The 144,179-nt window shown below is 37.9% G+C and overlaps 8 protein-coding genes across 12 annotated transcripts; 3 read left to right on the top strand and 5 right to left on the bottom strand.

Moving 5' to 3' along the window:
- Positions 1 to 47,384: 47,384 nt before the first annotated feature.
- Positions 47,385 to 48,347, bottom strand: LOC131022950 (uncharacterized). Its single transcript, XM_057952490.1, has 2 exons — positions 47,849 to 48,347; positions 47,385 to 47,530 (listed from the first exon to the last, which is right to left on the bottom strand). The coding sequence occupies exons 1-2, from the start codon at positions 48,345 to 48,347 to the stop codon at positions 47,385 to 47,387; spliced, it is 645 nt and encodes a 214-aa protein (XP_057808473.1).
- Positions 48,348 to 48,365: 18 nt separating this feature from the next.
- LOC131022948 (protein FAR1-RELATED SEQUENCE 5-like) lies at positions 48,366 to 50,958 on the bottom strand. Its single transcript, XM_057952489.1, has 4 exons — positions 50,946 to 50,958; positions 49,600 to 50,308; positions 48,906 to 49,101; positions 48,366 to 48,782 (listed from the first exon to the last, which is right to left on the bottom strand). The coding sequence occupies exons 1-4, from the start codon at positions 50,956 to 50,958 to the stop codon at positions 48,366 to 48,368; spliced, it is 1,335 nt and encodes a 444-aa protein (XP_057808472.1).
- Positions 50,959 to 60,690: 9,732 nt separating this feature from the next.
- LOC131022947 (uncharacterized) lies at positions 60,691 to 62,436 on the bottom strand. Its single transcript, XM_057952487.1, has one exon. The coding sequence runs from the start codon at positions 62,434 to 62,436 to the stop codon at positions 60,691 to 60,693; it is 1,746 nt and encodes a 581-aa protein (XP_057808470.1).
- A 12,497-nt stretch (positions 62,437 to 74,933) lies between these two features.
- On the bottom strand, positions 74,934 to 77,975 carry LOC131022582 (laccase-4-like). 2 transcript variants are annotated; one of them, XM_057952093.1, is made up of 6 exons: positions 77,785 to 77,975; positions 77,252 to 77,403; positions 76,942 to 77,186; positions 76,737 to 76,865; positions 75,738 to 76,667; positions 74,934 to 75,324 (listed from the first exon to the last, which is right to left on the bottom strand). In XM_057952093.1, the coding sequence occupies exons 1-6, from the start codon at positions 77,869 to 77,871 to the stop codon at positions 75,194 to 75,196; spliced, it is 1,674 nt and encodes a 557-aa protein (XP_057808076.1). In that variant the 5' UTR covers positions 77,872 to 77,975; the 3' UTR covers positions 74,934 to 75,193. The 2 variants fall into 2 exon arrangements, with proteins under 2 accessions (XP_057808076.1, XP_057808075.1); XM_057952092.1 differs by having other exon boundaries at positions 75,738 to 76,865.
- Positions 77,976 to 82,339: 4,364 nt separating this feature from the next.
- On the bottom strand, positions 82,340 to 86,708 carry LOC131022580 (pentatricopeptide repeat-containing protein At3g09060). Of its 2 annotated transcripts, none has more exons than XM_057952089.1 (4): positions 84,563 to 86,708; positions 84,402 to 84,478; positions 83,218 to 84,316; positions 82,340 to 82,879 (listed from the first exon to the last, which is right to left on the bottom strand). In XM_057952089.1, exon 1 carries the CDS (start codon positions 86,695 to 86,697, stop codon positions 84,619 to 84,621), a length of 2,079 nt encoding a protein of 692 aa, XP_057808072.1. In that variant the 5' UTR covers positions 86,698 to 86,708; the 3' UTR covers positions 82,340 to 82,879; positions 83,218 to 84,316; positions 84,402 to 84,478; positions 84,563 to 84,618. The 2 variants fall into 2 exon arrangements, with proteins under 2 accessions (XP_057808072.1, XP_057808073.1); XM_057952090.1 differs by having other exon boundaries at positions 83,218 to 83,336.
- LOC131022584 (uncharacterized) lies at positions 82,433 to 83,511 on the top strand. Its single transcript, XM_057952097.1, has 2 exons — positions 82,433 to 82,840; positions 82,963 to 83,511. Exons 1-2 carry the CDS (start codon positions 82,460 to 82,462, stop codon positions 83,392 to 83,394), a joined length of 813 nt encoding a protein of 270 aa, XP_057808080.1. The 5' UTR covers positions 82,433 to 82,459; the 3' UTR covers positions 83,395 to 83,511.
- A 26,558-nt stretch (positions 86,709 to 113,266) lies between the features above and the next one.
- LOC131022583 (uncharacterized) lies at positions 113,267 to 119,662 on the top strand. 3 transcript variants are annotated; one of them, XM_057952095.1, is made up of 4 exons: positions 113,662 to 113,773; positions 113,866 to 113,981; positions 114,298 to 114,641; positions 118,083 to 119,662. In XM_057952095.1, the coding sequence occupies exons 3-4, from the start codon at positions 114,396 to 114,398 to the stop codon at positions 119,241 to 119,243; spliced, it is 1,407 nt and encodes a 468-aa protein (XP_057808078.1). In that variant the 5' UTR covers positions 113,662 to 113,773; positions 113,866 to 113,981; positions 114,298 to 114,395; the 3' UTR covers positions 119,244 to 119,662. The 3 variants fall into 3 exon arrangements, with proteins under 3 accessions (XP_057808079.1, XP_057808077.1, XP_057808078.1); XM_057952096.1 differs by lacking the exons at positions 113,662 to 113,773; positions 113,866 to 113,981 and adding an exon at positions 113,267 to 113,574; XM_057952094.1 differs by having other exon boundaries at positions 113,653 to 113,981.
- An 18,436-nt stretch (positions 119,663 to 138,098) lies between these two features.
- Positions 138,099 to 140,286, top strand: LOC131022581 (protein OCTOPUS-like). The gene has a single exon (XM_057952091.1). The coding sequence runs from the start codon at positions 138,297 to 138,299 to the stop codon at positions 140,112 to 140,114; it is 1,818 nt and encodes a 605-aa protein (XP_057808074.1). The 5' UTR covers positions 138,099 to 138,296; the 3' UTR covers positions 140,115 to 140,286.
- The last annotated feature ends 3,893 nt before the right edge of the window (positions 140,287 to 144,179 follow it).

Below are 144,179 nucleotides of genomic sequence, written 5' to 3'. Positions count from 1 at the left end.
ATATATCGAGACTCCATATTTGGAACACCAATGCCATTATCATTGCAAAGTGAGATAACTTTATCTAAAAGAGTATCCCATCCATTCTCCCTCATTCTCCGTAGTAGAACTTTTGTCAAAGTGACAAGTCTCACAGCACCAACAATATCTTGATCCTTTCTTTGCAAAGCAAGACACAAATCATTAGTGTACCCAAATATAGTAGACATTAGTTGTGCCATGAAAATAAAATCAAATGATTCTAGTGGATACAAAATGCCTTGAGCTTTCACCCTATCATCCGAATTAGAGCCATTCTCCCCAATCATCACAAGAACTTTAACAACTGTAGAAAACAAGTTCATGACATTCAAAAGAGTTTTGTAATGAGAGCCCCAACGAGTGTCTCCCGGCCTCTTCAAACCAAGTTCTTGATTTAACCCGGATCCCGTTTCTAGTTCACCCACTTCCAAGGCTTGAGCAATTTTTTGTGCCTGAAATTCTCGAAGCATTTCTCTTCTTTTACAAGAAACTCCAATCACATTCAACAAGGTTTCAAGTGTATCAAAGAGCCAAACACAATCATTGTTCTTTTTAGCAACAGCTACAAGAGTTAGTTGAAGTTGATGAGCAAAACAATGAACATAGTAGGCACTTGGGGTGTCTTGCATAATTAAGGTCTTGAGGCCATGTATCTCACCCTTCATGTTACTAGCCCCATCATACCCTTGCCCTCGTATCTTAGATGGACTCAATGAATGTTCAACAAGTAAAGACATTATTGCACTTCTAAGAGACAAAGCTGTGGTATCACCAACATGAACAAGTCCAATAAATCGCTCCACTATCTTTCCTGTTTTTCCTTCAACATACCGCAAACAAAGAGCTAATTGTTCCTTTTGGGACACATCACTCGACTCATCGGCCAATATAGCAAAGTAATCATCACCAAGCTCCTCCAATATTCTCTTAGTTGTTTCTTTAGCACAAAAACTGATAATATCTTTTTGAATCATTGGAGCTATCAATTGGCAATTTTCGGGAGCATTTTCTAAAGTGACCTTTGAAATAGATTCATTATGTGCCTTCAACCATTTCAAAAGTTCAATAAAATTTCCTCTATTAAGGGATTCTTCACTTTCTCTATGTCCTCAAAAATATGCCAAGCCTTGTCGCAATAGATAACACACACAAGAAATTGAAGCTTTCAAGCGAATTTCATACTCTCTTTGAGTCAAGTCATTGGCATTATCAAAAGAAACAAGAATTGATTTCTTTTTGCCATCTCTTAAATTCACATATTTCTCATAAGCAAGATTGTGAACACTTTTAACTCCACCAACATGTTTCGTGAACCTATCCGGTTTATTCCACGACTTAAACCCTCCATTGACAAATGCATCTCCCCCCGAATTATTTTCCACTTCATTCTTGAACAAGTAGCAAACAAAACAAAATGCGGCATCTTTCTCAATACTATATTCAAGCCAATCCCATTTTTTAAACCAAGAAGGAATAAATCGGCGTGATGAAGCTCCAAAGCCTTTTTGAGGAAAATTATGACTTTTTGGTTGGCAAGGCTTTTTAAGAATATAGGCTCTTCTAATTGAATCTCGCATATTTGGAGGATAATCCATTATGCTCATTCTTTTTCCCGGATCATGAGGAAGAAGCTCAACATCATAAATCAATTCTTTCTCCTCTAATGGCACACTATTAGCACTTAAACCACCCAAATCCATAGCCTTTTCTTGAGGCAAATCATTTGTAAGAGCCACATTAGCACTAGAAGGATTCTCACCATTCTTTTTCTTGAACAAAAAATGTTGAAGATTGGATTGTTTTACCATTCCTTTTGATTTTTTTGATTTAGATGCATCACTCTTCATTTCCTATATTCAATATAGAAATATAAATTATAAAATAAACTAAATAGATTCATAGAAACATTTAACAATTAAAAATAAACTAAAATTTCTAACAATTAAATATTCAAATAAAATTTATCATTAAACTAAAATATTTGAAGAATAAAATAATAATGTAGGGTTCAAAAATTGATACCTTGAATTGTAGTTTTCAATACCAAAAGATTGAATGAAAGTAAATCAATGTCCAAATTCCAATGAAGCTGCGTGATTGTGCACCAATGAATCAGCGCCAAAATATATTAATTGTATCGTCGGATCGGAACTAGCGAACCAGCGCGGCAGCGCCAAGTGAACTAATGAACCAGCGCCGTTCTGTCTTTTTTTCTTAATGTTGTTACTTGCATTCCTAACCCAAATCCCAATTCAAAGTGGCAGCCTTTTCTTATTTAATTAAATTGTCTTAGAGTTATGGGGATGGGCTGATGCTGATCGACAATTACATAATTTATGGGCTTTTAAAAGTTTGGCCCAATAATGGTAAAGCAATAATATACTAATCTGGGGGTGATTACCCATTCGAAATGGGGGTACAAATTTTATATTTGAAACAATTTCTATTTAAATATTAATACTAGTAAATTTTTTTTTTTGGGATGCAACTGCACCCCCTTGTTCCATGGTGCATCCGCCGTTGCTTCTCAATCACTCCTTTGAGTCCTGTGATTTCATCTCGAGTTGTTTGAAGCACTTCACTATGATTCTTCAAAGACTTGATCAACGCATCTTTCCGCTCCTCTAGCTCGGCAAGCTGCTTCTTGATATCTTTGACTTGAGCAATCTCTTCATTTTCGTTGGCTCGAGCATCATTAAGACGAGCCTTATTATTACAAAATTGTTGCCCCGAATTCTCCCCAAACTCATGAGATGCCAACCTTGCCTTGTCATATGTAGTAGCTCGGACAAAAAGTGTGTCGATACTAGCTTCAAGATGAGAAAGATCAAAGTCTTATGACAAACCCTTCATACGAGAAATGCCAACTCGTACCTCCTCCTCGATAGATGATAGGTGTTGTGCTGGCGTCCTTATTATCTTGTCACGGAGAACACCCTAAATATTTTTGAGACATAATCTGATTTAAATATAAAAAATACTCGTGCTGTTGAATTCAGAGATAGCCCCAATCTTAGCTCCAACCTTGGCTACAACTTTAATCGCGGGTGTAGCACTTGCTTTCTCATTGAGAACAAGAATTGCATTCAAATGATCACCCTCAATAGACTCAAAGTTATCCAACGAACTTTTCTCGGCATCAACATCAAAAGCCTCTTCACGTGTCTGGAAGAACAAAAAATATATATGTCAATCCAAAGAGGCAACAACAACAAAAAAATTGAACGTCAACATGTGAACAAGGAAATGATGGATAAATACCTCATCCACAACAAAAGAAGGATTACGATGATCGCCTTGGACTTGTTCTTCAACATCAAGAACCTCGTCATGCGTCTAAAAGTGGAATGTGTAAAAAAAATGACTGCTAACATATGAAGAAATAGATGGTCAAGAAATACCTTAGTCACAGTGGCGCTCGAATCATGATGATCACCTTGAGAATGCTCATCAATAAATTTAGCGGGCTCGACACATTTTCTCTTCCAATTACGCTCATCGCTGCTACTATTGATGCCACCCAAGGGAGCCGCATCCACTTTATGTTTTTCTTTGGGAGGGGCAAGTTGCTCGGCATTGTTTCGATCCTTCGAAACCCTATTTGTTTTTGGCAGAGCTTGTATCACGTTTTCTTCAAATGAGCGTTTATATACTTGACTCCACCAATCTTTGTAATCCGCACTCAAAAGCTTTTTTGTAGTCGATGGTACGCAAGGGAGACGAGCTTCGGACGCAGACTTACACAACACAGTTGCATCCCAATATTTAAGACCATCTTCCAAAGAAGCTTTTCAGAAATTGTGAGAAAGAACACCCGGCATCACTTGGTAGAACCCAAATTGGCGACTAAAGCGATGTGGACTATAAGGCTCAACAACAAAACCATCTTCTAACCTCCGAGTTAGATAGTTGGAACGGACAACCATGAAGTAGCAAAACTCAGATTCCTTTGCATTCTAATCATCGATGAAAGAGATGTCTTTGTCCCAACTATACATCATGCAACTCCATGCGACTTGATCGCCTTTATGAATCTGCTTGCGAGCTTTCACACCGTCATAAAATTTTGCACCTCTTTCCTCCGAGTATTGAACCATCTTTGGAGCGCAAGAGTCTCGTTCAAGTGGAAAATGGGTCTTGAAGTAATAAGCCATCCATGCGTAGACGAAATGGGCGGGAAAAGCTGCTCGAAGTCGAAAAGGCTCCACAAAATCCGAAATCTTATTTAAACCTCGAAAGATGCTAGCCAAGACTGGAATGGTGAGAGCCACCTTTTTTTGAGTCGCCATGATGCACGCCATTTTGAATGTGGTCGATCTAATCAATGTGGCATCCCCTTCGGGAAGAACAAAAGAGCACAACCAACAAGTAAGATACGCGGCTAAATAAACCTCATCCCAATAACTCTCGTCGATCTTAAGCTTTAAAAATATGCCCTTCTCGATAGAAGACCATGGTTCGTGAGCTCATAACTCGCCGGTAGGATTGTGTGTAACTTTCGATCGCACCGATTTCTTTTCCTTGCGTGGTGGAGGCGGTTGATACCTTGATTTCTTCTTGGACCAAAACTTGATCCACTCCTCAATCGTGACTGAGCATCTTGGAACCTTTCCATTGTCATTCCCGATAGTATGGTAGGCGTGGAGAAGAAACTTGCAGCTCATGGGAACAAATCGACCCCCATCCTGAGTGACGCCAAGAAGCTCCTTCGTACAAGGCACCACCTCGTCATAAAATCTGCCAATGGCTGGAAGGCCAGATAAGAATTGTAGATCTCACAAAGAAATGGATAGCTCGCTGCTCAACGTTAACAATGTGTTGGTTGTCGGACACCAAGCCTCGCAAAATGCCTTCATCACTTCAGTGTTGCGATCATAGGTGAAAAGATAAGCATATACGGGGTCGTAAATCCCGGCAGTTCGAAGCTCGCTTGCAAATCGGCTAAGGACGTCTTCACTCCACTCCCAATATCCTTTGATATAGCGAAACTCCCCAAAAAAATTGCATGTCATCCCTCCACTTAGCGTTCCCTTCGGCAATCCGTCGACCTAAAGTCAATAAGGGAGTGACCTCATAAGTTGGTTGATGTAGAGCCGCCTCCAAAGTCCAAGCCAGGGTTGTTTTGGTTAGCCTAACCTCTCGGGTTCACATAGCTTTATGTAAAGGATTCGTGAATTTGGACCATCTCCTAGCATAATGACCAATCACTGGTTTGTGCACTTTGAGGCGCATTCCTTTGCCAGTTGATTGCTCCTTGTTGTCCAAAACCACCAAATAATCTTGATTGGAGACACAAACATCCGTGAAGTAAACCATGTTGAAACGCTCCGATGAGTACATGAAGAAAACCCTCAATCAAAATTTGTATCAACAAAATTCCTCGATTGAATGTACTCGATCAATTTGTATCAGCAAAACTCCTCCAAAGGCTCCAAGCAAAGCTACTTGTTGATGGGTGCAAAGTCTCCAAAGGCTCCAAGCAAAGCTCCTTGATTGATGGGTGCAAAGTCTCCAAAGACTCCAAGCAAAGCTCCTTGATTGATGGGTGCAAAGCTCCAACAATGCCAAGCAAAACTCCTTGATTGATGGGTGCAAAATCTCCAAAAAATGCAAGCAAAACTTCAAAGATTCCAAGCAAAGCTCCGGGATTGATGGGTGCAAAGCTCCAAAGATGTTAAGCAAAGCTCCTTGATTGATGGGTGCAAAGTCTCCAAAAATGCTTGCAAAACTCCTTGATTGATGGGTGCAAAATCTCCAAAAATGCAAGCAAAACTCCTTGATTGATGGATGCAAAGTCTCCAAAAAAATGCAAGCAAAATTCCAAAGATGCCAAGCAAAGCTCCGAGATTGATAGGTGCAAAGCTCCAAAGATGTTAAGCAAAGGTCCTTGATTGATGGGTGCAAAATCTCCAAAAATGGAAGCAAAACTCCTAGATTGATGGGTGCAAAATCTCCAAAAATGGAAGCAAAACTCCTAGATTGATGGGTGCAAGCAAAACTCCAAAGATGCCAAGCAAAGCTCCGGGATTGATGGGTGCAAAGCTCCTTGATTGATGGGTGCAAAATCTCCAATAAATTCCAAGCAAAGCTCCAAGATCGACGCGTGCAAAGTCCCCAATTCCTACAAAAAAAAAATCTAGCTTACCTCAAATGCCAAGAAGAGAAATTAAAGCAAAACCAAGGTTTTGCAGCAGCAATCTCAAGCTTCCCCTTACGTCTCTGCAACAAAAAAATGAAGAAGAGAATTAGCAAGAGAAAATCTCAAGAAAGTGAAAAAATTCGTAGGATTTTCTCACAGACAATTCATCAAACACCTGGCGGGCAGAATACAAAAATTAATTGCTCAAAGCTATGGAAAGAAGAGCTTACCAAGAATTCGACACTAAACACTACCAGCAGAAGAAAATCAGAAGAAAAGGTTTCTGGGTGCGATTCTCGTCTGAATTTGAACAAAAAAAAAAGTTGAACTTTAGCACCCTTTATATAGTGCTAGTTTCCTATGTCCAATATAAGTCTCTTCTTATGCAACTGCTTGGAGGTAACTTACGAAAGTCTTATCAGAATTGACAGCTGATAATTTCAAAGAGTTTGAAATTTGGAGTCCATTTAGCTTGATGGTTACTGATGATTTCAGCGTTATCTTAACATGAGATACTATTGTTCTGATAAGATTAATGATTATCTATGTGAGGAAGAGATCGAAACAACGAAAGAACCGTGACATTGGGGATGTCTGATATTGAAAGACTTTGCAAGTTGTTCTGTACATCTGCTAAAGATCGTATACATTTGCTAAAGAATAATTTTTTAAAGACTTTGCAAGTCTCAACATGTCTTCAAATTGATTGAAAAAAGGAAATGATATAAAGTGGGCCATGTAACTTTACTTGTAGACATGCACATTTGGGCCCCTAAACTCTCGGTCATATCAAACTCTAATATGGCCCAAGCTTTGTTGAACACAAGTCATGCTTCATGACATGGTTAAATTAGCGAAAGAGAAAATGGGAAATGGACTTAACACTTAATTAGGCCTACTAATTATTTTAAAAAGCCCAAATTGAAGAGCTTGATTCATCTTGATGGACTTTAGTTGATTACTCAGTGCAATATTGGAGAAGAAACTCCTAAATATGAGTATAAACTATTTACAAAGTCAAATTCAAATTCAAATTCAAGAACTCCTTAATATGAGTTTAAACTATTAAATAAGTTCGAGACTCGTCCATTTTCAAAGACAATATGTCCATGAACAAGTCTCGATGGGGCAATTTGTAGGCAATTAAATTTATAGCCTATAAAATCCTGCCATGTGGAAATTATAAATTAAATATGAAATTATATATTTTATTTTATAGTTTGGAATTAAATTAAATATAATTTCAAGATTAAATAAATATATAATTAATATTTGATTATGTGGATTTATTGACCAATCAGAAATTGACATGTGGAAAATCTACATAAAATATTAAATATTTTATGTAGATAAATACGAATATTGAGGAGTCAATCAAATCGCGCCACCTCAGCCCTAAAAGCCCAATATGACAGGCCAAAGCCCACAGCCCACTCCATTCTTCACCTATAAATATGGGTCATTTGTGGAGTAAAAGAGAACCGAAATTATTTTTGAGATCTCAAGCATTGAAGGAGTAATTCTCTATGACAAAGTCATCTCCAACAATCAAGGCGTTGTGCAAAGAAGATCAAAGAGTTCTTCACCAAATTTATCCAAGCCAACGTTTGATTCAGAAATACGGTGAAAGCCCTCTGGATTGACGTAATCAAATCAAATTGAAGCCAACATTCAAGTTCAAGGAGATCAAGAAATTATATTTCCCTCCAAGGATTTGAAGAAGTTTGAATAGGAGAATCAGAGGATTAAAGTAGAGAATCGCAACCCGCAACAAATTCATTTCAATCCATATATTTTGGATTTGTACATATTTTTGTATTTCATTAAATTGAAAACAATAAAATTTGTGTTTACAAGGTGATATTAGTAATTGAATCTTATTTTGTAACCGATTACTTTATGGAATAAAGATACACTAATACACTATTCATATTTAATCAAAATGTAACTATGAGATGTCGAAAAATAATACAAATTTTATGAAGAAAAACAAATGTTATATATATCCAATACGATCTACTGAATAAATTCATCATATCAACATACCATTATATAAACCCATCCATATTAGATACAAGCACCCAAGTTTGATGAATTTACCTACCATGATAAGGTGATATGCTAATAGTTGCAAGGCATTAGAGACAAACTACGACATTCAGGTTAGCGAGCACGAGGACTTCGACCATACCTTGAGAGAATGGATTGAAAGTTTCCCCCTTATCACTCGTTCTTCAATCCATTGGTAAGTAAGTTCATCAAAGATCGGTTAATTGATTCATGGAAAGAAAGGTAACAAGACAGAGATGGTGATCATCTTGTCTTCATCTCATATTACTGTATTATCAAATATGCACAGATGAATCAAGACTAAATAACCACTACATTCTTTCACAATTTTCCCGAATTGTCCTTAAAATGTGAAAGACAATCAGATAACTGCAAAACTATAAGTTAACGTCTTTCAAGAAAACACACCAAAAGAAAATGCAACTTGGGAACTAAATAAGTTCGTAAGTAAGAAACGAACATTCTCACAGTGTCTGCACTACTTATCAAAGCTAAAGTCTGAAGCAGCAACCTTTGTTTGCAACCTCGCTGGCTTTCCAAGAACTACCCAGCTTTTGGTGAAGCTTCATCACAGCAGAATCGAAATTGTCAAAATAAAACAGACGCATATGGAAAAGCCATGTTTCGGTTAAAGTAACACAATGAACATTAACTCAAAATTACTTCATCTTGCAAGCTCATTAGTGCTTTGATTCCTCCACAACAACCCACACACTTCAAATAACTCCAAAAAATGCAAAATTCATCATCGAGTTCTTGTTCAGTGACTCGGGGATCTGAATTCCCAATGTAAAGAATTGGCTGACCACCGAAAGCAACAACCAACTCAAAGTAATCGAAAAAAAATACAGCAAACAACACTCTAACTCTCACGAATAAAGCAATCAAGATTATCAAGATTTAAACAAGAAAATAAGAACAATGACACCGAGAATTTACGTGGTTCGGATGTAAGTCCTACATCCACAGAAGACCAGAAGAAATCTTTCACTAATCAAGAAGAAGAGAGCTACACGAAAACTACTACAACAGCTTTGAGATCACAGTTTACAAGCCACGTCTTTGGCTATTGTTTCAAATCTCACACACAACTCTTTTCTCAATAATTTCTACAAAGCTTCTAACCTCTCTCTACAAGGATTCCAAAACGTACTTAAACTCTGAAATCGGTTGAGAAATGAGCTCTCTAGAGCTGCTGCAAAACTGACTGTAAAAGTAGCTGGAAACTGTTAGTTTATTAACTAACTTATGCTTATTGCTCTTTAGTCCTTAACTCTTACTAAATTGCGCTTGAGCCCCCTGCACTAATGCATTCACACTCCACAAATCTCCACCTTGAATCATCAGTGCAAAAATCAAACCAGTCTTCAACCAACACCAGAGCTTTACTGAAATAAACAACTCTCCTTAAGAGAGTTAACTTGAACTATTTCATAGCAATACTTGAACTTAACCTTAGGCAAAACCTTAGTAAGCATATCTGCAGCATTCTCTTCAGTGCTTATCTTGACAATTTTCACATCACCCTTTTCAACTATATCCCTGACAAAGTGTAACATCACATCAATGTGTTTAGAACGCTCATGAAATACCTGATGCTTAGTAAGATGAACTGCACTTTGACTGTCACAAAAAATTGTAACAGAATCTTGATTGATGCCTAACTCCTGCACCATTCCCTTTAACCACATGCTCTATTTTACAGCCTCAGTAGCATCAATGTATTCAGCTTTGTGGAAAGAGCAACCACAGATTGAAGCATTGACTTCCAACTAACAGCATATTTGAATAGAGTGAAGATATAGTCAGTTTGAGACTTTCTGGTATCAAGGTTGTCTGCATAATCTGAGTCAGCAAAACCACATAAGGCATCTTCTTTACCATCTTATTGCTTGAACAAAATTTCAGTATCCAAAGTTCCCTTGAGGTATCTCAGAATATACTTGAGAGCCTCCCAATGAGCTCTCTCTGGATTTGACATAAACCTGCTGGTTACACTAATAGAGTGAGCCAGATCAGGCCTAGTACACACCATGGGATACATGATACTCCCTACAAGATTTGAGTAGGGAATTTCCTCCATCTCCAACTTTTCTCTGTCAGTTTGAGGCTTCTGACTTTCAGACAACTTAACATGCTGAGGCAAAGGGATACCTGCAACCTTAGCTTCATGCATCTTGAACTTCTTGAGTACTTTGTTGATATAGTATGACTAAATAAGTATCAACTCCGTCTTCTTCTTGTTCCTTCTAATATCCATACCTAGAATTCTCCTAGCCTCACCTAGATCTTTCATGTCAAATTCTGAATTCAGAGCTTTCTTTACTTTATTGACTTCTTCCATTGATCTGCTAGCTACTAGCATATCATCAACATATAGTAGCAGATCACTAGACTACCATCCTTGGCTTCCTTCACATACACATACATGTCATATGAAGAACTCTTAAAACCTATACTTATCATAAAATCATTAAACCTTTCATTCCACTGCCTTGGGCTTTGTTTCAGACCATACAGAGACCTCTGCAGTAAGCACACTTAAGACTCATTCCCTTTAACAATAAAGCCTTCAGGCTGATCCATATAGATGGTCTCTATTAAATCACCATTCAAGAAGTTTGTCTTTACACCCAATTGATGTAACTCCAAATTATACTGAGCCACAATTGACAATAGCAGTCTTATTGAGCTATGTCTTACCACTAGTGAGTAGATTTCATTGAAATCTATTCCCTCTTGTTGAGTAAAACCTCTAGCTACTAGTCTAGCTTTATACCTGATAGTCTCTGTTTCTTCAGTGACTTCCACTTTCATTTTAAACACCCACTTGTAGCTTACACATCTTTGAGTCTTAGGTTTAGGCACCAACTTCCAAGTCTTGTTTTTTTTGCTTCAATCCAGAATTTTGACTCACTACAGGTGATGGCTTCTTTGTAGTTTCTAGGCTCTTGATAGCTGATTCTCTCAGCAACTGTCAAAGCAAATGATATTTGGTCTGCCTCTGCAAATATGGTTGGAGGCTTTATGTTTTATCTGGTTCTATCTCTAGCAAGCTGATACACTTTTAGCTTACTTTCTTCAGGATATGCTAATGTCTCTTCCTCTTGCTTAACAGTAGATTCTCCTTCAGAATCAGATTCCTTACTAGAGCTGCTTACTTTTGCTTCTGAATTTGAAGACTTCACCTCAAGCTGAGCACCAGAAGAACTTTTGTTAAAAGGCATGACATTCTCTTTGAAAATAACATCCCTGCTGACTAGGGCTCTTCCTTTCCCTGATTCAATACACCATAGTTTGTAACCTTTTACTCTAGTAGGATAGCCTATCATCACACACCTTAGAGCTCTTGGCTGTAACTTGTCTTACTTAACATACATATAGGCAAGACAACCAAATTTTCTCAAGTTAGAGTAATCTGCAAGCCTGCCAGTCCATTTTTCCTTTGGAGTCTTGAGCTTTATAGCAGATGAAGGACACCTATTAATCAAATAAGCTGATGTTGTAACAGCTTCTCCCCCGAAATCTAGCTCTCATTCCAGAACTAGACAACATACACCTCACTCTTTACAAAAGAGTCATGTTCATTCTCTCAACCACTCCATTTTGTTGAGGGTTCCCAGGGACTGACCTATGTCTTTTAATACTTTTAGCTTTGCAGAACTCTTGGAATTTCTCATTAATAAACTCTAAGCCATTATCGGTTCTCAAACATTTAGCTTAGTACTCTTTTCATTCTCAACTGCACTGCACCACTCAACAAACATGTCAAATGTATCAGATTTATTTTTAATAACATAAACCCATACCGTTCTTGAGTAATCATCAATTAAAAACATAAAGTAACTGCCTCCCCCAACAGTTGTGGTTTTAGAGGGCCCCCACAAATCACAATGAACATATTGCAGTGGATATGATGATGTATGTTTGCCTACAGAATACACTAACTTCTTACTTTTGCTTAATGCACATGCTTCACAATTAATGAGTTTAACATCATTTTTTAGTTCTAAGACACATTGCTTCTTAAGTTCAGTTAAACCTTTCTCACTAACATGCCCTAGTCTATCATGCCAGAGCATCATATCATTCACAGAAACTATATCAAATTCACCAATAATAGTAGAAGCAAGTAAATGATATAAGCTATATTTCTTGATTCCCTTCATGACAAGTTTTGAACCTTTCAAAACATGCAAGTTATCTTTCTCTAGTTTAAACTCATAGCCTTTGATTTGTAATAAACCAAGTGAAATCAAATTTCGTTTGAGAGTAGGGATGTACCTCACATCAGTTAGCAGTCTAGTAGTGTGGTGAAACGAGAAATAATACGGTAAATAAAAGCAGTAAACGACACCGGGTTTACGTGGTTCGGTCGAGAAGACCTACGTCCACGGGGTTTTTAGGGGTTTTCCACTATAATCGAGAGAGTATTTTACAATTTACAAGTTGTACGCTAAGAAAGAATGACCATCCCCCCAAATGAGAGCTAAAATGAGTTATTTATAGGAAAGGGAGAAAGTAAGGGCCCATTAACCCACTAGCCCTAAATAATTGGGCCCAAGCCCCTATTACATGAGCTTCGCTCTTTAATCGAACCGAGAGTCGAGCCGCGCTGCTGTAGTAATTCCCTGTCAAGTCCAAGCATATTTCAGTCCTCATCATAGTGCCATCATGGAGCTTTAGTTTTATTGAGCCAAGACCTTTAACTAGACATAAATCATCATTTCCAAGAATGACAGATCCTTGATCTCCTTCCTGCAAACAATGAAACCATGATTTAGTTGGACACATATGGAAAGAACAACCAGAATCTAAAATCTATTCAGAGCCAAGTTTAGAAGAAATTATGTTTAGAGCTTCTGCATCTTGAAACTGCTCAGTAATATCAGCAGTATCAGGTGTAGTGCTGTTGGAAAATAGAAGAAATATCCTATTCCAGTTTTGATGATTCCAAAACCCTTAGAGTTATTTTCTCTAGACCAGACTTTTTGTTTGAACTCAACTCTTAGAGTTCAATCATTTGACTAGAATGAAGGTGACTGATTACTGAAGTCTCTCAATGACAAAAAATCGAAGAAACTAAAGACTTTGAAGATCAAAGATCGACTAAAGACTGAACAACTAAGGGAAGATACTGGTGATACAAAAGACAACCTAACTGGAGTCAACGACTGCTCAAGCAAAGGACAAATGCACAACTAATTCTTGGGTTATATCAGTCGACCTTCTTCATCAGACTGAAGACCAGACACATGCATTAAATGCTTCTGCAACAGCATTAAATGCAACAGATTTGAAGATCGTCATTTCCAGTTCGCCAACTTTCCTTTTTGGTGCTAAAGTACAGACGCACCATGCTCCTAGGACAAAGAGGACTCAAACTCTCAACTAATTAGGAGCTAAACAGATTGAAACCTCAACCCAAAGCAAGGAATGTCTAACAACGGCAGAAATCCTGAAGACCTTCTATCCAATGGATATATTCGGGACTTTGTCTATAAATAGAGCTTGAGGAACACCTTCAATGGAGGGATGATCGATTCAAAGACATACGCTGAAGCTCTGTCAAATTTGAGAGCCAATATTTTCATAGATAGATAGATTTCGAATCGAAGAAGAGAGTAATTCAACGTTATAAAATCAGTCTAGCTAATTACCTAAACTCTCTTAATAAACTAAGCACCTCTTGTTTTATCTTAAGCCTAGGATGGATTACTTGAGAGTCCATTCTTAGTAGTCTTAGTTGGAAGAGTCCAAACCCCTTTTGAACCGAGAGAAAAGTGAGTTTAAGTGGTTGTTGTTTAATACCAGTAAACTAAACAGTTCGGTCCCCTGGCACCTGGTAAGTCAAGTGGTTGTTGTTTAGTACCAGCAAACTAAACAGTTCAGTCCCTTGGCACCTGGTAAGCTAAGTGGTTGTTGTTTAGTACCAGAAAACTAAACAGTTCGGTTACCTTGGCACCCAGAAAGCCAAGAAGGAGTTCAGACCAAGGGTTCTGTCTCCAAAGTCCTTAGCAACTACGTTGATTAGACACGAGAGTGTCAGGGCATGCTAAGTGAAAAATCCAATTCATAGTGGATTGGTGGTTTTGCTGTGCACCTTGAAGCATAAGCCTAAAGTGTTTGTCAGACTAATCATCTAGTCGTGGAGTAGGAAGTTATTTTCGAACCACGTAAAAATTCTTGTGTTCTTTATCTGCTTTTAGTTATTCATTTGCTTGTGCTTAAACTATTTTCAACTGAATTAGACTAACTGAAAAGTGTAACCAAGGATTTTACAAGTGACAAACCTTTTCTAAAGTCTATTCGCATTAAGTTTAAACTCCGCTGCTGAGTGATTAATCTTACTGATGACTCAACTGATAGTCAGGAAGATTAATAACTATACTCTGTTTAACAAACTATAGACTGAAGTTTTACATGGATATCAGTTAAGCTCAGTGCTCGACTGATATCATTTTACTGAAGACTTTTCAGTATCAGTGTTCAACCTATTTCCAAGTGAAATCTGGTTAAGTTTGTTTTGATTTGCGAAAAATAGCCTACAAGTGTATTCCCCCGCCCTCATACACCTATCAGTCAACCCTTTGGGACCCCAACAAGTGCCCTTCTGAGCTTGTTTCCTCTTCCAACTATAGCAATCCTTCCTAATGTGGCCAAGCTTTTGACAATAATGGCATTTTCTGCTCTTTTAAGCATCACCATCTTTAGCATTTGTTGTCTGTCCAAACTTTTATTTGTCTTTCCAAGGCTTCTTTGATTTGCTCTTTGAGGATTTTCCCTTCACATTGAGACTCTCATTGACTGGATCTTGTTTTGAATCAGCAACCTTTTGAAGCTCCTTGGATCTTAGAGCATTGATGACCTCCTCCAGTGTAATAGATATTTCCCTTCCATAGAGCATTGCATCTGTTAAATTATCATAGGATTTGGGTAAAGCATTCAATAGTAAAATTGCTTTATCACCATCTTCCAACTTGACATCAATATCTGCCAAGTCATCCACAGTTTTATTGAAATCATCCAACTGATCCAAGATTGGTTTATCCTCTGTAGTCTTATAAGAATACAGTCTCATCTTCATGTAGAATATGTTGGCTAGAGATTTTGTCATGTAGTGGTTTTCCAACTTTGCCCAAACACCAGCAGCAGTCTCCTCTCTAGCAACTTCTCTCAATACTTTGTCTCCAAGACAAATTATAATGGAACTGTGAGCCTTTTGAAGCATCTTCATATGCTTTTCCCTATACTCCTCTTTGATTGTTTTCTTGGGATCCAGAGCTCCCAACAAACCTTGCTGAGTCAGGATGGCCTTCATCTTCAATCGCCAGAGGGCAAAATCGTTTTTGCCCATAAACTTCTCTGTGTCAAACTTCGCAGTTGCCATTTCAGATAGCGATCAACAACATATAAAGAAACTGATCTCCTCTTCTTGTCTTCTGAAACTTCTTTTAGTCTTCTCTTGCAAACCTCTTCACTGCGCCTTCTTCAATTCCCACAGACAACGCCAATTTGTAAAGAATTGGCTGACTACCGAAAGCAGCAACTAACTCAAGGTAAAAGAAACGCAGCAAACAACACTCTAAATCTCACGAATAAAGCAATCAAGATTATCAACATTTAAACAAGAAAAGAAGAACAATGACACCAAGAATTTACGTGGTTCCGATGTAAGTCCTACATCCACAAAAGACCAGAAGAAATCTTTCACTAATCAAGAAGAAGAGAGCTACACGAAAACTACTACAAGAGCTTTGAGATCACAGTTTACAAGCCACGTTTTTTGCTACTGTTTCAGATCTCACACACAACTCTTTTCTCAATAATTTCTACAAAGCTTCTAACCTCTCTCTACAAGGATTCCAAAACGTATTTAAACTCTAAAATCGGTTGAGAAATGAGCTCTCTAGAGCTGCTGCAAAACTGACTGCAGAAGTAGCTGGAAACCGTTAGTTTGTTAACTAACTTCGGCTTATTGCTGTTTAGTCCTTAACTCTTACTAAATTGCACTTGAGCCCCCTGCACTTATGCATTCACACTCCACACCCAACGTAATAGATTTTGGGGCAAATAACGTCAAAATCCAAGAAGTTTGGCACGATTCTCGTTTTTTCCCTGACCCTCACATTAAAATCCATGAACTTGATCCCAATTATCAATTTTCCCATAAAATTAATTTTCCCCCAAACTTATGCTGATATGGCAATTAGAAATCCACGTAGGCTTAATTTTTCGGCGAATTGAATGACTGTGTTTAAACGTCGTCGTTTTATATTTTGTTGGGGATTAAATGAAATTGAATTGAAATCCCTCTTCAAATTAGGTTTCCTCACCAAAAAAATAGCCAAAACACTCTCAGATTTGAATATGAAGATTTGCCAAAACACTTCGCCTCGAAGCTGAGAACAGCCGAATGTGCGTTGGCAATGGAATCGGAGGGGTAGAAGATGAGCATATCGTAGGGATAGGAGGAGCGGTGCAAGTCCAGCGGCTGAGAGATGACTAGAAAGAAGACGGTAGCATGTTGAGGACAATGGACCCATCACTAGTATTTCTTTCTCTCTCTCTCTCTCTCTCTCTCTCTCTCTCTCTCTCTCTTTATACTAGGGTTTTTATACAGTATGAAAGTGTATAAGATAGCGTTGATCGCTGCTCTAAATTATTGCAGAGTTTCTGGCGGATTCATTCTCGTTTCCAATCCAATGGATGTCTGGTCCAGCGTCGGAGACTATGTTGGTGTTGCTCTGTAGTTCCTCCACACGAGATTTTAAGGTCAATGGAAAAATAAGAATAGCTCCAAACTTTAGGTATGTTGATGCTATTAGGTTATTTAAAAACGGATCTGGATTACGGATCTGGATCTCATTTTTTTGGACCCGCGGATCTGGATCTCAATTTTAAAAACGGATCTGGATCTGGATCTTAAAATTTGAGATCCGGATCCGACCCAGATCCGACCCGTGGATCCGTTTTATTTAATATATATTATTTATTTTATTAATAATATTAAATATATTAAAATTAAAAATATTACACAAATTAAAATTAATATACAAACCCTAGTTTCTAAATTCTTTCTCCAACATCCGATTTCCCTTCTTCTTCCCTCACTCCTTCTCCACTCTCTAATCTCGCTCGCCGCCCTCAGCCCATCCTCCTCTTCAGTTCGCCCACTGCCGCCTCTCCAGTTCATCGGCGAAAGCGGGGACAACAGTATAGCCCGAACCTTGCTCATCTCCACTCTCTAATCTCGCTCGCCGCCCTCAGCCCATCTCCTTCCCTCCAGTTGGGCGCCTGAACCCTGCTCATTTCCCTCTCGATCCAGTTCGTCGGTGAAGGTGGGGACAACAGTACAGCACACGTCCATCCTCCTCTCCACTTCGCTCGCCCCCCCCCTCTCTTTTACAGCCTCACAAGACTCCGCGTGCTGCCCATCTCCATCTTCGGTCGCCGCTTGCCATTTCCACCGTTCGCCGCCAGACTCCACCACCGCCGCCGCCAGATCTGGATCTCAATTTTGGATTGATTTTAATTTCTTGATTTGGTCAGCCATTTATGAATGAAATTTTGCATCTCAATTTCTTGATTTGGTCAGCCATTGATAGATTCGATTTGGAATTTTGGACTGATTCTGTTAGCTTCTATAAGTTGGACTGATTATTGATTTGAAGCTTATTGTTAGATTATGTTAGTCTATAAGTTGTTAGATGTTGTTGATTTTTTGATTTTTTTCATGATAAACATTAGATGTTGTTGATTTTGTGATTTTTTTTTAATTTAATTTAAAAATAGTAGATCCATGGATCTGGACCCGCGGACCCGCGGATTTGACGGATCTGGATCTGGATCCAAAATTTTCAGATCCACGGATCTGGATCCGGATCTGGTATATGAAAACGGATCTGGATCTGGTATTGGCCAGACCCGGTCCAGATCCGTCCCGTTGCCATCCCTAACGACGCCGTTTAGCTTCTAATTAATCTACTCAGAATAAGTGTGCCACGTTGGTGATACGTCATCTAATTAATAGCTGAAAAACGTCACTAAGGGGAAAACGAGAATCGGAACAATGATCCTGGATTTTAACGCGAGATTTTTAGGTCAGGGCAAAAACGAGAATCGCGCCAAGCTTTAGGGATTTTGACACTATTCGCCTTTGATTTTAAACTAAATATATAATAGAAGTACACAAAATTATTAAAAATTACCTTACTTTGATCTATTTACACTTCATCAGAGACGATAACCTACCCAACATCTGTACATGTGAAATGGTTACGTCAATAACCATTAGTTTCACTCGTACCAAAGCTTTCAATGGATCTGAACCATCCTCCGTTGTTCGAGAAAATACTACCTTCGAAGGATAGAGAGAAGAAGCGGTATATATTAGAGAACGATTCGAATCGTCTACACACACATACAAAAGAAAAAACCAAACAAATCTTATTCTAGAGAAAAATCTTAGAATCTCAATTTTTGGCAAAATCAACAATTCGCTCTCACAAATAAAAATCAAGACGAGATAATTCCGAAAAGTAAAATTCTTATCATTTAAACTCTTCAAAACTTCGTGATTTCCAGCGATCCTATTTTAAACAAGCAGTGCCGAATAATGTAGTCGTCGGAGCTCTTAGAGAATTTCGAAAACTGCTGAATGTTCGAAAGAATTGAGGAATGGAACCAAAACCATAACTCGTCTGCGTTATTTCCAATTCCAATGCGGTTAATGGGGAGTGATTTTTTTTTTTTTGAGGAAAATGGGGAGTGATTTTAGGGAACACGGCTTTCACCCTTTTGAAATTCCCATTTTTACCCTTTCGTGAATATTAAAAGAATTAGAAATTTAGTCTTTTTATTATTATTCAAAATGCTTCCACTATTTGGACCGTCCAATTTCATCAATTTGAGGTTGTAGATTTGTTCTCTGCGAATAAGCAGCATGTAATACACAAATAGCGTATTCAGTTAATATGGTGAAATTTTCGCCCCCTCTAGAATTCGAACCCAAGTTTAGATTGTTATTCATGCATCATTACAAGCAGATATTCATAGATTTATATTAGCTTATGCATACATTTATATTGATTTATTCATTATTTAATTTTCTTTTACACGACAAATTTGAATAAATTAATATCAGCCATAGAATTTTTATATTTGACGGTCCAAATTCATTTTCATTTTTCTCACCACATTTATTCATTTTTCAATGGGTCCTTACTATATACTCATTTCGTCCCATTATAAACGTCCCACTTTCCATAATGGGATGCCCCAATATAAATGTCTCATTCATTTTTTAGCAATATATTCTCTCTGTATATCTAATATTTAAACAATTTCCATCAACTCACTTTATCTACTAATTATACATTTCTTAATCTCCGTGCCAAAAAGTAATGAAACATTTGTAATGGGACATATGGAGTATATATATAGGGTTAGCTTCCAGGGGCGTAGCCAGTGGGGCTAGGGGGGCTAGAGCCCCCCCCCCCCCACCCCAAATTTTGAATTTTTTTTTTTATATAATATGTCTAAAAATGTTGTTATTATTATTATTATATTTGTATTTTAGTAAAAAAAAATGTCTAAAATGTATTGAATGCCCCCCAAAAAAATTTAGTAAATGTTTTGAACTATATTATCTATGAAAATGTTGTTATTATTATTATTATTATTATTATATTTGTATTTTAGTAAAAAATGTCTAAAATGTATTGAATGCCCCCAAAAAAAATTTAGTAAATGTTTTGAACTATATTATCTATGAAAATGTTGTTATTAATATTTGTATTCTAGTAAAAAATGTCTAAAATGTATTGAATGCCCCCAAAAAAAAATTAGTAAATGTTTTGAACTATATTATCTATGAAAATGTTGTTATTATTATTATTATATTTGTATTCTAGTAAAAAAATGTCTAAAATGTATTGAATGCCCCTAAAAAAAAATTTCCGGGGGCTACTGCCCCTGAACCCCCGTAACAATTCAGCCCCCCCCCCCCCAAAAAAAAAAAAAATCCTGGCTCCACCACTGTTAGCTTCCATTATGAACTTTACATTAGAGTGAGAACTAAGACCAATTATAGACCCTAGATTATTTTAAATCCTACGATCATGATTTAATCTATCTTTTCATGTTTTTAGGGTTAAAGATATAATCTAATGAAATTTCAATAATTATGCCACTTAACATTTTCAATGAAATCTCAAATTCATTTTTAATGAAAAATCATGTGAATAATTGCATTGCTGGTCATGAATAAATGCCGAATAAATTACGATTTTCCCGTGAATAACACGATAAAAATAAAATAAATATTGCTAAAGTCATTTTCAATTAAATTCCCGTGAATAATTACATGGTTGGTTGTGAATAAATACCGATTCTTCATTAATAAATATCGATTAATCATGATTTTCGTAAATGATTATTTAATTGAGATTTGTCATGATTAAAACCACTATAAATTAAAATCACACTCATAAATTAAGGAAGGCATCAATCATAATATATTACCATATTATGAACGCCAAATCTAACCGTACGATTTAAAAAATCAATGGATGTGATGAAGTCTTAGTTCTCACAAATATTTGAAGTTCTCACTTAATCTTATATTTAAGAGTGATTTTTTATTTATTTTTTTACTTAGGGAAAGAGGAGCGATAAAGTTTGAACCATAGACCTAGCTGTCTACAGATTGAAGTCTGCTTCGCTTGGTGTTCCTTGGGGACAAAAGTAATTTATTATTCATGCGAAGTAATTAAGAGTATATTATTTAAATTGGTAAAATAATAATTGAAAGTTTAAGCATATATATGTGTAATACCCGGGCTTTTGATGACGTGTTTAATTGCTTAAGTTTGAGTAAGTAGGGTATAAGATCCCTTGTTTGATTACTTTGTATAGAGATGAGGAGTTATATGAAGTTTTGTTGTTATATTTTAAAGATGTTGAGATGTTCTTTTGATGATGTGAGGATGATGTGTGATTTTATATCCGTAATTGAGTTTGAGTATTTGAATAATTCGAGATAATTATTTGAATGAGAACGGTGAACTCGGAAGTGAGATCTGAGTCCGTTAAGACGTTTTTGAAATTTTTGACTTTTTGACGATGAATAGTAAAATACTGCTATTTCGTCTTTTTGTCGACTTTCAAAATCTTACGTGCATGTCGTCGAGAAATATTCTTAATTTTTCGATACGAGTCCAATAATGAAAGTTTTTATTTTTGGACGACGAGTGAATAGTAAATCGGGATTTCTCGATAAACGAACCGAGCTCGTTTATCAGAATTTCGAGAACGAGCTTGCGTTTTCTATATTTATATAGAATTACGAGTGTAATGAAAGTGAGTAGGAGTTAAGAGGGTGAGTAACGAAGAATGTGGGTAATTAGTCGTTAAAACGAGACGAAACGGGATATTTAACGACTAACGGGTTAATATCTTAAATATCTAAGGCTACCCCACCAAAACTGAAAGATATTATGGACTAGATTAGGATATATTTGATATATTCTAATACTAAGTAAGACAGTTCAAGTGTGAATTCCTTAGTCGTAATTGTTGACTCAAGTGTGAATTCCTTAGTCGTAATTGTTGACTAAGGAAGACAAGACAATTTAGAATTGTCTTCTTCGCTTATAAATAAGGGAGCTTGGTCTTACGAATCGATATATGAAAATATACGAAAACATTAGCTTAGAGCTTTTGACTTCCGATTTGAGCACCGAGACGAGCGCCGATCATCTTTTCGATCACGTATCTAAGTAGGTAAGATCTCTACCTACGTTTTGATGGTTTTCTTTTCGATTTTCGTCGACGTCGAAAAACGTCGATTCTCGACTTTATTTTGAAACGACGTCGGATCGTCGTGAAATTTTAGTATGTTGTTCTTGGGTAGATGTTGAGCATGTTTAATGAAGGGAGTAAGAACGGAACGAACCGTAGCTATGAAACCCATGAGGGCAGCCCCGTTTTTCACATATTAGCTTGTCTTTCGATTTTTGTTTGATCGTTTTGACTTGATATTTGTGCTTAGGGGTATGCTAGAATCGATATATATTAAATTCGTATTTTTCCAAGCACGAAAATTGTATAAATTTTTAGAGTATGATTATTTAAATTCGTGAAGTTTGAGACGTTGCATAATGAATATTATTGCGTATATGTGTTCTACGATATCACATGAGCATGCTAATTGATTTACAATTTATGGATGATAATTGTTGAACGAGATTAAAACTGGAATTCTGTCAAAATTTTACAGCAGTTTCAAGCTTATGTTTCGATGAGTTTTCATTGCTTGATGGCTCTGAAATTTTAGTATGTTTATCTATGATATGTGTATTTCGTTTCTGCAACATTTCATGTCTTTTGGATGATGTTTGCTATTTTAAAGATATTTTGAAAAAATCCTTGACAGAATCTGTCAACTATTGGTAGACTTCACAAAAACGTTTATATCTATTAATCCATGAAGGATTTTGCATCACCGTTTTTTCTAAACGAAACTAGACTTCAATAATTTTCTAAAAACATAAGATTTCGATTTTTATGACCTCTGAAACAGAGCAGTTTATTATTTCAAAAATGCCCTGTTCTGCTGTCATATTTGTCCAACAGTAAAAGTGTATGAGTTTCATTGTTTATTTGGCAGATCATATGAACGTTTTCTCTTGTGAAAATTTAACCAAATCTTCAAGGATACCTTTAGTTTTGGATGATTAAATTTGATGGAATTTTATTAAGGTTTGCCTTGGTTTCTAATGGCCTAAACAAAATTGGCAGAAACTGTCAATCTTTGACAGCCTGCACTAAAAGAGCAATATCTCCAAAAACCTTTAACCTTTTTGGTTAACTACCATTTTTAGAGTGAACTACACTTCATGAAGTTTTTGAGATCAATTGGTATGATAGTTTATGATGATTGAGTTGGTTGTTATGAATTTTTAAAGATGACACAAAAACAGCAAAACTTTCTAGAAAACAACTTGATTATATTTGTTTTGATGGATGATACGATATGACTAAATGGTGTGAGTTGTGAGAGTTATGATTAACGCACATAAATGTTGGTATCTGACACTCGAACAATTGGTGTCGAGTATAAATGATAGTTTACTGATAAAGAGTTTTGATGATTTTGAATTGTTTGGTTTGCGTTGAAAAGATGTCAAGATGTTAAGTTTTGAGTCGAGAGACGAGTTCACGTAGTGAGATTCACGCGTTGAAATCTCGTGGCTGACATTATATATGAATAGGTCATGCCGAAATTTTTAGTGAAATTAGAATTTGAGCATAGTCAATTCTTGTTGACCCGTGACTCAAATACATGCCTAATGGAAAGTTTAACTTTCTAATCGGTTAATTAGACGAGATGAGAGCGAATAGATCTGCTAAGAAAGTGGACTTTTCGATGTGTTAAATATTTCTTTTAATTGAAGCGCTGCTAATTATAACATAAGGATGTTATAATTAATGAGTAATGACGAGAGATAATAATTGTTATATTGATTAACAATCAAGAGAGATGAACATTAGAGATACTAATGTTTCATAAAAGAGATTAGATTATTAATCGAGGTTTCTTTTATAACTTCTCACCAATTCTTCATAACGATGAAGGTCCTTTTGGGAAGTAACGACTTGAGGGAGAGAGTGACGTTACTCATTGATACAGAGACACAACGAGGTGGGCATTACTTTTACTATACGTATATAGAGATCCCCTGCGTGTCGTAGGCCTCTTATACGAATGAATGCATGAGATGATTTAACTGTTAATTTCAGTTTTATATATATCTATCAAATGAGTTTAATGTTACATTTGAGCAAGTTATTTCATGACAAAATCTTTGAGTTAAAGTTATTTCAAGTATTGTCTTGCCATAAAATGTTTAAATTTTAGTATGATATCTATCTGCTTTGGCTTTGCCAATGATGCAATCGAATTCGGGTCCTGAGCAGTTGATAGCTATCCTGCCAGGGCTAGTGTACACCAGTGACCGTGAGTCATCTAGCGGGTTGGCCGGTCAAGTGACCGTGAGAGGTGGCCACCTCTCCGGCACACAGTTTCAGATATGATAGATTACAAAAGAACTTAGTCTGATCAGACGAACTTTAAGAATCACAAATGAACTTAGTAAGCTTGGGCCTTTTTAGCGAAAAACTCCCTTGCTGTACTGATTATGATGGCATGACAATTTATAGTTTTGAAGCATGTATTTTTTTATACCTAGGCATATGTGCCCACTGAGTGCTTTTGTACTCAGCCCTGCATATGTTTTCTAAATGTGCAGGTTGAGCTGATGTGATGATGGTGCTGCAATGAGCGGAGTCTCCAGGGTTGTTAATAAATAGTTAACCTGTCTAGAATATGTCTTCATACATATGTCTAGCTACTTTCCGCTGCAAGATGTTGTTGATGTTATAGTATGTTATGTCATACTTTGAGTCTTAAGAGAATGGTTTCATACGATGTATAACTTGATTAATGATATTAATTAAGTTTTATGCTGTCTTTCATAGACTGTTTTCAATTGAGTATTAATGAATAAAAAAAAAATACGAGTTTTATTAAGATGAGTAAGTTTTACGGCTATAAATGACGCCCCTTTTCTTCCCCTTCTTCTTTAACCCCATCCCTAGTCGTGGATCACTCGGCCTAACTATCCCTAGTTAGGGCGGGCTGTGACAGAGTGGTATCAGAGCGAAGGAAAGCTCTGAATTAGAAGTCTTGAGTTTAGTCTAGAATGAGTCACTAGACTAATAGTTATTAACAACCGTGAGCTCAGCGCACCATCACACCAGGCTCAACGAGGTATGTAAAATTTCAAAGTTTATTTGACGTTAAATTTTGAAGAGCACGATGTTGAGGTTATATGATGAGTTATGATGTTATGCTTTGAAGATGCATAGTTTGAGTTTGAGGATGACAACATGATTAATAATGAGTTATTATGTTGTAAGAGCATATGTTGACGTTACATGATGAATCATGAGAGCGTTTATATCATATGATGTTATATGATTGAAGATGCATAATTATGAGTTATGATGTGATGTATTTGAGATGTTTTGTGATGAGAATTGTTTGAGCAGTTGTGATAAGTCACGATGATTTAGATGAAGGAATCTAATGTCATTGTTAAGAGAGATTTTTTTTTTTTTACTAAGTAGAAGGATGAAATGAGAACTTAGAGCTAAAGCTTGAGAGAATTAGCAATTGCTTTAAGTACTTGTTGGTTTGAGTTATGAGTTTGAGTTATGAGCTTGAGTATAATAGCATGATTAATGATGAGTTATTAGCATGCTGCAATGAGATATTGTACGATATGTTGAGTTATTTTGTGACGCGAGTTTTGCTCACGCAACCTTAATGGTACTTGAGGAGGTTTCATGAGCCATAGTCTTTGGAGATGGCTTTGAGAGAGAATTGTTGAGTTGTCTTACTGAGTCACGATGATTTAGATTAAGGGATCTAATATCATTGTTTAGAGAGATTCCCTACTAAGTAAAGACGGGACGAGATGAGAATTTAGATGTTTTGAGCTTGAGTTTTAAGATAACAGTACTACTTAATAGGAGTTTTGCTAAGTTATGTTTTGTTTATTTCTGTTGCTGGAGCCAAGTAGAGTTAGTTCCTAGAGTCACCTTTAAGTTCTCCTTATAGGTTGGCCAGGACTGTTGGCACTGCACGAAAGTGGACTGTTGTGAGATCGAACTCAGGAAAGATCGGATACGAGGACGAGGCGTACAGTATGTGGTACAGAGATACCCTAGCAGATTTTCAAACACATGTTCATAGACTATGAAAGGATGAAAGCCTTATGGTTGTTACTAGACTGGATGGCATCGTGCACCTAGTCCCCGTGCTACCAATCGAGTGGTAGGATTGAGCAAGGAAGAAAGCCACTCAATATGATGGAACATGTTGTCTTGAGCATTGGACCCACAGGAGATGAGATTTGTTACAGATACCCAGATTTTCTATGCGGATCTAATGACCGGATGCTTGTTTTCTACCAGAGACTCTAGAAGAGTGTAGTAGATATCGAGTCGATCCTTGAGTATCAGTTACCAAAGATGATAAAATGATAAACGATAATGAGGATGAGAAGTAGCCGAGGAGGGCTAGAGTTGATGAGGATGAGAAGAGAAACCGATGTAGGCTAGAGCTCAGGATGATCTTGAGAGTATGCGCGGTACACCCTCGTTTTTGATTAGTTGCAATTACATTGCGATGTATATAACTTACTTAGGAGATACTGGTACTTGAGATTTTGACATGATGATAGATAAGCATGCGAATATAGTACCCTACTGATGTTAAATAGATGGATGTTCCTAGTGTGCTAAAGTAGCAACTAGATGAGTTAACTGGTAGCAGTTACCGTAGGAGGTCCAGACCGAGACATAGTACTATTAATGGTGTCGGTTTAGAAGGGACATTACGATAGATACTATGGTTTTTGTAGGGTTTAAATAACCCCTTTATGTAAGCCCTCTAAAAAGAGGCATTCTACTGATGGATATATTAGGTTGACCAGAGTGGTCTTTTTGTTAGCATTTCGTGAGTGCTTATTGCCTTACAGATGAATGTTAAGGTGACCGTGAGGGTTTCCTTAAAGTTGAGTTAGTAAATTGAACTTGAGTTTTGAGGATGCTTAGAGCGTTGGTCGAGTTGAGTTTTCCTTTTGTGATTTCAAAAATGCCTCAAAGATGTCATCAAGAGTGTGATGTGAAGGATAGGCGGGATAATACTCCGCCACCACCACCGCAACATGAGAGGAGAGTTGAAAAATATTGAACTTTCGAAACAAGAGTCTAGAACATATGACCCTGAGTTTAAGCTTTTAGCTTGCTGGTGTGAACTTAAGTTTTGTTATGTATAGTATGTTGAGGGTTTAGAAGACACATAATTTCCAAGTTCGGGATAGTATATCCCGTGTGACTGGGGAGTGATTATGTTGGACCTGGCCAGTCCGCATGATCCAAATCTCAGTAGACGTGTTTTGGGTTTATAAACCCACGTGTTTCAACTTTCGGTTGAAAAGCCAGATGGGTTCTTACTCTAGGTCATTTTTGTTCGACCTGGTAGTTACTTCATTCTACCCTCTGGTCATTCATTTGAGTCTCTTGAACAATTTGTTTTGATGTCGTTCTAGGATTGAACCCTTACAACTTTTGAGTTATCCTAGTAGATTCTTTTAATGTATAAGACTAGTGAGAGGCACGTCAGAGGACTTTAACACCTGAGCAACTGGTAGACTATACTTGAGAACAATTGAAGACTACTCTTGAGAAGTATGTACCGAGGAGTACAGTAAGCAGCGAGAGGCTGATTATCGAAGTTTGATGCAAGGAAAGAAATCGGTTGTAGAGTATAACCGAGAATTCTGTGAGCTATCACGATTTGCTCATCAGAAGATGGATACTGATGAAGAGATGTCTGAGTTTTATGTGCCGGTTTAAGGCAGGACTTTAAGGTAGTATGGGCAAGTTATTAGATGCACTAGTTAGAATCCTGTTTATTACAGGAGCCTCGCATTCGTTAATTGTTTGAAGCATGTTACCTTCAAACTCGAACCAAAACAAGCTAGTCCCGAGTTGAGAGTAATCACTCCTGTAGGAAGAGCTACTACAGTTTCTCACGTGATTTCTAAATTAGAGTTGAGTTAGGATCACTAAAGATGAAAACAAGAACCTTGCACTTAATGCCTATGTGAAACGTAGACATTATTCTAAGGTTGGACTGGTTAGCAGAGAACTTTGCCCCGATTGATTGTAAGAAGAGACAGATAACTTTTCAACCACCTGGGAAGGAACAGACATGTTTTCACGGCATTGATAGAAAGAAGAGAGTTCCAATCGTTTCGGCACTTCAGGCGTCGAAATTGGTAAAGAAGAAAGGAGCACAAGCTTACCTAGTTTACTTGAATGATGAAGGATAATCAAGTAAAAAAAAATAAACTTTGAGGATGTAGCAGTGATAAGGGAATATAGAGATGTATTTTCCGAGGTCTTACCAGGATTGCCACCAACAAGACAGTTGGAGTTCACTATCGACCTAGAACCTGGATCAGCACTAGTGTCGAAGGCACCCTATAGAATGGCGCCTAAGGAGCTACAAGAGCTGAAGATTCAGCTACAAGAATTGCTCGAGTTAGGTTTTATTAGACGTAGTGTATCCCCGTGGGGAGCACCAGTCTTTTTTGTCAAAAAGAAGGATGACACGTTGAGAATGTGCATAGATTATCGAGAGCTGAATAAATTGACACTCAAGAACAAATATCCTTTGCCGAGGATAGATGACTTGTTTGATCAATTACGAGGAGCGAGTTTTTCTTGAAAGTTGACTTGAGATCATAATACCACTAGTTCAAATTTTGACAGGAGAATACACCTAAGACAGCTTTTCAAATGAGGTATGAGAACTATGAGTTCATAGTTATGCCATTCGGTTTGACGAAGGCACCAGTAGTTTTCATGGATTACATGAATCGAGTTTTCATCAATAACTGGATAAATTTGTCCTAGTTTTCATAGATGATATTCTCATATATTCGAAGAATGAGCAGGAGCGCCAAAACATTTGAGAAAGATGTTGGAAACACTAAGAGTTGAGAAGCTTTTTGCCAAATTCACCAAGTGCGAGTTTTGGTTGAACGAAGTAACTTTTCTAGGACATATTGTATCATCCGAAGGAATTAAAGTTGACCCCGTCAAGGTACAAGCTGTACATGAGTGGAGATCACCAACTACGCCTAACGAGATTCGCAACTTTTTAGGCTTAGCAGGATACTATCAGAGGTTTATTGAAGGATTTTCCATGATAGCAAGACCGAGAAAAGAAGCTAAGTACAATTGGAAAGAGGAGTGTAAAGAGAGTTTTTAAGAGCTTAAAGGAAATTGACTACAACACCAGTGCTGCTAGTCCCGGAAATGGATAAAGAGTATACCATCTACACAGATGCGTCAAAGAATGGGCTAGGATGTGTTTTGATGCAAGAAGGAAGAGTTACAGTCTATGCATAACGATAACTTAGACTCCACGAGATACATTATCCAACGCATGATTTAGAGCTTGCAGCCGTTGTGCATGCCCTGAAAATTTGGAGACATCATCTCTACGGAGTTAGATGTGAGATTTTCACGGACCACAAAAGTTTGAAATATTTTTTCGAGCAGAAGGATATTAACATGAGGCAAAGGAGATGGCTCGAATTAGTAAATGATGTTGACTGCAACATTAATTATCACCCTGGCAAGGCCAATGTAGTAGCCGATACATTGAGCCGGAAGGTCTCGTCAAAGTTTGGATGTCTTCTCACGAGAGAGAATGAGCTTATAAAGGACTTTGACAAGATGAGGATAGAGATGATAAAACCACCAGGGACGATAGCGAGTATTGTTGCGACGATGCCTAGTTTGAGGAAAATGGTGATTGAAGCACAAGGAAAGATGAGACAATGAACAAGTTACGAGAAAGGATAAGAGCATGAGATCTCAAGAGTTACCAAAAAGCATCAGACAATGCTATTTTATTTGAGGGGAGAATATGCATTCCCCGCGATGATGAACTTAAGAATACGATCATGAGTGGGACTCATGACACGCCTTACACCGCCCACCCAGGAGGCACAAAGATGTATCAGGTTGTGAAAAATAGATTTTTGTGGGACGGAATGAAATGAGACATAGCTTCGTTTGTAGAGCGATGCTTAGCTTGTCAGCAAGTGAAAGCATTACACCAACGACCCTATGGGAAGTTAAAACCGTTGGAGATTCCCGAGTGGAAATGGGATCACATAGCGATGGATTTTGTGATAGCTTTACCGAAAAGTCAAAGAGGAAATACAGCAATTTGGGTGATTGTAGATCGACTAACAAAATATGCACATTTCATACCGATCCTAATCGCGTATGGACCAGATAAGTTAGCACAATTGTATGTTCGTGACATTATAAGATTGCATTGAGTACCAGTGTAGATCACCTCAAAAAAAAAAAAAAAAAATTACATCACGTTTTTGGATGAGTTACAGAAAGAGTTGGGTACAAGGATGAATTTTAGCATAGCAGACGATAGAAGATATGATAAAAACTACTATCCTTGATAGAGGAGTAAATCGGGAGAATGTGTTGCCACTAATTGAGTTTGCATATAAGACGTGAGACAAAGTTTCGAGATAGGAGACAAAGTTTTCTTGAAGGTTTCACCCTCAAAGGGGATGAATAGATTTGGAGTTAAAGGACAGCTTAGACCCAGAGTTATAAGTCCTTACGAGATATTGCAAAAGATAGGTCCAATAGCGTATAGGTTGGTTTTGTCACCTAGCTTTGGAAATGTGCATAACGTGTTTCACGTGTCACAATTGAGAGGATATATATTTTCGGCAATTGAGTTATGAAGAGAGACCTCAGATGATGTTAGATCATAAAATTCGGCAATTGAGTAATAAGTCGATTGCATTGGATAAGGTCCAATGGAGATATGATAGTTAAGAAAGAAGTGGAAAGAGAGCTTGAGGATAAGATGTGAGAGAAGTACCCGATACATTTACAAGAGGTACAAATTTCGGGACGAAATTTATTTTAAGGGGGAAGGTATGTAATACCCGGGCTTTTGATGACGTGTTTAATTGCTTAAGTTTGAGTAAGTAGGGTATAAGATCCCTTGTTTGATTACTTTGTATAGAGATGAGGAGTTATATGAAGTTTTGTTGTTATATTTTAAAGATGTTGAGATGTTCTTTTGATGATGTGAGGATGATGTGTGATTTTATATCCGTAATTGAGTTTGAGTATTTGAATAATTCGAGATAATTATTTGAATGAGAACGGTGAACTCGGAAGTGAGATCTGAGTCCGTTAAGACGTTTTTGAAATTTTTGACTTTTTGACGATGAATAGTAAAATACTGCTATTTCGTCTTTTTGTCGACTTTCAAAATCTTACGTGCATGTCGTCGAGAAATATTCTTAATTTTTCGATACGAGTCCAATAATGAAAGTTTTTATTTTTGGACGACGAGTGAATAGTAAATCGGGATTTCTCGATAAACGAACCGAGCTCGTTTATCAGAATTTCGAGAACGAGCTTGCGTTTTCTATATTTATATAGAATTACGAGTGTAATGAAAGTGAGTAGGAGTTAAGAGGGTGAGTAACGAAGAATGTGGGTAATTAGTCGTTAAAACGAGACGAAACGGGATATTTAACGACTAACGGGTTAATATCTTAAATATCTAAGGCTACCCCACCAAAACTGAAAGATATTATGGACTAGATTAGGATATATTTGATATATTCTAATACTAAGTAAGACAGTTCAAGTGTGAATTCCTTAGTCGTAATTGTTGACTCAAGTGTGAATTCCTTAGTCGTAATTGTTGACTAAGGAAGACAAGACAATTTAGAATTGTCTTCTTCGCTTATAAATAAGGGAGCTTGGTCTTACGAATCGATATATGAAAATATACGAAAACATTAGCTTAGAGCTTTTGACTTCCGATTTGAGCACCGAGACGAGCGCCGATCATCTTTTCGATCACGTATCTAAGTAGGTAAGATCTCTACCTACGTTTTGATGGTTTTCTTTTCGATTTTCGTCGACGTCGAAAAACGTCGATTCTCGACTTTATTTTGAAACGACGTCGGATCGTCGTGAAATTTTAGTATGTTGTTCTTGGGTAGATGTTGAGCATGTTTAATGAAGGGAGTAAGAACGGAACGAACCGTAGCTATGAAACCCATGAGGGCAGCCCCGTTTTTCACATATTAGCTTGTCTTTCGATTTTTGTTTGATCGTTTTGACTTGATATTTGTGCTTAGGGGTATGCTAGAATCGATATATATTAAATTCGTATTTTTCCAAGCACGAAAATTGTATAAATTTTTAGAGTATGATTATTTAAATTCGTGAAGTTTGAGACGTTGCATAATGAATATTATTGCGTATATGTGTTCTACGATATCACATGAGCATGCTAATTGATTTACAATTTATGGATGATAATTGTTGAACGAGATTAAAACTGGAATTCTGTCAAAATTTTACAGCAGTTTCAAGCTTATGTTTCGATGAGTTTTCATTGCTTGATGGCTCTGAAATTTTAGTATGTTTATCTATGATATGTGTATTTCGTTTCTGCAACATTTCATGTCTTTTGGATGATGTTTGCTATTTTAAAGATATTTTGAAAAAATCCTTGACAGAATCTGTCAACTATTGGTAGACTTCACAAAAACGTTTATATCTATTAATCCATGAAGGATTTTGCATCACCGTTTTTTTTAAACGAAACTAGACTTCAATAATTTTCTAAAAACATAAGATTTCGATTTTTATGACCTCTGAAACAGAGCAGTTTATTATTTCAAAAATGCCCTGTTCTGCTGTCATATTTGTCCAACAGTAAAAGTGTATGAGTTTCATTGTTTATTTGGCAGATCATATGAACGTTTTCTCTTGTGAAAATTTAACCAAATCTTCAAGGATACCTTTAGTTTTGGATGATTAAATTTGATGGAATTTTATTAAGGTTTGCCTTGGTTTCTAATGGCCTAAACAAAATTGGCAGAAACTGTCAATCTTTGACAGCCTGCACTAAAAGAGCAATATCTCCAAAAACCTTTAACCTTTTTGGTTAACTACCATTTTTAGAGTGAACTACACTTCATGAAGTTTTTGAGATCAATTGGTATGATAGTTTATGATGATTGAGTTGGTTGTTATGAATTTTTAAAGATGACACAAAAACAGCAAAACTTTCTAGAAAACAACTTGATTATATTTGTTTTGATGGATGATACGATATGACTAAATGGTGTGAGTTGTGAGAGTTATGATTAACGCACATAAATGTTGGTATCTGACACTCGAACAATTGGTGTCGAGTATAAATGATAGTTTACTGATAAAGAGTTTTGATGATTTTGAATTGTTTGGTTTGCGTTGAAAAGATGTCAAGATGTTAAGTTTTGAGTCGAGAGACGAGTTCACGTAGTGAGATTCACGCGTTGAAATCTCGTGGCTGACATTATATATGAATAGGTCATGCCGAAATTTTTAGTGAAATTAGAATTTGAGCATAGTCAATTCTTGTTGACCCGTGACTCAAATACATGCCTAATGGAAAGTTTAACTTTCTAATCGGTTAATTAGACGAGATGAGAGCGAATAGATCTGCTAAGAAAGTGGACTTTTCGATGTGTTAAATATTTCTTTTAATTGAAGCGCTGCTAATTATAACATAAGGATGTTATAATTAATGAGTAATGACGAGAGATAATAATTGTTATATTGATTAACAATCAAGAGAGATGAACATTAGAGATACTAATGTTTCATAAAAGAGATTAGATTATTAATCGAGGTTTCTTTTATAACTTCTCACCAATTCTTCATAACGATGAAGGTCCTTTTGGGAAGTAACGACTTGAGGGAGAGAGTGACGTTACTCATTGATACAGAGACACAACGAGGTGGGCATTACTTTTACTATACGTATATAGAGATCCCCTGCGTGTCGTAGGCCTCTTATACGAATGAATGCATGAGATGATTTAACTGTTAATTTCAGTTTTATATATATCTATCAAATGAGTTTAATGTTACATTTGAGCAAGTTATTTCATGACAAAATCTTTGAGTTAAAGTTATTTCAAGTATTGTCTTGCCATAAAATGTTTAAATTTTAGTATGATATCTATCTGCTTTGGCTTTGCCAATGATGCAATCGAATTCGGGTCCTGAGCAGTTGATAGCTATCCTGCCAGGGCTAGTGTACACCAGTGACCGTGAGTCATCTAGCGGGTTGGCCGGTCAAGTGACCGTGAGAGGTGGCCACCTCTCCGGCACACAGTTTCAGATATGATAGATTACAAAAGAACTTAGTCTGATCAGACGAACTTTAAGAATCACAAATGAACTTAGTAAGCTTGGGCCTTTTTAGCGAAAAACTCCCTTGCTGTACTGATTATGATGGCATGACAATTTATAGTTTTGAAGCATGTATTTTTTTATACCTAGGCATATGTGCCCACTGAGTGCTTTTGTACTCAGCCCTGCATATGTTTTCTAAATGTGCAGGTTGAGCTGATGTGATGATGGTGCTGCAATGAGCGGAGTCTCCAGGGTTGTTAATAAATAGTTAACCTGTCTAGAATATGTCTTCATACATATGTCTAGCTACTTTCCGCTGCAAGATGTTGTTGATGTTATAGTATGTTATGTCATACTTTGAGTCTTAAGAGAATGGTTTCATACGATGTATAACTTGATTAATGATATTAATTAAGTTTTATGCTGTCTTTCATAGACTGTTTTCAATTGAGTATTAATGAATAAAAAAAAATACGAGTTTTATTAAGATGAGTAAGTTTTACGGCTATAAATGACGCCCCTTTTCTTCCCCTTCTTCTTTAACCCCATCCCTAGTCGTGGATCACTCGGCCTAACTATCCCTAGTTAGGGCGGGCTGTGACAATATGATAAATAAAATTGTAGAAATATAGATATATAGTTTTAGGTGTGTAGATGTTTTGATCTTTTTAGAGATATATTTGATTGTTGTCTATAGTGTAAACTCATAGTAATCTTTTTAGGGAAATTATATGGAGCCATAATTATGGCTGTCATAATACCCTTGAAATTTTATGGAAACTATTTAGGACTAAAATGTCCCTTTAAATATTTTTGACATATATTTTATAATGGTTAAGTGTATTCAATACCTCCAATTTCCAAACATATCAAATCCACTGAAAAGGAAAAGAACAAAACAGCAAATAAATGGCTCCATAAATTAACTTCTTCAAGTTTTCACATATATTAACTCTTCAAATTTTTGGATGTAGGGCAGCATAAATGGCTTCATATAATTTCATCATCAATTATCATCATGTCAGTGGTCCGATATATATATATATATATATATATATATATATATATATATATATATATATATATATATATATAATATTGTGATTTCAAATTAAAATGAAATAAATATTTGAAATTATGTGTAGATTGTTATTTGTGGTAATTTGAGTGTTAATATGACTAAAAAATTATATTAATATTGATTATGAGCGTAGAGTGTTATTGTTAGTGTTAGTGTACATATTGTAAAAATAAATCATCATTAACATTTATAAATCTAATTAATTGGATAGTAGACAAATTTATATTACAAATTAGATATTTGTACTTAAATACAAATAAAAACATAGCCTCGGTTTATTTCACACCGACTCGATCCTCAAACTTTAAGTACCCACTACCAACAATTTGAAGAGTCTAGTCATATTTATAAAATGAGACATTTTTAACATATAAATTAAGATGATTCGACATTTTTACCTATTAACACATCATATTATATATATATATATATATATATATAGTTGGGATCTATGAAGAAGTAACTATATTTCGTTCCGAATAAATCAATAAATTTACTGAATAAATCACGCGACCGCACGAATAGTTATTTTACTGAATAAACACGTACATTTTTCGTTCATGCGCTCGTGTGATTTATTCAGTAAATGTATTGAGTTATTCAGCCTTCGTTGTTTCCTTCTACATTTAGCATTCTTTATTGATCCCTTCCCTATATATATATATATATATATATATATATATATATATATATATATAACTCCTATAAAGAAAAATATAAAATATGATTGAAATTTTTTAAGAAATTATCTTGTTCTAGACTTGGAAGATCGTTGAATAAAACTTAGGAAATTGAAGATATATAAATAAAAAAAAGTTTATGAAAAAAGAAGCATAAATGTGTTTAGTTTGGTGTGATTTAACAACTATAAAATATAACTATTTTTTTTTTAAAATACCTTAATTGAGAGATCACTGAAGAAACCTTAGAAAAAAAAAGATGAATTAACGAAGGTTTTTTTTTAAAGAATAAATTCACCGTGGTTTGGTGTGGTTTAAAAAATAGTACTATAATTCAATTTTTATTTGACAAAAAAAAAAAAAGATGAAAAAAAAAGAGAGAGAAGAAAAGAAGCATAACTGCATCAAAGAGGGATTGATCATTCGTTGAGAGAAATTATGAGAAAGCCTTTACCACTATGATGAGAAATAATTCACATCAATTACTCAATAAATTCCTGAATTTAAAAACGTAATTTTCAATATGTGTAAAGTTTAATGATTATTTTAGTTATTAAATAATTTTATAATGTAAATTAACATTATACATTATTACGAGTACTACACGTCATAATAAATAAATAAATATTTTCATTCACAAACATAAATAAAAAGTTGTAAAATTTTAACGAAGAGAGAGAAAATAAAATATTTTAAATCTTTTTATAACTTATTAATTTTAAAACTATTATTTTTGATGAGTTTTATACTATCTAAAGATTTTATCACATACATATATATTTAAAATGCATACTGAATATTTCTTTGTAAATTAAATTTGACAATATTTAGAAAAGAATTAAAATTATAAGAGAGAGAGAGAGAGAGAGAGAGGGAAAAACTCATTTTTTATAGTATATTATATAGATTTTCTAGTTCATAATTTTTATATTAATTATTCGCAATTTTTAATCAAATATCTGAAATTATGTGTAGATCAGTGTTATTTGTGTTAAAGTGTTAATATGACTAAAAAGATACTCCCTCCGTCCACTAATTCAAGGCATACTTTCCTTTTTGGTCCGTCCACCAACTCAAGGCCTATCTATTTTTAGTAAGTTTTTATTCATATTTTAATTGGTGCGTCCCAATAAACAATACACTTTTTCTCCACTCAATTAATAAACAATATACTTTGTGGGTCTCTTTCTCCACTCAACCAATGAACAATACATTTTGTGGGTCCCTTTTTCTTAAAACTCGTGTTTTGCCTCCTAGGTCTTGAATTAGTGGACGGAGCGAGTATATTAATATTGATTATGTGTGTAGAGTGTTAGTGTTTATGTTAGAAGTTATATCAACATGCATGCATGATACAATATTTTTAAAACTAATTAATAGGTTAGTAGCTAGGCAAATTCATATTACAAATAAAAATTTTGTACTTAAATACAAATAAAATTTTAAGCTCGGTTCGTTTCATATCGACTCGATCCTCAAATTTTAGGTACCCATTTACGTACTTACTAATAATATGAAGAGTCTCGTCATATTTATAAAATAAGACATTTTTAACATATAATGTAAAATGATTGAACATTTTTGCTTATTAACACGCGCGCGCGCACGTTGATTAAAATTTAATTATATCATAAATTATATAGTGCTATGATTATTTTATAATTAATTTGATGGATTATAATTGATACACAAATATAGTGGTGTGATTAATCTTAAATATTTAATCTATTTAAAATGTAAAAGTTATTTTTATTTAAAGATTAAAGTTTGAAAAAAACTCTCTATCATCTCTCATCTCTCCCCTTTCATCTTTTTTTTGAATAAATTTATTTTCAACTATTTTCTGTGTTTAAATAAATAATTATAAAAATCAAACAAAATCAAAATATAAACAAGTACAAAATATATTTTAATAAATAAATAAATATTTAATACACAAACATAAATAAATAAATGTAAAAAAATAATGGAGAGAGAGAAAATAAAGTATTTTAAATATTAAATTTTTCATAACTAATTTATTTAAAATTCATTTTTGATAGGTTTTTTGCAGGAATATAGATAAAAATAGTGGAAAAATTGGTGGGAGAAGAGATAAAAAAAAAAAAAAGAGAGAGAGAATAATAAGAGAAAAAACATGTTAGGTCCGGAGGGTCTCGAATAGGTGTATGGGGGAAGGGGAATACACCTATGGGCTATTTTACAATTTCCTCTAAAAACAGAGGGATCTCAAGAATGAGATCAAAACGAAACTTTACACACAAACTATGACACCTGTTGACTGAAAAGAGTTTTGACCAAACAGGGTTGACGACTGATACTGAAAACTCTTCAGTAAGGAGTTATCAGTTAAGTTACTGGAACTTAACTGATCCACGTAAGGGCTTCAGTCGAGTTTGCTAAAACAGAGATGATATAAGTCTTCCTGACTATCAGAGGATAGATCAGTCAGACTGATATCACACGCAGCGGAAATAAACTTGTTTCGTAATAGCCTCGGTTGAGCACGTTGTTAGTCTTAGGTTTCTCTTTGCAGTTATTCAGTATTCAGTTTATCAACAGTAAGAACACAGATAAGAATGTAAAGACTGAAAGCTGTAAATAACACAGAGAGTTTTACGTGGTTCGGAAAACACTTTCCTACATCCACGGTCGGTTGATCAGACCAACAATCCACTCCGCAAGTGTTTAACTGGTGCACTGCAAACCGAACCGTGTGCTTACCGGGTGCACACAACCGTTTCACTGAAGAGACCTTACTTCAGTACCCACGCTTCACTCGCGTCGGATTTCTCACTCCTAGCACGACCTTGCACTAGGATCTCACGGAGTCAGAGTACCTTCCTGAACTCCTTTTCCACTCAAACACTCGGTTTCTTTCTTACGAAAGGAGGTTTGAAAAACTTGCCAACTAAACTTCAAAGAACAAGTTCTTTGGAGCAAGTTTTGACCTGGGCTTCTGGGTAAACAGATATATGCCTAAGGTCTAAGAGAATGTGTGTAATCAGTAGTCACTGATTTTGACTTTGGAATTCTCTTCTTCGATTCAAGCTTTAGGGAGATTAAGCTTTGGGCTGAGTAGCAATTTCGGCAGAGCTTCAGCTTAGGTCGTTGAATCGGTGAAGATTGAAGTTGATCCTCGAGCGCTATTTATTGGAGAGGTCTTGAATAGATCCGTTGGCGGAGAACGTCTTCAAGATTTCTCCCGTTGGAGAGCAATTCGAATTTGGGCTGAGGCTTCAATCTTCGAGGTTCCTTGTTTGGTGGAAACGCCTCTCTTGAGGGACAGGAGATGTGACGTCTCTGATAAAGTAGCCACCAAATAGGAATGACCTCTGCAGAGAGGGATGATCCTGAGATCTCTGCATTTAATGCGGCTGTACTATGTAAGCACGTGGCTTCCTTTGAACGTTGGAAGTTCAGTCCGAGGAAGAATGTTTAACTGATACTTGACTTTAGTATCAGTCTGCTGAGTCCTCGAAGCACGCATTAAGTAATCAGTTCTGAACTGATACTTCAGTTGGTAACTTCAGTCTTCAGTCTTCAGAACTGCTAACTAAACTAGAAACGAACTCTAACACTTGAGTTCAAAACAGTTCTAGTCTATTACAAATTAAACCTAAGGATTTTGGTATTATCAAAATAAAACCTGATATTCCATGGGGTTCCCAACAAAACAATTCACTTTTTATAGTATTATATAGACAAACTAAAATTGTGAATTTTTTAATTTTATTCTTTAACAAAAATCGTTTTGTAGGAAATAATTAAAATGATTAGGTAATGAAATCGTGATATTGTAGGCCAATAAAGGTAAAGCTTTCAAGTTAAAATGTAAAAGTACATAAACTTAAAATTTGTGGGTTAACTTTATATATATATATATATATATATATATATATATATATATATATATATATATATAGGGTTGGTATCAAGTGAGAATTTAGGAATTTGTGACACCTAAGAACAATCATACACCTTTGATTAATGTTGATCCAATGGTTCTAATTAATAGATGATAATTAAAAATCAAATCACTTACCAAAATGTAACCACCGAATTTTGTGAATAAGGGCTAATAAGTAATTTTTGTTGTGAATAAAAAAGGCAAGATTTTATAGATCCCTAAATTACCGCGTTGACTTGAAGTGAAAATAAACTGGGATTTACCCTTACTTCAACGCCGATTTACCCTTCTTCATCACAGAATTCGTCAGCCATCTTCTTCAACGCAAATTTACCCCTTCTTCCTCATAGAATTCGTCCGCCATTATCGAGGAAGAAGAAGTTTTCCAAGATCCAAGATCCGGCGACGCTATTCATCGACGCTGTTCATCCTCAGTGCGACGTTGTTCATCGACGCCGAGGTCAAAGGTTGGTCGATTTAACAAGGTCTCGTCCGTCAGTTTCATCCGCCATTGTTGTGCTTTCGTCCGCCGTTGTTTAACAAACGATTTACCCATTTTTCCTTTTATCAAAATCTATGTTTGGATGAACAAATTTTTTGAATGAAACTTGCAAATCCGAATCAAATAAACAGTATATCTATATTTCTTGAAATCTTGTATGAATATATGTATTTGAATCGTGAGATGAATGGGTGATTTTTCTGATTTTCTAATTCGAAGAAGGGTTCCAGAAAGGGTTTTCCTATGGATGTTTTTTTTTTCGAAAATTTACATGAATTTATGTTTCTTCAGGATTTCAAAAAGGATTTTTTGATGTTTTTTTTTTCGAATTTTTTGAGGTTTCCCACGAACTCTGCCATTATTTTGGGAATTTGGTTGTTGTCTTTACCATTTAAGGTTGTAGAAGAAAATTCGGCTGACTTTTTCGTACTTACATTCTATGCTTTTTGTGGTGGCCTAAGTATTTCTATAATGGTTTGTGGTCCCATCCGAATTTGTACGATTAATAGTAATAATTTTAATTGTGCAGATGAGGACAGTGTCGGGTTTCACCGGGAAGAGGGCGGAAGGCCTAGCTCGTGAGTGCAAATCTTATTCATATGTGTATACCTGTTGTTCACATGAATATTTGTTCGTGTGAATAATGTAGATTTATTTAATGTGGATAAGTTATGTTCATTGTTGCCCAGAGTTGTTCATGTAACTTGTTCATATATACATTTGAGTGACATAGATATGTCACCTTATTCATACGAACGTATAAAGTATTTATTAAGCTGATTGGTTTTGAATTATACATGGATAAAGAATGTCGAATAATATTTTTTCCATGAGTATTGATTCTTGTTCATGTAAACAGCAAGGCCACCAAATCCAGAAATCATCTTGCAAAATAAGTTGATAGAGGCCCAGCCAAAGGTATGCACTAAGTAACATAAATTTTGGATACACTATGTGTTTGTCAAAACTAACTTAATAAAATTTCCAGCTACAAAGTGGAGGAACCGAATGCTACAAAAGGCAAAGTTATATCGTGAACATATGGCTGAGAAAGCACGACGTGAAGCAGGTATGTCTAATATATGTTAATGGATACCTTTATGAAATGTTAATACACATTTGATCTTAAAACAGAAAAAGGCTCGACTGTGAACAAAAAGGAAGGTGCAAAGGTTGTAGATGCAAAAGTTAGCAAGGATAATAAAGATGGAGATCCAGAGGTTGCTGCTGGAGAACCTAGAGGTATGAATAAACATATAAATTTCATTACTATTTTGGTTTATTGAGATATAAATAAACATATAGTTATTGTAGATGTTGCCACGCCACAAATTGAAAGAAAGAGGACGCGGGGTCTCACTCTTTCAGTCCTTAAAGAACAACTTCGGACATGTTATTTGATGTGTTCGTGCTTAAATTTCAATTATGCTTTGGATATGAAAGAATTTTATAATGTGTTATGCTGGAATTTGTCAATTTTTGTTATATTTTCTTCATTTAATATTAAATTACTACTTGGTATTATGAACAGGAAAAGAGGAAGGGGTAGAAAGTTCTGAAACTAATAAGAGTGAGGGTGGTACATCTACTAAGCGTAGACGTTACACACGTGCAGAGAAAGGGAAAGGAGTAGAGGACACCGGTAAGAGTGTATTTATATTCTATATTCTTTAATCCTATACTCTATTGGCCGTAAACATAAATGTTCATAACATGTGAATATTTGGTGCAGGAAAAGATGGAAAAAAGAAGTCGTCGATTGTTAAGAAAAAGCGTAGAGTGGTTCCAAATAACCCAGATGATGTCAAATGCAAACGTAGAGGCCGTAGGGATGATAAGCCAAGAGAAGTTGACAATATTAGCGAAGGAGATTTCCCGAAGCTCAACACAAGAACAACACTCGCGGCTCTCCATCACAGCCTGTCTTTATTGAACCATGCACAGAAAGAGTCCGTCAAGAAGATTGGATTCGGTGTTATCCTTGATCTTGGTATTCGGCAGATACCGTGCAAAATGGCTTATTGGGTTCTTGATCATATCAACACTGACACTATGGAGTTGGTGATCTCAGATGATAAAAGGATTAAGATCACTGAGGATGACGTGTATCGTGCATTCGGGATACCAAAGGGTCATAAAGAGATAGTAGAGTTTAAGAGGACAACTTCAAATGATTTCTTTACTGAGTGGGTTGGATTTTTTGGCACCCGTGGAAAGGACGACATTAAGCTTGGTATGGTGGTGGAGAAGATGCTTCAATGCACAGAAGGTGGGACGTGGTTCAAACGTCACTTCATGATAGCCGTTGCATTCTCCTTGTTCGAGAGCACGACGAACGGAATAGTCCATCCCTTTATCCTACACTGCCTCGTGAATTTGGACAGATTACGAGAGTGGAATTGGGCTGGATATGTCCTCCAATCTTTATCTAATCACAAAAAATCGTGGGAGTCCGACAAGTCGAAAATGTTTCCCGGGCCAACGTTGTTCACTGTGGTAAAGTTTAAATTTATTTTTAGGTCTTTAATGTCTATATTTAAACACTGACTATGTATTCGTTTCTGGCAGCTTTTCTATGTGGACCGAGTCCATTTAGTGCAATTTCCAGTATGTTGGGCTTTCCCATTGTTCAAGAATTGGACAACTAAATTGGTGAGGAGGAGAGAACAACGAGCAAAAGATAACAATGCATTTGGGTAGGGTGTTATTCGCGACCCGATCTCTTTGCCATTAGACTTTGGAGATGTGGTTGTTCAAAATGTGCGACAAGAGGCTGTTGAAAATGTGGAAGCGGTGGCTGATCAAGGTATGCAAGAAGTGGGTGTGCAAGAAGTGGTTGTTGAGCATGTGGACGCGGTGGCTGGTCATGGTGTTGAAGAAGTGGTTATTGATGATGCCGTGCACGAAAAAGTTGTCCACTCCTCACCTAGAAGCGAGGAATGGGGTGTATGTTTGATGAAACAAGCTGTCGAAATTTCTGAACGGTTGGTGGCTATAAAGAAATTTGTTGCAGATGCACCGGAGTCAGAATTTGAGAAGTTGGAATCTATTTCCAGTGTGCAAGAGGCTGAAAAACTTTTAGGCATTGTACTAAAGGGGAAGGCTCCTGTTGTGCCGAAAAGTGCGGCTTACGTATATATGGACGATGATGCTTTCTATTCCGACCCTTTGGTTCTGAAGTCCATTGATGATGCGACACTAAATGCTACGAGCGGGGAAACTAGTAGGATTAAGGATATTGGTGACATACCAAGATTTGACCTTGGATTAGTTGAGCATGATGATGATGTACAGTTTTGTAATATGATTGTTGAAATATTTTGAGAATTAATGTTATGTCATTTATTGTAGGTGGAAAGATCTCAGCCAAAGGATGATGGTGGATACGAACAAGGAAAAAGACTTCAGGTGAATTGGTTCTTTTTAAACAATCAATTATTTTAATTTTAATAAGATATGTAATTAAGATGATTAATATTGGGTGAAATAGATTTTATCTACGGTTGCTGCTCGAAGCGTTGACTTTACTCCGTCTGTGGATTTGCAAGGGGTATTAGGACCAACAAGAGAGCCGGTAATTTTACTTTAATATAGTTCACTTACATATAAAATTTATTCGCCTATGAATATAAAATGATTGTTGTTCATGTGAACGAGTGAAGCATTATGTCTTGTTGTCCATCCTTTCCCTAAATAATTTGTATTTATTTTGTTCGTGTGAAAAAAAATTATGTTCATTAAATTTAAATGTGGATAGTGATTTTGTGAAAAAAATTTATGTTAGATGTGGATAATGATTTTGTTTGATCTCATGTATATATTACCTTGAATGATTAAATATTTGTTCATGCGAACTTGATGTCTCATTGATTTATGTGGTTTATTCAAACTCATACCTTGTTCAATATCTGTCTTCGTGTGAATAGTGTGCATGAACATTGTTATTTAATAAGTTATTGTTCATGTTTGCATGTAAAATCCGAATAAGTGACGGTGTTTTGAAATTTATTTTATATGGAAGAGTGATACGACTTGTGCCTCCAGCATCTAATATTCCAGGAGCGTCGAGTGTGGCCGATAGGAATGATGGAGTAGTTAAGGTAAAATCTGAATGATTTAAATGTTTAGACCATATAAGGTTACGTTTAAACACATAATATATAAGCTTCGCCTATATTGTAGCCAACCATTTCAATTCAAGATTTTAATTCAAGTGAATATAGCAAGATTGTTGTTCAGGTGAACGAATGAGGCATTATGTCTTGTTGTTCGTACGAACGTATAAAGAATTGATATTTATTTATCATATTTAATGATTGATATTCGTGTGAATAATAAATCTATTCATTAAATTTAAATATGGATAATGATTTTGTTTGATCTCTTGTATATAGTATCTTGAATGATTAAATATTTGTTCATTCGAACTTGGGATATCATTAATTTATGTGGTTTATTCAATATGACATAGTGGAGTATAACATTTTCAACTTGCATGCTGCAGCGGTTGAGCAGATTCCAGATGCAAAAGAGAATGTTGGTGTTGTTCCTGCAAAGGCGTCGGTAATGATTGGCTATGTTCGCAAAAGAAGAAAGATGTAATTCGATATGGCTGTAAAGTATAATTAACTTTTGAATTATCAGGTGTGAAAGAACACAAAACATAGAACAGGTGGACATATACGAGTTGTTTTGGGCAACATTTCTAGGGCAACATTTCTACAAATGTATGCATATGTTCTATGTAGGAAGATATACTGATTTTGCTTGCATATAATATGCTATTAATTTTTGTTTAAACATATAACATGAACTTTTTTGAAGATTGATGTTGTATCCTCTCGTACCCCACATCCTATCAAGAAAGGGCGATTGTTGAAATCGGCAAATTTGTGTTCACCATACTTGCAGCGTGAAATAAATACTACAAAGGTGTTGAACAAGATGAAGAAGGAACTGGGGGTGTATGCAATGTACAAAGATGATGATGAAGAGTATAGGATTTCAAAACTTAACTTTGGTTTATTTATATGTTCATGTATAATGAATATGCATAATTTGTTTGTCGAATTACTTTATTCTTTTAGTAGTGAGGTAATGTTCTCTTACAAGGATATTGAGCTATGCCGTTCGGACATGTGCACCTTGCGTAGGGGAGAAATTATAGGGTCTTACCTCATCAATGCATGGTGTGTGATACTTAATAGTAAGGAGCAAACTCGTTCAAACACGTCGCCTGTTCGCTTTTTTGGGACAATTAACATTTATGTAAGTTTTTATTTAGTTACGAATTGTATAGTATGCATAATAAATGCAACAAAAACTAAAAAAATAATAAAATGTTGTTTTTAAAATAGGTGGATGCAATTGCTGGAAAGGATGTCACTGCAGAATCAACTAAGAAGGCATTCAATGAGTTAATCAACGCAGAGATGGCTGACTACCACAATAGTCCACTAAACTACATGGATTTGGTCAGTTATATTATTACACATTTATTTATTCAAATAGAAATATGCTAACTACGTCACTATTGTAGATTTTTTTCCCAATTATGGAAGGCAATATTTTCTATGCTATGTGCGTGGACCTTCGTAAGGGAAAGGTTTTTGTATTGGACAGTACAGTAAACCATTCAGATGCGTGTGATGTAGCGAAGTATGAAAAATTGGCTGACGTGCTGGTGTGTAATCAAATATGCATTATAAATTTCTATAACTTGATATATTTTAATGTTAGTGTGTTTTTTAGTGTTTTTTGCTGTCAGAATATCTTTTAGACAAACAGGAATTTGCAAAGGCGAAGACAGTGTCACGAGCCAAAGTGCAGCATGTAGATATGAAATGGGCAGACAACAATAACACGATAGACACGGGGTTATACCTCATGCGCCATTTAGAGACTTTTATGGGCGATGGTTCATCAAGTTGGAAGTGTGGAATGTCGTCATCGTCTCCACGTCATATGAGCCGTATGCGAGTTAGATATTGTGGTACGATTTTAAGTTGCGAGTTCAATGATGTGAGGGGGGAGCTGCTGAAATCTGCATCAATACATTATCGGGAGTTGTGCAATAATAGTAACTTCAATGCTAACTATGTGTTGCTTGGGTGAGACAAGCAAGATCTAGAATTTAAACAATTTTTATGCTTATGCCATGTTTCTATAGATCACAGACCATCATTAAATTTGACAGTTGGACGCGAATATTCGTTGTTATTACTTTGATAGCGTTGTTATTATGAATAAATATATGTTAAACTTTTTGATTATGTTATATTCTTCAACAATAGCATTATGAGTAAATATATGCTGAACTTTTTGATTGTGTTATGTTATTCAACAATAACATTATGAATAAGCATATGCGGAAGTTTTTAATTATTTTATATTGTTCATGTGAACGAATGAAGCATTATGTATTGTTGTCCATCCTCTCTTTAAATAATTGGTATTCGTTTATCATATTCTTGTTCGTGTGAATAATAAAATTATTCATTAAATTTACATGTGGATAATGATCACATATGATTATGAATAAATTTATGATTGACTCCCAGAATATGACCTAGATATACGCCTCATTTTTTTCTTAGGAGAGATTGGATTTGATTGACACTATAGTGAGTTGCCGCATCTATAAAAATAACAAGCATGAAAAAAGTGACGTGTATGTAGCCGGAATTCCAGAGCTGCATAATATTCCAGAGCTGCATAATAAAAAACATGACTATATCACGTATAAATTATAACATTAATCGTGAGTTTCACAACGTGTTTAGTTGCTCTTAGAATGTCTCAAAGGTTGTTTATAAGTGATTCATGAAATTAAACGCCAAAATATAAATAAAAATATGTCATTAGTTCACAATGGAACCACAAACCCAAAAATGAGGAAATGTAATCGTGAATATATCAACTCAATAATGTTCATCAAACAACTTTATGTAATTCAACTATTCAACTTCTTGCATTCTCTCTAAATGATAAATAAAACTGAAAAACTGAAAACTTTAAGAAAAGATAAACAGTAATAGATAATTCAACTTGTAAGGTAGAATCCATAAATGATAAACGACTCATTCCTCTGCGACATCAACTCCTGGGCAGTTCCTAGAGTCATGATTAGCCAACCTATTGCACTTCTTGCATTTTCTTTTGGGCTTCAGAGCTTGTTCAACTAGTTTCTCCCTCGTAGACTTCCTTCGCCCACCAGAACCGCTACCTAAAAAATAATTTAATCCAAAAATGTCAATGGGTTCAAAAATAAAATAATATATGAATAAAGGTCGTGAAGCAATGAATATTCACAATTGAATATGAAAATTCAACTGAATAGAACAATACATTATGATTATGTATGTAAACTACTTATATTCATTAAGTCAGTTAACATAGCATTTCAGCTTCGTGACTATTTGAAAAAACTAACTGAATACAAAACATTTCTATTAACACTAATATTTCAAGTGTTAAATACAAAACAATTTACATTAAACAACAAATGACGATTGAATTAACACATAATATTTCTATTACTAACCTTTAGTGTGTACTACGCTCGGTGGTAGCACGTCAACTTCAGTTGGTCTTACAGAACCATAGTATTCAACAAACATATCATTCTTGCAGCTCTTATCAATGGGTACTCCCAACTTTGAATACTTTTCTGCCAAACCTTTCAAATCATCAAACAGTTGGACCTTAAGAATGGAGTCGCCTCTAACATGACCAATGGATTTGCACAATTCCAAGAAAAGGTGGTTATTTCCAGAAAACCTCTTTTCAATGGAAAGATGTTCAGTTAGAGGTGCAGCAACTCTTGACAACTTTGACCACCTTGCATCAATGTACTTATCTGGGATGCGAGTCAATTTTTTGTTCCTCATAACAAAGAAGATGTGTCTGCACAGGAGAGCCTTCCTAGTGAACAACTTACAGGAGCATGTGTACTCGTCATCAACCGAGCTGTAACACACCTTCGAGACACCATCAGCCGTATCATCAACTTCATAAAAACTACTGCTATCCTCCACATACATTTGAGATATCAAACATGTTCATGCGGCGGAAACAATTTCCACTTGCACCTCCTCCTTGAATATTTTATTCGTGTATACGGTTGATGCATGGTGTTCTATATGAGACTGGGTAATCAAATCAAGAGAACCAGTTTCGTCAGCCAGAGTTATAGTATCATATGTATTACGTTGTGCCTCCATAGCTCCAACATAATGCATATATAGTTGCACCAAATTCGAGTTCTTATTAACGTGCCGTCTGAAGAAACTATTTTCACTCTCTGACAATGACGTCGTCCTGAAGAGCCCACTCATTTTAGTGTCCCGAAAATATGCCGGTACCCAATTGGCTCTTAATGCAAACATGTCGGTAAACCATCTATTGCCGCCGAGGTCATACTCATCCATGAGACGGTGCCATTTCTCCTCAAAGACAGAAGGTTCAACAAGATCAGGCTACACAATATTGTTGAATTTTTCTTTCAATTCCAAGTCCTTCATTAAGTGATTCGGCAACTTCTCGGCAAACTTCATCAATATATGCCACATGCAAAGTCTGTGAGACGTATTAAGTAATACGTTTTCAATGGCCTTTCTCATTGCCGGGTCTTGATCTGTTATAAGGATAAGTGGATGAGCTCCCATACTCTCAACAAATTTGCTGAAGACCCATGAATAGGATTCAACATCCTCATTCGAAATAAGAGCAGCACCAAAGGTTATGCATCTCCCATGATTGTCCCTGCCAGTGAAAGGAGTTAATATCATTTTGTACCTATATCACACATGCAAGACATGGTTATGAATAAATATATGTTTCAATTTGACAATTGGAATCTAAATGAATATGATCGTGAGTTGAACAACATCATTATGAATAAATATATGTTGATATTCTTACTATGTTCAAGTGAAGAAAATGAATATGTTCAATTCGGATGAATGTTGTTCAACTGAATAAAACTATGTTTATATTCTTACTATGTTCAAGTGAAGAAAATGAATATGATCGTGAGTTGAACAACATCATTATGAATAAATATATTGCTGGATCTATGAATAACAAAAGTGAGCTTATATTGCTGCACCTATATCAAATATGCAATCCACGGTATTATCAATCAAGGGCAAAAAACGTATATGTAATAGTTCATGAACATAGCAGAGAATGCATGAAGAAGCTTCATACCTGTTGGTTCGGTATGTAGCATCGTAGGAAACAGCATCCCCGTATAATTTAAAATTCTTGATGGAGCAATCATCCGCCTAAAACAGTCTCTTCAATGTAGTATCTTCAAATGTATCAAAGGAGAACTTAAAACCTGGACAACTCTCTTGTTTATCCCTGAAATTATCTAATAATATGCGGGCATCAACTCCATCGGAAAACGCCCTTAGATCACGACCATAATTCTTGAAATCTTGTGGAGTACAGCCCACATCATCGTATCCACCGACTAGTTCCTTATAAAATCTAAATGTCTTCATAGGCCCGATATTCGCTTTCATTCCAGTAAGCATCATCATTTGATGAATATAATTGACATTTCTCTTAGAATTCATAAGATGCCGCTGACCTTCAGGGACCATATTGTGCGTGTGCTCCTCATCAAAGGTGGTGACCCTGTATCCACGATTACCAGCATGACGGAGGACAATGTGTGCCATACATTCAACTCTAATAGACACTGTTTGCCTTTGCTTCTTAGGTTCATTTCCCTTAGTATTCGACGGAATTTTTTTCTTGGGCTTCAATCCAGCTCGGTTATATAACACATACCTATAAAGCATGGTACTGTCTTCCGTTTTTTTGGGCGTACTTAGATGTGTCTCAAAGCCAGCTGCATCCGCGTACTCCTCATAGAATTTGACACCCAACTCCAATGTAGGAAATATTTGTCCCTCAAATGGAATCAATTGAGGATCACACGTGGGTGTGACTAAGTCAATAATATATTGTTCATCACGAGATCTATGAACATCTGTTAAACAAAATATTACCAAGATGAATAACCATAGTTGAATAACCAAATAATTTATGTAACAATACATAACCGTATGTTAAGAATATCATAAAATATGAACAAAAATCATGAAAAATTGATTATTCAAGCATGAATAAACATGTTCGAATGAACATAAGTGGATTAAAAATTACTTAACATCCGAATCAAGAGCATGAATCATTGAAATCATGCCTTGACTATACGCATTCGAATAAACATATATATAAATTATGTATTAAATCAAAAAATGGAAATCATGCCTTGACTCACTAATTCATAACATAAAACGAAATAAATTCGTACTTATTTAAGCCAAAAATAACAATGAGTAAAAAAATAACATAACCTATGAATTGAACTCATGAATCAGTGAATGTTATGACTGGAATATCACTATTCAACTGAACAGAATTGTGGCTTATGTATCCACACTACTAAAAATCGATAATTTAAAACACATAATATATACGCTTCGTCAATATTTTAACCAACCATTTCAATTCAGTATTTTAATACAAAATCATTTACAAAAAAAAATGAAAATTGAGATCGACGTATTGCATTAAGCAAAAAAATTACAATGGAATTAATACATGAACAACCGATTACTAACCTTCGTCGGACATTGTTGAATTGAGGATTGAATCTCTGCGGATGATTCTTGGTGAATTATAATTGAACGTATATAGATTTAATCGGTGATTTATTGTCAAATTACGAATTATACCTAGTGTTGTTTGAAAAAGCGAGAGAGAAAAGCAAAGTTGAGAGCACGAAAATATGGTTGTTGTAGTATTGCCAATGAAGTAAGCGTAAATTACAAAGAGTGTATGCATGGCTATTTATAGATTACGAGCTAAGGGCAAAATAGTAAATTCAGTGCTAAAACATGCGCCTCGCATGGTCGAGGGCATAGTAGTAAATTTGCTTCCAAGCGAGAGACTTCTTCGCTCTTTCGGTGATTTCTCTGGCGGTGGCCATTCCTCTTACACGGGCCACTTCTCTGGCGGGTGTGGTTTCTCTGACAGCCTCTGGCAAAGTCCGTTCCTCTGGCGAGGTCCGTTCCTCCGATAAAGCTCATTCCTCTGCGCTGCATATATTACTTCTCATCAGCTACTCCCCCCTCGGGTCTGACTAGTTCGCTCTGGGGCAGAGTAATCTAGTCAGAGTGTTCACCCGCGTGGCTGACGTCATTCGCATTAATTACCCGTCCTTTCACAGTGTACTTTCCCGTATTTCGAGGTTACTTTTTAACCTTTGCGTCCCTTCACTTCTCCGTAAAAATCCTTGATCGTCGATTATCTTCTCAGTGACACGTGTCGTTCATCCAGCTAGTTAGTGGTTGCCCGCGTACGTTATACTTAGGCGATTCAAATCCTTACTATTCATCTTCTTCCATTTTTACTTCGCGCAATTATCTCTCGACTTCCAGCGATTTTCCTCCTCCTGTTCCGGCGAATACACTGTGACCTTCCTTCTCCAGACCACTTCATCGACTTTTACGAATATTTGGTTTAGGTAAATCGCGTATCCTCCTCTCCCGATACTTGTGTTTAGTATAGAGTATTTTTGGAAATTGTTGGTGCTCTGATTGAGCGTGGAAACCCTAGATTTCTCTTCTTTAAGTTTTTTCCGACCATGGCCTCTACCTCCGGCGCCCAACCTGACTTCTCCCCTTCTCCCTCTCCTCTAGCTTCTCCGACTTCTTCTCTCCCTGTTTCCAACCATAGCCCGCCCCAGGATTCCCCGGCCTCGTTCGAACCTCTCCCTTCTACTCCCAAATCACCCAAGACCATTCCTCCATCCCGCTTAGGTGTAGCGGAGATGCAGAGGATGTTTGACAGGTGCCAACATCCGGAGGGCTTGACTTTTGAGTCCTATTCCAAGGCCTCCGAGCCTTTCATCAAGCTGCACATGAATAAAATCCCCCTCTTCCGAGCCCAAGTGGAAGCTGGTTTAAGGCTTCCACCTCCTGCCATTTTAGTACAAGTCTGCAATCATTTCTGCATCCCCTTTTTCCAAGTGGCCCCCTCTGCTCTACGAAGGTTGTTCGCTTTCCACATCCTCTGTACAGCCCATGGTATTCAGGATACCGCCACATTATTCCTTCGAACCCAAACCCTTAGGTGGCAGGGCCACCCTTTGTATAGTTTTGCCGCCCGCAAAACCTACCCCACTACTTTCCTTGGTTCCCTCAATTCCCATGACAAAGGCTTCATAGCCTTTTATTGTTTTGTGAAAACCAATCGGGGTTCTTGGCGTCAATTCGATGCCCAGGAGCTGCTATGGCATGAGTCTTGGACCAGCTATAAGCCTCCTGCTATGGGAAAGCCCACCGATTTTGAACTAGGTGTAATAGGCTTCCTTAACACCATGAATAGGGAGGATCCTCTTCCCTGTAAAGAGCTGGCCGAGAGTAGTTCGGCCTTAGCTGCCACCGGCTTACTTCCCCCTGTTTCCCCGCCGATCTATAGGTAAAATTGGGTGTTAGTAGATATGTATAAATTATTTATTACCTTGACTTTGTTGCTAAAGTTATGTTTGTTTGCAGGCATGTCGTGGAGGAGTAAGTGCAGAGCTACGCTCTTATCCGGTCGTCCCTCTGGCGATGAGGGGCAGGGTTCTGGGCAACCCACGGATTTGGGGGCTGATACGTCCCAGGCGGTGACTGACGTTCCTGCGGAGGTTACCCCTGAGCAGCGCTTCGCCCCTAGTAAGGGGAAAAACATGGAAGTTTTGTCCTTGTTTAGCCCCGACAGCCAGGGGGCTGGTGGCTCTGGCTCCGGTGGAGCCGGCAGGGGGACCGCCATTCCTGTGGTGGACGTTGATGATGACCTCCCCATCTCCACCCTAGTTCGGGACATCCCAACTCCCACCTCCCGCCAAGTCCAACAAAAAAGGAAGGCTGTCGTGCAAGCCCTTGCGGAGAAAAGGCGCAAGAAGGGCTCGGGAAAGGCAAGCAAATCTGCGGGCGCCGAAGCGGAACCAGCAAGTGAAGCGGAGGCTACCTCCGTGGATGCTGAAGGAGGCAAGGCGCTGGCCTTGCCCGCAGGGGAGTCAGGGGCTTCTGGCTCCAAGCCAATCTCGGCTCAGAAGGGGCGAGACTTCGTTCACGCCTTGCTTTTCCATATCCACCCTAAGGATAAGGAGGCAACAGGCAAGCTGAAACGGGCGGTGCTGGCTAACCAGCTCAGCCAGTTGGCTCTTCAGGTATCCTGCATTTGTTATCACGTTTAAATGGTTTTATTACTAACCTCTCGTTTTCTCTGTCCTAACATTTTCCCTTCATTTCTCTGCAGCTGGAGTCCCGGGTGGGGGAGGCCATTGTTTACCTCGTTTTTGGGCAGTATTTGCTAGTGTTTCTACCGTGCATTCGAGCATGTTTTATACCTCTTTGCCTTATTTTTCACGTGCTCGATGATCTTTTTGGTGTATTAATGTCGTGTGCAGGATTCGTGAGTCGTTTAGCATTTTCAGCATCGTTTCGAGCGTTTTTCGGAAGCAGACTCACGGCCGCCGCCGTGCCACGGCGGCCGCCGTCCAGACGGCGTCCGCAGCCCCACGGCGCGGGCCGTGCTCTCCTTTGAAGGAATCCGCGAAGGGCCCTCACGGCGGCGCCGTCCCACGGCGGCCGCCGTCCACGGCGCCGCCGTCTCACGGCGGCCGCCGCCCCTGTGCATTTCCGGCAGTTACGTTTCAGCCTATAAAAACCGATTTTTAGGGTGTTATTGGATATCTTCGAACTCAGCAGCCTCTAGGGCGATTTTCCACATTTTTCCTAAGGTTTTTAGAGCTTCAAACATTTACTTTCGCTTTTGGATTCATTGGATCGCTTGTGTTTTCAACTATCATCTCATCGGATTAGTTTTTCTTGGATTGCTTGTTGTGTAAGAACTTATTTATTTTCCTCAGTTAATTTGAATCCTTTGGCTTATTTGAATTCTTTAGTTTATGCCTTGATGAATGTTATGATGATGAATGTGAAGATTTGAGATTGTTGACGTTGATCTTGATGCATTACGTGAATCGTTGGATTGTTATTGTTGCCTTCGGATTTCTTTTGTTGGTGAATGTTTAATAATCTCTTCTATGGTGATTGAAGATTTATGTGAGTTGAATTTGATGCTTGATTTAGTTTCTTACCTAGGTAATCATTAACTGTTGATGTTATTGAGTTTATGATCGTTTGGTTCAGAGTTCGAGATTGAAACCCTAGTTGATTTCGTTAATGTTTAAACGCCATGTTCTAGTTCCTATATGTGTTCTTATATGTTTTCTGCATTAGTTGATGTTTATTGCTTCCTTTCAATTATGTATTGGTGATAGAGTGAGAAACTGTGTCAGACCCAATTACCCGATTAGAGTGTTTAGGTTTATTTCCTGTTTTCTGTGAGTAACACGATTAGAGCCCTGCTAAGTCTTCCTTGTGAGACGACTTGAGTCACCTTACCACCCTAGGACGACCTCGTATAAATTCGAGTCCATCCGCTAAGTGTTTTTGGATGAGTCAGCCATCCAGTGCATCGATACATGATTACGATGCACTGGAGAGGGATTTGGAGGCTGAGAAGCAGCGGATGGCACAGCGCGACGAGGAGGTCGCGGGTACAGTGGAACGGTACAGCAAGGCCGAGGCAGATGTGGCTGAGCTTAAAGCAAAACTTGACCAGGCCGAGGTGGAGAAGGCCTCTCTGGCCTCTGAGCTGGAAAGAGCTAAGAAAGAGGGCTATGAAAACATAGTCCGTTTTCGGATGAGGTACCTGGAGGAGCATCGGGAATCCCGGCGCAACTGGAAGGCAGCTTGCGAGGGTGCCCAGAATCGGGGTTACGTGATGGGGGCCAGGGACCAACGCCTGGAGTTTTTCTTGTCACCCCAGGGCCAGCAGTTCCTGGGCATGATGCTAGAAGGCACTCGGGCGGCTTTCCAGCAAACACCCGATTATCTGGAGGGATTTGCCCCAATCTTTGCCCATGTGATAAAAGAGACCTCTGTGAAGACGGCGGAGTTATTGGGAGTATCGGCAGAGCAAGCTGCTGCCCTGGACCCGAAGGCCTTGATGAACCATATCAAGGACGAGGACCTGAACAGGCTGCTGGGCATCACGGACGCGTCCCCGAAAAAGCCTGAGTGGTGGTACCCGGTCTTGGAGAAGGCCATTCCCCAATTCATCTTCGGGGTCTGCTCTGAGCCGGCGCCACTTCTCCCGTATACCAGCTTTCTTTCTGTGCTTCCCTGGTGCGATTTGTAAACCAACTGAGGGGCCAGGCTGGTGTTGGTCCTCTGGGGTTCCCGCAGTTTGGTCTGGAGCCCCCCTCTGCCTTCTGGCTTTAAGGCCTCCGACTTCGAAGACCGTGCATCATCCTCTGCGGCCGTTGATCAGCTTTACGCCCTGTATAAAGATGAAACAGCATATACCCAAGAAGCGTTAAAGTTGATTGACGTGGAGGCTCATCTCCCTGCGGTGAGGGATTCGGGCACTTTGCCGGTGTTTGAAGAAGGGGGTCCCTCTGGCGAGGCTCCTGAAGCTGTTGCTCCTGCTGGTCCCTTGGCTCCGCTCATCTCAGCCTCTGCTCCTCCGGACTCTACGACCCCTGCTCATGCTCCTCCCTCCTGACTGCTTCTACCCTTCCCCCTTTTATCTTATCAAAATTTTTGTAATTTCGACTTTGTGAATACTTTGTATTGTTTTGATCATAGTGTACAGTTTTGCCGCTTCGGTGTTATTAATGGATTTTCTTCATGACTTATGTCTCCTTTTAATTTCTGTTTCAGCTGCGTGTTTGTTTATCTTTCATGTTGTGTTGCTGTTATTATTGTTGTTGTGGCCTTACACTCCGGAACCTCGCGATGTGACCAATGTTTTTTGTCGGGTAGAGTAGAATTTTTTATTTTTGTTGAAGTGTTGATGATTCCTCTGAGTGGTTCTTCTGCCTCTGACCAAGCTAGTAGCTCTGTTTTGCTGGAATGTTTGTGATTTCTCTGACTCTTTCCCTTAACGGTTTCACTGGCTCTTCCCACGGGAATTTCTCTGACTTCTCCTTCAGGGGTTTGTCTGACTTTTCCCTCGGGGATTTCTCTGACTCTTCCTTCGAAGATTTCTCTGACTTCACCTTCGGAGGTTTCTCTGACTTCTCCTTCGGAGATTTCTTTTGACTTTTCCCTCGGGGATTTCGCTGACTCTTCTTTCGAAGCTTTTTCTCTGACTTCACCTTCGGAGGTTTCTTTGACTTCTCCTTCGGAGATTTCTTCGTTGTCTCCCTTTGAGTCCGTCATCCGCTGCATTCCTCTATTGCTTCTCTTTGAGTCATCCCTCTGCTGCATTCCTCTGCTGCTTCCCTCCTTGCTGACTGGAACACTCTGCGCGGAGCATGGAAGACCCGGGGGATGCAACCAATTTTCGCGGCTTACGATTACATAGTAACCCTCTGCGCGGAGCATGGAAGACCCGGGGGGTGCAACCAACTTTCGCGGCTTACGATTAAATAGTAACCCTCTGCGCGGAGCATGGAAGACCCGGGGGGTGCAACCAACTTTCGCGGCTTACGATTAAGAGAACACCCTGCACGGAGCATGGAAGGCCCGGGGGCGCAACCAACTTTCGTGGCTTACGATTAAGAGAACACCCTGCACGGAGCATGGAAGGCCCGGGGGGCGCAACCAACTTTCGTGGCTTACGGTTAAGAGAACACCCTACACGGAGCATGGAAGGCCCGGGGGCGCAACCAACTTTCGTGGCTTATGGTTAAGAGAACACCCTGCACGGAGCATGGAAGGCCTGGGGGGCGCAACCAACTTTCGTGGCTTACGGTTAAGAGAACACCCTCTGATCCGCCTTAGGTGTTTGCTTTTCCCTTGACTTACTCAGTAGCAATTTGAATTTGTTTTTCCCTTTCTTTCCCTTAGCTTGCTTGGCAGCAATTGGTATCGAATTTGTGAATTGTGGGTATATACCCTACTCCTCCCTCTGGTGACATGTGCAATGCTCTGCATGAACATGTTAAATAAAATATGCAACTTGGAAAGCAATAAATGAAAGTAAATGAGTCAACATCAGGGAATTCCCTAGAACCACGTATTCGATTTTATTGATATCATGGCCCCGAACCTCGTTAAAACCCCTGTGGGGAAAAAGAGTATTCGGTCTACAATTTGTCATGTCATTGAATCAACATTATACATAGAACTTTTTCAGAGTATTGATATTCCATGGTCTGGGGAGGGCTCTGCCGTCTGGATCCGACAAAGTGTGGGCTCCGCCGCCCAGGACCTCGGTGATGATGAAGGGACCCTCCCAATTGGGCTCGAATTTTCCCACTGGCTTCAGTGCATTGGCCCTCTTGAGGACTAGATCGTCATTGGCTAGCTTCCTTGCTCTGAGCCTCTTGTCGTATCCTGCCTTGATGATGCTTTTGTACTTCGCTGCTCTGACTTGAGCTTCGTCCCTCTGTGCTTCCACAAGGTTAAGTTCTATTCTTCGGAGTTCGGAATTTTGCTCTGTATCGTAGGTGGTGATGCGGTATGACTCCAGTCTGGCCTCCACCGGTATTACTGCATTAGATCCGTATACGAGGGTAAAGGCGCTTTTCCGGTTGCTGTCTTTGGGCTAGTTCGGTAGGCCCAAAGGACAGTGTCCAACTCCTCAACCCACTTCCCTCTGCTCTGGCTCAGCCGCTTCTTGATTCCCTCGCAGATTGATCTATTTGCTAATTCCACTTTCCCGTTTGCTTGTGGATGAGCCACGGACACGAAATGGTGGGTGATGTCCATTCGGTCACAGAAATCAGCAATCCTCTGTCCTGTGAATTGGGTTCCATTGTCTGACACGATGATTCTAGGGACTTCGAATCGGCAACATATGTTTCGCTAGATGAACCGTTCCACGGTTACCTCATCAATTTTCGCCACAGCTTCAGCTTCTACCCATTTTGAAAAGTAATCCACCGCCACTATGAGAAAACATTTTCCTCCTGGTGCGGTAGGCAACTTCCCGACGATATCTATACCCCACTTATCAAATGGGCATGCGGCGTACATGACTCCCATGGTTTCCCCGGGGACATTGATTCTCCCAGCATGTCTCTGACAAGCCTCGCATTTGCGGACGAATTCCCTGGCGTCCTTGTTGACATTAGGCCAATAAAACCCTGCACGAATTATTTTTCGTACGAGACCCCTGAATCCCGTGTGCCCGCCACAGCAACATGCATGAATTTCTTTTAAAGCAAAGTTAGCTTCTTCAGGCGATAAGCATTTTAATAAGGGTTGGGTAAAAGATCGCTTGTACAGTTGATCATTGATCAAACAATAATTCTCGTATCGAGCCCTCTGATTAGATTCTTTGCTCAACCGTTCCCCTGTCTTAAGAAAGTGTATAATTGGGGCGCGCCAATCATCCCGGATTTCTACTGAAAAGACCTGTGAAGTCCTCATTTCTCTGGTGTCGCAGAGCAGCGTAATCTCATCATTCCATGTTTGTTCCACTGCGCTGGCCATTCGCGCCAACAAGTCTGCCTTCGTATTCTCTTCTCTGGAAATCGGTTCTAATGATAACGCAATCGGCCCGCAACTCTGATAAAATGTGCGCCCCTCTGACCACAGCCTCGTATTCAGCCTCGTTGTTAGACAATTTGCAAGTGAATTTGATGGCGAATTGATATACCTCTGAGCTTGGAGAAATAATATACACACCAATTCCGCATCCCTCCTTCGTGATTGACCCATCTACAAAAGCTATCCAGAACTCTTGTACCGGGCGGCGAGTAGTTTCCTGAATGAAGTCCGCAAGGGCCTGTGCCTTAATAGCCAACCTTGGCTCATATTCAACATCGTACTCCCCCAATTCCACAGCCCACTTTACCATTATGCCCGATAAATTCGGCCGCCCCAACACCTGCCTGAAAGGTAAAGCAATTCGCACCACTACCCGATGTGATAAAAAATAGGGCCTCAATTTTCATGCCGTGACCATGACTGCCAGAGCAGCCTTTTCAATCTCAGAGTAATTCAACTCAAGGCCCTGCACGATCCTGCTGACAAAGTATATTGGTTTTTGGTGACTCCCTTCCTCTCTGATAAGCACAGAGCTGACTGACTCCTCTCCCACTGCTATGTATAGGTACAATGTCTCTCCCGGGACTGGCTTAGTCAGAGTTGGGAGCTCCGCTAAGTATCCTTTAAGATCTTCAAAAGTTGTTCGGCATTCCGCTGTCCACTGAAACTTAGTCCCCTTTCTTAAGATTTTGAAAAATGGCAAACTCCGTTCCGCTGATCTTGAGATGAACCTGCTCAGAGCAGTGATGCGCCCATTTAGGGTTTGTACTTCCTTGATTCCTCTGGGTGGGTCCATGATGGCCTTGACTTTATCTGTATTGACTTCTATTCCCGCGGGAGTGACTTTGTATCCCAGGAATTTTCCCGTAGTGACCCCGAAGGTACATTTCACTGGGTTAAGCATGAGCCGGTGATTTCTGATCACCGTAAAAACCTCCTCCAGGTCAGAGACATGGTCCTCCGCTCTGACGCTGCGCACGAGCATATCATCAACATATACCGATATGTTTTTGGAGAGTTGTTCCATGAAAATTTTGTCCATCATCCGTTGGTACGTAGCCCCCGCATTTTTCAAGCCGAACGGCATGCTCCTCCAACCGAAAACCCCACAGCAAATGGTAAAAGCTGTTTTAGCAATGTCCCATCTGTTTATTTTCACCTGGTGATATCCTTGGTATGCATCCATCATGGATAATAACGCACAACCCGATGTAGAATCTACAAGCTGGTTAATCCTCGGCAGAGGATAGTGGTCCTTGGGGCAGGCTGCGTTGAGATCCCTGTAATCTACACATATACGCCAGGTGTTTATTTTTTTCGCCACCATTACGGCATTCGATATCCACTCAGGATACTGTACTTCTTCGATATGGTCCGCATCCAGCAGCCCTTGGACTTGTTCCCTGATCGCGGCATCCTTCTCGGCACCGAAATGCCTTGTTCTTTGCTTCACTGGTTTGATCTTAGGATCCACGTTGAGGCAATGTTCCGCCAATCCTCTGTCTATTCCCTTCAGATCGGCCGTGCTGAAAGCAAATATGTCTGCATTTCTGCGGAGGCATCTGACCAGCTCCTCTCTGACTTGGTCGTTCATGGAAGACCCAATCTTGGTCTGGAAACCCTCTCACCCGGGAAATAATTCTATCATGTTACATACATCGCTGGTGGAGACCAGGGCGGCCTTCTCTGTACTATCCCGATCCTTTAACAATTCCGCCAACTCATGACGCTCCTCTACCGGAGCAGTGATTTCGCCCACCTTTCCCTTTTTCCGGGTATCCGGTCCTTCTGTTATTCTTTCCCTTTTCTACCCTGAAGAGTGCGTAAGCATCTGTACATGGCATGCTTTCGACATTTTCTGGTCGCCCCATACTTCTCCCACTCTTCCCCCTCTGATGGGGAATTTCATTTTTAGATGGAACATGGAAATGATTGCTCTGAACATCGTTAGGGCAGGACGGCCAAGTATCACATTGTAGGATGGTTTCGGCATGTCCACTACCAGGAATCGTATTACCCTGGTCTTGCTGGCATCCGCATTGCCAAGACTTAACGACAACTCCACAAAACCTATTGGCATGACCATTTCTCCCCCAAACCCGAATAACGGGGTGTTTGTTGGTTCAATGTGGGCTTCGACTCCCATGTTCTGGAGGCACTCTAGATATAAAATATTCACTGCACTGCCCGAGTCTACGAAGACGCGATGAACAATAAAACCGGCTATGTCTGCCGTGATAATCAGCGCATCGTCATGCGGATACATAAGCGTTCTCAGGTCCTCTGCCCCGAAGCTGATGACCGGCTCCTCTGTCGCGCCCGTAATCTCCATCACTTGTTTGGGATAATAACCTGATTTCACTGCTCGTACAACCTGTTTCTTGGCCCTGTTGGATGTGGGTGTCCCATTTTCCCCAAAGATCATGTGTACTTCTCTTCGGTACGGGAAGGGAGGTACCCGACCCTCTACTCCTCCTCTGTGGTTATCCCGATTTTCCTTCGGCCTTCGGTCTCGGTTGTTCCCCTGGTCCTGTCGGGGCTCGTTTCTCTGCTCTGGCCTCGGACCTTGGCCCTCATTTCCCCGGGCTATGAACTGATCCAGATTTCCCTGGCGTACCAAAAGCTCCAATTGATGCTTAAGATGTCCAAAGTGCTTAGTGAAGTGTCCATAAGAATTGTGGTACTCGCACAATTTGTTATTAGGGCCCTGTTGTGGCTGCCCATCCCTGTAAGTCCCCGGCGCTCTGAAGAACGACTGGTTTTTGATCAGGTGGAAGATCTCTTCTTGCGGTTTGTTCAGTGGGGTATACTCGTCAAAACGATTGACCTCATTCACAGTGCGCTGTTGGCGCGGTGGTCCCTCTGCTTGGGGAGGAGGTACCCTTGGGGGCAATCCTCTTAAGGGCGCCCGATCTTGGTGCCTGTTGTTCCGCTCTGGTGCTTCCTCGGCCCTCTTGGCCTTATGCTTGTCATTTTCAGCTTTTCGTGCCATCCTGGTATCCTCCAACTGCAAATATCCCAGCAGTCTGGCCATGATATCGTCAAAATCCCTTGTCGGTGTGATTTGTAACTCATCAAAGAAGAGTCCTGGTTTTAACCCTCTAACATAAGCACAGTTTTTAATTTGTGATTCCGCTTCCGGCACCTCCAGAGCAGCGAGGTTGAATCTAGCAGTGTATTCCCGGAGTGTTTCGTTTTGATCTTGTTTGATGTCCATCAAGGAAAGAGCTGACTTCCCAACCCTCCGCGAGCTCGCGAACTGCCTTAAGAAACGCGTCTGTAGATCCTCGAACGAGTGAATAGAATTTGGGGCGAGCGTCCCAAACCACAATTGGGTGGGTCCAGTTAACGTGGTGGAGAATATCCAGCAGTTGATGCCCTCTGTGTACATGTGAAGAGTGACCAGTCCCTCAAACCGGTTGAGGTGTACCTCTGGGTCGGTGGTACCATCGTAATCTAGAGAAATAGGTTTGTAACTCCTTGGTAGAGTATTCGCCAAGATATCAGCGGAAAAAGGACTCCGGCTGCTGGTGGGGTGGGACCTTGTCGTCATGGTCATGATGACGCTTGTGGGCCCTGTGTTCTTGTCTCCCAGAGGAGTGCTCTTGGTCCCGTCCCTCTGACCCTCGAGTCTGAAGCGACTTCTCTAACCGGTGCGACTTTTCTGACCGGTGCGATCTCTCTGACCTTTGTACCCTGTCATCCTTCTGAGATTTCTCCCTCAAACTGTCCTCCAGATTTCTGAGTTGATGTTTCAGCTGTGACACTTGATTCTTCAGTTTTGCGGTCCCCCTTGGTCTCTCCTCTTCGAACATAGGAGTGATAGAGTGGCTGTCGGATTCATCGACCCCTTCCCTTCTAACGATGCTATTGAGCCTGACTCGGCTCCCCTCTGGCCTTCTCTCCAGTTCCCTCTCGGCAGGGCCCTTTGGTGTCTCCTTAGGCAGTATAGCCTATTTGTTGACGAGCGGATCATTCACTTCCAGAACAGCAGGAGGCGGGGCTTCAGTGCCCTGTGGGTTGATCATACCCATTGGGGGAGTTGTGGCGGGAACGGTGGACAACAGGGGAGTCCCCATCGCCTGTCGCACAGCAGCGTAGTTGAGCAGAGCCATCATCTGCTCTGTCAACACAAAGTTTAGTGGTACACCACCAGATGTGGGGACCAAACTTGGCATGTCTGATCCCGGAGTAACCAGAGCAGATCTCTGGATAGTAACATTCTGAGCTGTCAGCGGGGTAGCGGAGATGTTATGAAAACCCGGCGGCGTGGTGAAGACGGTGCTGGCCGGCAAACCGTTAATTAGTGAAGCGGGGACCTCAGTGGTGTGAGCAACAGAGCTGAGCCCTGCATTGTCAAACTCCTTCTCAAGAGTGCGGCGAGCATCGGAAGAGTCCATAGAACCTACACAGAAAAAATGTAAGAAAATATTTCGAGAAAGAGAAACAGATCAGACCGTCCGTTATCAGAGAAACACGGAATATAGAATGCCCTGATCACTGGCACGAAAGCCATTAGAAGATCCCATGAGAAATACCCCCGTGTACTGGGAAATAAACCCAGGACACGGTTTAAAACGTAAGCAGAGAGAACGATGGAGATTTCCCATAGATTCGGAGTCAAACTCGTGAGAGAGAGCGTATTATCCGGCAAAATAATCGTGAAAACCCAAAAATCACAAAAAACAGAGCACCAATCAACAGATCGTTAGCTAAATACGTTAGATTTGTAAGAAAAACATAAATTATGCGAGAAAACATTATCACCGTACGCAAATATCATGATTACGTGAGATAATCACAAATTAACACCCGATCCTTAATTTCGCCACCTTTCCGACATGCAGAAGTAAGGAAAAACGTAGAAAATCGCAGATCTTAAAGATTCGTAGATAGATCAACATGAACACCACGATTATCAGTCCAAATTCGCTTGGGTATTTGAATTATTGGCTCAATTAGGGCTTGCGCACGCAAATTCGGTCATAATTACGGATCTGCATGCGCAGGCGGTCAAAACTCACGTCCTAGCCCAGATTTCCCAAAGACGGCGCCAGCTGGTGAATTATAATTGAACGTATATAGATTTAATCGGTGATTTATTGTCAAATTACGAATTATACCTAGTGTTGTTTGGAAAAGCGAGAGAGAAAAGCAAAGTTGAGAGCACGAAAATATGGTTGCTGTAGTATTGTCAATGAAGTAAGCGTAAATTACAAGGAGTGTATGCATGGCTATTTATAGATTACGTGTTAAGGGCAAAATAGTAAATTCAGTGCTAAAACATGCGCCTCGCATGGTAGAGGGCATAGTAGTAAATTTGCTTCCAAGCGAGAGACTTCTCCGCTCTTTCGGTGATTTCTCTGGCGGTGGCCATTCCTCTGACACGGGCCACTTCTCTGGCGGGTGTGGTTTCTCTGACAGAGGCCATTTCTCTGGCGACACCCCGTTCCTCTGGCAAAGTTCGTTCCTCTGGCGAGGTCCGTTCCTCCGATAAAGCTCATTCCTCTGCTCTGCATATATTACTCCTCATCAATTCTTATGGAGAAAAAAATACGTGAGTAATTGAGTTATAGTGTGTAAACTGCCTGCGAAACTTTTAGCAATCAAAGATATATAATTAACCAGGATATGAAACTCCTACAAAGACGTGAGTTAGTGGGTAATTAGAGATATGATTGTTTGACCAAAATCTAAAATACCATAATTAAGGATATTATCTTGCATCAAATAAGTAAAGTAACGTATTGTGATAATAGATGAAATACAAAATTGCCCATTAACGCCATTTTTAAAGGCTGAATACGGTTTTCATCTTAGGGCCGTTGGATTCACAAAATCAAGGGATATGATTAGTTCTTAAGTGTCACAAAAATATGTAATTCTCACAGGACCCTCTCTCTCTCTCTCTCTCTCTCTCTCTCTCTCTCTATATATATATATATATATATATATATATATATATATATATAGGGTGTGGTTCTAGATAGAACTACATTATTTGTGAGAACCAGAGAACCATCAAATCTAATGTATTCACTGTAAAAATTAATGCATTCGCTGTTAAAATTGATGCACTCAAAAAAATAAAAAAAATTGCTCCCTTCAGGATTCGAACCCAGGATCTGCATTCATCCAACAAGATGATGCATCCACCGTAGATCTTGATGATCGAATGGTTGAAAATGGTTCTCCGTTCTTTTTTTATTTATGGTTCTTTCTTGAACCTCTCTCTCTCTCTCTCTCTCTCTCTCTCTCTCTCTCTATATATATATATATATATATATATATATAGTGTGGTTCTAGAGAGAACTACATTATTTGTGAGAACGTGAGATCCATCAAATCTAATGCATTCACTGTAAAAATTAATGCATTCGCTGTTAAAATTAATGCACTCAAAAAAATAAAAAAAAATTGCTCTCTTCAGGATTCGAACCCAGGATCTGCATTAATCCAACAAGATGATACATCCACCGTAGATCTTGATAATCGAATGGCTGAAAATGGTTCTCCGTTCTTTTTTTATTTATGGTTCTTTCTTGAACCTCTCCCTATATATATATATATATATATATATATATATATATATATATATATATATATATAGGGTTGGGATCTATGAAGAAGTAACTATATTTCGTTCTGAATAAGTCAATAAATTTACTGAATAAATCACGCGACCGCACGAATAGTTATTTTACTGAATAAACACGTACATTTTTCGTTCATGCGCTCGCTTGATTTATTCAGTAAATGTATTGAGTTATTCAGCTTTCGTTGTTTCCTTCTACATTTAGCATTCTTCATTGATCCCTTCCCTATATATATATATATATATATATATATATATATATATATATATATATAGGGTGCAGTTCACCCTATATATATATATATATATATATATATATATATATATATATATAGGGTTGGGTTCCGGTAGTATCCAAGCTTATAATAGATCCGTAGATCCAAATCTAGACCACACATTTATGACATGTGGCGCATCAAGATAGTGACACGTGGCAAGGCATTTCAAGGCAAAATCTGGAGAGGGGTAAAATTGGAATGTAATTTTCGAAATTAAAAAAAAAAAAAATAGATTTTCTCAATATATGTATATTTTAGATGCATAAAGTTTCATACGAGAATGCATGAACTTTCATATAAAAAAGCATAAAGTTTCATATAAAAATGCATAAGATTTCACCCCACCCCAACCCCACCCCCCACACCCCTGAACCCCACCCCCACCCACCCCCTACCCCCCACCCCCCCACCCACCCACCCCAAAAAAAATTATTTTTTTAAAAACTGATTTTCTAACCACTGACCCACCCCCACCCCCCACCAAATTTTTTTATTATTATTTTCTCAAAAACTGATTTTCTGACCACTGACCCCCCCCCCCACCCACCCACCCCCCAAAAAAAAAATTTTTTTTTGAAAAACTGATTTTTACATGCATAAAAAAATTACATGTTTTACATGCATATACTTTCGCACAGAAATGCATATACTTTCACACAAAAATGCATATACTTTCACACAAAAATGCATTACATTTTTTGAAAAAATATAATTTTTTTTGGGCTGGAGGGTGGGTGGGGGGTTAGCGGTCAGAAAATCAGTTTTTAAAAAAATAAAAAAAAAATTGGGGGGGAGGGGGTGGGTGGGGGGTGCGGGGGGGTGGGTGGGTCAGCGACTCAACAATCAGAAAATCAGTTTTGAAAAAAAAAATTGGGGAGGGGTGGGGGGGTGGGTGGCGGGTCAGTGGTCAGAAAATCAGTTTTTAAAAAAAAATAAAAAAAAATGGGTGGGGTTGGGGGTGGGGCAGGGGTGGGGTGGCGAAAATACCAGATTTATTAAAATGAAATGCATTTTTTGTATAATTTAATGCATTTTTAAGTAAAATCTTCATGCACTTTTGTTTGATTTTATATGCATGTGAAACATGACTATTTTGGGGGTGGTAATGGGGAGGGTTGGGGGGTGGTGTGGGGTGGGTTGGGGGGTGGTGCGGGGTGGGGTGGTGAAAATACCAAAACTGTAAAAATCAAATGCATTTTTCTGTTCAAAGTCATGCATTTCATGTGAAAACTTTATGCATCTTCGTAGGAAACTATATGCATCTAAAATATATCTATTTTGAGAAAATCTAAAAATATATATATATATTTTTTTTAATTATTAAATCCGAAAATTACATTCCAATTTTACCCCTCTCCATATTTTGCCTTGAAATGCCTTTATGGATCTTGATGCGCCACATGTCATAAATGTGTGGTCTAGATTTGGATCTACGGATCTATTATAAGCATTGGATACTACATGATCCCATTCCTATATATATATATATATGGTGCGGTTATAGTGAGAACCACAATTATCGTGAGAACATAAGAACCAATAAAATTACTGCATCTGCTATACAAATTAATGCATCCGCTATTAAATTTAATGCATCAAAAAAAAATAATTTTTTTGCTCCCTTCAGGATTCGAACCCAGCATCTGCATCCATCCACCAAGATGATGCATCCACCGTAGATCTTGATGATCGAATGGCTTAAAATGGTTCTCTGTTCTTATTTTATTAGTGGTTCTTATTTGAACATCTCCATATATATATATATATATATATATATATATATATATATATATATATATATATAGGGTGCGGTTATAGTGAGAACCACACTTATCGTGAGAACATAAGAACCATTAAAATCAATGCATCTACTATATAAATTAATGCATTCGCTATTAAATTTAATGCATCCGAAAGTAATAAAATTTTTGCTCCCTTCAGGATTCGAACCCAGGATCTGCATTCATCCACCAAGATGATGCATCCACCGTAGATCTTGATGATCGAATGGCTTAAAATGGTTCTCTGTTCTAATTTTATTTAGTGGTTCTTATTTGAACCTCTCCCTATATATATATATATATATATATATATATATATATATATATATAGGGAGTGGTTCAATTGAGAAGCTATATATTGTTGAGAAGTTGAGAAGCAATCTAATAGATGAACATGTCAATACATTTTTATGAACATGTCAATTAGACCCCATATCAATAAATTCTTTGAACATACCAAATATAACTGACGAACATACGAATCTATTTAATTTGTTAAAAAATACGCCATCGCCAAGGATCGAACCCCAGATCAAACCCGCGTTCATCAAAATGTATTGACATGTTCATCTATTAGATTGCTTCTCAACTTCTCAACAATATATAGCTTCTCAATTTAACCACTCCCTATATATATATATATATATATATATATATATATATATATATATTAAAATTGTTGCTTAGTATCCGTCCCCTTATTGGCTTAATATCCCTTTAACATATCTAAAAATAACTCAATGTATATTAGGTAATAATTAATTAGTCAAACATAACATAATTAGTTTAATGTATGTAAGGAAATAATCTTTTATTATTAAGGAAAGGAAATATATGTAGGGGTGACATTGTAAAATAATAAATAAATAATTAAATATATAACTATAATAAATATAAAATTACTAATTTAACCCATTATGGCAGTCATAATTATGGCTATTTAGCACTACCCATCTTTTTAATCATTAATAATTTGCACTCCACCAAGTCATTCTACGGCATATTTCATTTGGGGTCGAGGCTGTTATCAAACTAATTAAGTCAACTGCTTTAGGGAATATAGTTATTGATTAGTTCAACTAAAAGAAAATACATATCTGTCCAATAAAAAAGAAAAAGGTTAATCTCACTAAGAAACTTAAATGGAATAAGACTTTGTCTGTCGCATTTGAATTCGTTGATCATTAATTTTTTAGAAGATTACACACTTCAAAATAATGAGAATGGCACTCCCTTTTCTAAGTTTGTCCAATTAAAATTATTATTAAATTAAAGTATTCATTAATATCTTGGTTTTTAGTATGTAACTTGTTATTTCATGAAAAATCGAATCACGGAGGCATGCGTATGAAATGAAGGATAAGGGCTCAATAATTTCTTTGTTGACTAATCAAGTATTTATTTGAATTCCTCTCGAATAAATGGAAAAAGAAAAAGAAAAATTCGCAGTCGTCTGACGTGGCCAGACTATCCATAAGATGGGTTACAGTTCCGTTAATGTTTAAATATTCTTTTTTGTTCTAAAAGAAGATTTTGTGGAGAAGAATAAAAAATATTTATGTGATGTATAAAATAAAAGAACGATGCGTTGTTAGTGTTTGAACTTTGAGGGGCAGAAATGGCCACTCAAAATTCGCATACACAGATTTTAATAATTCTTTACGAGATTATAAATTATAAATATTATTGAAATGAAAAATAAAACACTTTAAGTTGGGGATCAAATTCAAAAATATACTATTAGCCAAATGACTAGCTGTATTCATTCTTCAGTTTTGAAACGAAAGTAATTTTTTCATAAATTAATTTAAAATAATTAAATATACAAATATGACATCCCGGTCCGCCTGCCAGCTCAAAATCCAAATTTAGTGGTTATGAGATTTCAACCATAACCATAATGTGCTCACAAAAAAAGAGCCATAACCATAACCACAAGAAAGTTCTTAAATATTTGACATGAAATGTTAATTATTTGTGTTTAATATTTAGACTTATTGGATTGGATACACAGTTGAAGGGCATTAAGGTAATTTTAGCAGACAAAGATGAGAAGTCCACCTTGGAAACTCAAGCTATAATCTAGCATCATTAAAGTTGTTGGTTGCTTCATTTCGTTCCGTTCCATTCCATTCCATTAATCCATCACATTATCCATATATTACTCCACATCATGTGTCTCACAAAGCTTGAACATTATTTTCTTTAAATTGTTCCACAAAGTTTGAGCACTTTTTTTATATGATAATTTTTTTTATTCACCTACCACACTTAACACACAAAATACTAACTTCTAAAAATTCGTGTCAAAAATAAATTGCTCAAACTTCGCAAGACATAAGTTTTCGCGAGATGCTAGCGAATCAACGAGAGCGCCGACAATCGTTCATTCATTTCTTCGAAACTTTGTGCAAGACTCCTATGTAAAAAAATGAGAGCAGAAATAAAAGGAAAAATTCCTTTAAGAAAGAGAACCATCCTAGGAAATGAATTTCCCCATCTTCTTCATTGTGGGAGTAATGAATTAATGAATGAACGGGGGCTGATGCCATTCTTCCAGAACTTCTATATCTCAAGTAAAGTTTTAAGGAAGACGGAGAGGGAATTCTTGAGCTAGTGCAGTAGTTAGGAGTCATTGATCTAGTGGTAGACTGACTTTCTTCTCCTATTTTTTCCGTGGTAGAACGGTGGAAGTAAGGCAGAAGTGCTAGAGTGAAGAGGAAGGCTTGGGAAGCTAGTATAATTAGAGATGGCAATTTACCCGCAGGTAACGGATATCCGCGACTACCCGACCTTAATAGGTGCGAGTTTGAGAAACATTTGATATCCACGGATAGTTTCGTAGTTACAATTCATTATCCATTTAGTTCGTGAATATGAGTTTGGATACTTACTATCCATACTCGCGAAATCCATTTACCCGAAAAAAATACCCGCAAAAATACCCGTGAAATACCCGCGACATAACCGTGAAATACCCACAAATTATGGACTTTAAATATACATATCAGATATGGGCTTTGTTTGATTTTAAATTTTAGTTGACGAATTTGAATATTAACTTTGTATTTAAACTTTGTCATTTGTGAATTTGAACTATGTTATTTGTGGTGATTTTTGTGTGTGTTAAATTTGTTATTAATTTATATTTAAATTCTGTTTCGTGGGTATCTGATGGATAGCGGGTGGTGGGTATCTGACGGATAGTAGGTGGTTGGTATCCGACGTGTGCTTGCGGGTGCACACAACCGAAACAACTGAAGATCCAATCTTCAGTACCAACACACCTTGTTGGATTTCTCACTCCTAGCACGAACTGGCACTAGGATCTCACGGAGTCAGAGTACCTTCCTGAACTCTTTTGCAACTTAAACACTCAATTCTATCGGTCGAAGGGAGGTTTGAAATCTTGCCAACTAAACTTCAAAGAACAAGTTCTTTGGAGTTAGTTTGACTTAGGCTTTGGATATACAATGTTTGTCTAATGTCTAAGAGAATATATGTAATCAGCAGTGATTGATTTTTGACTTTGGATTCTCTTCTTCGATTCAAGCTTTGGGAATTTGAGCTTTGGCTGAGATGCAATTTTGGCAGAGCTTCAGCTTATGTTGTTGAATCGGTGAAGATTGAAGTGATCCTCGAGCGCTATTTATAAGAGAAGTCTTGAATAGATCCGTTGGCGCAGAAGGTCTTCAAGATTTCTTCAATTGGAGAGTAATTTGAACTTGGACTGAGGCTTCAATCTTCGAGGTTCCTTGTTTGGTGAGAACGACTATGTTGAAGAGCAGGAGATGCGACATCTCTGATAAAGTAGTCACCAAATAGGAATGACCTCTGCAGAGAAAGGACGATCCTGAGATCTCTGCATTTAATGCGGGTGTACTTCTGGAGTATGTGGCTTCCTTTGAACGTTGGAAGTTCAGTCCGAGGAAGAATGTTTAACTGATACTTAACTTTAGTATCAGTCCGCTGATTCCACGTGGCACGCATTAAAGAATCAGTTCAAGACTGATTCTTCGACTGATACTTCAGTCGGCAACTTCAGTCTTCAGTCTTCAGTTCTTCGTTCTTCGGTTTTCAGTCTTCAGAACAGCAACTAAACTAGAAAAGAACTCTAACACTTGAGTTCGAACAGTTTCTAGTCTATTACAAACGAAGCTTATGGATTTTGGTATCATCAAAACAAGGATTATGATATTCCATTAAGTTCCCAACAATCAGTATATATGGCTTATTCATTACCAATTTTTAAAATTTTATTTTTCATCAGTACATACATCTTGTTCATTAGTATTATATGTCTTATTCATTGTCAAATTAACAGTATTAAATAAAAAAAATTAAAAGTTGTATGACAGGGGACTTAAACTCAAGACTTTAGGCATTAACCTTTTACCACTTGGCCAACACACGGACACTGGGTATATTATTATTATTATTATTATTATTATTATTATTATTATTATTATTATTATTATTATTATTATTATTATTATTATTATTATTATAAATTTACAGAACATTAACCTCTTACCACATTAACCTATTACCACTTGGCTAACACACGGACACTGTATTTTATTTTTTTGATAAATTTACAATACTCCCTTCGTCCCTAAAATAAGTTTATTTTTGGGGACGGCAGTTTTAAGGAAAAGTGGTAAAGTGTATTGATAGTGGAGAAAAATGTGTTATAATTAGTATTGGGAGTTGTGAAAAAGTGTTATAATTAGTATTGAGAGTGGTGAAAAAATGAAAAGTAAGAATAAATAAAATATTATTAGTGGTGAGGTAGTTGTCCAAAAATAGAAAGAAATAAAGAAAGAAAGAAAGAAAGAGAAACTTATTTGGGGGACGTCCCAAAAAGGAAAAAGATGAACTTATTTCAGGGATAAATGAAGTATTAAATAAAGAAATTAAAAGGCTGCATCACAGGAAACTCCAACGCAAAACCTTTAGCCTTATGCATTAATCCCTTATTGTTTGGCCAACACACGCACACGGGTATAGTATTATTTAATTTTCAGGTAGTTGGATTAAGTTTGACAATAAATTTGAACTATTCATAATGACGACTCTTTAAATTTAATAACGGTGTCAAATTCATTCATTCGCATGGGCCTACAAATTAAAATTATGCTATTTAATTTGCTTTATGAAAAGGGTCATTCTATTCATAGCCCCCATTTTACTCATTATAGCCACCTATTTAAAATAATAATATAAAATAATTACAAATTTACTATTTTATCCTATTATATATAGCCTCAAATTAAATATTAGAGAATTAAAAAAAACAATCATATAGCCCCCAAAACTGGATCTGATCTGGTTTTCAGTTTCATACATAATCTTCCCAATTCCATTTTATTAGTTGTTAAACTTTCAACAGATTGATGGCGACTTATGCATCTCTAGGTTATCTGATGATTATGCATCTCTGATTTATATGATGAATAAGGTGGAGCAGATCCAAAATCACCCTCAATTTTCCACTTCTCTTTATCATTGCCAGATTGAGTTTCTCTACAAAAAAGATTTATTTCTTCCTAAGTTTTATATAAAGTTATTCTTCTCATGGAGATACCAAAGAAGTTGCAAATAAGTTGGAGAGCTATATTGCAATTGCATCTCATGTGTCTGAAGATGCATTTAAATCACACGTTATTTATCAAATTTGTTCTTGTTATATCGAAGAAAAAAGTTGTGATTTCTTGCTCGATCTGCATAAGATAATTGTTGATATGGATCTTGTCAAAGAAAAAATGTTGAAGGTGAAGGAGGAAATACGGGTAAAATATCAGTAGCCAGTTACTAATTCATCAAGATCTCCTACCACTGGAGAAACGATTATTGTGGATTTGGTAACTACTTGGATCAAATTTTAATTCATTTAGGTGTCAATCGCATTTTTCATGTGAGCCTGAAATGAAATAAGATCGAGATGATTAAATCATTCAAATATAAGTAGATGGATATAATAGAATAATTGGCTATGAAAGAAAAATATCCACTGTTTATAATTATTAAGAGAGACACAACCATCTTGTGGTTCCAAAAGATCGAATTGAGTTCTAATTAAGGTAAAAGAGCACATTCTCTGTCAATAAAATGCCATCTTTGAACAAAATAATCTTATCAAATACACAGATGATACAACGAAGACATTATTAGCTTCACGTTTCAAATGAGTGGCCTGATTACGTGCCTGGGTGCCTATTTTTGGGGCTGTGTGATGGTCATATTTTTAATTTAATAGTGTTTATTAATATTTAATGTGAGAGGATAAAATAGTAAATTTATAATTATTTTATATTATTATTTTAAATAAGGGGCTATAATGAGTAAAATGGGGGCTATGAATAGAATCACCCTTATGAAAAACATTCCATATCTTTTGGTCCAGAACCAATTAAGGCTTGGGAATCATTTAATATTATCAAACATGAAAAATACATATATTCAGTCCAGTATCAAAACAAAGCCCAAAGGCCAAGGGTCAAGAAAAGGCCCTTCCCTAATGGATCAAATATGTGAAAATCGAAATATATATCTTCCTAAACTATCCTTCAAAATTAAAATTATTATAAATTATAAATATGTATAATAGAAAAGACGGATGAATAATAAATGGTAATAAATCGGATGCAATAAGCGTCATTTAAAAACAATCATTTAAGAAATAATCAATTTCTATCATTCGATTCTTAAAAAATTGATTAAATCTATCTCACAATATAGTAATATATATATATATATATATATATATATATATATATATATATATACATGTAATCATTTATTCTATGTAGCAACAATGCAAAATTAATTTTAAAGTTATGAAGAATACTTAAAACTAACTTATATATATAGCAACTGCACAAATCTAACTTATATAGGAGATAATAATCATAAATCACTACATAAATAAATAAATAAAATTACACATAAATAAATAAATAAAATTGACAAAAACGTACGGTGATTGGCTGACGGCAGTGGTGGCGCGATGGCGGCGGCGGCTGGCGGTGGGGCGTGACAGTTCCGACGATTGGGGGTGGGGCCGGGGGTAGGCTGGTTTGCAGCGGGTGGCTGAATGGGGGAAGAAACCCATATTTTAATTCACAATTTACCGGCGGCACCGCTAGCGACCCTCTTTCAATATACCAGCAGCGCTGGCAATTTATTTACAAAAATAATTTAATTAATATTATACCACGCCGCCGGTATTTTCGACGGTATTTTAAAAAAATGGGTCGTCTTCTTCGTCATCGGTGGGCCGCTGGTAATTACCGGCAGTGACGCTAAATTTGGCCGGTAATTTCGTGTTTTTTTGTAGTGTCAAAATTCATAATGAATAATTGAATACTAGACAATTGCGATCTTCACTAGTTAGTTTCTGAGGATCCAAATAAAGTTTTTAACATTAACAATTCCGAAACTTGGATAAAACCTTACAGAAAATATAGATAACTCACAACCGTTGATGCACCCTATCTTATTTTCTTCAACTTGAGCAAAAGGAATTCCACTCAAGAAACAAATAGAGCTTGGCTCTCAATATTCTCTCTTACTACATTAATTCTATAACAGCAATACACACTTGTTGATTTCGGAATCTCCAAATCTCTCTCCTTAATTTCTTGGCCTGAAAATTCAACATTTTGGCAAATCTTTAGGTGGCGGCAAAATAGACTGATTTGGGCCCTTTCCATTGTCCACCAAAAATGCCATTTTTAGCCCCCATGTCGTGTGCACCTCCAAATGGCAATGCATAAACCACACCCCTGCAAATAAATATTCAAATTTAGTAAACTTTATTACTTAAATTTTCGGCTCATCACATAAATTTTATCTATTGCATAGGGATGAGTTAAAATAAAATTTATTTTAAAATATAAATTATAAATTATCTTTAACTTTTAGATTATGAAGATTTACAGTGAATTCATAACTTTGTTGAATAAATTCAAGATATTGACTGGGTTCGAATCTTAAAATTCAAACATTTATACGACGAAACGTACAAAAAAGTTGGTAGTTTATATTTTAAGAGGGGCCAAACCCTCCCGTATGTATTGCATATATAATAAAAAGGCATAAGTTAGAGTGTATTTATTTTGTATAAAAACCCTAAAAGTATATGTCAATGATTCAGGAATGTAATATGAGATGGAAAGCTCGTTTGAATTAAATTTACCTGGATTATCGGCTCGGAATCTAATAGCGACCCACCCACCAGAAGGAACTCCGATTGTGTTCCTCTCAACAGGATCAACGAGATTGAATTTCTGTGGATCGGTTTTGGGATTGAAATTGCCCAATCCCTTCCCTACCGCGAAGAAATTGAATCCGTGCAGATGAACAGGGTGGTTTTCAGGGGCGATGATGCCGGTATCCTGCAACACAACTTCAACAGTCGAGTTGTACGCGAGCCTATACACCTTCGTCCCGCTCGTCGTCGCCATATTCGCTGGCGGCGCGCCGGTGTAGTTGAACGGCGTCGGAGGGTTTCCCGGGAAGTCGGCGGTGAAGACCCCCTTGATGTTGAAGACGTGCGCCTGCAGCAGAGCCATCGTGGGCATCACGAACGTCACGTTGTTGATGCTCGCGACGACTCTGCTGCCGTTGCCCGCCTTGCACGTCGGGCACGGGTTGAGCCCGAGCCCGACGGCGAAGAGCAGGGAGTGGTCGATCTTTTGCGGCACGTTGGCCGGGAATTTGTTGGAGTTTAGGCTCCGGAGGGAGTCGGTGAAGGAGTTGGCGACGGGGGTGGCGTTCCGAGCCGGCGGTCGGGTGAAGGTAGTCGGGGAGTTGGCAAGGGCGCCGGAGTAGTGCAGGGTGGCGGTGGCCGTCATGTTGTCCACCGCCACGATCATGGTGTCCATGAACGGCGAGGCCGCCACCATGTACTTGCCTGAGCCCTGATCGGCCGACACGATGACGTTCGTGGTCTGGCCGGGGGCGATGAGGACGGTGTCGGTTTTGAACGGCTTCACGTAGGTGGCATCAACCTCGACCACCGTGAGTTTGTGGCCGGCGATTTTGAAGAAGAGCTCTTCGTTGAGTGCAGCGTTGATTAAGCGGAGCATGTAGGTTTTTCCCGGTGACACATTTAGTGAGAAACCACCTACAAAATAGAAAATAAAATTAGTTAGGTGATCACACTTGTATATATGTATCTTGATCATATTTTTACCTGTTGTGGGGCAATTTGAGAGTGGGCCCGGATGGCCGTTGATGGTGTGTGCATCGGACACGTTGGGGGCCACGCCCGATTTCATGGCTTCGTTGATCACGGCTTCAGTGTCGGATTTCCACCATTCACCTGAAAATTAAAAACACCCTCATCGATCTACTTAAAGAGTGACTAAAATATATTTTAGGCTAAAAATTTGAGTTACCTAAAACGACGACGTGCTCGTGATCGGGCTTAGGGAAGGGGTAGGGGACCCCTCGTTTAGGCAAGATGACGATGGCGCCATGAACGGTGGCCCTCAGCCATAGAATGTGGGCGTGCCACAAAAGTGTGCCTCGTTGCCCGGTGACTGTGAATTTGTACACGTAGCTGTGACCGGGCCGGATCGGGCATTGCGTGATGTATGCCGGCCCGTCGGCCCAGCCTGTTCCGAGTTGCCTAATTCCATGCCTATAAGTAACCATCCAACATTAGCTTAATTTATTGCTAATAAAATTGGATAGGGTTTTTAGTACCAGTGGATGGAAACGTTGTACTGGACTCGGTTGATGACTCGGACGAGGACGGTGTCGTCTTCCCTCGCGTAGAGTGTCGGGCCGGGGAATTTTCCGTTGACGGTGACGATGGATTTGGAAGAGCATAGGCGAGATGTGTTCTTCATCATCACCTGCATGAAAAAACAATCAAAAATAAAAAAATTGGTACGTTGGAAATGTGGTTGCACCTTCCATTTTGGTTGGTTAGTTGTGATTTCACTTCTCAATTACCATAATTTGCTTGCAATTTAGGCTACGGACAGGCAACAAAAAGGGGGGCAAAAAAGGAAATGACAGATTGAAAGCTTTAGAAATCATGCATGCACATTATCTTTTGAAAAAAGAGGTCATAATTATTAAGACTACCTAACATGAAAACCTCCAACATATCATTAGCTGAAACGAATTAAAAGTTATTCGAATTTGGATTATTGAGTAAGACAATTCAGATGCACTTTACAAAAGAAATAAAATGATTATTAAAGAAAATGACAATGCAGAAATAAACTCACATTGAACTGGTAACGGCGAACAGCGCCGTCAACCATAAGGGGATACATGCATGCTACGAGGATCAAAACACGAACCCAGACTTCCATCTCTCTACTCGTTTGTTTAGAGAGAGAGATGTTAGATTAATGTAAGAGAAGAGAGAAGGGGTTTTGTTAAGCAGTTGATATGTCTGTCTTAGAGAGTTGCATTCAGCGATGACTGCGCAACGCAACATTTTATAGCTGATTGCTGTGCTGCCCTAACGTCGTTTTTCAAACGTTAGGTGAAACAATTAATTCTTCAAATATAAGCCTTCTTAGCCTAATCTAAGGTTTTTTATTTGTTACATAAAGTGCACATGTCTTATTTTTATTGCTTTTTTTCTTATTTAGTTTGTCGGGGTGTTTAATTTTTTTTATGATTTAAACTGTACTTTTTTAGTATATTATTATGATATGGATAAATTAAGACTGTGAACTCTCATTAATTACATGATCATTTATATGCCAATTCGGGTAGTGAGATACTTCAGTTTTTAATGTCAGGTTATTATTAGTTTTATTGAGTATATTAATATATTATATTAGATGTCAAATATGAGCATAAACAATTAATTAATGATTATTATAGCAGTACTAATTAATGTAAATCAAATTATTAAACCTATTTTTTTGTGGGTTTATATATACTATTATATATATTGAGTTTTAAACATCTTGTGTTTAATTGTAGATTAGGTGGTCTGTAGAGATTGAGTTTGGTCACTGTTTGTGATGATCATAAATCCTTAACAAACAAATTGGTGGCGATATATTAGTTTTATAAGATAAATATTAGGCAACTTATAGATGAAATTAAATGAATTAGAAGATTGATTAATAAAGAAGTAAGAATTGAATGTATATCCAGTGTTTGAATGGATCATCTTCCAACTTCTAACGTCTCCAGTGTAATTATAAAATGAATGAAAATTACTTATTAATGATGTACAAAATTAATTAGCACTAATTTGAGTAGTTTTCGTGCTAAATTTGGGTTCCATATTTTGACTATATGAACATAATCTTGCACTTAGTACATGAGATTTGGAATTATTTTGACATAGATTTCAATTACTTTATTTAGACTCTTTGTCTATATATAGCCCTGTGAGAGAAAAAGTCCATCCTATATATAAATATCTTTTTCTTTCACTTACAATATTCAGAAAAAACAAGCTCAACTGAGGACATGCACTAAATAAATTGAAGTATATATATATATATATATATATATATATATATATATATATATATATATATATTACACTTCTCACAAACTAATGATCAGTATATATATACTTAATTATTTGTGGGATTCGATTATAATTATTTCAATTTTCACATATGCAATCCTTCACTCTAACTATTCCAAACATTTTATCATCGTACTATTTCAAATTGTGTGCTTATTATCACTTCTATATATTTTCTGTAATCAACTTTAGATTTTGATGTCCTACCTTTCTGGCACATTTCAATTTGAACTCTTCAAAGTATTTTGATTCTCATATTTTTCTATTAGAAGACCTCAACGCATCTCCTTCTATTAATCACAAGCGCGTGTTCGTTTAAACCCCATGATTTATATATTTCTCAGATTTTTCTATTAGAAAACCTCAATGTACGCATCTTCAAGTTTGGCCTTAACAGATCAAGTTGTCATCAGATCGACATTATAGTACTCTGACTATTCGCACGATTTGTCAGCCCCAATTTATTTTATAATCTACGATGCACGAAAAATATAAAAAATTACATGTAAGATAATTATATTCTTAAATTGCCTTACACAAAAATAATACTACACGTAATCTTTTACCACCACTTAAAATTACAGGACAAATGTAACCGTTCCCTTTTTTTTTATCTCTTCAATCATATAAGAAACGATGTCTTCATATACTTTTAAATTAAAAATAAACTAAATTTACACTTAAAACGGTTTGAGCTAAAGCTTGAATCCTTGAATCAATATTATTTCATCGATCGATCAGAAAGCTAGGTGATGGATATAAGATAGAGTAATAATAATGGAGTATAATTTAATTAGTAAATTAAAAGCTTAGTTGTGATGGCTCTTTCAAGTAATTGTCAATTGCTAATAACTCAAGAATTGTTTGAAGTCTAAGATAGATGGACACAACTATTTAGCCAACTTTTCTGTAACAAACAACTCATATATCCAATTATATGTCCAAGTCAACTACTTTACTTTGGAAAGTTTCTTCTTCATCATCTTCATATTTGATCTCATCACAACTCTGTCAGTTTCCTCATATATTTTAAATCGTTTTCTACCCTAAGTGGGTTAAATTAATTTTGTGTTGAATGTGAAATGGGGTTGGTGATTTTTGATTAGTCTGTGAGCAATATTTTACAAGCCTTCTATATTCACTTTATCTTCGTCAAAATCATGAGGCAAGCTTAAAATTTGTCATTTAGCAAGTACATCATTTTCAAGTGCTTTATTTAAAAAAAATAAAAATTAGGGATCAGATCCTTTTCAAGTGATGAAGGTTATTAAATTCATGACGATTGTCACCATTTGAAGGGAACTGGATGATATCTCAATTTTAATTATACATGATGATCCAAGTCTGAACTGGTATATATATATTGGACATGATATATAATAGTTGCCTTCATATAATAATCTCTTATTAAGTTATGCATGAGCCATTAAATGAGTGAGTGAGAAGAGTTTATATATCCTCTGAACTGTTTTTTGAGAGATTTTTATCCTCAGAATTAAGTATAATAGATTCCTAAATTATCCACACAAAAGAACAGATACGAGTATGAAGAAATTAAATCTCAGATTATTTTTGAAAATTATCGTCAAATAGCCAATACAATAAGATGGGGGTTGTGTTACACACACACAGAGCAGAGTTTTTTATTTAGATCATGAAATTGGAAATTGTGAATTTTAATAATTAAAACTGAAATTGTTGAGAGTAAAATGGGGGAGGCAAATAGGTGGGCCAGTCGAGAATCTAGTCCAAAAGGCCATATTGAAATTAGTGGGCTCAAGTCATAACGTAAGCGGCCCGTGATCGGAAAGTAGATTAGGCAGAATGTTGTGCTTAATATTTTTAGCCCAAAATAGCAATTATTGTTGGCCGAGCTTCAAATGGGCCGGGTTGAGATAGCCCGGCCCGGCCCACCGAACTTTCGAATTATACCAAGTTCGTCTAAAATCTGATCGGGCTGCAAACTAGCAAGTCTGGCCAATCCCTCTCGGCTCACTACAGGGTCAGGTCAAACCCGCCCAATTACTCTTCCCCCCTTAATTTTCGCTACAAAAATGATAAAAATAAAATAAAATAAAATAAAATAAGTTAAATCGACTAACATCAAATCAAATCATCAATTCACAAATATAATTAAAAACAAAATAAGAATAATAAACCATATCAATATAAGTCAAAACAAAACGAAAAATAAATAAAAATCTCATAATAGTTTGTTAAATAACATTTTAAAGTATTTAAACAAATTTAAAGTCATAATAGTAAGTATATTAAGCAAACTCAAAATTAATAGAATTGTATTCAAATCAAGAAAACACCCATTTTGAACTACAAAATTAGCAAAACAAACGTTCACATTTCATACTACAATAATTAAAGTCTATTCTAAAGAGGGCAAATACACGGTCACGACAAAGTCAAAGCGGAATGGTAATATTCATTATATCATATCATGAAGGGGTTCATAAAAATAAATAATTTAAATAAATTGCCATATGCATAAAAAAATCGGGCAGGCCAACAAGTCCAAAAACCTGGGCTTTTTAGCCCCCAAGTCCAATTGGTCCAATGGGCCATCTGGGCGGGCTTTTTAGGCCCGATGTTTTGGGGCCTCTGTTTTATTGAGCCAATTTTTTGGCCCGTTTTTTTCCGGACTAATTTTACCGGCTCTAATTGTGGGGAAGTAATGATATTAAATACTCCATCTTTTGTGAAATGAGTATTCATAGTTTTTTTTTTCATTTGTTTCTAAAATGAGTATTTATTTTCACTTACAATAAAAATGAAACCTTTATTTCATTCATACACTTAAATCTTTTTCTTTAAAATTCATATCATTCTCAAATAAGTGCTCATTTCAGAAACGAGAGAGTATCAATTATCAAGTTTATTCCTTTCTTTTTCTTAGATCAAAGTTTTATTATTTTCTCATAAGAAACCTTTAACTCAAACGGCACGTAAATTAGATATATTTGACCTTATCTCCTTAAAAAACAAGGTGCGGTAAATTACATACTTTTATTGATGTTTTAGTAACTAGGCTCTTTTCTTTCTTTTCCTTTTCTCTTTTGGTCGAGGGGATATAAATTTTCAAACATCGCGTGACAGTAAACTTTTCAATCAGTATATATACAGCCATTAATCACTTTACCACTAAATTAGACATGCACACGTAACTATTTTTAATTTCAAAATTTGGAAATCGTTATTAGGCTCAGGACGAGAGTGTTACAATTTACAAACAACATACGATTGGATAAGACCAATTAATGGCAACAATGTGGGCCCAAAAGAACACAGCACGACTTCTTTTCCTTGATGCACTTTTTAACAGTATATATGAATACCATAATTAAAGCAGATAATGCATAGATATTGGGAGGTCCAAAACATTCCCCACAATGCATATTTTGCCTGATCTCTCTCTCTCTCCACCCAACAATATACACACTATGATTTCTCTAAAAGCAGTCCAAACTGCCTTCACTCCCAACCATGGTCCCTTCCCTGAAAGAGATTCCTTGAGGAAGAGGAGGCCAAGCCTCTCCCTCTGCAAGTCCAAAGATTCAGATGATTCTGATCAAGAAATTCCACCAGAAGGAGACAAGCGCAAGCAGGACCTCCTTGTCAGGATTGCAATGCTTCAAACCCAAAAGGTTCGTCTCACCGATTACTTGGACGAAAGATCCGAGTATCTGACCCAGTTTGCTGAGGAAGCCAATGCCGAAATCGACCTTATTGGAGAAAATGCCCTTAAAGAATTGGATGAAGCTGGTGCCAGGGTATGTAAGAACTAACTCTCTTCTTCCTTTCCCTGTCAACTGCATACCCAAAACAAAAAGTGGACTTCTTAGGAAATTTTCAGGTCTGTTAATAGCCAGGTTTCATTCATTTTCTTGAGCAGATAATGGGAAATATAGAAAGTCGAATGCAAGCGTTTGAGGAGTCTATGGAGCTCAACAAGGTGGAGATTGAGGAGAGTGAGAAAGTGGTGGAAAACTTCCAAGGCCAAATCCAGAAGGACCGAAACGAAGGGCTGTTCTTCAAGAACTTGGGGGAGAAAAAACCAGTCGACATTGCACAAGCTAAGGAAGAGGCGGAGAAGATCAAGGAGCTGACTAAGAAAAGTGCTGGATCAGCAATAAGACGGAATATTTACCTTGCGCTGATGGGGTTGGTAGTGATCGGAATCGCTGATGCCTCAGTATCTTCATCACCTGACTGGAGGAAGGTAGCATTTCTCGGGGTTATTTTGGCGGGCTTGATTACTCAATTCTTCTACGAAAAGAGTATGTTATCAGATACAGACAGCACAGAACAAGAGAAGAGTGAATGAAATGTTTCTTTTTGTAATATCTCAGAAGAATGTAGACATCCCCTCACATGTAGGCTGTAGCATTGGTGACTCTTTATGACATGGATTTTGTGAATACAGTTTTCCTAAATTCGTCAACCAGAGAGCTTAGGGTCTAACACGAAGAGTCTTAACTTCAAATCTTATAGTACTTGTTATACTTTAACCATACATATTGTAATTCCCACCCAAATGTAGCATGAGTTATAACTCCAAATAAAATCTCACTATTTGGGGCTGATAGATCAGGCTGAACTTGCTGTGGCATCAATCTATAGTTCCGTGATACAAAAATTATGATCACCGAAGAAGCCATATTGTTATTGATGCTGTGTATTGAACTTCTACCTATAAGAATGAATGTGCTGAAGAGAAAGAAAGACAAAAATACACATGAAAATAGCAGTTTGCTAAGGGAATTTATTCCAACTTTCCTACTCAATACAATTTCCAGAATCTCCAGGTTTTTAGCTGAGGGGCTAACAGGAATACAGGATTACAGGAAGGGTGAAACACTAAATCTTATATTTTGTTTACTTTAACCATACATATCATGATTGATAATTCTCACCCAAATGTAGCATGAGTCATAACTCCAAATAAAATATTACTATCTGGGGCTGATATATCAGGCTGAACTTGCTGTTGCATCGATCTCAAGTTCCGTGATACAAAAATTATGTTCACCGAAGACATATTATTATCGATGCTGTCATTTGAACTTCTACTATTAAGAAAGCTTGTGCTGAAGGGAAAGAAAGAAATAACAGAAACAAAAAACAAACAACAAGAAGAAGAAATTACACATGAAAGTAGCAATTTGCTAAGGGAATTCATTCTAACATTCCTACTCAATAAGATTTCCAGAATCCCCAGGTTTCTAGTTTAAGTCAGCACAAAAAAGCTGTAAAAGCACGCAACATGTTAAACATTAATGATTTTTAAGTGTTAAGCAAGATAAGGGGTAATATAAACCTGAGTCAACATACCTTGCTTTAATACTGCAATCTGCTCTTCTCTTAGTCCTAAAGCTAGGGAAAATTATCTAATCCTGCATCCACTGTTCCTGAAAACACAAGGAAACAGAACTATAATAAATTCCTCAAAAATAAATTGATTGAGAAAACAAACCAAAGCAGACAAGTGATACCTCACTGAAGCTCAACAATCATGCCATCTGCATTCATAGTCGTTTCAAGAACCAAATCATTTTCCGATTACAGCTCTGACGAGTATACTCCATGTGATAACAGTTGGAACAATTTTATTAGCCAAAGCATTGTGTAAGAACAAAATGGCACCCGATACTCTATTGCAAGAAGAAAGACCTTTAAGTGTGATGTTATAAGAAATAACATCTGGCTGTAGACCATTTCTTAATATGCGAGCCCAGATTACAGCAGCATTTCTTAGGTCACCCTCTTTATAGAAACCTTCCATAAGAGTATTGTGAGTAACAAGATTCGGCGCACAGTTGAAATGATTCATGTCCAAGTATAATGACAGAGCAAGTTGAGTCTTGCCGGCAGCACAGAGGCCATGAATCAAAATATTATGCATCTGTACATCAGGTTCGAGACCTTTGCTAATCGCTTGGTTCCACATATTAAGAGCCATCTCTTCTTTATGTCCCAAACAAAGACCTTTCATCAATATGCTAATAGTAATAACACCTGGCTTCCATCCTTTCTCCAGCATTGCTCTCACAAGGTCATGGGCTTCACCGAACCTTTCAGCCTTGCACAACCCGTTTATAAGTGTATTGTAGGTAACAATAGTAGGGGAACAATGTTTATTTCCCATTTCATGATACAACCTAATTGCGTCCTCAAACTTAGAAGCACCTACAAAGCCATTGATCAGAGCATTGTAAACATGAGCATTTGGCGTATGGCCACCTTTAACCATGCCATTCAGCACAGAAGCTGCTTCATCCATTTTTCCTTCTTTACATAACCCATTGATCATAGCTGAATAAGCAAAAACATCTAGAACGCCTCCTTTCTCCTCAGCCGTCTTCAAGAAATGTAAACTCTTATTGCTGCACTCGTTCTCACAAAGCCCGTGGACTAAAATTCCGTAAGTCGTGGAGTCAGCAACAACACCACTCTCCTGCATGAGCTCCCATATAGAAGTAGCTTCACCAATGTCACCATGATCAAATAGTCCTTTCATCATTATATTAAAACTAGCAACATTTCGAGTACCCTCCTTCCCCATCAACTCCCACAACTTGACACAGTCACTAATTCTCCCAGCCTTAAAATAGCCGCTCAGCATTGCATTATATACAACAGAATCAGGTGTTATCTTACTCTCAGACATCTCCTTATATACCCCCTCGGCCCCATCAATATCCCCCGACTCGCACATCCCATGAATCAAAGCACTGTACGTGTATAAATCCATTTTCCGCTCATTCTTTCTCATCCTTTCCCACAGCTCCACGCCCTCTCTGAACCTCCCACACTTACACAAACCACTGATCAAAACATTGTATGTAACAACACTTGGATAAACACAGGAATCCTTAGTCAATCTCTCCCAAATCCCTTTATAGGCGTCGTAATCTCCTTTCTTCAAGAACCCATCAATTAGTATGTTATAACACATAACATCAGGCTTCAGACCTCTTTCAAGCATTTCATCGAACACTTTCAGAGCCTCGTGAACATCCCCACTTTTCGCTAGCCCATTGATCAAAGTGCCATAACTATAAACATCAGGAACCAAATCCCTTTCCCACATAACATTGATCAGCTCTCTCGCCTTGTCGAATTCCCTCTTTCTACAAGCAATTTTGAGCAAGATGTTAAAAGTTTCCAAATTTGGAGATACACTCATAACCCTAAAATTCCTCAAAAACAACTCCGCCTTGCTCAATTGATTCGAAGCCACGAACGCATTCATCAAACTATTATACGACCTCACCCCGGGCTCACAGCCAAAAACCTCCTTCATTTTCTCGAACACCTCCACAGCCCGCTCCAACATTTGATTTCTGGAATAAATCTTCAAAACAGCCAGCGCAGTGTCTTCGTTGCAAGGGCATTTCTGGAGGCGAATGAGGTCGACGATGCGGGTGATGTTGGGGAGGAGTTTGGGGTCCTTGGAGGCGGAGAGGCGGCGGAGGATGTGGTGGAAGACGGCAGGGGTGTGTGCGTAATTAGGGTGGCTACTCGCTGAGTTGAACAGGCTGAGTGCGGAGCTGAGATTCTTCTCCGACTTGAGGAGATGTAGGAGGCGTTTGGGGGTCAGGTGTTGGGGCAAGTGTGCCATCTCCATGAGAGAAACAAATGTATGTCGGTCTCTAATTATATCCAACGTTTTTATTTTATTTTATTATTTTTTAAAATAGTCAAGCTTACATCAACTTTTTATGAAATTTCATCAAATAATGTATAAAAAGACAATCTATTTTAACTCTCAATAAGAACTATAACTAGCCAAAAGGCTTGATCTATACTAGCAATTTATTTTGGTAAAATAAAATTAAATTTTTAAATAATTTATATAAAAATCATTTATATGTTGTAATTAAAAAAAATAATGTACCCGTCGAATTTCGACGGGTTACACACTAGTTTTATTTTATAGCTGTGTCACCTAAGGTCAAGCACTAATCTACAAGGTCAAATAAACAAATGATGCTCCTATATTTTTAAAACTTCGAAATTTGATGAGATTTTAAATTTTGATTTAAATTATTATATTATTTTTAATTAATTTAATTTAATGTAATAGAGTTTACGTTATATTAATTTCAACTATATTCGTCAATTAAATGTTCATTTTTTGCTAGAATAATAAAAATACTCTTTTATATAAGTTTTGTACAATTTTTTTATATTAACGAATAAAAATTAATTTAAGATCTCATATGCCATATAAGCATCATCTCATCTCAACTTTATAAGACCAGAGGATCATCAAGAACTCGAAAGACAATATTTAACTTTAGAACGTCAAACTTTTGAGGATTATCTCGTTTGGATCCTGAAACAATATATCTGACTTTTATGCATCAATCGTTTGAACATCACTATTTGATACTTTAAATATCAAAACTTACTAGGAGCTTGAAAGACCAGGACTGATTTGTGAGATTATACAATCTGAAGCTTATAAGATCATAACTAACTTTTAAATATCATCTTGTATGGAGCTTGAAAAATCATAACATGATTATGTGCATCATCTCATTTGGAGTTTAAAATACCATAACTAAATTCTAAACATCATCTTGTATGGAGCTTGAAAAATCATAACATAGTTATGTGCATCATCTCATTTGGAGCTTAAAATAGAATAACTGAATTTCAAGCATCATTTCGTTTGAAGTTTGAAAGAATAAAACTGGCTAGTAAGTATCATCTTGTTTGAAGTTTGAAAGACCATGACTAACTTTTGAGAATCATCTCGTCTAAGGCTTAAAAAAATTGATACGAGATTCAAATTATATTTATTTAGTATTTCAATTGGTAAATTTTCATAAAAAAAATCAATGTGGGATGAGAAGATTTAGATAAATAAGAATTAATAAATATGATTTTTTTTTTTTTGAGAAATAGGATAGATAAAAATGCAAAAATATGGTGATGCTACATAGGAGTATTCCATTTTTTAATTATATATGTGATGATATTAATATTATTATCGTCTCAAACCCATATATATATATATATATATATATATATATATATATATATATATATATATATATATGCTACATAGGAGTACCAATTAATTTCTTGAATTTATTTAAATTTACAAAATATGTATATAAATAAATAAAATATAAATCAATAATTGGTTAATAATCTCGACAAAATTTACACGAATAATCATCTCGTTAGTTACTCCAAAATATCTCTGTCCTTGAAAACTTCTGGATTGAATGCAATATGTAGTATGCAATATACTCCCTCTATCCCATGAAGCAAGATCAAGTTCTTTTCGGCACATGAATTAAGAAATCGGTATTTTGTGTGTTAAGTGATAACTAATTTCTTAGCAACAAATACCGCAACTAACACGGTGCAATTGTAGCAAATAATCAGTAACCGAGTATCGTATCCACAGGGACTGACACAACGAAATAACTCTAGCTATCTCCTAAACAGACTATAACAGTAGACAGGCAACAAAAAGTAGGAAGGTTTGATTAGCACTAAATTCAGATAACAACAAATAAAATAAGGTAAAAACTCAAATAATAAAAGACTCTGACCCTAGGGATGTACTTTTACTAATTAATTATATGCATTTAATCTATTGATTCAATTACCAATTTAATCCAACCCTGATGAGAGATCACATAACTATTCACAAGCTTCTCTAACGAACACCTATGAAAGTAGATTAATTTACCCCCTTCACATTCAAGGCTCCAAGGAATAAATTAACTCTCAAGCGTACACAAAGAATAGCTCCCTATAGTTTCACCTATCTCATTCAAGTGTCAAGGCTACTACCATAACATGCATTCCTGAATCGGCTGAACAATTATCGCATTCAAGACTCAAACTGAACAGCTAGACATGTAAATTATTGGCCAAATAATTCACAAGAAATTAAGCACCAGGAATCATGAATCACAAGTTGGAGGGCAAATTGATATCAATAAATCATACACACATAATTAATCAGCTATGTACAAACCCCTAGGTTCAGATTAAAGAACTAACCAAACATACTAAAATAAATCATAAACATAATTAAAAAGAACACAATTGAAAGAACTGAATTAAATAAAACTCTGAATAAAACAATTGTAGCGGCTTGAATCTTTAATCTTGTGGAAATCCAATCCAAGCTGTAAAAACTGGAAAGCAATAATAATCTAAAGCTATGAAACTGAGAAAATAAAGTTCTGGACTGAAAAAGGAACCCTAGATAGGTCAAAAGAAAACCTATTTAAAGTATCAGGGTAAAATACAGTGTTTGGAACCCAGAAGAACTCTAAAAATCGGAAAATCTCGCAAACCCGCCAAATTCGGCGGTCAAACTCGGCGGTCGCCGAGTTGACCGCCGTTTTTGTGCTAAAAATTGACCAAATTCGGCGCCCGCCGAATTTAACACTCACAGTGCAAATCGGAAATAGAAATTTCGGCGACCAACTCGGCGGTCGCCGTTTAGGTCGCCGAATGTCTTCTTTAAAATGCCCATTTTCGGCGGTCGCCGTTTAGGTCGCCGAATTTTGACTGCTGCGCGCGACGTTTTTGTTTCGGCCATAACTTTATCGTCCGAACTCCGATTTATAATCCGTTTGCGCTCACGAACTCTTATCAAGACGATCTACAACTTCTATTTCAGAACATTGTTCCAAATTCGAACTCAATAAATCTGAAAATTCCTTCAAAGTTCGAGTAAGAATCATGTTTCACAAGATAAAGCAAATTAAGCACAAAACAATCATCCAACACTCAATTTCCTATAAAATTATCATCATATGAACAATAAAAACCATGAATTATTAATTTTGTATCAATTGCACCACTCGTCTATTTTTTTGGCTCTGAAAATTTGACGTGGCTCGCCGGATGCTATGATTATTCAAAATGAATCCTTTTTTAACATGCTTTATACTCCATAAAACAACATTATTATATGCTTTATTAATTGAAAATTTAAAGAGTGAAAAATGGATGAAGGGTACAATTAATACAAAATCGATAGTTTAAGTCTTAAAAAATATTTTTCAATAGTTTAAGATATAATGATTATATCTTGGGATTATGGAAGGGAGTGACGCCATTTATGGAAGGGTATATATATATATATATATGGGGCCGCTCCAATGAGACCCTTTAGTTTTAGTGAGATCTAGGGCACGATCTGGTGCGTTTATTTTATCAATCATATGGCTGATATTGTATCTGGAGGGAGATTTTTTTTTCGCATGGTTCGAATCTTGGAGGGAGCAGAATATTTTAAATTTTGTTATTCATTAGTATAAACTGCATTGTTCATCAGTATATATGTCTTATTCATTGTCTTCATATTACACGAAAAATAGGGGGTCTCACTGGAGCGCGTCCCTATATATATGAGACCCCTTATTTTTAGTGAGATCTTAAACACGATCTCATGCGTTTATTTTATCAATCATATGGCTGATATTGTACCTAGAGGACGAATTTTTTTCTCAGGGTTCGAATCCTTGAGGGAGCGAAATATTTTAAATTTCGTTATTCATCAGTATATATTGCATTGTTCATCAGTACATATTGCCTTGTTCATCAGTATATATTGCCTTGTTAATCAGGATATATGTCTTATTCATTGAAAAATAAGGGTCTCAATATCTCACGAAAAATAAGGGTCTCATTGGAGCGCACACACACATATATATATATATATATATATATATATATATATATATATATATATATAGGGGGCGGTTATTCAATAAACCACCCTTATTTTAAGAATTACGAACCAGCAAAAATGCATGAATTTTATGTATAACACGCATGGATAAACTGTATAAAGGCATGAATTGCGAAAAATAATTTTTTGCTACCTTTGGGATTCGAACTCAGGACCATGAATTTATCCAACAAGGTGATGAATCAACCGTAGATCTTGATGATCTAAAGGCTGAAAATTGTTCCTAATTTATATTTTAAGAAGCGTTCTTATTTTAGCATTCCCCTATATATATATTTGTTGGAGAAAGGTTGGGAATTAGGAATGTGGGAGCAAGAGTTATTAGGTAACCATTTGACTGAGCAAAAGTTGTTATGGTCCTTATGGAGTTCAATTTAATATTAATTTAGAAGCTTGGAACTTGTATTGAATTTTGTTATAGTCAAGTTTCATTCACATCTAATGTTTTTGGTAATTAATTTTTCCAATTCTTTACATCCACAAACTATAACTAATTTGCTCAGAAGAAGGTTGAGAAAAATTCATTCGAATTAAGCTTCAAAAAATATTAAGGTCGTGTTTGGTGCTATTGATTACGCCGGATTAGTGAAGGTATCCTGCGTATCACTTGTGTTTGGTATCCATTGCGCGCATTACGTGTAGCCCAAGAAAATGCAGCGGCCCGGAGAAAAACCAATGTTCACTCTGTAATACACATCCGCCCCTCCCCCCCCTTCTTGGATACCCTTGTTGCCATTTGTTAGGTCCGGAGGGTCTCGAATAGGTGTATGGGGGAGGAGATACACCTATAGGCTATTTTTGAAATCAGATGGATCTCAATACAGAGATCAAAACGAAACTTTAATCTCAAACACACACACCTGTTTATTGTAAAGAGATTTGACCAAAACAGGGTTGACGTCTGATACTGAAAGACTCTTCAGTAAGGAGTTATCAGTTAAGTTACAAGAACTTAACTGATGCACGTAAGGCTTCAGTCGGGTTTGATAAAAACAGAGATGTTATAAATCTTCCTGACTATCAGATGATAGATCAGTCAGACTAATAACATACGCAGCGGAAATACTTTTGTTTCGCAATAGCCTTTGTTGAGCACGTTGTTAGTCTTAAGTTTCTCTTTACAATTAATCAGTATTCAGTTTATCAAAGGTAAGAACACAAGTAGGAAAGTAAAACTGAAAGCTGCAAATAACACAGAGATTTTTACGTGGTTCGGAAAACACTTCCTACATCCACGGTCGGTTGATCAGACCAACAACTTCACTCTGCAAGTGCTTACGGGTGCACTGCAAACCGCTGCTAGTGCTTACGGGTGCACTGCAAACCGATGCTAGTGCTTACGGGTGCACAGCAAACCGAACTGTGTGCACAACTGAATCTATGTGCTTGCGGGTGCACACAACCGAATCAACTGAAGATCCAATCTTCAGTTCAACACACCTTGTTGGATTTCTCACTCCTAGCACAAACTGGCACTAGGATCTCATGGAGACAGAGTACCTTCCTGAACTCCTTTGCAACTCAAACACTTGATTCTATCGATCGAATGGAGGTTTGAAATCTTGCCAACTAAACTTCAAAGAACAAGTTCATTGGAGTTAGTTTTGACCTAGGCTCTTGGTAAACAGAGGTTTGCCTAAGGTCTAAGAGAAATGTAATCAGCAGTGACTGATTTTTGGCTTTGAGATTCTCTTCTTCGATTCAAGCTTTGGGAATTTGAGCTTTCGGCTGAGACGCAATTTTGGCAGAGCTTCAGCTTATGTTGTTGAATCGGTGAAGATTGAAGTGATCCTCGAGCGCTATTTATTGGAAAGGTCTTGAATAGATCCGTTGGCGGAGAAGGTCTTCAAGATTTCTTCCGTTAGAGAGCAATTTGAATTTGGGTTGAGGCTTCAATCTTCGAGGTTCCTTGTTTGGTGAGAACGACTATGTTGAAGAGCAGGAGATGCGACATCTCTGATAAAGTAGTCACCAAATAGAAATGACCTCTGCAGAGAAAGGATGATCCTGAGATCTCTGCATTTAATGCGACTGTACTTTTGGAGTACATGGCTTCCTTTGAACGTTGGAGATTCAGTCCGAGGAAGAATGTTTAACTGATACTTGACTTTAGTATCAGTCCGCTGATTCCACGTGGCACGCATTAAGTACTTAGTTTCAGACTGATTCTTCGACTGATACTTCAGTCGGAAACTTCAGTCTTCAGTCCTCCGTCCTTCAGTCTTCAGTCTTCAGGACAACAACTAAACTAGAAAAGAACTTTAACACTTGAGTTCGAACAGTTCTAATCTATTACAAACAAAGCCTATGGATTTTGGTATCATCAAAACAAGGATTTGAATATTCCATTAAGTTCCCAACACCATTAATCAATGGAAAACAATTGCCCTATTTGCCCTTTCTCGTTTCTTGAGATTGAAAATTCATGAAAATAGATTTTGCCCCGCTCATTTCTACCCTACGCTTTCTGCTGAGGCTCTGTTCCATTCCGGCGATTCGTGGCTCTGACACTAGGGCTGCATACAGTAATGAACTATATTTTGCGATCTTTTTTTTTTATCAGAAAAAATAGATGTATAACCAAAAGAGCTTGGCACCAGAAGTACCAAAGGCCCAAGCACAGCGTACAAGCCAAGGAGAAAGAAAGTCTCCCTCCCGACTAAGGACAACGAGAAAAAGGATTTCAAATCCAAAGAACTTGCAACCTCAAAACATTTTCTTCAAAACAACAAGATTGGACTCACCTCCTATATTTTGCGATCTATTGAAGTGTATTATTTTTTTTACCTTCATCTATGTCTTTGATTCGTATATGAGCTACTGCTATACAAGGTTCGATTTTCGCTATTAGGGTTTACTCAGAATATTTGGGGTGATTCGTTTCTGGATCTACAAAATTCTCGTAGCTCAGTTCTTTGTAATGTACTCCCTCCGTCCCGCGAGTCTTGACACGTTTGGGTTCGGCACGGGAATTAAGGAGTTGTAGATTAGTGTTTTAAGTGTGTAATTAATAAAGTATAAAATTGATAAAGTAGGAGAGAGAAGGTAATAAAAGTGATAAAGTAGGAGAGAGAATATAATAAGGGTGATAAAGTAGGAGAGAGAAGGTAATAATTATTACCCAAAAAGGAAACGTGTCAAGATTCGTGGGACGGCCCAAAAAGGAAAACGTGTCAAGATTCGTGGGACGGAGGGAGTAGTTTGATTTGTGATTAGTCAAAAAAATTCTGCCCTCTTTTCACATTTGATGTGATATTTATTTAATTTTTTGGTGTGTGGTTTTTACACTTCATAGATACAGATTTCAGAGAAACTGGTTTCACCCATTCGACGATAAATTGCTTGTGATTTCAATTCGCTGTGCTAAATTCCGTATGATAAAAATTTTATGTGCTATATTCCTCGTGCTTTAAAAATGTTATTTTGTGATGAAATTACTATTTTTGCTTGATAATCTTTTGAGCATCAATTTTTTGTCAATTGCTTTGATAATTCCCTGTTTTGATTGATGTATATTCAATGGGGATTATGAGTTTATGACGAGCAGCTTCACCATATAAAACGCAGCAAATGATTAATCACCAGATTAAGGCAAGCTCCCATTCTTTTATATTAGTTAAAATCAACGCAGATGGACTCACCATGTTCCAGTAGCAGATTGTTGGGTCCTTTGAGGGTTGAAAGGACAGGTGTATGGGGGGGGAATACACCTGTCGGCTATTTTCGAAAACAAGGTTACTTAAAATCAACACCTTTGTTCTGAAAGACAGTTTGACTGATTTGAAAATGCACGCTTCAGATAACAAGGGGTGGTGACTGATACTGAAACGAAGGTTCAGCGGGTGACTTCAGTTAATTGATCTGGTTAATTAACTTCAGTCCAAGTAAGGCTTCAGTCGTAAGTAAAACAGAGTAGAATTACTTGTTTAACTGACTATCAAAAGATTGATTAGTTAAACCTATAACTCTAGCAGCAGAATATTAAACTTAGTGAAATAGCCTTGAAAGATTTTCTTCACAGAGAATCCCTTAGTTACTCTTTTCAGTTAATCGGTATTAGAGAAACAGAGTTATGCTCAAGTACTGAATATAAAGCAAGTAAGAACACAAGGAATTTTTACGTGGTTCGGAAAATAGCGTTCCTACATCCACGGCCAGATAATTAGTCTGACAATCACTCGCTAGTGCTTACGGGTGCATAGCAAATCTAACAACGATGCTTACGGGTGCAACACAAACCTATCTGCAATGCTTACGGGTGCAAAGCAACCTATACTGAAAGGAAACTCCTTACAACAACCAACTCATAGAGTTAAATTTACACACTTAGCTTGCGGGTGCTAAGGAACCTAACTGTTTAGTTTATTGGTTCTAAACAACCACTGAGCTTGGTCTAAGTCTCAAGCTCGATTACAAACACTCTTCTCGCTCATTTGAAAAGGGGTATTGTAATATACCAACTAGGATTACTGAGTACATAATCTCAAGTAATCAGTAACTAGGCTAATGATTTATCTAAGTGTCCTAGTTACAGCAAAAGAGTTTAGGTAATCAGTAAAACTGATTTCACAACATTTAGATCCTCTCTTCATCGATTCAATGCTTAAGGAATTTTAAGCTCTATTTGATATTCTGATGTAGCTTCGGCATTGAGGATTGAATCAGAATCTTCTCTTTTCTCCCCTCCTTTTTCTTGAGAGTTCTTCTAAGCTATTTATAGACATCTCTGAGGATAGATCTGTTGGTGGAGATCTTCTTCTTCAAATCCTACCGTTGGAAGATAACGTCTCTTTTCTGGCTCAGGTACAAGGACGTCTTCTTGTAAAGTCAATGCTTCTGACTTCTTTATTATCTGCGGCGTGTCTTGGAAGTTATTCATGTGTCCTTTATTTCTTCAGTCATTCTTGATGCATTCTCTTTCAGTTAGGAGCTTTCAGTTGAGTCTGCATCTCTGGGTGTGTTCTGGACTTGTGTGTATCATTTAGTTGAGCAAGTCTTTAGTCGAGCTGACATCTTTAGTTATCTTGTATTCACTCCATCCTAGCTATCCAAGAAACTCAAACCACCATTAGCTAGAATATGCCTTTCAGTGGTTTTGGTATCATCAAAACATAGGATTGGATATTATTTTATTTTCCAACGCAGGTAGTTGTCCGATGTGTCATGACAGATGGGCCTCAACCACACATATGTTGTTCTTCTATCCAATCATTAGAAACATATGGATGACTTCAAGATTTTGGAGCATTTTGAAGCATGGCCAAGCGGCTGACATGGTTGTCATTGTCGAGAGGATCTGAGGGGAAATGGAAAAATAAGACTATGAAAATGGCTTATTTTGATTTGGCATATCTAGTCTTTCATCTGCAAGATGACCCACAATGAGGGATATGGCGTATTATGTCCATCAGAGGAGACCAGCCATGGCTTGCGAGAGATGTTCATGACAGCGTGGGACACCACGATCATGAATAGGTCATTGGGCATGGAGTGCAGCGAGGGAAAATGGCGACGGCCAAAACAAGGGAGGTTTAGAGTGGATGTGGATGCAGCATTTAACCAACAGACTAGAATATTTGGCGTTGGCATCTTAGTTCGAAATGAAGATGGGCGACTGGTGTTTGCAAAGGCGATGAAGACGGCGCTATCAACGAATGCTCTCATAGCAGAAATCATGGTTGTGGTCCATAGGATTGTGTTTTATGTGGAGAAACATATATCTCCGATTGAAGTTTATACTGACTCATTTGTTGTTGCGCGAACCATAGCGCGCTCGGAAAAAGAAGATGAGCTCTTGCTTGAGGAAGTGTTCGACACCCTTACAGCTGTGAGAGATTTCCTGCTTTTGGGGGTGTTCCATATGTACCGGATGTTGGGAAATATACACAAATAATTCCACCCATTATCAAATCGAAAGCAATATCAAAGATATAAATTATCTAAGAAGGGAAAAATAATGACACCGATATTTAACGTGGTTCGGCCAAACTGCCTACGTCCACGGACCCACCCCAATATATTAGAGAATCTCACAAAATGAGGAGTACAATAATACCACACTGTATTTTGTATCTGCCTACGCAGAGGCTATCTCTCAACTCACTTTTATCACTCGTGTATAACTTCCACACTGAAGTTTTCTCTCACAAGATTTTCTCTCTATCTCTCTATCTCTCTAGCTATCTGCTTTGATAGTTGTGTTTGGTGTGTCTTTGCAATGTTGAGGAAGAAGGTATTTATAGGCAAATTCATGGTGGTAGGTGGCACTCATGGTGGTAGGTGGCAAATGGTGGAGGTGGTAGGTAGCTACCTACCTCCATTTTTTACTAACAATCTCCCACTTGAAGACTGATTTCAATCTGTCTTCACACCTTGATCAACGCAGCAGCCTTTCTGTCTTTGTTATTCTAGCAAACCAATTGAAGCTGAGCACAACTTCAATTTATCAATGGTTACTGCCTTTGTAAACATATCGGCTGAGTTCTTGCTTCCCTGGATCTTCTCAAGTTGTAAGATCTTCATCTCCAGCAGGTGACGGATGTAGTGATACTTCAACTCAATGTGCTTTGTCCTTGAGTGAAATGCTGGATTCTTAGCCAAGAAAATAGCACTTTGACTGTCACTAAAGAGTGTACTATTCTCATGCTTCTTCCCAAGTTCTCCCAAGAAATTCTGCAACCATACCATCTCCTTGCTTGCTTCCGTCACGGCTACATACTCAGCTTCCGTAGTAGACAACGTGACAATCTTCTGCAACTTAGAAGACCAAGAAATAGCAGTACCACCAAAAGTAAATACATACCCGGTTGTACTCTTTCGACCTTCCAGGTCATTTGATGCCAAATCTGCATCAACATAGCCAACCAACTTGGCACTCTTGCCATCAAAACATAAAGCCTTGTCCGTGGTACCTCTTAAGTAAAGAAAAATCCACTTGACTGCTTCCCAATGTTGCTTGCCCGGATCACCCATGAATCGGCTTACTACTCCCACTGCATGTGCAATATCTGGCCTTGTACACACCATGGCGTACATAATGCTGCCTATTGCCGATGCATAAGGAACTTTTATCATCTCGGCACGTTCCTCCTTTGTACATGGCGACTCCTTCTTCGACAGCTTGAAGTGACAACCCAACGGGATGTTCACCGGCTTCGAATTCTGCATGTTAAATCTTTTCAATACCTTCTCAATGTAGTTGGCTTGTGAAAGATACAACTTTCCTGCCGCCTTGTCTCTTTTGATCCTCATGCCAAGAATCTGATTGGCCTCTCCAAGATCTTTCATGGAGAATCGTTCAGACAATTGCTTCTTCAACTTATCCATTTCCTTTGCATCAACTCCTGCGATCAACATATCGTCAACGTATAGCAAAAGGATAAGATAACTTTTGTCGAACCTCTTGTAGTAGCAACAATGATCAGCGTGGCATCTCGCGTAGCCAATCTCCAACATAAAACTGTCAAACTTCTTATACCACTGCTTCGGAGCTTGCTTCAGGCCATACAAGCTCTTTTTCAACTTGCACACAAGATTTTCTTTTCCTTTCACCACGAATCCCTCGGGCTGTGTCATGTACAAGTTTTCCTCCAAATCACCATGAAGGAACGCTGTCTTTACATCCATCTGATGTAACAACAAGTTTTCTGCAACTACCATGCTCAACACTAAACGAATAGTGGTCAGTTTCACAACAGGAGTAAAAATATCGGTATAATCAATACCGTATCGTTGCTCAAACCCTTTGACAACCAGCCTTGCCTTGTAGCGTTTGCTACCATCAGCTTCAATCTTGATTCGATAGATCCACTTGCAATGCAATGCCTTCTTCCCCTTCGGGAGCTCTACAAGTTCCCAAGTGCCGTTTAGGATAAGAGATGCAATCTCATCATCCATAGCAACTCTCCACATCCGCTTATTACTACCAGTATCTGCCTCTGCATAGCATTCAGGCTCACCACCATCAGTAAGTAGTAAATAAAAGTTAGAGGGCGAGTACCTATCAGGTGCACGTCGCTCTCTAACCGGTCTTGGCAGCGGATTGCTTGGTGGTGGGGTTCTTGGCTCCTCATCTGGAACCTCTTCAAAATTCTGGCTCTCCTTGCTCCCACTCGAGTTTGAGATGTCTAACTCGACTACTTGGGAATCAGAATTGCCAGGGCTAGATGCTTTCACTCTTTCCTTGTACAACACCTGTTCATTGAAAAACACATCTCTACTTCGAATAACCTTTCGGTTCTGCTCATCCCAGAGCCTATAACCGAACTCGTCTCCACCATAACCAATGAACGTACACTTAAGAGTTTTAGCATCTAACTTGCTTCTATTAACATGATCAATATGAGCATAAGCAACACATCCAAAGATGCGTAGAAAAGATAGGTTTACCTCTTTTCCTGTCCATTCTTCCTCAGGTATCCGAAACTCCAATGGAACTGATGGACCTCTATTGATTAGGTATGCAGCTGTGTTAACTGCATCTGCCCAAAACATCTTAGGCAACCCACTTTTCAGCCTCATGCATCTTGCTCGCTCATTTAGTGTTCTGTTCATCCGTTCTGCTACACCATTCTGCTGGGGAGTTCCTCTCACGGTTTTCTCCATGCGAATCCCATTCTCAGCACAGTAGTCTTTGAACTCCTTAAGTTCATATTCTCCTCCATTGTCGGATCGTAGACACTTTACTTTCAGCCCTGTTTCTGTCACGACCGGCCTTAACTAAGGATAGCTAATCCGGGAAATCGTGACTAGGGAAGGGATTTAAGAAGCGGGGTTAGAAAGGGGCACATTTGACTCATTTACAACTCGATTATAGACATTTATATCTAGCATTAATTCTTGAAATAAAATTTAAGACATTGAAAGATTGACGCATATAGTTAAAAAGGATACTCGATGAACCCGAGTAAGCGTTAAATATTTCTTGAAGAGTAATTGACATAATTATAGACTTGACTAAAACATAACCAGTGTTTGCAGCGGAAGGCAAGACTGAGATACATGTATGCAGACACATATCCTTTCTGAGCCTATTCTAAGTTCGACAAAAGCTCCACTCAGCAACACTTCATCGTTCATCACAGCTCAACCTGCACATTCATAAACATATGCAGGGCTAAGTACAAAAGTACTTAGTGGGCAGTTGCCAAAAACTAAATTATAAGCTTAACATTTTATCATCAAACCACAGCATCATATAAGCGACATGAATCTTCTTTCAAGTTCTTTGCATACTATCATTTTCAAATTCATAAATAGCGTAAGTGCATTCCTCATCATCAAAAGTCCTATTAAGAAGCATCGTGTCGTGAGGAAGGCCTTCCTCAACGAGCACAGGCATCGCACCGTGAGGGAGGCCTCCCTCAGCGGACACGGCATCGTACTATTGAGGGAGGCCTCCCCCAACAGACGCTAGCATCGTACCGTTGAGGGAGGCCTCCCTCAACGGACGTTTGACCGGCCAACCCTCTCGATGACTCACGGTCGCGTTGCATATATATATATATATATATATATATATATATATATATGCTTGGCAAGATAGCTATTTGCTCAGAAATCAAATTCGTTAACATCATCACATAAGCATTTGATAATAAGCATAAAGCATTAAAGCGTAACTCACATAGGCGTTAAATAATAAGCGTAAAGCATTAAAACGTAACAAAGCGTGAACCACATAGGCGCATAACAAAGCGTAACTCCCTTAAGCGTAAATCACTTAAAAGCGTAACAAAGCATAAATAATAAATTATAAAAATTTAAGTCGTAATTAAGCGTAAATAGCATAGCGTAAATTATTAAAGCGTGACAAGCGTAGGTAATAAAGAGAAATAAAGTTTTAACTCATTTAAGCATAATAAAGCATAACTCATTTAAAAATCAAATTTTGCATTTTAAAGCATGAAAGTTGCATAGTTCTTCAATAGCATTTTTATTTTACGCATAAGAAATGCCCACCTGATAGCAAAGCTTTTCTAAAGTACTGTGACTCCTTGAGTAGTCCTTACTCTCGCGCTTGACCTTAGTAATGAGAATATAAAATAAGACATTGCTCGAGAAAAATTCTCAATTTAATGAGAATGCGTAATTTAACTATGCATAACTCTCTTATTCAGGAATTATATTTCTAAAATAATAATCCAAGAATTTCTATTAATAACCTGCACTATAGGATCAATAAACTCGGCTTATGAGATCAGATTAATAATCTTAATTAATTCACTCATCTTTGGGTATGCTAACCCACTTACTAATTAATAATCATCATTCTAAATTAATCCGTAATTAGAACTAGCTAAATCCAATTAATAGATTAATCTAGACTAGTCTTTAATTGGGCTAAATAATAAGGCAGCCTAATGATTAATTGGGAGCAATATAAGGCAACCCAATAAAAGAAATTGGACCAAATAAAAAAAAAACATCGCAATTCATTCTTCTTAAAATATGTCTGGGCTCTCATTCAGAAAAGGAATCAGCCTACTCCGATTAACTCTGGTCCAGCTGCTTAGCCTCGTAATAAAATCGGCCCAAGAAATAGCCCCTCTCCTCTCTCAATTATCGGTTTTCTCCCCTTTTTTTTTATTAAAGCAGAATACTCTCTCTCTCTCTTAATTATCAACCGAGAGCTCCTTCTCCCAGAATCAGTCGAGCTCCTTCTCTGCTCTGACCGGCGTCGGCTGCCGCCGTGCCTAGGTCCGGCGTGGCCGCACCTGCCTCTTCCTCCTTATCCTCTTTCTCTCTCTAATCCCTCCTAAATCAGACTCTCCCTTCGATTCTCTCTCTCTCGATCTGTATCCAGCCGAAGAATCTGCCGCCGCTGCAACTGGATTTCGGCGAGCACCGTCGACTGGGAGCCATCGCCGCCGTCTGGAGCGGCTGCTGCTTCTCCTGGAGTCGCCGCCGACTGCTGCTGTTCCCCGAAGTCGCGGCCTTCTGCTGTCAAAATTCTGCAGTCGTCGCAGCGAGACCGGTGAGCAGCACCATCATCCTCGCGTCCCTCTGACGCCGGCGTAGTTCTGCAATTCAGTAGGAGCTTAGCCGTCGTCCACTAGAGTTCTTCCTCGTTCTGAATTTGCTGAAGGAAACGAAGAGGAGCCCAAATTCTTCTCTCTCGATTTGGGTCTCGATCCGCCGCTGCCTCTACTCCGGTGGGTCACCGTTCGTTTTCCTCCATCTCTAGTCGTCTCTCTCACTCTCGACTTAACAGATCGTGGAGCACCAAGGCAAGCTTCTCGCCTGAAACTGCTGCCGCCGTGGTTCTATAAATCCGGCGACTTACAGTCGTTGTATGTCACCCCAGCCCCATTTCTGGAATCACCGCCGTCGCGGCCCTTCTCCGGCGCGATGGATCGCCGCCGTCATTTCCTCGGCTCGACTGAACAGGTACATCGGTACATCGATCTAGTCCCACTTCCTTTTCCTTCTACTCAAGTTAACTTCTCAAATTTACGTGAAGTCTTGGTTCTATATACTATATATGCAAGGGATTAATGGCGTTGTGGGGTTGCTACTGTGTTAGCATTTAATTTCTAGAGTCCAGTGGGAATCATAAACGCATACGACATTCTACATAACATGGATAAATCTGTATTACTGAAACTTGACTTTGCTAAGTCCATTATGCATATATATCTTAATTCTTTATTCTGACTTTCTAAAACATAAGCATACTTGTTGGTGTGAATCATGTAGCATGAACTAGAGTAAAATGAGATTAGCAATCACCTTGTGTGTTTTGTGCTTGGTTGGCTGCTGTGCTAATGAATTCAGGAGTGAATAAACTGAAACATAATTGTGGATTTTGCTTAATCATTACAGGCTGAACTCAAGAAGAAAATGGAGAAGTTTAAGTTGAGCTTACCTCTTAGGGTCCAGATTGCAGCCGAAATAAACTCTCTATGATTTTTGGTGCATAAAGGAAGGAGGGGGAATCGTAGTTGGTGATTTTCAGGCTACTATGAAGCTCTCAATTTATAGGCAGAGATCAAGAGGTGTGAGCCCGCAAAACTTGAAAAACTATTTACAGCAAAAGTGGAAATTTTGCTGCAACTTTTGACAAAAATGAAAGTGGCTGCCATATTTTTTTGACTAATAGTGGAATTCCATGTGAGACTTTGAAAAGTGGAGTACTCATCATAGGGTGCGTCTGAAAGATCTCCTAGTTGTATCTTAGCATGGCTTCAAATATTAAATTGTGACTTTTGCAGGGAAAAGAGTATGGCCTTAGCAGAGTTAAAGAAAAGGGGCTGCTATGCGTGTACTATCCATATTTTATTTCTTGATTTTGTATACTCTATTGATAGTGTAGGAGCGTAGGGAGTGTGAAAGTTAAAATGATGATTGTAAGTAAATAGAATTGAGGTGACTAATAAAAATCTCTTGCCTTGATTAAATAATCAAGTATTTGTAAAATTAATATTGGGTTCTACTAAATAACGACGCTTTGTTATAACTCTCTACGAATTAAATATCTAATTTAACTCGTTCTTAAATTCGGAATTAGATCACTGACTTCCAAGTAAATAATAGAAATAATATTTCTATCGCATATAAATTAATAACTTGACTTTGCTAAGTCAGTTATTAAACTGGATGATAAATTATTGAATGCTTCAATAATTCAATTGCGATCATATCACGCAATGGCATCAAATTCAGATTTCTGAGCTGAATTAGTTGATAACTAAACACTGGATTTACCATAACTGAAGATGCAATATAACAATTATTGCAATCACTGATCTTAATAAAAAAATAAATAAATAAAAGAGCGGGCTACTACATACTACCTCCCTTAACAAAAATTTCGTCCCGAAATTTGCATACTCCGAGATGTTTAAGGTAACTAATTTGTCCCTTATCTTCTACACTTCTTGATCGCAAATTATTTCAAGTATCTCGGTATAAAATATGATGTTTCCAATCACGAGCTTATAAAAATTCTATACATATCACTTGTCTTACTGCCATCACTTCAGTCACCAAAAGATATAGTTGAATTTCTTCTACGTTTTCTTCTATGTTCTGTCGTAGAGGTGATCACCTAACTTAATAGCTCTATGTTCATGGGAATTCATACCATAGTCATACTTAATCGTGCTTGCGTCGGTCATTTCACTCAATAACAATATAACTTAACTATTGACTGATACACACTTTGATGTCGCGTTAATTCCCACTTTTCGATCATGCCAAATGCTATAAAAGATTTCAAACATCAATTCAAAACTTGGAAGAGCTTACCATTCTGCTTCGTTGAGTGTGATGCGATGAAGTGTTGAGCTTTGTCGATTGAACTCTAGACACTCTATTGATCCAGTCTAGGCTTGACTAAAATAAATTCTTAGGCTCAGAGCAAATGAACTGCTCTGATACCATTCTGTCACGACCGGCCTTAACTAAGGATAGCTAATCCGGGAAATCGTGACTAGGGAAGGGATTTAAGAAGCGGGGTTAGAAAGGGGCACATTTGACTCATTTACAACTCGATTATAGACAATTATATCTAGCATTAATTCTTGAAATAAAATTTAAGACATTGAAAGATTGACGCATATAGTTAAAAAGGATACTCGATGAACCCGAGTAAGCGTTAAATATTTCTTGAAGAGTAATTGACATAATTATAGACTTGACTAAAACATAATCAGTGTTTGCAGCGGAAGGCAAGACTGAGATACATGTATGCAGACACATATCCTTTCTGAGCCTATTCTAAGTTCGACAAAAGCTCCACTCAGCAACACTTCATCGTTCATCACAGCTCAACCTGCACATTCATAAACATATGCAGGGCTAAGTACAAAAGTACTTAGTGGGCAGTTGCCAAAAACTAAATTATAAGCTTAACATTTTATCATCAAACCACAGCATCATATAAGCGACATGAATCTTCTTTCAAGTTCTTTGCATACTATCATTTTCAAATTCATAAATAGCGTAAGTGCATTCCTCATCATCAAAAGTCCTATTAAGAAGCATCGTGTCGTGAGGAAGGCCTTCCTCAACGAGCACAGGCATCGCACCGTGAGGGAGGCCTCCCTCAGCGGACACGGCATCGTACTATTGAGGGAGGCCTCCCCCAATAGACGCTAGCATCGTACCGTTGAGGGAGGCCTCCCTCAACGGACGTTTGACCGGCCAACCCTCTCGATGACTCACGGTCGCGTTGCATATATATATATATATATATATATATATATATATATATATGCTTGGCAAGATAGCTATTTGCTCAGAAATCAAATTCGTTAACATCATCACATAAGCATTTGATAATAAGCATAAAGCATTAAAGCGTAACTCACATAGGCGTTAAATAATAAGCGTAAAGCATTAAAACGTAACAAAGCGTGAACCACATAGGCGCATAACAAAGCGTAACTCCCTTAAGCGTAAATCACTTAAAAGCGTAACAAAACATAAATAATAAATTATAAAAATTTAAGTCGTAATTAAGCGTAAATAGCATAGCGTAAATTATTAAAGCGTGACAAGCGTAGGTAATAAAGAGAAATAAAGTTTTAACTCATTTAAGCATAATAAAGCATAACTCATTTAAAAATCAAATTTTGCATTTTAAAGCATGAAAGTTGCATAGTTCTTCAATAGCATTTTTATTTTACGCATAAGAAATGCCCACCTGATAGCAAAGCTTTTCTAAAGTACTGTGACTCCTTGAGTAGTCCTTACTCTCGCGCTTGACCTTAGTAATGAGAATATAAAATAAGACATTGCTCGAGAAAAATTCTCAATTTAATGAGAATGCGTAATTTAACTATGCATAACTCTCTTATTCAGGAATTATATTTCTAAAATAATAATCCAAGAATTTCTATTAATAACCTGCACTATAGGATCAATAAACTCGGCTTATGAGATCAGATTAATAATCTTAATTAATTCACTCATCTTTGGGTATGCTAACCCACTTACTAATTAATAATCATCATTCTAAATTAATCCGTAATTAGAACTAGCTAAATCCAATTAATAGATTAATCTAGACTAGTCTTTAATTGGGCTAAATAATAAGGCAGCCTAATGATTAATTGGGAGCAATATAAGGCAACCCAATAAAAGAAATTGGACCAAATAAAAAAAAAACATCGCAATTCATTCTTCTTAAAATATGTCTGGGCTCTCATTCAGAAAAGGAATCAGCCTACTCCGATTAACTCTGGTCCAGCTGCTTAGCCTCGTAATAAAATCGGCCCAAGAAATAGCCCCTCTCCTCTCTCAATTATCGGTTTTCTCCCCTTTTTTTTATTAAAGCAGAATACTCTCTCTCTCTCTTAATTATCAACCGAGAGCTCCTTCTCCCAGAATCAGTCGAGCTCCTTCTCTGCTCTGACCGGCGTCGGCTGCCGCCGTGCCTAGGTCCGGCGTGGCCGCACCTGCCTCTTCCTCCTTATCCTCTTTCTCTCTCTAATCCCTCCTAAATCAGACTCTCCCTTCGATTCTCTCTCTCTCAATCTGTATCCAGCCGAAGAATCCGCCGTCGCTGCAACTGGATTCCGGCGAGCACCGTCGATTGGGAGCCATCGCCGCCGTCTGGAGCGGCTGCTGCTTCTCCTGGAGTCGCCGCCGACTGCTGCTGTTCCCCGAAGTCGCGGCCTTCTGCTGTCAAAATTCTGCAGTCGTCGCAGCGAGACCGGTGAGCAGCACCATCATCCTCGCGTCCCTCTGACGCCGGCGTAGTTCTGCAATTCAGTAGGAGCTTAGCCGTCGTCCACTAGAGTTCTTCCACGTTCTGAATTTGCTGAAGGAAACGAAGAGGAGCCCAAATTCTTCTCTCTCGATTTGGGTCTCGATCCGCCGCTGCCTCTACTCCGGTGGGTCACCGTTCGTTCTCCTCCATCTCTAGTCGTCTCTCTCACTCTCGACTTAACAGATCGTGGAGCACCAAGGCAAGCTTCTCGCCTGAAACTGCTGCCGCCGTGGTTCTATAAATCCGGCGACTTACAGTCGTTGTATGTCACCCCAGCCCCATTTCTGGAATCACCGCCGTCGCGGCCCTTCTCCGGCGCGATGGATCGCCGCCGTCATTTCCTCGGCTCGACTGAACAGGTACATCGGTACATCGATCTAGTCCCACTTCCTTTTCCTTCTACTCAAGTTAACTTCTCAAATTTACGTGAAGTCTTGGTTCTATATACTATATATGCAAGGGATTAATGGCGTTGTGGGGTTGCTACTGTGTTAGCATTTAATTTCTAGAGTCCAGTGGGAATCATAAACGCATACGACATTCTACATAACATGGATAAATCTGTATTACTGAAACTTGACTTTGCTAAGTCCATTATGCATATATATCTTAATTCTTTATTCTGACTTTCTAAAACATAAGCATACTTGTTGGTGTGAATCATGTAGCATGAACTAGAGTAAAATGAGATTAGCAATCACCTTGTGTGTTTTGTGCTTGGTTGGCTGCTGTGCTAATGAATTCAGGAGTGAATAAACTGAAACATAATTGTGGATTTTGCTTAATCATTACAGGCTGAACTCAAGAAGAAAATGGAGAAGTTTAAGTTGAGCTTACCTCTTAGGGTCCAGATTGCAGCCGAAATAAACTCTCTATGATTTTTGGTGCATAAAGGAAGGAGGGGGAATCGTAGTTGGTGATTTTCAGGCTACTATGAAGCTCTCAATTTATAGGCAGAGATCAAGAGGTGTGAGCCCGCAAAACTTGAAAAACTATTTACAGCAAAAGTGGAAATTTTGCTGCAACTTTTGACAAAAATGAAAGTGGCTGCCATATTTTTTTGACTAATAGTGGAATTCCATGTGAGACTTTGAAAAGTGGAGTACTCATCATAGGGTGCGTCTGAAAGATCTCCTAGTTGTATCTTAGCATGGCTTCAAATATTAAATTGTGACTTTTGCAGGGAAAAGAGTATGGCCTTAGCAGAGTTAAAGAAAAGGGGCTGCTATGCGTGTACTATCCATATTTTATTTCTTGATTTTGTATACTCTATTGATAGTGTAGGAGCGTAGGGAGTGTGAAAGTTAAAATGATGATTGTAAGTAAATAGAATTGAGGTGACTAATAAAAATCTCTTGCCTTGATTAAATAATCAAGTATTTGTAAAATTAATATTGGGTTCTACTAAATAACGACGCTTTGTTATAACTCTCTACGAATTAAATATCTAATTTAACTCGTTCTTAAATTCGGAATTAGATCACTGACTTCCAAGTAAATAATAGAAATAATATTTCTATCGCATATAAATTAATAACTTGACTTTGCTAAGTCAGTTATTAAACTGGATGATAAATTATTGAATGCTTCAATAATTCAATTGCGATCATATCACGCAATGGCATCAAATTCAGATTTCTGAGCTGAATTAGTTGATAACTAAACACTAGATTTACCATAACTGAAGATGCAATATAACAATTATTGCAATCACTGATCTTAATAAAAAAATAAATAAATAAAAGAGCGGGCTACTACAGTTTCAGTTTCTACAAGGGCTTTCCACTTCCTGAAAGTATCAAATGCATCGGATTTATTTTTAAGAAAATAAACCCATACCTTTCGAGTGGAATCATCAATGAAGGTTATGTAGTATTCCGAGCCACCAAGGGATTTTACAGGCGCCGGTCCCCATAGATCACAAAGGACCAGCTCCAGCTTCTGCGTCTTCAAGGTTCTGCCGCCTCTCGAGAAGCTTACCCTTTTCTGCTTTCCGAACACGCAATCCTCGCACAGGCCAACTTCAACAGTTTCCAGGCCAGGCAGCCTACCCTTCGAACACATTATCTTCATCCCCTTTTCGCTCATGTGGCCAAGCCGACAATGCCACAAATCTGCATTGTTCACTCCTCCTGCAAGATCAATGCAATCTTTGGAGTTAGTTGTCATATACAACGTGCCCTCCTTCTTTCCACGAGCTACAATCATAGCTCCCTTGATTATCTTCCAATTACTGCAGCCAAATGTCACTGTGTAGCCCTCTGCATCAAGCTGCCCAATTGAAAGTAAGTTCCTTTTCAGTCCAGGAATATGTCTGACTTGATTCAGCTTCAATTCGGATCCGTTGGATGTCACAACTCGCACGTCTCCCTTTCCTACGATTTTCAGGGGCTCATCATCAGCAAGATACACCTGTCCAAAATCGCCAGAGACATAATTTTCAATTATATCTTCATTACTGCATGAATGGAAAGACGCTCCAGAATCCAGCACCCACGACTCCATTGGACTGGTCACGCTCAGGACCAACGCCTCGCCTACATCTTCTGTTGTGGCTGCGTTTGCTGTCTTTTTGTGATCCTTTTTCTTCGGTGGCGCTTTACACTGATTCTTAAAGTGCCCGAACTCTTCACAGTTCCAGCACTGGATTGAACCCTTATCCGTCCTGGATTGGCTCTTTCCTCTGGACTTTGACCTTCCCCTGTTCTGCCTTCCTTTCGATCTTCCTCGATATTCCGTGTTCAGTGCAGTCCCTGACCCTGAAGTAGATGGAGATTCTTTCCTGCGAATCTCCTCGCTGATCATCAGATCTCTTACTTCGTCAAAGCGCAACTTTGCCTTTGCCGATGAAGCGCTAATTGCTGTCACTGTTCCGGCCCAACTTTCTGGCAAAGAAGATAGCAATATTAGGGCACAAACTTCATCATCAAACTCGATCTCCACCGAGCTCAGCTGTGTGGTGATCATATTGAACTCGTTCAAATGATTCTGCACTGGTGTGCTCTCGGACATTTTTAGATTGAACAATCGTCTCATCAAATGTACTTTGTTTGCAGTTGATGGTTTCTGGTACATCTCCGCCAGAATCGCCAACATCTCCTTTGTTGACTTTGCTCCAGTCGTGTGGTAGGCAACGTTCCTGGACAGCGATAAACGTATTGCACTCATCGCCTTTCTGTCCAGCAGCTCCCACTCGCCCGGATCCATCTTATCTGGTTTTTCTTTGAGGGGCTGATGTAGATCTTTTCCATAAAGATAATCCTCGATCTGCATCTTCCAGAAACCGAAATCCGTACCATCGAACTTCTCAATCGTAATCTTTCCGTCGCCCATCATAACTGCTCCCTAATTGATAAACAAGATAATTTTCTCAAAGTAATTCTTTTCTGATGTGGAGGTTCAGTAATTACTGCAACCACAGAGCATACTAAGAATTACAAAAGAACAATCAATGTTCACAACGAAATCACTATTCACGATGAATAGTAACAGCACAAGAAAATTATCAGACCGCCACAAACGAGGCTCTGATACCAGTTGTTGGGAAATATACACAAATAATTCCACCCATTATCAAATCGAAAGCAATATCAAAGATATAAATTATCTAAGAAGGGAAAAATAATGACACCGATATTTAACGTGGTTCGGCCAAACTGCCTACGTCCACGGACCCACCCCAATATATTAGAGAATCTCACAAAATGAGGAGTACAACAATACCACACTGTATTTTGTATCTGCCTACGCAGAGGCTATCTCTCAACTCACTTTTATCACCCGTGTATAACTTCCACACTGAAGTTTTCTCTCACAAGATTTTCTCTCTATCTCTCTAGCTATCTGCTTTGATAGTTGTGTTTGGTGTGTCTTTGCAATGTTGAGGAAGAAGGTATTTATAGGCAAATTCATGGTGGTAGGTGGCACTCATGGTGGTAGGTGGCAAATGGTGGAGGTGGTAGGTAGCTACCTACCTCTATTTTTTACTAACACCGGACAGCTAACATGGTGGCGCACAATCTGGCGCAATATGTGTCTTCATGTAATTTAGCATCCTATTATTGGCCAGATGTTTTCCCTTTTTGGTTGGAAGATGTAGCTCGAAATGATTTAATGGAGTAATGGAAGTTTTCACTAAAAAAAAGTATATGAGCTAATACATATGGCAAAATTTCATATAGTTTGTGGGCTGCTCTTGAATTGTTTTTTGCTGACAAAGACGGATTAGTATATGTTATTTGGTGATGATTTACTTGATTAATGTCTGGTTGTGGTGTTGATTTGCTCGAGATGTGAATATGTGAATGACTATTGTTTAAGAACTTGGAGATAACAAACCTTGATTTGCAGAACTCATGGCGCGGCGCTTGCAGATCTTCGAAAATATGGAGCGAAGGAGAACGACGATCAGTATTCTCACAGCGCCAGAAATGTTCTCTGATATATATAAATAAATCACAGCTATATAGCACATTCGTTTGTAATGAGGGCAAATTGGTATATTCAGAAATAGTAGATGGCCAAAAGAGTCTTTGTAGTAGTATATCTGAAGCTTATACTGCCTACCAAATCCAAATTAGCCGTGTCTAACTAAAGTATCAAACTCTAAATTATATTGTTAATCTTCACTAATCTGTAAAAGGTAACTAACAACGATCTATACTATATAAACCATTCCAACATACCAAACGTGGCCTAATTGAAATATTGTATTAATTATAGGTGAAAAGATCATAAGAAGTTTGCTAGCAGATTGAAAATTAGAGTAAATATTCGCAACCAGTTATGAGCTGCCTGATCTGCCATATAAATTAACTGGTTAATCCGGTTAACCGATTCGATTTTCGGTTAGCGTTTTTGCTGTTAAACGACTTCGATTAATTGAAAAATCAGTTCGGTTATAACAGAACCGGACCTATTACCACCCCTATTTAGCCTCTTCTCCCTCATTCTCAACAGTAACCTCTACCCCATGTACAACCTCTAACTCCTTATCATCATTCTCCTCTAGAAATAACTCAAGAGGTGTAATAGGAGGCGTAGGATCTTTATCATGGCCAGGCCAATTAAATCAAGATAATCTAAAACATTTTTACAATGGTTTGAATCTATAAGGATAACTAAGCCATCATGTATTTTATAGTACTCATTAAGCACATCAACTTTATTAGGTTTATACATTAAGCAGTTATCAAATTCAGCCTCAATTTGTTCTAAGTTCATATTTCCTACTGTATCTTCTATTTTCACTAAATTAACACCTTCATAAATCCATAAACAACTATCATCCTCCTTCTTCCAACAACCCCAAAAATTGAAATTAAAACTCAATACACACGACATGTTGCACAACAAAACAAACGAAACGAAAACAATTTCAACAGCTTGTTCATGCTTCATCGAAAAGAAAAAAAAAACCGAAACACCTTTGCATGCTCTATAAAAACCATCATTCATGCTTAGAATCCTTCGTTGTTGAATCCCTTCTTCTTCTTCTTCTCTGAATACTTTCGCCTTTGATTCCCTTCGTCTCCTTCAATTGTTTCTGCAAATTAGGTGTTTTGGAATGGAAACTCTTTGTATGCTTAGGTTGGTAGGAAACCCGCATAAATGTTTGGAGGTGGGCTCCATATCCGAAATAAAAAACATAAAAATTTTAAAGCTAACGAACGGAAGACAGTTGTTTGTACGGTGGGTTTAATTACTTGAATTTTGGGACTTCGGGATCTATTTGATCCAATATTGAGAATTAGGGTATACGCTCTAGGGCTCTTCTTAGGGGTGCATTTGCACCTTAATCCTTTTATTAATTACTAACAGAAAGAACGTACGTTATACGTGTAATGAATGTTATTTTATTTAATAATTTATTATTTTAGAAATTCTATTAATTTATTACTTTTATTAGATAACTTATTGAATGAATATATTTATCTATAAGCCTTATCAATAGCTATAGATATATATCACATAGATTTAGTGTAATATCTAATGAAATAATATATTTTTATAAATATATAATATGTAAAATAACCTTAAAATAAAATATATAATAAGGGTAAAATAGGCAATCCACAAGCTTATGCTCTTTTTTTATTAGTATAGATTTTTATGAGTCAAAATAAGGGGGGTGTACTAGTTCAAGACTTCAATAGATTTCTGCAGACTTTTAAAAGTCTATGAAAATCTGGGTGTATTCGTTCAAGACTTTTAAAAGTCTATGAAAATATGGGTGTATTCGTTAATCTATGGACTTTAAAGTTTGAATGACTTTCATTGATTTCGTTGAAAAAATAGGCATGAACAAATCCGAAGACAGACCACGAGAATTCATAAATCTTGCAAAATCCCCGCGCTCGCTGGGTGCCAGTGCCTGCGGCCAAGAAGCCAGCGGGCGCTGGACCCTAGCGCTCGTGTCCAACGAAGGAATTCATTGTAGCCAGCGGTCGCTGGGCTTAAGCGAGCGCTGGCTCTCAAACGCTCACGTGAACCCAACGCTCGCGGGGCTTGCAGCTCTCGCGAGGTCTCCATGCCCGCTGGCTTTGTGGATTTCAACTCCCGGAAAATCACGACAAATTCTTGTTAATTCATTAAAAATTCGACCAAGAATTCATTCAAAATCATGAAGAATTGGTGAGAATTCTATAACTTTTAAAATTCACGAACTTTTAAAATCTACATAAGTCTTGAACTAATACACCCCCTAAATGCCATCCAAGGGTATTGAATTGTAATTTTCCAAATCACGTAGTTTACGACATTCCTCTCGTGCAAAAAGATAAAAATCTTTTCAAGTTACTAAAAGTGATTTATTTATTTTTTGTCGAATTTCCTGACCCAGATCCAATTCAAGATCCATGGCGGTCATAAGCTTGGACCTTTGAATTGATTAGAAAAATTTTACACCTGCTTCTTTACTACAAAGAAGGAATCATTTCAAGAATTATAGTTTAGCACGCCTCACCGCCGGCGCCGACTCCTCCTTCGACTCCGAAGGAGAGAGAATTTTTCTGCACCACTTGTGGCGCAGCTGCGCATCATGTATCTGCTGCACAGTTAAGTGTTCTTTGTTCTTCATATATATATATATATATATATATATATATATATATATATATAATTGTTTCAATGATTTCCGCTTCACATCATATTTCACCACGACCTAATAATTATTTTTATTGTTTATACGGATCTATTTTCATTCGATGTTGTGAGATGATGAGTGTTTATACTTGATACCCTTGGTAGAAGTTGGTAAGTAGGCGTTCGAGTCCATTTTTTTGAGTTTTTATTTATTTATTTCCTAAATCTAAAATTGATGAATGCTGTTTTATTTTTGGCGATAGTTCGCGTTTAATGACGGAGGAGTCGTGCATGCTCCGCGTTGCTCAATTCGGGGATTCCGTTGTTTAGTTGTTTTCCATCGTTTTTGGAAGTGTGATGTCTGGGTTTTCTATTTTCGGTAATAGGGCTTCTGTAATGCAATTACTTTCCTACGCTGAAAGTATATTAAACCAGGATGGTTTTAATGATTGATTTTATCATATTCCTTAATTCCTTAATTATACTATAAACTGGAGCTTTGTTGCATCAGATACTGTTCATTTTTTTTGCTGAACGCACTGGATCTCTACAGGGCCTACTGCAGCCATTTCTTATGCTATGCGATTTCTGCAGAATTTTGTTTGCCTTTGAAAGCCAATCAACGTGTTGGGTTTTTTGTTTTCGGTCTAAATATATGGTTTTAAAATTTGCTAGTTTTGATTTTCTGGTTCCAGGTCCTGGATTTAGGAGCTCCAAAATTGAGTTGTTCTACTCTTGAATTGTTTTGAGATTGGAGCGGAGGATTCGTTTTCTTGTGTTTTGTGTTGGAAAGATGAGTAGACAACGGGCACGGAAGGAGAAAGATAATGCTAAAGCTCCTTCCAGTAAAGGTGTAGAGGATGTCCGGTGCAGCTCAATTTTTGGACAATACTCAGTAGAAGAAATGATAACTCAGTTAAAAGGGCTTGCTCTGGATCCTTCTATGCCACAGTTTGCCCGTGATAATATCCAGCCTTTGTGGAATCAGATCCTTGGTCTCAGAAAATTAATGATCCTCGAAGATTCTGAAATGCCTTGGGTATGGTCTTTGACATTCAACTCTTCTTATTGCTACATGATTTATATGTAGTAGTATTTCAACTTTTGCTTCATTTTTTTACTTTAGTTAGGCTTGGTTTTTATACATAGTCTCCACAACTTTAGCTAAACTCATCTTAAGCTTTAAAATAATTTAAATGAAAGCTATATCAGGTAGAAGGCTGAATAGAGAAATCTAGGGGAAGGGGGGATGAATCAACAAAGGGAAAGGAAAAAAAAAAAGAATGATTTCCAAAGGGAATTGAATCCCTTCTTATTCCCATTGTTCATTGTAAATAACAAACAGGAATCAACTTTTGTGATGGGTTGTGGGGGTGGCACGGTGATGGAGGAGGTGGCGACAATGGTGGAAAAGGTTGTGGCAGCGGTCGAGGGTGGTAATGGTGGAGGTGGTGGAAGTGAAGGTGGCATTGGTGGCATTGGGTGTTGGTGGTGGAGGAGAGTTGTGCCGGTGGCGGTGGTTGCCACGGGGGGTGGTGTTGGGGATGGCGAGTGGTGGTGGTGAAGGGATGTCAATGGGTATTTTTATCCTCATTACTAAGACATCTTCAATCCTACCATTTCAATAAGATATGAACAAGCAAAATTAGCTCAAATAATAGAAATTATCAACGATCTCGAGATATCTCACAGTTCCAATTAATCTTAGTAAACAATGGATTAGCCTATACTATATTTATCTATATAGGCTAATCCTGTAAACACCCTCTAAGTGGAATGTGGGGAATGGAAAAACTTCAAATTGGGGAATCCAAAATTAAAAAGTGGGAAAAGGGAATCAATTAAAAATAACAACCAAACACCTTTTGAGGAAATCATGGATCCCGATTCCCTCTCCTGATTCCTCAACCAAACGGCCCCTTAAGCATATTTATAATGCGTCATGTGTAATTTCCCTAATCATGTGGGTGATGAAGGTTACAATGTTATTATATGTAGGTTCAAGGGTCTCTTCTAGCAAATTGGTTAATCCGTTTGACAAAGCTAGAACTAATGGCAAGTAATTGCTGGTCAAACCCATTGTGCCACTATATTAGTAATGGGCCCCACCCCCGTAAGCCAGGGGCGTTGCATCATGTCTTTATTGTATTTCATGTGTTCCTATACCTAGGCACACCTACAATGGGATCAATGTTGGTGGCTTGGTGCCATTGCATTGAGTTGTGAATTTGTCTTATTTTGAAAGTATTTTTGGAGGGTAAAATGGTCTTTAGACAATATTACCCCCAATGTTATCGAATTTCTGCCATGGTGGGGATATGGCGGATGGCGGTGGCGGGGGCGGTTTAAGTAGACTGTCGGTTCGCCACAAGAATCCTATGGCGTGGCAGTTTTGCCATGGCGGGTTGTGGCGGCCGCCATGGACATGGCGCTATGGCGGGATATGGCAGATATTTGCCCCACGACCTGCTTAATGGGTTGGCAACCTGTTGACCCGGCCCATTAACCCGTTGACGTGACCCAAATTAGTTTTATATTAGGGTTAGGGTTTAGAAATACTACACTATTTTGCGCCGCTTTCACCAAGAATCATCCAGATTTCTTTTCACCCACTACCCCAACGACCTCCTGCATCGTTCGGAGGAGCGACAACCTAGACCTTATGGTAGGTGTACCACCACAAGGAAAAGAAAAGAGTAGTTCTAGAGCTAGTAGTGTTAGAACTTCTAAGAAAAGCGCAATCACTTCCACATCTTCAAGATCAAAAAGAAGAGAGAGGTTAGAGATGGTGCTTGAAGATGAACTTGATGAGATTGATGAGTAATCCGAAGGAGAAGAGGAAGAAATAAGATGACTATTTGGAGCACGATCAAAAAGGAGAGTGAGGTTAGAGATGGTGCTTGAAGATGAAGAATTTGAAGATGAACTTGATGAGATTGATGAGGAATCCGAAGGAGAAGAGGAAGAAAGAAGATGACTATTTGGAGCACGATCAAAACGGAGAGTGAGGTTAGAGATGGTGCTTGAAGATGAAGAATTTGAAGACGAACTTGATGAATTGATGAGGAATCCGAAGGAGAAGAGGAAGAAAGAAGATGACTATTTGGAGCTTGATGAGGAGGACTAAGCATTATATTTCTTATTAGACAATATTAGCTATTAATGTTTTATCTAGAACTTAAGTTATTGCATTTTATTATGTTTATGCTTGAACTTAGGAATTAGGCTTAGGATATTATGTTTTCTATGATATTGTATATTTATATTTTATCTAGAACTTAAGTTATTGCATTTTATTATTATATATATTACTCACTCCTTCCACGAAAGAACTTCCTAGAAGGGAGTGACACGGGTTTTAAGAAAAGATTATTGAGTGTATTAAACGTGGAGAAAAAGTTGTTGAGTGTATTGAGAACGATGAAAAAATGTTTTAATTAGTATTGGGAGTAGTGGAAAAGTGAAAAGTAAGGGTAATGAGATATTTATAAGTGGTGGAGTATAATCCAAAAATAGGTAGGAAGTTCTTTTGTGGACGTCCCAGAAAAGAAAAGTAGGAAGTTCTTTCGTGGACGGAGAGAGTATTATTTAATTAATCCGCTATGCGTCCGCTATAATCCGCCATGGCACCCGCCATAGCCTTATGGTTTCGGGCCTGACCGCCATGGACAGCCATCTGCCATCGATAACATTGATTACCCCTCAAGCTTAATCTTACAGACAAAAGCAAGTTTAGACTGCTAAGTTGAATTATGTTTCCTAAAAGCTGCATCCTTCTTGCTGGTTTAATGTGAACTTCAGTTGGGAAAATATGATGTGAAATATGTACATGGTAATTCTATCTGTAGTTTCTGCATTGGATGATGTTGATATCCTGAATGCTTCACTGTATCTTATCAAAAGAATTCCTAGTGTGTAGCAGCTATGTGATTAATAAAGGGGAAGATGCTTTATCTTGTTCAGTGTTGTCTCTCATGTGATGCTTAGTCTTATATCTCAACCTAACTAAACTACTTTCTGATTAGTTGTTCCTGACTTTCTCAGATGCATTCAAACCTATTTACAAAGTTAATTCTCATTGAGCATTGATGTTTTTGTATGATGCTTCTGTTCAGTATGTAGCAGTTTGTTTTCTTTCTTTCTATGGACACTAGTAATTATTATACTTTGCATTTGAACTTCTTATAAAACAATTTTGGGTCAACACTTTATTGGATTGTGAATGTTGCCCCCAGATCCTTAAAATAATCTGTTTAACACCCTCATCTATCTAATTGTTGGATGTTGCCCTCTGATCATAGATGAATTATTGCACAATTAATTAATTACAAGATGGTCATCGTTACATTTTCTTTTAGCTCTTTCTCGGATATAACTAAATCAAGATTGTCATCCCTGTATTCCACTTATATAAAGCTTTGTATGTTGATAGGTCTTTCAGTGAAATTTGCTTACAAAATGACTTTTTGTTTTGTTAAAGAGAAAGCGGAAACTTGATCAGCTTGTCAAAGATAGGCTGAGAGCTCCAGCTGGCTTTGTTTCACCAAACCAACAGAACATAACAAAACGCAGAAGGCGGCAGTTATCCCAAGCTTCATCACTGTCATGCTTGCTCAATTCAGTTGACTCCGCCCAAAGTCATGATGAAAAATTTATTTTTGAATCTCATACTTCTGGCAGTTTAGTGACCTTCGACGGAGCTTTACTGGAGATACAGGTCACCACTGAATGTTCATTTGCTGATGATGTGGTAGATTTGAAATGCACCTCCAAAGATGTGTCTCCGGTAGTAGATTCTGATGAATCTGTAAATGGTTCAAACCCTTCCAGTCCCGAGGACTCAACTCCTAATGAAGCACGACGTTTAGGTATTAGTAAAGTAGTTCGCAATTTGAATTCGCCAACATTAAGTGGGGCACAAAGGAAACACCTTGAGCCTTCTCGTAGGTCAATCAGATTGCTGAATTTCATTGGAGATCATCTTCAAAGGAAGGCTATTCCAGTTGGACCTCGTTTCCAGACTGACGTCCCTGAGTGGGATGACACGGTGGACAGGAGCATTCTTATTAGCTCATACAACAGTGATTCTGATAATTTGAAGTGGTTGGGCTCCCAAGTTTGGCCAACTGAAAATGGAAATATAAAATCCACTGTTAGAAGAATCGGGAAAGGGAGACACAATTCTTGTTCTTGTGCATCCCGGGCATCTACTGATTGCATTAAACGTCACGTACTTGAGGAAAGGCTACTTCTCCAACGCAATCTGGGTCCCGCCTTTTCTAGTTGGAAGTTTGATGAAATGGGCGAGCAAGTCTCGGAGTCATGGTCACTGAAGGAGCAACAAACTTATGAGTCACTGATGAAAAAGAGGCCATCAGCTAATGGGAAAAGCTTTTGGATGCGTACCTTGAAGTGTTTTCCCAGAAAGTCTAAGAAGGACATTGTAAACTATTACTTCAATGTTTATATTCCGCATCGAATGAGCCTGCACAGGACGTCACCAACCATTAAGCAGGTTGACACTGATGATGAGGATGAGGATGAGGCCGAGAATTCTGATCACACAGGTTCGCAGAAAAGAGCCGAAGGGAGAAGTCCCACAATCCCCAACAAGAAGGCTAGATATTTACGTACTAGCTAAGTCGGCCCTCCTAAGTCAGTTGCCTGAGTCCCATTAGAAGGTTTGTTTCTTGACCAGTATTATCTCAATCAGCTTATCCTCTTGCTTACGCTATATATCTATGAAAATCTTTATTTTGGATCTCATTTCATTAATCCCTTAATTTTTTGTCACACCCTTAGTGTGCGAATAGCAGAAATGCATCATGCCAAAGATTTTTGTTGTTAGTTCTGATAGTGGTGATGGGAGTCTTCTTGTTCTTGTTGATCCCTTCTCACAATTATGAAATTATCATGTTGATTTAGGAGTTCTTGTAGTGGATATGAATGCTAAACTTGAGCTGATTCCATGGAAAAGCTTTAGCTTAACTTGTAGCTTTACTGCATATGAAATGTTGTACTATATCTTATCAAATGAAATATTTAAACGCTTTTTGGTTATTGTGTGTGCATTTTGATTATGATTCTTGTTTGTATCATTACCCCATATGTTTTAAAGTTCCAAAAAAAAAAAAAAAAAACAAGAAAAATAAAGAGATCAAAATGTAAAATTTATTAAACTGGTATAAATTGTCAGGGTACCAACTGTGCAACTGAGTAGTTTTTATTTATTTATTCCCGACTTATTGATGGCAGGTGAAAAGTTTTACCAAGTGATATGTGCTTTGTTATCGTATGATTGATTAGTGTTTGTCTTTGTCTAATTTCATGTTTAGTGTTTATTACATTGTGGTTAATTTGTAATAGGGTTAATTATAGTTTATAGCCTTAACTTTTAGCAAATTTCAATTTATAGCCTCAATTTTGATTTAGTTTTTATATAGCTTGAACTTTGAGAAATTATTTAATCATAGCCACAATCAAATCAAAACTATGATATTAGCTTTTTCTTTTTCTTTTTTTTTTTATCGAAATTACGTATAAAATGATGATCGATTGCCATGAAATCAAATATTAATGTATTCTACATTAATTGAGATTTTAATGATAGGTTGCTTATCGTCATTAGATCACCGGTGAAGTCGAAATCGCGTCTAAAAGTTGGCATCGTTCCACTAACTTTTTGGCGTGATTCTGATTGCACCGGTGGTTCGATGACGATGTGCTACCTACCGTTAAAAACTTCCTTTTTGTATAATACATTAGACTATAATTTTATGGCAATTGATCATTTTAGCTGTAATTACGAAAAAGAATAGACTACTAACATAAATTTGGTGTAATTGTGGTTATAATTAAATAATTTCTCAAAGTTCAAGCTATACAAAAAAAATAAAAATAAAATAAAGTTGAGGCTATAAACTGAAATTTGTTAAAAGTTCAGGCTATCATTTATAATTAACCCTTTATAATATTATGGCTTGTTGGAGTATGATATGTTTGACTGAGATGTTTTTTACTATATGTCATATCAATACTCCATGTGTCCCGATTCAATAGGCCACAAGGCCTGGACACAAGAAACAAATAGTTTATTAAAATAAAATTTTATTAGAAAGAAAAAGGAAACCTAAACCCTTGAAAGCACATGAAGCAAACTAATGGCCGAGTCTCGTTAAAACCTCCAAAGAATGGAAGAAAAAGAGTACTCGTCTATCAGAAAAGACAACGGAAACAAACCTCAGAAAATGGGGAATACTTCAAGAGCTCCGGCCTAACCATCGCCCTCAAGTAAACCCGGATTTTCTGAAGCCAAGAAAACAGTACAAAATATGAACCCAAGCAGAAACCTGCACACCCCTCATAGTTATCATGAGCAAAGACCTACAGAAAATGATACTAATCGAAAGAAAAACCGCAAAGAAACCAAAACAAAGAACAAAACTCCTCAAAAGCCAAAGCTCGCTATCATCAACGACTCGAGGCCGATAACGCAAAAGCATTATCGCCGAGCTCCCAACGAGGTCCGACCTCTCTAGTCCCAGCTTTGAGCAAACCCAAAAGCAGCTTTTTTAGGGTAAATTTGTAAAAATGTAGGAGAGGGAAATGAAGATATTATTTTTTAAGTGAAAGAAGAGATAATTTTGTGGGGGCCACAATGACATTCAGAGTAAATATTAGTTGTGTGAAGGTGTTTGTTATGTATGATTTTTCATTTTAGAAAGTGACCTATTGAATTGGAATGTCCAAATAAGGTAACATAACCTATTGAATTGGGACGGATGAAGAATTATGTTTGGTTGAATGCATTAAAATATTTGTAAGTATGTTGTTTGGTATGATGTATTAAGATTATATAATTTTTTTTAGAGAGATTATATAAAGTTAATAATAGTTATAATTATGATTTGAATTATGTATACCACCTCCATAGATTAATCAATATAATATTTTCAGACTTTTAATTTATAAAGGGCCGTGCATTTCATATTAGTTCTTACTTGTCGTTGCTCTGAGGAGGCTGATGGCGTCGGGCGTCGGAGGAATTGCGGCGAAAGGCGGAGGAGGTGCGAAATGCGGCTGTAATTCATAACTATTGAAGCTCTGGTATGTGACTTGTGTGAGTGTGTGTGTGAGAGAGAGAGAGAGAGAGAAGTGAGTGTACATGTGATTTGGCAATTCCGGCAGCCACGTTGGCAACTCCGGCAATTACGTTGGCAATTCGATTGCAACCTCAGATTAATTTGGGCGAAATTATAGATGGTGGGATTTGCGAACAAATTATAAATTCATGTATTTTTTGGCAAAAAAAAAAAGTGATGATATAAATTAGAAAATTGACAAACTTAATGTATTTTACGGCAATAACCCCAAAAAATAATTATGTATGAGATACAATGACATCTATATCTATATCTATATTATATATAAAGAAGGAGTTTTAATGGTAAAAAAATAGCGCCTTTTTTTAAATTTTAATTCTTTTAACAATAACTACCATTTTTTTAGCTGCTATTTCTATCAAATCATTTCATTTCCCTTTCCACATCCTACATGTCAGCCTAATATTATCCCTAATAATATTGTTTCAAAAAATTGTCAGCCTAATATTATCCCATTTTAATTTCATTTTGTGTTTTTTTTTCTTTCTTTCTAATAATCATATAATTTGATCAATAATAAAATACTCAATATGTATATATATATATATATATATATATATATCAAATTAAATATAAGAGATAGGTGATAAAATTATTCATAAATATTTTTATTCTCAAATTTTGCATTTGCTAATGTACTAAATAAAGACAAGGCAACTACCGATAAACGAAAGGAGAAAAATAAGTTACATTCTCAAAAAATAATTATTATAGCGTATGCTATAAAATAATATATACGTCACACACACACACATTTGTTATCATCGTTTATCAATTTAATTTAATTTTATACATTGATTCATATATACCAAAAATATAATTTACATTTATATTTTAAATTTTTTTAGTGATATGTTGAATTTTGATATAGAATTTTGAAGTAACGATACGATACGATTATAGAGTAATTACTTTATTGTTAATTACATGTAAAATAGACTAAATATTGTAAAGTATGTACGTGTGTGTGTATATATATATATACACACATTAATTAATTGAAATTGGTGAAGAGTGCGTTGAAAGAGTGGAATCTGAGGATTTATGGCAACATTGAGTACGGATTGACAGATCTTAAGGATGAACTTCAGGAGCTGGACATTTTTGATGACACCTTTGGTCTTGAGGAGAGTGAGACAATCAGGAGAAATGAATTACGAGCAAAGATTTTCCTTAAATCCAAAGAAAAATGTAGTCTTCTCCAACAAAAGGCGAAAGTCAAATGGGTCAAGGAGGGCGATCTGAATACTAGTTTTTATCACAAAGCAATTGTTGGGAGAAGAAAGAAGAATGAAATTGCAGGGCTTGATGTTGGGGGCTGCTGGATCGAGGATCCAAAGACCATTAAGGAGAACGTCAAAACGTTCTTCGAGAATCACTTCAAGAAGACGCCGCGCGTCCTACCTATGATACCGGGAGATTTCACTGCTCGGAAAGTTTCTGCAGCGAATAATGCGGAGCTGATCAAAACTTTTTCAGAATCAGAAATTAAAGAGGCCATTTGGAGTTGTGACGGTGACAAGAGCCCGGGACCGGATGGCTTTAACCTCAAGTTCTGGAAAGCGTCATGGGAGATTATCAAGAAAGATTTTTTAAAGGTGATGACTGAATTTCATTCCAATGGCAAAATCCCTCGGGGATGTAACTCTTCATTCATCGTTCTCATTCCTAAAAAAGAAGGAGCTTGCTCACTTGAGGAGTTTAGGCCTATTTCACTTATTTGTAGCCTCTACAAAGTCATTGCGAAGGTTTTGGCGAATAGGATGAAACAGGTCATGGATTCAGTTATTTCGGATAATCAGAGCGCCTTCATTGGCGGCCGTTACATCCTTGATGGGGTCGTGGTTCTAAATGAAGCAATCGCGGAGGCTACTAAGAAGAGAAAAGGGAGGATTATCTTCAAGGTGGATTTTGCGAAAGCATATGACTCCGTCGAGTGGGATTTCTTGGATTTAATGCTTCAAAGAATGGATTTTGAACCATTATGGAGGAAATGGATTCGAGGTTGTATCTCCTCGGCGACGACGAATATTTTGGTGAATGGATCTCCATCTGGTGAGGTGTGTTTAGAAAGAGGATTACGGCAGGGGGATCCGCTTTCCCCATTTCTCTTTCTTATTGCAGCGGAGGGGCTCCACTCTTTGATCACGAGAGCTGTTGAGAAGGAGCTGATTAAGCCGGTAAAGGTAGGAAATGATTTCATTTCAATTTCGCACCTCCAATACGCCGATGACACGGTCTTCTTGATGGAGGATGATGAAAGAAATGCAGTGGCAGTTAAAAGGATTCTCAGAGTGTTCCAGCTACTGTCAGGGCTTGCCGTCAATTTTAAAAAATGTTGTCTCTTCGGAGTTGGGGTCGAGGAGGATAAGATCGAGAGGATGGCGGCTGTTTTGGGTTGTGATGTAGGCTCCTTACCTTTCAATTACCTCGGTATTAAAGTGGGTAGCAAGGGCAAAAAGGTTGCTGATTGGAAATACTTGGTTGAGAAGGTGAGAAAGAAAATCGATTCGTGGAAAAATGGGAAGTTCTCTCTCGCGGGCCGAGTGACTTTGGTGAAGGCTGTGCTTCAATCTATACCGATTTACCAGCTCTCTTTTACCTGTTTACCAAAATCAATTGTGAGTTCTCTAAATGCTTTACTTGGTAATTTTCTGTGGGGAGGGGGTTCTAGTAAAAGTGCGATTGCTTGGGTGAAATGGAAGGTGCTTTGTGCTTCAAAAGATGAAGGAGGCTTGGGGCTTAAAAATATTGAGTGGTTTAATCAGGCACTTGTCGTTAAATGGTTGTGGCGGTACCTTACTGGAAGGGACATGCTTTGGGCTAAAATTGTTAGGTCCATTTATGGTGAGGTTGAGTGGGGAGAGACAGGTCTGGAAAACGTGGGGAAAGGTAGATTTAGAGATGGGTGGTGGCCGAAGATCGTCTCTGCGGCGGGAGGGGCGAGAAATTTTTGGTTTGTTCAAAATTTGAAGCCAAAGGTGGGGGATGGGAAGACCTTTAAATTCTGGAGTCAGTGGTGGGTTGGACAAAAGCCGTTGAAGTTTACTTTTCCTAGACTTTTTCAGTTGAGTGCTAATAAAGAAGCTCCAATCTGTGAAGTTGGGGAATGGACTGATACTGGATGGTGCTGGGATTTAAGGTGGAGAAGAGAGCTATTTGAGAGAGAGAGGGAAGGAGTTTCGGAGTTGCTTAGTCTTGTTTCTGGTACTAATCTGTGTGCAGGTAACAAGGACGGATGGACATGGAGTGGCGACATCGGGAGAGGCTTTACAACCAAGTCCGCTTATGAAGCTATTAAAGATCAAGCAAACGAGACTACGGAGGCGGTGGAGGAAACTGATATGAGTACGAAGGTGTGGAAGATCCCTATTCCAAACAAAGTCAAGCTTACCGCATGGAGAATTTTGAAGAACAGAATTCCGACGTGTGACAATCTCTTGAGAAGAAATGTGATGCTGTGTGATGTCGAGGTGGGATGTAACGCCTGTTTTCATCGGCAGGAATCCACGAACCACTTGTTGATCCACTGTCCAAAGACCTCAAAGGTATGGGAAGCAATCTTTCAATGGCTCGGAGTTAGCATGGCGCAGCCATATGAAGTGTCCTCGCACTTTCAGTTCTTTACTAGTTTGAGTGGCCGGAAAAGAAATAAGAAGCTCTTGATGGCTCTTTGGTGTTGTACTACTTGGCTTATCTGGAAAATGCGTAATGAGAGTAGATTTGAGAACAAAAGATGGGAGAGTGCAAACCTGTTTGGAGAAATCAAAGCTAGAGTGTGGAGTTGGGGTAGAATTTTTGGTTTTGTTAATGATGGAGTTGGGATTCATAGGTGGATGTCGAATGATGAATCCCCGATGATTTTGTAATCTTCTTGGTACTACTGGTGCCTTTTCGTTCTATAATATTTACTTTTCTTATCAAAAAAAAAAAAAAAAAAATTAATTTATATAAAATAATCTTAAATTGTGTTAATTTTTTAAAAATTTGTTGCATCCAAAGAAAGAAAAAACACACTCACATTCTATCATTTTAGGTAACTCTCTCCGGCCTATTAGTTAGAGGAAAAGCGTCTTACCAACACACTATGCTTCATATCGTCATCTCAAATTGACTGTTATCATAATTCTGTTGTTTTCTTAGTAATTTAATATTGATATAAGATACTTATTAAATCTAATATAATATTCACTAAGGTGATATTATTATTATTATTATTATTATTATTATTATTATTATTATTATTATTATTATCATCACACACTACTTCTAATAAAATAATATATAAATTAATAGAAAGTATTCTTTTGTTATCAATTCATCTAAATCATAAATAATGATATTTTGATGTATATATAAATTATAAAAATATATCATGATCCGTGTAGTACGAGAGGACGTAAAAATGATATCGTTTAATTTCAATGTTCTCTGTGCATCACACAGGCGGGCACACTATTTTGATATAAATAATGAGTTATGCGAGAATATTTGTTGTGTATTGATTTTTTATTTTGGGCCTATTGAAATTAAACGTCCAAATAAGAAAATATGGACCGTGCAAGGGAGGGAGTAGTATTTAGCCATAATATTAAGTGCTAGTTGCTAGGGAAATTTGCTTTTAATGTTGGACCTATTCTTATGGTCCAAGAATGTACTGTCCGATATTGTTGGGGAAAAGACTTTTGTAAATTAATTATCTAAATCATTTAGGCAAAAAGAGTAAATATAATAATAGGTATATTTGATAGTGTCGCATCGCTATTAGATTAGGCTAAGTAATAATAATAGTACACAGCATTATAAGTTAATCATGTTGACTCAAACCACACATCAGCACCATCGACAAGAGGCCATACATTATTCTTGATATTTATTAACACACATATTAAAAAAAAAAAGGTTATTGGTGTAGGGTAATTTGGTTTTGTATATGAACTTTGAAAGAAGTAAAAAAAAATATACGAACTTCACAGCGTAACCATTTTACCATAAACTCAATTTTTGATCTAATTAAAACTGATGTGACAAATTGAAATGTCGATGTGTATTTATCGAACGTTTTAGAAAATAATTTCGTTTAGAAATGTCATATATATATTTTCATTCTTTTTAAAATTTATGTATAAAATCAAACTACTCTAAAAATGAATGTATTTAAGTGCTAATAGTCCTAAATAAAATAATGAAAATGAATGTATTTAAGTGCTAAACAAAATAATGAAAAGTCGGCCTAGTGGAATAAAAGCAAAATGCAATGTCTAAAATGGCAGGGTCGTTTCTTTTTCTTGAGAAAACACAATTTGGACTCATTTGGACACACAGTCCCTACTTTCTTTCATTCCTTTTGCTCATATTTCACATCTTCATAATAATAATAATAATAAAGTTATTTTCGCATATAATTCGGACAAATAGAAACGCATCTGTTCTCCATTTCTTTGTTATAAATATCAAACTAAATCTTTTACTGTGGATTTAAGGGCTGCGAAAATCATTTTTCACCGTTCAATACAAGTAAATTATTCCATCTCCAAAAGTGCTTTGTTTTAACAGTTGTTAATTTGTATTCTTTCGATCTACATTCTCTCTTGTAGCCGTTTATTTAGCATGATTATAAGAGTAATCATTATGGGAAAAAAGTAACTCTCTTTTGCTAATTTTTTTCAATGTCCACCTTTAAGAGTTTGACTCTTGGAATTAATATTAGGACGCAATAAACGGCGTGGAATTTTCTTTGAAAAATATAGTAATAATTTACAAACAAACATGTTATTTATTGGCTAAGGCTTCTGCCATACTATCAATTAATCCTTTTTTTTTTAATCCGATTTAAGTCCAAATGTAAAATTAATCTAAATATGTATCATGTTAGTCATAATAATTGGCTCGAATGGAACATCCAAACAAATTTCAGTATGTAAATAATGATGTATCGGATTCAAATCCCTCCGATCTCCCTTTTCAAAAAAAAAAAATATTAGTCATAATGATTCAAAAACCTACAAAAATAAAAATAAAAAAATCCCGAAATGTTCGAATTGAAACTTGGAAGAAGTTTCTTGTAGGGCGTTGAAAAAAAACTCTTCGAGAATGAAATCACTCATAACGTGTGTCTGCATATTGTTGTTAAAATTTTTTGATTACATTCAAATTTATCTGAAAAATAAGATCACACATAAATTGTCTATCTCCTGAAATTAATCGCATATATAAAAAGGAATAAGAAGATACTCCCTCCGTCCCATGAAGCGTGACCCATTTCTTTTCGGCACGGGAATTAAGAAATTGGTATTTTGTGTGTTAAGTGTGGTAGGTGAAAAAGTGAAAAGGTGAATAAATGGTAAATTTTTTGCTATTTTTAGAAACAGATCAAGTTTCGTGGGACAACCCAAAAAGGAAAGTGGGTCAAGCTTTGCCGGAGGGAGTATAACTTTAAGAAAGAAAAAATAAAAAAGAGTGAAGGAGAAAGATAAAAGGAAATGTACCCCAACAAAGATGAAGTCGATTTTTGCTGAAAATGCAAAGGAAACTGGGAAATTGGCTCCAAATAATAAAAGGTAAGAGAGGAGGAAATGAAATAAAATTATAAAGAAAAAAAGAAGAAAAAAAAAAGTAGAGAAAGCGATTTGAGAATGCAACACATTCAGATTTTACAGAGAGAGAGGTGTAATGGAGGCGTGAGTTGCTTTTGCTTTTCCTTTCAGACAGGAATCTTTGAAAATCGAAAGCCCCCTCTCACGAACACAAGAAAATTTTAATTATATGCGAATTTTTCTTTTTTCTTTGTATGTGTGTGGACGGGTGAAAAGTGTAATTCAATAATATTTTTAATTATTTATAGCAAGTGTACAAACTTCCTTTAATTATATCTTTTTTTTGATAAGGAAAGTAAATATTATAGAAAGAAAAGGCACCAGTAGTACCAAGAAGATTACAAAATCATCGGTGATTCATCATTCGACATCCACCTATGAATCCCAACTCCATCGTTAACAAATCCAAAAATTCTACCCCAACTCCACACTCTAGCTTTGATTTCTCCAAACAATTTTGCACTCTCCCATCTTTTGTTCTCAAATCTACTCTCATTACGCATTTTCCAAATAAGCCAAGTAGTACAACACCAAAGAGCCATCAAGAGCTTCTTATTTCTTTTCCGGCCACTCAAACTAGTAAAGAACTGAAAGTGCGAGGACACGTCATATGGCTGCGCCAAGCTAACTCCGAGCCATTGAAAGATTGCTTCCCATACCTTTGAGGTCTTTGGACAGTGGATCAACAAGTGGTTCGTGGATTCCTGCCGATGAAAACAGGCGTTACATCCCACCTCAACTTCACACAACATCACATTTCTTCTCGAGAGATTGTCACACGTCGGAATTCTGTTCTTCAAAATTCTCCATGCGGTAAGCTTGACTTTGTTTGGAATATGGATCTTCCACACCTTCGTACTCATATCAGTTTCCTCCACCGCCTCCGTAGTCTCGTTTGCTTGATCTTTAATAGCTTCATAAGCGGACTTGGTTGTAAAGCCTCTCCCAATGTCGCCACTCCATGTCCATCCGTCCTTGTTACCTGCACACAGATTAGTACCAGAAACAAGGCTAAGCAACTCCGAAACTCCTTCCCTCTCTCTGTCAAATAGCTCTCTTCTCCACCTTAAATCCCAACACCATCCAGTATCAGTCCATTCCCCAACTTCACAGATTGCAGCTTCTTTATTAGCACTCAACTGAAAAAGTCTAGGAAAAGTAAACTTCAACGACTTTTGTCCAACCCACCACTGACTCCAGAATTTAAAGGTCTTCCCATCCCCCACCTTTGGCTTCAAATTTTGAACAAACCAAAAATTGCTCGCCCCACCCGCCGCCGAAACGATCTTCGGCCACCACCCATCTCTAAATCTACCTTTCCCCGCGTTTTCCAGACCTGTCTCTCCCCACTCAACCTCACCATAAATGGACCTAACAATTTTAGCCCAAAGCATGTCCCTTCCAGTAAGGTACCGCCACAACCATTTAACGACAAGTGCCTGATTAAACCACTCAATATTTTTAAGCCCCAAGCCTCCTTCATCTTTTGAAGCACAAAGCACCTTCCATTTCATCCAAGCAATCGCACTTTTACTAGAACCCCCTCCCCACAGAAAATTACCAAGTAAAGCATTTAGAGAACTCACAATTGATTTTGGTAAACAGGTAAAAGAGAGCTGGTAAATCGGTATAGATTGAAGCACAGCCTTCACCAAGGTCACTCGGCCCGCGAGAGAGAACTTCCCATTTTTCCACGAATCGATTTTCTTTCTCACCTTTTCAACCAAGTATTTCCAATCAGAAACCTTTTTGCCCTTGCTACCCACTTTAATACCGAGGTAATTGAAAGGTAAGGAGCCTACATCACAACCCAAAACAGCCGCCATCCTCTCGATCTTATCCTCCACGACCCCAACTCCGAAGAGACAACATTTTTTGAAATTCACAGCAAGCCCTGACAGTAGCTGGAACACTCTGAGAATCCTTTTAACTGCCACTGCATTTCTTTCATCATCCTCCATCAAGAAGACCGTATCATCGGCGTATTGGAGGTGCGGAATTGAAATGTAATCATTTCCTACCTTTACCGGGTTAATCAGCTCCTTCTCAACAGCTCTCGTGATCAAAGAGTGGAGCCCCTCCGCTGCAATAAGAAAGAGAAATGGGGAAAGCGGATCCCCCTGCCGTAATCCTCTTTCTAAACACACCTCACCAGATGGAGATCCATTCACCAAAATATTCGTCGTCGCCGAGGAGATACAACCTCGGATCCATTTCCTCCATAATGGTACAAAATCCATTCTTTCAAGCATTAAATCCAAGAAATCCCACTCGACGGAGTCATATGCTTTCGCGAAATTCACCTTGAAGATAATCCTCCCTTTTCTCTTCTTAGTAGCCTCCGCGATTGCTTCATTTAGAACCACGACCCCATCAAGGATGTAACGGCCGCCAATGAAAGCACTCTGATTATCCGAAATAACTGAATCCATGACCTGTTTCATCCTATTCGCCAAAACCTTCGCAATGACTTTGTAGAGGCTACAAATAAGTGAAATAGGCCTAAACTCCTCAAGTGAGCAAGCTCCTTCTTTTTTAGGAATGAGAACGATGAATGAAGAGTTACATCCCCGAGGGATTTTGCCATTGGTGTGAAATTCAGTCATCACCTTTAAAAAATCTTTCTTGATAATCTCCCATGACGCTTTCCAGAACTTGAGGTTAAAACCATCCGGTCCTGGGCTCTTGTCACCGTCACAGCTCCAAATGGCCTCTTTAATTTCTGATTCTGAAAAATTTTTGATCAGCTCCGCATTATTCTCTGCAGAAACTCGCCGAGCAGTGAAATCTCCCGGTATCATAGGTAGGACGCGTGGCGTCTTCTTGAAGTGATTCTCGAAGAACGTTTTGACGTTCTCCTTAATGTTCTTTGGATCCTCGATCCAGTAGCCCCCAACATCAAGCCCTGCAATTTCATTCTTCTTTCTTCTCCCAACAATTGCTTTGTGATAAAAACTAGTATTCAGATCGCCCTCCTTGACCCATTTGACTTTCGCCTTTTGTTGGAGAAGACTACATTTTTCTTTGGATTTAAGGAAAATCTTTGCTCGTAATTCATTTCTCCTGATTGTCTCACTCTCCTCAAGACCAAAGGTGTCATCAAAAATGTCCAGCTCCTGAAGTTCATCCTTAAGATCTGTCAATCCGTGCTCAATGTTGCCATAAATCCTCAGATTCCACTCTTTCAACGCACTCTTCACCAATTTCAATTTCTCTTTGAACACAAAGCAGCTCCATCCTTCAATTTTAGCTTCATCCCAAGATTTCCTTACCAACGCGTAAAAATCTGGGTGGGAGAGCCAAGAATTGAGGAACCTAAAAGGTTTGGGTCCCCAGTTCTTGGTTTTTGTAGTCAGGAAGATCGGACAATGATCCGACACTGATCTCTGAAGCCCCCTTCCGACTGTGTCCGGCCATTCCTGCATCCATTTCTCGTTGACCATAAATCTGTCTAATTTGCTCTTACATCCTCCACCAGGTTGATACCACGTAAACTTTCTTCCCTGTGTTCTGATTTCCAGCAGATTACTTTGCCTAATAAAAGCGTCAAAAGACCTTGCATCTGCTTGATTAAAGACAGCACCTTTCCCCACCCTTTCTCCCGAATCACGCACTGCGTTGAAGTCGCCAAGAAAACACAGGCACGAGTCTTTGTTTTGAAGAGCAATGAGCTGTAATGTATCCCACAAAGATTCCTTTTCGGTGGTTCCCATGGGCGCATACACATTAACAAAACAACAATGCAGGCCTCCTTGTAGCCAAATCCCATTAACAATAACAGCCCCCGTCACGTTCCATTTACTAGTTGCCACAAACTTATCCTTACTCCAGACCGATAGTATTCCACCCGATCTGCCTTCTGACTCCCTCACAGCCCAATCAAAATTACTCCTCCCCCACCACTTATCACACATTGAGGAACAAAAAATTTCCATTTTGGTTTCCTGAACAAAACAAAATTCTAAAGCATTTTTCCTAACCAATTCTCCGATATCACTCTGTTTAATGGAACTCCCCAAGCCTCTAATATTGTAAGATAAAATATTCATTAAAAACCTGTTTCCATATCACCCACGACCTTCGGATGTCCTGCCTTTGCTCTTTGCTTCTTCAATTGCTCGATCATGACCGCGTCTTGGTGATTGCTCGACAAACCCAACTTCTTGGCAAAGAGCCATGTTCTTGTATCTTCATCTCTCTCCGAATTCTCCCAATCCGCCTCAGTAGATCGCGAGCCGCTTCCATTCTTGCCCATCTCACCCTCTGATTCAATATCAGCAATGAAATTGCCCCAAACTTGATGCTGATTTTCGGTTGCTTTTGATTTCTGAGTTTTCTTCCTCGAAACTCTTTCTCGTCTGTTCGCCGTTCCTTTCTTAGAAACAACCCCCGCAGTGAAAGAATCTGGTACCCTCGAGGGTTCGCACTCCTCCCCCTCAAGTTCATTTTGAAATTCCTTCTCTTTCTCGTTTCTACTCCCTTCGTTGATCTCTCTACCTCTAGTCTCTGGCTCATTTAAAGGCGATTTATCAGTCCCTTCGGAGGAAACCCGCTGGACTTGGCTTCCTTTATCTGTTTCAGAGTAATGTAAGAACGGGCCATTAGTTTCCACCACCTTCCTCTCGAGTTCCGAGACGCCGTTTTTTTGAGTAACCGAATCGTTTCCTTCACCGTCCTCTGTTTCCGACTCGACAATGAAAGCCTTCGCCGGAGACTGTGAGATATCTTGTAAAGAACATTCTGAGTCAGCATCTTCGTCCAAAGACCACACCTCCTCCTCCGGGGGAACGAAATTATAGGGCATTTCTTCCACCCGGATTTGGAACGAAGCACCGTCGATTTTACATTTCAGTATGTTTCCGATGGAGTTGAACCCAGTAGACATCTGTATAAAAGCCACGTCCAGCCTCTCTTTCGTTCTTGTTTTTTCTTCAATTTTCAGAAGCAACCCGAACCTCGCGCTTGCCGTACTGAAGAAACGGGAATTCCAAACATGTAGCGGGACTCCGGTCCATTTAGTCCAGACAACTCTTTGATAGTTGACGTCAACAGATTTCCAAGGCTTCCACCACTGCAACCAGAAGTCTCTCCATTCGTTGAGCTTATTGAGATTTTCCTCGGTCGTCTGCTCGTTGCTGCTTTGGATTAGGACCATGTTGCCACCGAGGGAGTTCAGCTTAAAACAACCTGCGCATTCACTATTTATTTCCTCTCGAACTTCCTCCCAGAGAAACTCAGATTTAATGTAACCTGTAAAAGCCCCATTAAGCCAAACCAAATCTTCTTCCGTCGTCTGGAACTGTAATGTTTCATCATCAAGTTCTTTATCATCTTTAGCACCTGTAAGAGCTTCCTTAAAGGAGACACCTGCGTGCCTATTATACACCTTCATGGTGCATGGCTGTATCTGTTCCAACTTCTTTTCTTTGACGCTATTCTGCTCATTCCTTCTCTTCTCATCAACCCTTTCGAATTTAGTTTTATAATCCCTTTGGAATTTAGGCTTATAAACTCTAACCTTATAACTGCCAATCCAAAGTTTGTTGAGGTCCATCAGTAAAGTCTCAGACCTCTCCACCTTTTCAAATCGAACAAAGCCGAACGGTCTTCCCCAAAGATCTCTCTTCCTTGGGCAGTATACATCCACCGTCTTCGCAACCGTCTCGAACTTACGTCTGAGAAAATCAAGGCTGCAATCCTCTGGGATGTTGTTAAAGAAAAAGGTTGTAGTGTCATCACGTTCATTCGAACTCCAATCTCTCCTCCCATTCAAACTGCTCCGATTCCAGCTTCTTGCCTGTTTTCTCTCGACATGTTTTGGACCAATCCCTCTTCTTCTCACCACTCTCCACTCTCTCTCGCTCACTCTAGGCTCCATTGTAGAGAAAATCACCTGTTTTATGTAGTAATCAACTACAACGAACAATACATCAATCTAACCAAACAAACTGTAAGATAAGCTGTCCTTAAACTTTGCTAATTTCAGTTCAAGTCTTGTCCATTCGTTTCACCATGGCACATTCAATTCATTACACTTATCCTACAATACATTCAACCCCAACAACAACCCATCTGCTTGAAAACCTTCAAGGTAATTTGCTGTCTCAAGTACTAAATTCAGTTCGCATCTATATCAACTGCACATCACCCGAGATAAGGAAGTAGAAATTAGCTTTTGAATATGAAGGGCTGACTTGCGGATCTGGATGCTGTTCTTTCATAAAGAATCGGAAGGCCTGGCTGGATGCGCGTTCTCGCCGAACTTGAGGGCTGCGTTGGGCCTGGAGGCGTGGTCTCGCCGGAGTGGATAGTCACGCTGGTCTGGAGTCGAAGGTAGCTACCACAGAGAAAGATGTCGCCGATCTGTAGTCGAAGGCAGACTACTTCTGGGCGGCAGATCTGTGGCCGGATCTGGCGAGGTGGCTTGCGCAATTGATCCCTCCACCGGGCAGCGCCGCGACTCGCGCCTGTGCTGGGAGAGCAGCGCGGTTCCGAAGGGCAGAGCGGCGCCTGGGCTGACTGGCGTGGGTAGATCCGGTCCAGCCATAGAGCAGCGTCGCTCGGTTCCGGAGGGCAGAGCGCCGGAGTGGATAGTCACGCTGGTAGTGGACGAATCCGGCGCTGGCAGCAGAGGCGCGGATCCGGGGAGGCACAGGCAGCGGCGCGGGCAGCAGGGCGGCGCGGGGGCTCGGCGGAAATGGCGACGGCGAGGCGCTGTGGAGATCCAGCAGAGAAGGAAACGGCGCTCTCTCTCTCTCTCTGCTGGTAGTGGACGAATCCGGCGCTGGCGGCAGAGGCGCGGATCCGGGGAGGCACAGGCAGCGGCGCGGGCAGCAGGGCGGCGCGCGGCGGGCAGCGGCGCGGGGGCTCGGCGGAAACGGCGCCGGCGAGGCGCTGTGGAGATCCAGCAGAGAAGGAAACGGCGCTCTCTCTCTCTCTCTCTCTCTCTAAATATTCTTGTTGATATTTCCTTTAATTATATCTAGAAGAGGATAATCCTCCCCAAGCAAGTATACAAACTTCTTTTAATTATATCACAAAAATTTGGGAACAATTGGGTGTATCGTACAATCGGGTTGACCCACACTCAAATTCTAATTTGCATCTTAATTCAAATCGACATCATGACTCAAATCGTATAAATGACACTATTGTCAATCATATAAATAACACTACTCGATTATATAAATGACACTGTAACATTTTAGAATATTACAGTGTCATTTAAATTATTATTATAGTGTCATTTACAATCTTATAATGTCAATTACATGAAGTGTTATTTATATTTATGAATAGTGTCAATTATACACAATGTCATTTACAATGTTATAGTGCCATTTATACACAGCGTCATTTGTCTAATATAATAGTGTCAATTATTTCCTAAAAAAAATGAAATGTTGTCAATTACAAGCAGTTTGAGTCAGAATGTGAGTTTGGAACATGATATGGATCAAGGTCTGGTTGCGGGTCAATCCGATCGTACGGTACATCCGATTTTACCCAAGACCACCTCTAATTATATTTAGAAGAGGAAAATCCATAAAAAATAAAATTAATTCCATAAAAAATTTGGATAAAGAAAATAGTCACTTTTATTGTTTTGTCCACGTTGCAATTATTTTTATAATTTTTAATATAATTTTTGTTATTTTTTATGTACAAAAAATATTAAAAAGTATGACAATTTTTTAAAAAGTACAAAATATTAGAAAGATAGTTATAATTTGGACAACATAATAAAATTAACTAAATTCTCTTTTATTATGAATAAAAAATTAAATAAATTCATTTTTGTATGTATTTGACCATTTTGTTTAAACATATTTTGTCTAAATAATACTATTCTCAGTATAATACCATTAGAAAATTTCACAAAAGCTATTAATCCCTTAGTTACTTAAAAAAAAATCAGGAAGGACAATTATACATGCGGGTTCGTGTACTGATAGGTACACAACCCTAATGGGACAAGTATGAAGCAAAATTTTCAAGTCGAGTTAGATATTAAAATTTGGATCGGGTTCGGGTTGGATGCGAGCATAGATTCCTGCCCCAACCCAATTCAATAATAAATTTTACACTCATTATTATTTTTTTTAAATTATACTTAATACATTAAATTGTTAAGGTTTGTTTATATGATTAAAGAATATATATATATATATATATAGTTATTTTAAAATTTAATGAATTTTATATTAAATTGAATTGATTAATATGCCATGTTGTACAAGAAAATTTTATAATTGTTTTAAAAGAAAATAAAAATATTTGACGGATATCCTTTCCTTATCGGATAATTTAAACGGGTATGGAGTTGAGTTGCGGGTAGAATATAGATTTGAGAATGCAACCCGTGTCGTTGCCATTTCTAATAAAAAATCATGACCATATTTATAATTTTTCAAAAGTCATGCGAAAATACCACTGTAAGTGTAACTGTACAGACGAACAAAGATAGGCCAGAAATAAATATTACTAATTCATTTGTAATAAATATTCGGATTTGACCCGTACATAAATATATTGCATTGATCATCATCCATAAACTTATTTCACTCAAAAGCTTTTTTTAATATTTTTATATTAATTATCATAGAATTTATTTAATTACAACAATAATGATGTGAGAAATATTTAGATTAGCAAGAATCCGAAACCGTGGAAGCAAGGGCTTACAAATGAGATCATCGGACCTGTGCCACCTTATTTTACTCTTAATTTTTTAATTATTTATCACTAGAGATCAAAATTATATATATATATATATATATATATATAATAATTATAAATTCTAATTGGACAAGTGAATTCTAATTAATTATCTTATGATTATATTAAAATATACTATAATAAATTAAAAAATTAAAGAAAGAATAATTAAAAAATAGAAAAAATAAGAGTGGAACACCGTAACACATAATAAATTGGGTAATTGGTGTATATGTACATGAACTTTACTCATTTTTTGGTATTTAACATGAACTTTAAATCCTAATTATAAAAACATGGACTTTACTCACTTTTAGTATTTAACATGAAGTTTAAAATATAGTTATGGATACATAAATTTTAAATTTTATTTAATTTTTAACTCGTTTTTTATTTTTTTTTCAAATTAAAGCTGACTTGGAATGCCTGTATCTTGACGTGGACAATTTCTTGCTATAAAAATTAATTTTAATCGTTTAATTTTTGGTCCGTTTTTATATTCTGAATTTGACTTTCTACATGACGAAATTGGCCTTTTGAAAATCCTCAAATTTTAAAGACAAAATTTGCTTTCTAAATTTGTGAAATTTGTAAATAATTTTTTATTGTTCATTTTCATATTTTAGTTTTGGGTTATTTTCCTCTAACAAAAAACGATGTCGTCTTATATCAGTGTCGAATTGCCACGTCAAGATTCAGACATTTCAAGTCATCTTTAACTTGAGAAAAATGGAAAACGAGTCAAAAATTGAATAATTTTAAAATTTATGTATTTATAATTATGTTTTAAAGTTTATGTTAAATATAAAAAATGAGTAAATTTTATTTATTTATAATTAAGATTTAAAGTTTCTTTTAAAAATTAAGTAAAATTTATGTATTTATCCATCAATTACACAAAAAAATGGTAGGATAGAAGATCTCACCGGAAGTAATAAAAAAAGATAAAGAAAAAGAAAAGCAGCAAAAAAGTAAAGTAGAAAGAGTATTTATTATATATAGAGAGCGAATAAGTAAATTTACTCTCCCTCTCTCTCCTCTTTAATTTGATTATTTCCTCTCCCCCTTCTCTTCCAACACTCCCACTCACATTCTTCCCGCTGAGTAGAACACAGCTCTCTCTCTCTAAAATAGACAGCGAATTAGCACACACATTGTGCAATGCAACGTTGGCAGTGACATGAGCGGGGGGTGCATTTCATTATTAATCACTCACTTATGAATACCACTTCTGCAGACCCAACTGCGCCCCCGCCTCCGCCGCCGCAGCAGCAGCCGCCGCGGTCCTCGTTCAGCTGCGACCGCCACCCCACCGAGCAGTTCACCGGATTCTGCCCCTCCTGCCTCTGCGAGCGCCTCACCACCCTCGACAACTCCTCCTCCAACACCCCCTCCTCCTCCCGCCGCCCTTCCTCCGCCTCCGCCGCAATCAAAGCCCTCTTCTCCTCCAGCTCCAAACCTCCCCCGCCCCCGAAACCCTCCAAATCCGCCACCTCCTTCCTCCCCGAACTCCGCCGCACAAAATCATTCTCCGCTTCCAAGAACGAAGCTTTAGGGCTCTCCTTGGAGCCGCAGAGAAAATCCTGCGACGTTAGAGCGAGAAGCACTCTTTGGACGCTCTTCTCGCTCGACGAAGCCACTAAAAGTGGCATTAATCACACCAAACCAACCCCCGCTCCCGCTTCTTCTTCCTCCAATCAAAACAGCAAAAAAATCGAATCTTGCGCCGTTTTCGAGGAAATCGAAAATGTAGAGGATAGCATCCCGTTGGTAGATGAGGAAGGAGATGAAATTAGGCCTGTTCAAGATTCCCATTTGGAGGGTTTGAGAAAATCGGTCGAGTTGAAGTTAACCAGCGGTGAAATCGTGGGAGAAGCGCCTATGAAGGATCACATAGATCTCAATTCACAGGAAAAGAAGAGCTCCGGAGGGAAAATCTGGGCTGCTGCTTCAGTCTTCAGCAAGAAATGGAATAACTGGAGGAGGAAGCAGAAGGTGAAGAAACAGAGCAATGGCGAAAACCTAGCTACATTGCCCGTAGAAAAGCCTATCTCGAGGCAGTTTAGGGAGACTCAGTCCGAGATCGCTGATTACGGATTTGGGAGGAGATCCTGCGACACCGATCCTAGGTTTTCACTCGACGCCGGAAGGATGAGCTTCGACGATGCACGATACTCATTTGACGAGCCTCGTGCATCGTGGGATGGCCATCTGATTGGGAGGAGCTTCCCGAGAATGGCTCCTATGGTCTCTGTAATGGAGGATGCACCAGCTGCAGTGTCCCGCACTGATATGCAGATTCCGGTGGAGGAGCCGGCCAGCGATGAAGGTGTGCCGGGAGGGACGTTGCAGACGAGGGAGTACTATCTAGATTCCTCCTCCTCGTCGAGGAGGAGGAAGAGCCTTGATAGGTCTAGCTCGATTAGGAAGACTGCAGCTGCTGTGGTTGCTGAGATTGATGAGCTTAAGATGGCTAAGGTCTCCCCTGCCAAAGTGTTGGTGGACTCGAACTCGAACTCTCTGAGAGATGATCTCTCGGAGACGTTTGAGCTGAGCAGCGGGTTGAGGGAGGCGAAGAAGTCGAGGAGGTGGAGCTGGAGGATATGGGGGTTTATACAACGACGTGGTGGTGGGAGCAAGGATGAGGATGAGGAGGAGGAGGAGAAGTACAGCAGGGTTAACGGGGTGGAGAGGTCGCTCTCCGGGTCATGGCAGGAGACGAGGAGGGACGGGAAGGGAGGCGGATTCAATAGAAACATGGTGAGGAGCAATAGTAGTGTGAGTTGGAGAAACGGCAGCAGCCACATTGAGCAGACGTTTGCTAGTGGTAGGAGGTCGAGTGTGGAGAAGAAGAGGGGCGAGTTCGTGTTGGAGAGGAATCGGAGTGGTAGATATTCGCCTAAAGGCATCGACAATGGCCTTCTCCGGTTCTACTTGGCGCCTGTGAGGGGCGGCCGGGGAGGAGGAGGAGGGATGGGGAAGATGAAGCCGACGAACTCGCAGCCCATCGCAAGAAGTGTGCTGCGCCTCTACTGAGGTCCTCTGCTTTGTTCCTTTGCAGTTTAGTGTTGAAAGATTAGCTGCATTTCCATATCTTTAATCAATCAATCACATGATCAGTTATAATATATTGTTGTTTGCTATGCATTTTCAAGATTACTATGATCAGTTCATTTCTTCCAATAATGAGAATTACTTTTTGTTCTTATATGAATCTTGATTTGATCTCACAAGTTGTCTAGTTTGATATGTTTCAAGGAATGAGAGTGATAGTTTGTGTGTTGATGCATCACATTCTCTTTTCTTTTTTCTCGTAGGAGTGTGCTTTATGATTATTTATCTGCTTTTGTGATTTGAGTTTTACAAAGGCGGAATTTTCGGAATGTTACACCATCAATCAATATATAGGGTGATGGGCACACGGGTCCCATTTGAGTTATCAAATCATTTGTATTTTGTTGTATTTGCACGTTAATTATGCGGAATGAAATTGAAATATATTACTAGTAGTTTGGAAAAAATTAAAATAGAATGTAGTGAATGAGGGATTTTGGGAGGTGATGATTCTAATGATTATTTACTTGTTGCCAAATGATTATTGTCAAGGAGGATTCATTGTTGTTAGTCGTTATCATCGGAACAAAGCAAAGTGGGTAATCCACCAAAAAAAGAGAAACAATAATTTGGTCGATGCAAAACTTTCAAAATGGACAGAAAAATACTCTCTAAATTTGTAAAATAATTGACTTGGTACAAAGGGAATGTCATGTTGACAGCAAACAAGGTTCTCTTTTTATTTAAATTTTTAGCCAATGTATACATACATACCTTCATGCAACAAATTGGTGTTTGGCCATATTAATTATGAATTTATATCAATTTAACTACATAAAAGATAGAGTGGATTTTTAAAATGGCCACTTTCATATTGTAAAGATAAAAAATGTCCACTAAGATAAAAAACTTAAAAAATGTCCACTGTTACCAAAATACCCTTCACATTAAAAATTAAAAAAATGTCCACTTTACATCACCCCTTTAAAAAATCCCGCAATTCACAACCCGTGTGAATTCACAACCAAAATTTTTTGGTTGTGAATTCGACTGGTTGTGAATTTACACTAGTTGTGAATTGAGAATTCACAACCAGTCGAATTCACAACCAGAATTTTTTGTTTGTGAATTCACAACTAGTCGAATTCACAGCCAAAATTTAATTCACAATCAGTCAAATTCACAACCAAAATTTAATTCACAACTAAAATTTTTTGGTTGTGAATTCACAATCAGTCGAATTCACAACCTGAATTTAATTCACAACTAGAATTTATTTTGGTTGTGAATTCAAGTAGTTGTGAATTTGAGTTTTTAAAGTTTGAATTCACAATTAAAACTGTAATTTATTTTGATTGTGAATTCGAGTTTTAGTTGTGAATTAATAGACCTGGTTGTGAATTCAAGAATATTAAGTTGTGAATTCATAGATATGGTCGTGAATTCAAAAACATTAAGCTTCTGTGAATTCATAAATTTGGTTGTGAATTTAAGAACATTAAAAAAATAATTATACAGCTCAATCAAATTGATGTACAACACCAAAATACAACAAAATATTATCTGAATCAATTCAATCTACAATCAAAATACAACAATTACTTCGAATCAACAATCTCAGTTGTGAATTAAATTCAACATAGACTATTAATTAATTCCCTTCGCAAAATAAGCATCAAAAGCCTCCATCAGAACTAACACAAAAACACTTCATCATCACAAAATACAAGTGTAGTTTTACCAGCAAGCATATGCCTCTCAGCTCTAACAGTCGGAATGTCAATATCTGTCCTTGGAAACCCCTGCACAACCTCAAGTTTCAGAACAAGCCCCTACAAAATCTTCATACTCTAGCATGATTCAATTTACTGGTGCAGTAACAAATTCCAATGCTAATTTTTTTTTTCACCGAATGAGCTAAATCCTCTCAATTTTGAAGTCCCGGCCACCATGGCAGACGTCGTCGTATCGATACCGCCGCAGCCTAGCGAGCATCCGCTCCTCCGCCGCCGGAGTTCAATCCTCTCCTCACCGGCTCTGCCGACGGTGGCTTCCTCCGCCGCATCTGCCCGCGCCTCACCGCCTTGTTTGACCTGGTCCGCCGCAGCGTCGCTCGGGCCATCAATTGGACGCTCCAGATTGTGTGGATCCGCTGCTTCAGATAGCGATGGTTTTCAACAATGTGTTTGGCGGTGCGGCACCTCCAATTGCCGCGTCTTCTTCAATCCCTTAACTAATAATCACCACCGCCTGACCCTCCCCGAAGCCTCCCACAACCGCCGCCGCGCCGGATTGTCGCTCAGTTGGCTGGTGAAATTGAGAGTGGAGAGAGAGATGAGAGAGAGAAGAGAATGGGGGAGAGAATGCGTAGAGAGAGAAAGAGGAGAGGGAATGAGAGAAAAATGGTTACAATTTTTATGTTTTTAATGGTAAGGGTATTTCTGTCTTTTCAATCAAAAAGTGGACAGTTTTTATTATTTTTATCTTAGTGGACAATTTTTATCTTTACAATATGAAAGTGGATAGTTTTATATATTTACTCTAAAAGATACCGTAACGATGCTAAAGTATTTATCGACAGGGACAGTTGTTGAAGAGCGTTTCTTGAAAATTTGTCACTTACGAGGAATATGTTACATTTTTCTAAATCTAATTGGAGAGAAAATGCAATGACACGATTAATTGCTAATAAGATAAATGTTAAAGCTCGATACTCGATGAATTAATTGAAATAAAAGTCAAAAATTAAAGTTTGCAAGACAAACTTATTTTATTTTATTTTATTTTATTTTTTTTTTTTGATCAGAAAAATTAGATTTCATTCAGGAAAAGACCGGAACGGGTCACCGGGTACCAGAGGTACCAAGAATACAGAACATAAGTGAAAAAACAAGGGAAATGGCACAAGAAAATAAACTCCCACCAGACCAACTCCACAACGGAGCACCAAATTCGGACTCCCCAATCTCCAAACCTCAGTTGAAACATAAGCAAAAGAGCGTATGATGTTCTTCAGTATGATCAGCCGCTGTAACTAAAGCTTTAGCAATCCAAACCTCTAACAGCAACAAACCATCTTCGAAAATCTTGTTCCTGCATTGAGTGATTCAATTCCGACCGCCAAACCCATAATCTCGCCTTAATCTCTGCCATCATTCTATCTTTATTCCAACTTTCTTGATTGAAGATACAATTATTTCGCATCTTCCAAATGCTCCAAATCACACACAACCAAACACCAAGAAAGAAATCCACATCCTTCTTACTCCCCAAATTCACGAAAGCGTTGAAATGAGCCTTGGAATTTAAGTGAAATACTGCTTGTTTACCTGTCCAACTTAAGATTTCTTTCCAGATTTCTTCTGTTTTTTGGCAATTGAAAAAGAGATGCTCTATGATTTCTTCTTTCAACTGGCATAGGGCGCATAAATCAGCCGGCGAATGTATCAACACTTGTCTCCTCCGCAGGTTGTCCACCGTTGCAATTCTTCCTATAAGAACCTTCCAAGCTGTGGCCTTGACCTTTGCTGGAACTTGAGCTTTCCATATCATGGCCAACTCCTTTTTGACTCCGCAAACATTGGACGAACTCCTATTTTTAACGAATGACTCGTATGCTGTCTTGACAGAGAAGACCCCATTTCCGGCTGCCTTCCATCTCCAAACGTCCATTGTACCTGCATTCATCCGAATCTTGCTAACGCAAAACATTAAAGCACGAATCTGTTCCATATCTCTCTCCCTCAAACTCCTTTCCCATTCGAATTTCCATTCCCAAGATCCTTCAATCCATTCCCCCATGCTACTAACAACTCCATCTTTATTGGAATTTAGACGAAAGAGTCTGGGATACAAATCAGCCAGAGATTTCTCCCCCGCCCAAATGTGAGTCCAAAACCTCACCGAGTTCCCATCCCCAATTACTCGCTCAAGATTTTCTCTCATCCCTTTTCCACCCTCACCCCTACTCAGTCCCACCACTTTCCTCCACCAAGCCGACTTAATCAAATTGTTTCCCTCAGCCCTGAATCCCTCTCCATCCCTCTC

This window comes from Salvia miltiorrhiza, chromosome 4, assembly GCF_028751815.1.
Source record: "Salvia miltiorrhiza cultivar Shanhuang (shh) chromosome 4, IMPLAD_Smil_shh, whole genome shotgun sequence".
Lineage (NCBI taxonomy): Eukaryota > Viridiplantae > Streptophyta > Magnoliopsida > Lamiales > Lamiaceae > Salvia > Salvia miltiorrhiza.
Note: the sequence above shows the minus strand (reverse complement) of the source record. Positions and strands in the feature narration are given on the sequence as shown.

Coding starts and splice junctions, on each gene's coding strand:
- LOC131022584 (XM_057952097.1), top strand. CDS start 82,460: ATGCATATTTTGCCTGATCTCTCTCTCTCTCCACCCAACAATATACAC. Junction 82,841..82,962: donor TGGATGAAGCTGGTGCCAGG/GTATGTAAGAAC, acceptor TTTCTTGAGCAG/ATAATGGGAAATATAGAAAG.
- LOC131022580 (XM_057952089.1), bottom strand. CDS start 86,697: ATGGAGATGGCACACTTGCCCCAACACCTGACCCCCAAACGCCTCCTA.
- LOC131022948 (XM_057952489.1), bottom strand. Junction 49,102..49,599: donor GATACTACATTGAAGAGACT/GTTTTAGGCGGA, acceptor TGTGTGATATAG/GTACAAAATGATATTAACTC. Junction 48,783..48,905: donor TGAGAAAGGCCATTGAAAAC/GTATTACTTAAT, acceptor AATATTGTGTAG/CCTGATCTTGTTGAACCTTC.
- LOC131022582 (XM_057952092.1), bottom strand. CDS start 77,871: ATGGAAGTCTGGGTTCGTGTTTTGATCCTCGTAGCATGCATGTATCCC. Junction 77,404..77,784: donor TTCGCCGTTACCAGTTCAAT/GTGAGTTTATTT, acceptor TTTTTCATGCAG/GTGATGATGAAGAACACATC. Junction 76,866..76,941: donor CGAGCACGTCGTCGTTTTAG/GTAACTCAAATT, acceptor TTTAATTTTCAG/GTGAATGGTGGAAATCCGAC.
- LOC131022947 (XM_057952487.1), bottom strand. CDS start 62,436: ATGACGACAAGGTCCCACCCCACCAGCAGCCGGAGTCCTTTTTCCGCT.
- LOC131022583 (XM_057952096.1), top strand. CDS start 114,396: ATGAGTAGACAACGGGCACGGAAGGAGAAAGATAATGCTAAAGCTCCT. Junction 114,642..118,082: donor AAGATTCTGAAATGCCTTGG/GTATGGTCTTTG, acceptor GTTTTGTTAAAG/AGAAAGCGGAAACTTGATCA.
- LOC131022950 (XM_057952490.1), bottom strand. CDS start 48,347: ATGTATGTGGAGGATAGCAGTAGTTTTTATGAAGTTGATGATACGGCT. Junction 47,531..47,848: donor GAGCGTAGTACACACTAAAG/GTTAGTAATAGA, acceptor ATTATTTTTTAG/GTAGCGGTTCTGGTGGGCGA.
- LOC131022581 (XM_057952091.1), top strand. CDS start 138,297: ATGAATACCACTTCTGCAGACCCAACTGCGCCCCCGCCTCCGCCGCCG.